Below are 131536 nucleotides of genomic sequence, written 5' to 3'. Positions count from 1 at the left end.
CAGCCTCCAGAATGTGAACAGAATAAACCTCAATTCTTTATAAATCACCTAGTCTGTGGTATTCATTTATAGCAACAGGGTGTCAGAGCAGGCCTGGAAGACTCCTGGGTGGGGGGAGCCAAGAAGCCTGGAGCCAGAGTAGGGGAGTGCATCCAGGAGTCAGAGGTAGATTAGAGCCAGGGACAGCATCTCTCTGTCCACTGATTTGACAAATGTCCATTCATGCTCAGCCTGTAGATGAGACCTGAGACAGACATGCAAACCTAATGGATCCTGGGAAGAGCAGGATCATGGAGGTTCATGGGTAGAAGTACTTAAATGTGCATGAAGAGTAGGGGGCATCTCATGGCCAAACCAGGCAAGCTGAAGCTGGTGCAGAGAAGTAGAGCCCGCTGCCCTCCTGTTCTCTTGCAGTTTTCACACTACATCCCTGCAGCCTGACTTCAGTGGGGCCTTACATCTGCAGCTTGGGTTTCCTTGACAGATGCTCAGCCTCAGGGGGTGCCAAGCTGGCGGTGCAGAGAAGCCTCGGACAGATCACTGGGGGATTCCATCTGTGTGAAGCCCAAGATCAGGCAGAACTAATCTATAGAAGTCAAAGTAGCAGTTGCCTCTGGATTGGCTGGAAGGGGCAGTAGGTGACATTCTGGAGTAATGGAAGCATTCTACACATTGATTTGGGTCTTGGTGACATAAATGACAACATTTGTCCAAATTCATTAGACTGTGCACATAAGATGGGTGCAGTTCACTGTATGTGAATTACACCTCAATAAAGAATTGAAAGCCTCAAGCCAGGCACTGGTGACCTAAGCAGTGTAGTTGGGGGCCTCCCTGGGAGGTGCCCAGCAGCAGGGCCAAGGGTGGAGCTGTGAGGTGATGGTTAGAAGTCATGGCCACTGACCAGATGCCTGCACTGAGGAACAACCACTGAGCCAAAAGAGCCACCAGAGGCCTAGGGGAACCCTTGAGGAGTGGGGGCAGGAGTAGCACTGACTGAGGCCTACTGTGCATCAATCCCTGGGCTCCAAAGGCTGCAATTTGTTCAGTTGTCATTGTGGCCCCAATGGTTACGATGATCCCTGGGCAAAGGATTCAAGGTCACGGTCAGCGTGCAGCAGAACCCAGGCTGTCTTCTTCCAGGGAGTCAGAAGTGAGGGTTCCCATCTCTAGTTGTCACCTGCTGTAGCAAACTGAGAGACAGCAGGTGTGTGTGGAGTGTATGTGTGTGTGTGTGTGTGTGTGTGTGTGTGTGTGTGTGTGCATGTGAGCTACATGGCTGCCCGTGTGGCTAAATCAGAATAGAACAAATGTCTTAGAAATCAGAATTCTGTGTGTGCCAGCAGTTAGTCTCCAGTGTGCTTTACTGAAATCTCAAGTCTGCAGAGATGATCAGTTGCTGAATTTAGCAGGTAAATATAGAGTCAGCAAAAGCTGGAGAGAGTGTGGCTGCAGACCAGGGACCTCAGTGCTGGAGCTGAGGCTTTGTTCCCTGTTCTGCGGCAATAACAAGCCCTGAGCCCTCCCTCAGCTCTGAGGGTGGGCCACAGGAGTAAGTGCCTTCCTGAGTTGGAAAAGCACTATATGGCCGATGGAACTGCTCCAGATGGTGTGTGTGCTAGTGTTTCACCCATGCTGTACTGGCCCGGTGTGCAAACGGACACGCAAATAGGATCATCCCAGTTTAATAAAGGGGCTGTTTACTAAGGTGTGGAAAAGGTGTCAGGAAACCACAGGGCACAGGGCAGTGCCCTGGGAATACCAGGAGAGAGCCGGGACTGTTGCCCTCCCTAGGCCTGAAGGGGCAAGAGGAGGACTGTGTGGATAGGGCTGCCTACAGGAGCTGTGACCTTCAACCTTTGACCTCCAGAAGTGTTGTAGGCAGCCAGGTGGAGCCCTGAGGGAGGTAGTGAGGGGATAAAGGCTCTGAACTCTCTCCTTCCACCCTCCTGTCTCCCTCCAGCCTCCCCTTGCCCAGACCAGCCGAAAGCCAGCCCACAGATGCAGAGCAAGGTCCAGGGGACAGTGGCTATGAAGGGCATCCGCACAAAGAGAAATTTCCCTTAAAATGTGTTCTGTAGGTAAGAGGAAAAATGATGGTACGGTCTCACAATGGATTCCCATGTGCCTATTTAAAAGACTGAAGTAGATTTATTATGTTCTGGTGGGAAAAAGCAATTAAAATTATAAATTTTAAATTTTAATTTTAATTTCTCTCCTGTTTCTATATTTAAAATTATACAGGGGCTGGTTGATTAGCTCACTTGGTTGGAGCTTGGTGCTGATAACACCAAGGTCAAAGGTTCGGATCCCCTTACCAGCCAGCTGCAAAAAAAAAAAAAAAAAAAAATTATATAAACGTGTGTGTGTGTTCTTAGAAGCATAGGAAAGAAGTCTGGTTACCTCTTGGAGGTGGCATGGAGTGGGTGGCCGTGGACTTTCATGCTGTCCTTCAAATGTGTTGCATTATTTGAATTTGCAAAAATGAGCATTATATAGTTTTGCAACTTAAAAAAATTGTAAAGTAGAATAAATAGAAAAGAAGCCCTCTTGGAAGCCAGACAGAGTGAGTGGGACTGACAAAAAGAGCCAGGGGCTACTTGACACAGAGAGGCCAGGCAAGCAGTGGTCGGGACCCACCAGGGCGGGGAGGCAGGAATGGAGTGGAGGGCTGGGTTACAAAGTGTTTAAGACTCTCCTCTTCCTTGTCCCTCTCCTCTCTTCCTCTCAATTCCCTTCTGTTGGAGATGGCAACACGGCTAGAAGCCAAGGAGGCAGCTGGTGTGGTCGGAAAATCAAGCAAATATATTGAGGATGATGGAAGCCAGTCTTCTCACTGTTGGAGAAGGGAATTACAAGCATGGGAAGGGGAAAGCTATAAAGAGCCCTGAGGAACTAGAGATGTCAGTGCCTGAAGGGGCTCCCATTGACCAAGTCTGGGACAATTAGCATCAGAATAAAATGAGCTACTACAAACTACTGAATAATGCAGGCCTACGTGAGTCCTATTGATGAATGATAAGGGAAAGCTCTTCCTTAGGGTACAGTGCCAACTCCTAAATGTAGAAGGGGTGATGGAAACAGAAATCACCGTGTGGTAAGCATCACAGCGGTGGGCTGATTCAGGCAGGAGGACCTTGGATTCTTTTTCTTTTTTTTTCTAAAAGATGACTGGTAAGGGGATTTTAACCCTTGACTTGGTGTTGTCCGCACCACGCTCACCCAGTGAGCTAACCGGCCATCCCTATATGGGATACGAACCCATGGCCTTGGTGTTATCAGCACCATACTCTCCCGAGTGAGCCACAGGCCGGCCCAAACCATGGATTCATGAATGCTAAGGCCAGTGGGTGGAGGTTTGATGAGGAACAGAATAGTGCAAAATATAAAGTATATTTTCCAAAACTGGTTTCAACAAAATCTCCCACCCCACACACTCTCCTGTCACATCCCCATCAGGAGGTGAGTCTAGTCCCCCCCCAACTATGACTTTAGTGACTTGGTCAAAACCAATACAACACAGCGGGAGTGACACTGTGTGACTTCCAAGGCCAGGTCGGAAAACCTTGCAGCTTTTGCCTTTGTCTCCTGAAACTCTCTCTCTTGGAAACTTGCTACAGTGCTGTGAAAATACCAAACCACAAGGAGAGGCTTCATGTTGGTGGCTCCAGTGAGTAATCCCTATTGAGCCTGTCTTTAGCTACCCCAACCGAGGTGCCATCTTGGAAGCAGACCCTCCAGCCACCAGTCATTTGAGTCACATCCAGTAGTTCAGGTCATTTTGGAAGAGGGCTAGACATCATGGAGCACAAAGAAGCTGGATCCGCTGTGTCCTGCCTGAATTCCTAATCCACAAATCCATAGGCATGATAAAATAGCTTTTGTAAAGTCACTAACTTTTAGGGTAGTTTATTAGGCAAAAATAGACAACTGGAGCATTGGCATAGTCTCAAATATCTCTCCACAAAATACTTATCCAGTGCAAAGAAGACAATGGTAGCTGAATGGTAGAAAAACCTAATGGACACACACTTGACTATGTAACCAAGGTAACCGTAATGACCAGGTCATCATCATGTGCTCCTGATGCAATACGCTGGGAAGAACCTGGCATCATTTCTGTGGTATTCCTGCCGGCAGTCCATGGCCTGGGTCTAGTCACAGGGAAACACCAAACAGACCCAGATTGAGACAGGGATGACTTATCCATGATACTTTTATGGCCCCATAAAAATGTTTTGATTTTAATTTATTTAAAATCAAAAGAAAAAATAAACATAGTAATAACAAATCCAACCTTGATTATGTTCACCTTTATACCAATGCAACACAAAAATGTATCCTAACTTTTTTTTCTGTTTTGTTGAGGAAGGTACTGACAGATACAAAAGTGCATAGGACCTACAAAAGCCATAATGCATCACTGGGTTGGGGACATCCTACAGAATGAAATATGCCAGGGACAATGGTATCAGCACAGTCCACCTTGCCTCTGCCATCAAACGCAGCCATAGAATCTGGACAGGTGCATGAGCATCCAGCAGAGAACTATAAACAGTAAATGATAATAGGCATATTGGGGAAAAACAGTGAATTCTTAGTATTACTGACCCAGTAGTGAACCTCCCCTTTTTCCCCTCCATTATCCCCCAGTCAAGACTCAATGCATCCTGAAACCTGGACATGCACATCCGTGTAGACAGAGAGAGCTTCAGGAGAAGCCCACAGGCTCTGTCTAGAGGAGTGAGGAAGGGGTCTCTTAAGATGCAGAGCAAATAGGCTAAGATCCCATCTGTCTTTTTTCGTCTTTTTTTTCTCCAGTCTTTCTTGTCCTGTCCCATAGGCGATTTTGTATTGGTGGCAGCCACAGGGATAGCAGTAGCCATGGGGGCTTTTAGGAGCCCCATTTCAAGAGAGAGACCTTTGTCTCTGATCAGCAGAACTATGATTCTCAAGAGGGTGGGGCTTTTTTTCTCTGTCCTCCATCGCTTGGCTTCCAATATGGGTTTAGTCATGAGGAGCATGTGGCAAAATGGGGGAGGTAAAAACACATCCTTCTGGCCAGAAGACTGTAAAAGGGAACCCATAGGAACTGGAAAGGACCAGAAATCTTGCACAGTTATTTATGAACTCCTAGATTCACCTCAGAGATGTGTGTGTGTGGACCTGACTCTAAACAGCAGACTTTGAGAACTGAACTTTGGGACTCACCACCACCTCGGTGTCAGATTGGCCACGGAGTGGCACACTGGCGGTCAGAGGGGAATAGCACTGCAAAGCCTTTGAAAACAGAACTGACATTGAAACCACACCCAAAGAAGCCTGGAGAGAACTTGTAGCTGAACCCAGCCGAGTCAATGACATGCTTAAACAAAAATATAAACATTGTTATAGTGTTAAAACAGGACCGAGAGTCTCATGACATATTTAAGATATTATAGCAGGGTATAATTTGCTGTAGACCAAATGTTTGTGGCCCACTCCCCTCCAAATTCACATGTTGAAACCTAATCCCCAATACAATGGTATTTGGAAGTGAGGTCTTTGGGAGGTGATTAGGTCATGAGAATGGAGCCCACATGAATGGGATTACTGCCCTTATGAGACACCTCAGGAAGCTCCCTCTCCTCTTCTGCCATGTTAGGACACAGCAAAAGGACAGCCATCAATGAACCAGGACCTGGGCACTCACCAGACAATGAATCTGCCAGTACCTTGTCTTGAACTGCCCAGCTCCAAAACTGTGAGCAATAAATTTCTGTTGTTTATAAGCTACCCATTTTAGGGCCGGCCCGTGGCTCACTCGGTAGAGTGCGGTGCTGATACCACCAAGGCCACGGGTTCAGATCCTATATAGGGGTGGCCGGTTTGCTCACTGGCTGAGCGTGGTGCTGACAACACCAAGCCAAGGGTTGAGATCCCCTTACCGGTCATCTTTTAAAAGAAAAAAAAAAAAAAAAAAAAAGCTACCCATTTTACGGTATTTTTGTTATAGTCACCCAAACAGACTAAGATGTCATCCAATAAATTTGAAATAATGAATATTTGACATACAGAGAGTCAGGAAAATATCAACTTACCTGGGAAAAGACTATTAATACAATTGCCAGTGCTGACATGATGCAGACATTGGAATTATCTGACAAAGACTTTAAACCAGCTACTCTTTTTTTTTAAATGCTCCAAAGAGTGAGAGCAAACACTATTGAAACAAATGGAATGATGGATTATCTCAGCAAAGAAACAAAGGATATAATGAAGAACCAAATGGAAAATGGAACTGAAAAATACAATAATGAAAAGAAATAACTCATTGAATGATCTCAGTAGCAGAATGGAGATGACAGGGAAAGAGTCAGTAAACTTAATGACAGAGAAATAGAAATTATACAATCAAAATAACAAAGACAGAAAGAAATATCTGCATCCCCATGCTTATTTCAGCACTATTTACAATAGTCAAGATATTGAGTCAACTTAAGTATCGATCAACAGATGAATAAATTTTTAAAATGTGATATATACAAAAGAATGAAATCATGTCATTCACAGCAACATTGATGGACCTGGAAGACATTGTGTTAAGTGAAACAGTCAGACACAGAAATATCTCATGTTCTTACTTATATGTGGGAGCTAAGAAAAAAAAAAGTGAGCTCATAAAAATAGAGAGTAGAAATGAAGTTACTAGAAACTGGGAAGAGTACGGGGGAGAGGGGATAAGGAGAGGTTAATGGATACAGAATTATAGCTAGGTAAGACGGATAAATTCTAATATTTTATAGTAGTGCTAGGTGTTTATAATTAACTATAACTTACTGTATATTTTCAGATGACTAGAAAAGAGGAGTTCAAATATTTTCATCACAAAGAAACAAATGTTTGCAGTTTTGGATACGCTAATTAGCCTGATTTGATCATTGCAAAATTGTATACATGTATCAAAAATTATTCTGTACCCCATAAATATGTACAATTATTATATGTCAGTTAAAAATTAAATTAAAGCAACAACAGAAAAAAAATTGAAAATAATAAACAGAGAGTTAGGGACTTGTGGGACAAAACTGAAAGTCCTAACTTTTGTGTTACTAAAATTACAGAAGAAGAGAAAGTATGTAGAGCAGAAAAATTTTGAGGAAATATTGTCTGATAAATAAATAAATTAATTAATTAATTAATTAATAAGCAAACCCATAAAATTAAAAAGAAATATTGGTTGAAAACTTCCCAATTTGGTGAAAGACATAAACACAGAGATTTATAAAGTGTAGTGAACCCAAAAGAGAATAATCCCAAATAAAATCATGCTCATGCACATCAAAATCAAACTGCTGAAAACTAAAGACAAATTTAAAAATCTTGAAAACAGCCAGAGAAAAATAATGCATTACTTTAATGAGAACCACAATTCAAATGACAACAGATTTCTCATCAGAAACCATGGAGGCCAGAAGGAAGTGGAATAATATTTTTTAAATGCTGAAAGATTAAAAACAAACAAACAAAAAGCTGTTAACCCAGAATTTTATGTTCAGTGAAAATGTCCTTCAGGAATGAAAGTGAAATGAAGGTATTTTTCTAATGAAGAAAACTGAAAGAATTAATTATCAGCAAATTGGCTCTAAATGAAATGCTAAAGAAAATTCTTCAGAAAGAAGGGAATTAATACCAGAAGGAAACTTGAAACATCGGTAATGAAGGATGAACAACAGAATATAATAGACTATTCTTCTCTTGTGATCTTTAAAATTTGTTCAATGGTTGAAAGCAAAATATATAACATTTTCTGGAGGGGTTTTCAATATATGTAGATGTAATGTGTAAGACAACTACAATATAAAGACAGGAGTATAAAGACATCTACATGGTGGTAAGGTTTCTACTTTCCATCTAAGCAATAATATTTAAGTAGATTATGAAAAGTTAACTATGCACAAGAGTGCTTCAAAAAGTTTATAGAAAACTAAAACTGAGATAATATGAGTTTTTCCATGAACTTTTTGAAGTACCCTCATATATTGTAATACTCAGAGAAACCAATAAATAAAACTACATAAAAAGGTATAATAAAGGGAGTTCTGGTCAAGACGGTGGAATAGATGGTCCCCAGCATCATTCTGTCCCACAAATCAACCAATTTACAACTATAAAAATGTAACATCAGCCAAGCTGGAGCCGCTGGAGCTTAGGGGAAGAAGAGGAGAGACCTACAGAGTTCATGAAGATGGGAGAAACCACAATAAGAAAAAGAAAAACCTGTTCTCAGTGTTTTGGGCCATGGCCGCTTTAATGCTGGAACTGCTGAGTGCATGTAGCAGGAGCCAGCAGAAGCCGCAGCTGTGCCCTTCAGATGGAGTTACTTGGAGGTGGCAGGGGAGAAGAGGACCTTGGTGGCCCCCAGAGAGCAAAACCACTAATAGTGTTCCTGTAGACCCACACAGGAGCGAGGAGCCAGAACAGCTGAAAAATAGGAGCCATTCAGAGGCCAGTGAGTCATCACAAGGGACCATCACAGGGCCCGTCCCATGGGAAGTGTTTGGAGCACAGGCAGTGGGGGAGATGGACCCACTGGGAGAACACTGGGACACAGCAAGGACAGCCAATCTGCCCCCCAATCAGCGTAGGACCACTCAAAGGAGACTGGTTGGAAATGCAGAACTGCACGGGGTGCAGTTTGATAAAAAGATTCAGGCCCATATCAGAGTTTCTACACAAGCCAGGTGCACCCGGTCTCTGGAGAGCCAGAAGTACCTGTAAGGTCAACTATTAAACCCTGAGCTGCACAAAAAGCCTTCCCTAGGGAAACAGCAGCAAAGCAGCAATTCAGCTCAACAGCACAGCTCAAGTACTGGTTCCCACAGGAAGTTCCCCCGTGTTAAAATTAAGCAAAGGACAAAAAATTAGTTCTGGCCCAGGCACACCACCAGTGCCTTGGGGCCCTCCCAGGAACCCAAGGCTTGGAGAAGGGGGCTGGACCCCACTCCCATATGCAGGCACACTGCCAGTGCCTCGGGGCCCACTGGGGACCCAAGGTATGGAGCCAAGGACCAGACACTCCCCACCACCAGGCACACTGCCAGCAGCAAGGAGCATGCCAAAAACATCACCTCCATGTGGGTGGCCCACCACAGCCACCACAATAACCACAGCTGCTGCAAAAACATCTATATGCCACAACCACAATGCAGATGGTCCACCAACCACTGGAGTGCATTGACACAAGGAGAGTCACCAGCAGAGATAAAGAAAAGAAGAGGATGTCTCTCTCCACAAAGCCCATTTCAGAGAGACAGAAGAAGCATTTGCTCTATGATAATATTGGGGGACCTGATCACACTTTGCAGCATTGGACAGATAATCTAGGCAACAAATCAACTGAGTAACCATTATTCTTTCAGAAGGAGAGAAGAAATCTAGGGTAATTAGAGGGGGGAGGGGGAGAAAGAACGGGATGGGGAGAGATTGGACAAGGGGCATAAAGAATAATTATGATTTGTAACAATATATATGCTAGAAATATTGATTTGATCAACATATCTCAATGTTGAACCCAAAAAATATTTATAATCAACTTTGATTCAATAAATTTTTTTTAAAAAAGGCATAGTAAAATAATACAATAGATAAACAAAAATGGAATTCTAAAAATGTTCAAATAATGTAAAAAAAGAAGCAGGAAAGGGGGGCGGGGCAAAGAAAAGCACAAAAGGGAAAACATGAACAAAAAAAGAAAGAAAGAAAGAAAAAAGAGGGTACAAATATAAAACACAATAATAAAATGATAGACCTAAATTCAAGCATAATTACGTTAAATAAAAAAGCTCTAAACACACCAGTTAAAAGATATATATTGTCAGAAAAAATGTTTAAAAATCACCCTGTCCATAATAAGTTTTCCAGGTAAATTATAAGTAACAGGATGAAAAGCAAGAGATTCTGGGAAAATGACCAAATAGGAAGCACCATAATTCTGTCTCCCACCTAGCAAACAATAGTACTGGTAGAATGTGTCTGATGTAACTGTTTTGGAGCTCTGGAGTCTATTGAAGACTTGCCAGTATTATTGTAAACAATGGTGTATGACTCCACTTTTTATTTTCTACATGATTTAAGAGACTAATACATTTTTTAAAAATTATTAGTCTAAAAGCTAGTATTATTGTAACTTTTGTTTGTAACTCCATATTTTGCTTTCTATATAATTTAAGAGATGAATGCATTTAAAATTATTAGTTTATGTTTTGGGGCACACAATGTATAAAAATGTACTTTGTGACATCAACAATTGAAAGCGGTGAAACAGCTGTTAAAGAAGCAAAATTTTTTGTACCTTATTAAAGTTAAGCTAATATGGGGGCCGGCCCGTGGCTCACTCGGGAGAGTGTGGTGCTGAGAACACCAAGGCCCCGGGTTCGGATCCCATATACGGATGGCTGGTTCACTCACTGGCTGAGCGTGGTGCTCACAACACCAAGTCAAGGGTTAAGATCCCCTTACCGGTCATCTTTTAAAAAAAATAAAATAAAATAAAATAAAGTTAAGCTAATATAATTTCAAATTGGAGTGTTATAACTTTGGATGTTAAATTTAATCCCTATGGTAGCCACAAATAAAATGAAGAATATACACAAAGGAATTAAGAATGGTATTTAAATATTTCACCACAAAACATCAAAAGATAACAGTAATGCAGGAAATGAGGGACAAAAAAGTTATAAGGTATATAGAAAACAAATAGCAAAATAATAGAAGTGTGTCCCTCCTTGTCAGTAATTGCTTTAAATGTAAAGGGATTCATACTGGTCAGCCACCAAATAAATAAATAAATAAATATCCAACATTGTCAAAAATAAAATAAAAACATAAATAGATTAAACTCTCCAGTCAGAAGACATAGTTTGGCAGAATGGATTTTGTTAAAAAAAAAAAAAAAAAAAAAAAAAACCTGATTCAACTATGTACTATCTACAAGAGACTCACTTCAGATCCAAAGACATAAGTAGATAAAACATGAGAGAATAAAAAAGGATATCCCATTCCAATATTGTCTTTAAGAGAACAAAGGTGGCTACACTTGTATCAGACAAGATGGACTTTCCATCAGTCAGTAAAGGTTAAAAGAGACAAAGACATTGTATATAAACAAAAGGTTCAACACAGCAAGAAAATATAGCAATTATACACCCAATCAAAATATATGAAGCAAAAATTGACAGAATGAAAAGAGAAATAGACAGTTTTACAATAATAGTTGAGGACATCACTACCCCACTCTCAATAATAGATAGAACAACAAGACAGAAGATAAATAAGAAAATAGAGAACTTGGACAACACAATAGACCAACTAGGCCTAACAGACAGAACAACTAGGATACAGAACACTTTACCTAACTACAACAGAATACACACTCTTTTAAAGTGCATGTGGGACATTTTCTAGGATAGATTATAATATGAGGCCACAATATTACCCTGATACCAAAGTCAGACAAACGTATTACAAAAAAAGACAACTACAGACCAATGTCCCTTACAAATATTGATGCAAAAATCTTCAATTCTCAGTGAAATACAGGTAAATAAAATTCAGCAGCATCTTAAAGAACTATAAAATATACCAAGTGGGATTTATTCCTGAAATGCAACATATGAAAATCAATCAATGTAATACATCACATTAACAAAATAAAGGGAGAAAACTACATGATCATCTCAACTGATGCAGAAAAGCATTTGAGAAAATGCAACACCCATTCATGATAAAAACTCTCAGCAAGCTAGGAATAGAAGGGAACTTCCTCAAAATTATACTTAGTGGTGAAAGACTAAAAACTTTTCTTCTAAGATGGGGAACAAGCAAAGTATGTGTACTCACATGGCTCCTATCCAACATTGTAATGGAAATTCTAGTCAAATGCAATATGGCAAGAAAAAGAAATAAATGAATATACACCAGGAAGGAAGAAAAAAATTGTTTCTACTTGCAGATGGCATGATTCTCTATGCAAACACTCCCCCAAAAAACCCTGTTAAACTAACCAGTGCATTTATCAAGTTTCGAGAATACAACATCAATACAGAAAAATCAATAGTGCTTCTGTACATTGGCAATTGGAAACAAAAAACATTTCTTAATGTGCCATTTACAATAGCTCCAAAACACATTATATACTTCATATAAACCTAACAAAATATGAATGGGATCTCTATGTTAAAAACTACAAAATCCTGATGAAATACATTAAAGAAGACCAAACAAATGTAGAGGCATACTATATTCATGGATTGGAATACTCAACATAGTAAGGATGTCGATTCTCCCCAAACTGACTACAGCTTTAACAAAATTCTAATCAGAATCCCAGCAGAACTTTTTGTAGATATAGATAAGCTGATTCTAAAATTTATATGGGAAGACAAAGGGATACTAATAGTCAAAATAATTTAGAGAGAATAGAAATAAAACTGGAGAACTCACACTACCTGATTTTATGACTATTATACAGCTGCTGTAATCAAGACAATATAGTATTTCCACAAAGATAGATACATAGATCGATGGAACTGAAAAAACAGTACAGAAATAGACTCTAGCAAATACAGCCAACTGATTTTTTTGTGGTAAAATATATATAACAAAATTTGCCATCAAAACTATTTTTTAGTATTTTTATTGTGGTAAATTATACATCACATAAAACTAACCATTTTAACCCTTTTTAAGTGTACAATTAAATGGTGTTAAGTACAGCATTCACAATACTGTGCAAACATCACCACTATTTGTTCCCAAAACTTTTTCATCTCCCCAAACAGAAACTCTAACCATTTGGATACAACACCCTAGTCTCCTCTGCCCTCAACTCCTATAACCTCTAATCTACTTTCTGTCTCTGTGAATTTTCCTATTCTAGATACCTCATGAAAGTGGAATTATAAATTGTCCTTTTGTGACTGGCTTATCTCACTTAGCATAATGTTATAAAGATTTATTACTTTTAATGGACGGATAATATTCTATTATATTTATATACCCATTTTGTTTATGCACTCATCTGTTGATCAACACTTGGATTGTTTCCACCTTTTGGCTGTTATAAATAATGCTGCTAAGAATATTGAGTTCCTGTTATCAAATATTTGGGTTTTATAACTAGGAGTGAAATTACTGAGTCATATGTTAATTCTAAGTTTAACTTTTTGAGGAACCATCAAACTGTTTTCCACAGTGGCTGCATAATTTTACATTACCACCAGAAATGTTTGAGGGTTCCAATCTCCCCACATCATTTTATGTGATTATTTACCATTTATATATATTCTATGGAGAAGTGTCTACTCAGCTCCTTTGTTCATTTTTTAATTGGGTTGTCTTTTTATTGTTGAGTTGTAAAAGTTCTTTTTTATTGTAGTAAAACACTCAGCATAAAATTTAGCATTTTAACTGTTTCTAAGGGTATATTTCAGTGGCATTAGGTTTTCGTATTGTTGTGCACCACCACCATGGCACATGTCCAGAACTTTTTCATCATCCCAAACTGAAACTCTGTATCCACTAAACAATAACTCCATATTTCTCTTCCCTTCTGCCTTGGATTGAATTGTGTCCCCCAAAGTCCATGTATTAAAAACTTAACCCCCACTGTGACAGTGTCAAGTGAATGGGAAATCCTATTATGGTAATTGAAAGGTGGGGCCTTGAAGAGGTTATGAGATTGTGGACCATGCCCTAGTAAATGGATTAATAAGTTGTTGGTTTAATGGTGGTCATGGGTGTGGTTCTGAGGGCTTTAAAAGGAAAAAGAGTGAAGAGTTAGCTCTCTCTCTGCCCTCCCATTCTGCCAAGTGAGACCCCTGTGTCACTGTCACCACCAACAAGGCTCTCACCAGATGTGTTCCCTGGACTTTGGACTTCCCAGCCTCCACTACTGTGAGGAATAAATTCGGTTTCTTGGAGTTCCAGTCAAGATGGCAGAATAGACGGTACCCAGCATCACTCTCTCCCACAAAGCAACCAATTTACAACCATAAAAATGTAACAACAGCCAAGCTGGGCATGCTGGAGCTCAGGGGAAGAGGAGGAGAGAACTATGGAGTTCACGAAGCAGGAGAAGCCACAATGAGAGAAAGGAAAAATTGCTCTGAGCATTTCAGGCTGTGGCCGCTTTAATGCTGGAGCTGCTTAGCACATGGAGCAGGAGTTGGCAGAAGCGACAGCTGTGCGCTTTGGATGGAGTTGCTTGGAGGCAGCAGAGAGAAGAGGGCCTTGATGGCCCCCAGGACAGCAAGACCACCCTGAGTCCAGGGTTCCCGTGGACTCACGCAGGAGTGAGGAGGCAGAAGAGCTGAAAAATGGGAGCCATTCAGAGGCCAGTGAGTCATCACAAGGGACCGGCACAGGGCCCGTCCCATGGGAAGTGTTTGGAGCACAGGCAGTGGGGGAGATGGACCCACTGGGAGAACACTGGGACACAGCAAGGACAGCCAATCTGCCCCCCAATCAGCATAGGACCACTCAAAGGAGACTGGTTGGAAATGCAGAATTGCACGGGGTGCAGTTTGATGAAAAGATTCAGACCCATATCAGAGTTTCTACACAAGCCAGGTGCACCCAGTCGCTGGAGAGCCGGAAGTATCTATAAGGTCAACCATTAAACCCTGAGCTGCACAAAAAGCCTTCCCTAGGGAAACAGCAGCAAAGCAGCAATTCAGCTCAACAGCACAGCTCAAGTACTGGTTCCCACAGGAAATTCCCCCATTTTAGAAGTAAGCAAAGGACAAAAAATAAGTTCTGGCCCAGGCACACCACCAGCACCTCAGGGCCCCACCCGGGGTCCTGGGGCATGGATCTGAGGACCAGACCCCCTGCCCACATCCACGCAGACTGCCAGCTCCTTGGGGCCCTGCCCAGGGTCCTGGGGTATGAAGCTGGGGACCAGACCCCTGCCCACATCCAGGCACACCCCCAGCACCTTGGAGTCCCACCCAGGGGCCCAGGGCATGGAACTGGAGACCACGCCAGGGAGCATGCCAAAAACATCACCTCCATGTGGGTGGCCCGCCACAGCCACCACAGTAACCATGGTCACAACCATCATGCAGATGTTCTGCCAGCCACTGGAGTGCATTGTCACAAGGAGAGTCACCAGTGGAGACCAAAGAAAAAAATGGGATGTCTCTTTCCACAAAGCCCATTCCAGAGTGACAGAAGAAGCATCTGCTCTATGATAACATTGGGGGACCTGAACACAGCTTTCAGCCTTGGACAGATCATCTAGGCAACAAATCAATAGAGTAACCATTACTCTTCCAGAGGGAGAGAAGAAATCTAGGTTTATCAGTGGTGGGAGGGGGAGGGAGAGGGAGATGGAGAGAGACTGGACAAAGGGCATAAAGAATAAGTATAATTTTAGGGCCAGCCCATGGCTCACTTGGGAGAGTGCGGTACTGATAACACCAAGGCCATGAGTTCGGATCCCTACATAGGGATGGCCGGTTGGCTCACTTGGGAGAGTGTGGTTCTGACAACACCAAGTCAAGGGTTAAGATCCCCTTACTCATCATCTTTTTAAAAAAAAAAAAAGAAAAAAGAATAAGTATAATTTGTAACAATATACTTACTAGCAATATTGATTTGATCAACATATATCAACATTGAATCCCCAAAATATGTATAATCAATTATGATTCAACAAAAAAAGAAAAGAAACAAAAAAAATCAATTTCTTTATATAAATTAACCAATTCCAGGTATTTTGTTATAAGCAACAGAAATGGACCCCCCTCCCACCTTCTGGTAATCATCATCATCATCATCATCATCATTACTATTATTATTATTATTATTAGTCTCTATGAATTTGACTACCCTAGGTACCTCATTGCTGTGGATCGATTGGATTGTGTACCCCCAGTTTCATATATTAGAAGCTAAAATCCCCACTGTAACTGTTGAGGGCAGGAAATCCTATTATGGTAATTGAAAGGTAGGACCTTGAAGAGTGATTAGATTGTAGGACCATGCCATAGCGAATGCATTAATAATGGCGGTCAGGGGTGTGGTTGTGAGGGCTTTAAAAAGAGAGGAATGAGAAGGTTAGTCTCTCTCTCTCTGCTCCACCATTTTTGCCATTTGAAACCCCTGGATCACTCTCATCACCGCCAGGACCCTCACCAGATGTCTTCCCTGGACGTTGGATTTACCAGCCTCCAAAACTGTAAGCAATAAATCTCATTTTCTTATAAATTACCCAGTTCCATATATTTGGTTATAAGCAGCAGAAATGGACTAATACACTCATATTGCAGAATAATGCAATATTTACTCTTTGTGTCTGGCTTATCTCACTAAGAATGATGTATTCGAAGTCCATCCATGTTGTAACAGATAACAAAATTCTTTTTAAGGCTAAATAATATTCCATTGTATGTCCATACCACATTTCCATTGATGAACATTTGGGTTGCTTCCACCTTGTGGCTTTTGTAAATAATGCTGATATAAACATAGGTGTACAAATATCCCTTCAAAATCCTGTTTTCAATTATTTTGGGTATATACCCAGAAGTGGAATTGCTGGATCCTATGCTAATTCTATTTTTAGTTTTTTGAGTTGGTGTACTTTCTTCCACAGTGGCTGCACCATTTTACATTCCCACTAACAGTGCTCAGGGGTTCCAATATTTCCACATCCTGGCCAATACTTTATTTTCTGGGTTTTTGTTTTTTTGTTTGTTTTTTTCTAGTTTTGTTTTGTTTTGGTTTTTTATAGTTTCTGTCTCTTACTTATTTGAGATTTTTCTTTCTTTTTTCAAAATGTAGGCTTTATAGCTGTAAGTTTTCTTTTGATCACCATTTTCACTGCATCTCTTTTTATATATTGTGTTTTCATTTTCATTCCTCTCAAGGTATTTTCTAATTTCTCTCATTTTCTTCTTTGGCCCATTGGGTTTTCGAAAGAGTATGTTGTTTACTTTCCATATATTTGTGAGTTTTCCAGTTTTCTTTCTGTTATTCATTTCCAGTTTCATTATTGTGATTGGAAAAGATGTCCTGAATGATTTCAGTCTTTTCAAATTTAGTAAGACTTGTTTTGTGGCCTAACATATGGTCTGTGCAGGAGAATGTTTCATTAGCACTTGAGAAGAATGTGTATTCTGCTGCTATTTTGTGGAGTGTTCTGCTCATGTCTGTTAGGTCTCGGTGGTTTAAAGTATTGCTCAGGTTCCCTATTTTCTTTCTTTCTTTTTTTTTTTTTTTTTGTCCTTTTTTGTGACTGGTAAGGGGATCGCAACCCTTGGCTTGGTGTCGTCCTCACCGCACTCAGCCAGTGAGCGCACCGGCCATCCCCATATAGGATCCGAACCCGCAGCGGGAGCACTGCTGCAATCCCAGCACCGCACTCTCCCGAGTGAGCCACGGGGTCAGCCCAGGTTCCCTATTTTCTTATTGTTCTTCTCTCTGGTTGCTTTTTCCATTATTGAAAGTGAGTATTGAAGTCTCCGACTATATTTGTAGAACTATTTCTTCCTTCAGTTTTGTCAATTTTTTGCTTCATGTATTTTGTGGTTCCTTGTTTAGGTACATATATATTTATAATTGCTATATATTCCTGATGTATCGAACCTTTTATCAATATATAATTGTCCTTCTTTGTCTCTTGTAACCTTTTTGAATTTAAAGTCCATTTTGTCTGACAATAATATAGCCACCCCAGCTCTCTCTTTCTTACATTTGCGTGGAATATCTTTTTCTATCCTTTTACTTTTAACATCTTTCTGTCTTTATAGTGAATCTCTTTCAGGCTTCATCAAAATGGGCTCTATAATATGAATGTTGGTGTCCCCATAAAACCTAATGTCAGCAAGTAATATACAGTGTGATAGTATTAAGAGGTGGGGCCTTCTGGGAAGCGATTAGGTCATGAGAGCTCTGCCCTCATGAATGAGATTAGTGAAAGAGTTGAAGGGAGCTGCCTTTTGTCCCTTCCACCATGTGAAAATGCAGAAACAAGGTGTCATCTTTGATTCAGAGAGCCTTCACCAAACACCAAATTTGCTGGTACCTTGACTTTGGCCTTCCCACCCTCTAGTACTGTAAGAAATAAATTTCTGTTGTTTATAAATGATCCAGTCTAAGGTATTTCTGTTATAGCAGCCCAAACTGACTGAGACAATGGATTTGGGTTTTTTTTAATCCATTCTGCCAACCTCTGAGTAATCAATAAATGCATTAAACTAGGAGTAAACTTTCCTAGTTTCATGCACTTACTGATTATAATGATTATTGGTAAAGAAGGATTTTATTTTGCCATTTAGCTATTTATTTTCTTTGTGCCTTATATGCTTTTTGTTCCTCAATTCCTTCATTACTGCCTTTTTTTGTATTTATTTTTTATATTTTATCACTTTGATTTCCTTCTTCTTTCCTTTTCTGTGTATTTTTTAGTTATTTAACTAGTGATTACCTTGAGGATTACAATTAACATTTTTAATTGATAACACTCTAGTTTGAATTATACCAAGTTATTTTCAATAGTGTACAAGCACTCTGCTCCCATACAGCTCCATTTCTCCCTCTCTATATTTTTGCATAAATTACAACTTTATACACTGTATGTTCATTTTTATAGATTTATAGTTATTGTTTTGTGCATTTACCTTTCAAATCATACATGAATGAGAAGTTATATAACTAAACCAAAAGTATAATAATATTGGCTTTTATATTTGCCTATGAAATTACCTTTACTGGTGTTCTTTAATTTTTTCTTATGTCTTCAAGTAAATATCTAGTGTCTTTTTTTTTTTTTTAGCCTGAAGGACTACCTCTAGCATTTCTTGTAGGGCAAGTCTACTGGTAATAAACTCACTCAGCTTTATTTATCTTGAAATATCTTAATCACTACTTCATTCTTTAAGGAAAATTTGGTGGATATAGAATTCTCAGTTAACTTTTTTTTTTTCTTTCTTTCAGGACTTTAAATATGCTATCCCATTGCCTTCTGGCCTCCATGGTTTCTAACAAGATATCAGCTGTCAATTTTATTGAGGATCTCTTGTACATAATAAGTCACTTCTCTCTTGCTGCTTTCAAAATTCTTTGTCTTCAAGTTTCCACAATTTGAATATAATGTGTCTTGGCCTGAATCTCTTTGAGTTTACCCTGCTTGAAATTTGTTGAGCTTTATAGGTGTGTATCTTCACATCTGTCATCAGATTTTGGAAGTCTTCAGTCATTATTTCTGCAAATATTTTTTCTGCCCCTTTCTCTCTCTTGTTTCCTCCTTGGATTCCTATAAAGCATTTGTTGATCCACTTAATGATGTCCCATAGTTCCCTAGGCCTATTCTGTTTTCTTTATTCTTTTTCCTTTCTGCTCCTCAGGCTACATAATTACAAAGCTCTTCATGCTCTCTGATCCTTTCTTCTTCTTGTTCAAATCTACTGTTGAATCTCTCTAGTAAGTTTTCATTTCAGTTATTATGCTTTTCAGTTCCAGAATTTCTGTTTGGTTACTTTCTCTAATTTCTATCCCTTTGTTGATATCCTCAGTTTGTTCAAACATTATTTTCTGGACTTTGTCTAGTTCTTTTCTATGGTTTCCTTTAGCTCACTGAACATATTAAAGACAGTTGATTTAACATCCTTGACTAGTAATTTCAATGCCTGGCTTCCTCATGGATTGTTTCTGTCAAATTATTTTTTTCCTGTGAATAAGCCATATTTTCCTGTTTCTTTGTATGTGTTTAAAATTTCTGTTGTGAACTGGACATCCTGGGTATTATACTCTGGTAGCTCTGGAGATTTAATTCTCTCACTCCTCAGAGACTGCTGGGTATTGCTTGTTGATGGCTGAAACCATGCTTTTGTGACTTTTCCAAACTATTTTTGCAAAGTGAGTATTCCTTGTTGTATCTTTTCACAGAAATTTCTCTTCTATCATCCCTGGGGATCAGCCAGTGAACAGATGATATTTCCTTAAATATCTGGCTCCCAAGAGGGGAAAATTAAATAGGACCTGTCTCTTTAAATCCCCTCATGGCCAGGAAGCTGCTTCATCCTGTGGGAGTTGAAACAATGGCCAACCTGTGTGCTGGCCTCTCAGTGATCAAAAGCAGCAATCAGTAATCAGAACCCATAACCCCATATTTTGGAAGACAAGGTCCTTTTTACTCAACCTGGGTCCAGCAAGCTGTACCAGGAATGAGGATAGCAGTCCTCACAGCTGCCTCCCATGGAGATGAGGGTAACAGATAGCAGCCACTGCTGTGTGAAACACTGAAATTGATGTAAATTTACCTGCCTCTTCATCAAGCTCTCCCCTGGCTGCTGCAAGTATTCTCCTAGATTCTGGTGTTCCAAAATAGTTGCTTTGGGCAGTTTCTGCCAGTTCAATTGTTTCCACGAGCAGATGGATTCCTGGAGCTTCCTACTCTGCCATGTTTCCTGATGTCACCTCCTGCCCATTGATTTCCTACAAAGATGCAAAGGCAATTCACTGGAGAAAGGATAGTTTTTTCAACATATAGCATTGTTTGTTTTTTGGGTTCTTTTTGGTGGCTGGCCGGCATGGGGATCTGAACCCTTGACCTTGGTGTTACAGCACCATGCTCTAACCACCTAGCTAACTGGACAGCCCATATGGTATTGGAACAATTGAACTGCCATGGGCAAAAAATGAACCTCAATCTAAGCCTCACATATTATGCAAAAGAAACTCAAAATATATCAGAGAACTAAATGTAAAACTATAAAACTTTTAGATGAAAACATAGGAGATACTACTACACACCTATTAAATAGCTAAAATAAACAAAAATTGACAATATCATGTGCTGGCCAGGATATGAAGTAAATGAAACTCTCATATATTGCTGGTAGAAATGTAAAATACACAGTCACTCTGGAAAACAGTTTGGCAATTTTTATAAAGTTAAACATACACTTACCATATAACCTAGCAATCCCACTCTTGGGTGTTTTCTCCAGAGAAATATAACCTATACATAAATGTTCAGAGAAGCTCTGTTCATAGTCACCCAAAACTGGAGAAAAAACAAATTGCCCTTCCACTGGTGAATGAATAAACAAACAGTAGTACATCCACACAATGGAATGGAATACTCTTCAGCAATGAAAATGAACAAACTGTTGATACACGCAACAACTTAGATGAACCTCAAAGGTATTACGCTGAACGAAAGAAGCCTGTAGGAAAAGGTCACATACTTTATTTTATGAACTGAACATTTGTATCTCCCCAAAATTCATATGTGGAATACTGAACCCCCAGTATGATGGTATTTGGAGGTGGGGCATTTGGGAGGTGATTAGGTCACAAAGGTGGAGCCTTTATGAAAGGAATCAGTGCCCTTATAGAAGAGACTCAAGAGAGATGAACTCTCTCTTGGCTATGTGTAGATACAATGACAAGTCAACTGTGTTCAAGCCAGGAAGTGGGACCTCACCAGACAATGGATCTGCCAGTGCCTTGATTTTGGAATTCTCAGCCTCCAAAACTGTGAGCAATAAATGTTTATTGTTTAAGCCATCAGTCTATGGTATTTTTGTTATAGCAGCCTGAACTAAGACACTTTATGATTCCATTTATATTATATTCTCAAAAAGACAAAACTATAGTGATAGAAAATAGATTAGTGGGTTGCCAGGGGTCAAGGGTGGGGGGAGAGCATGACCATAAAAGCACAAAGGAGTTTGTTTTCGGGGGGTGGTGGTGATGGAAGTGTTCTATAGTTTTATTGTAGTGGTAGTTATGTAAATCTATACATGTGTTAAGATTCATAGAGCTATACATTTAAAAAGTCAATTTTATTGTATGTTAATTTAAAAATTAAAAAAATGAAAAACTGTTCACTAAAACAAAACAAAACAAAAACACATGGTCATGAAAGATGGAGAAAGGACAAGGAAGTGGTACAGACTGAAGAAAACTAAAATGACAAAATGCAACTCCTGATCCTAGATTACATCCTGGACCAGAAAAGTAAAAGAGACATTGCACAGCAGTCGGTGAAATTTGAATGAAGTCTGTGGATTGCATGGCAGTGTTGTATGAATATTGATTTCCTGATTCTGATGATTTTTCCGTTGCTATGTAGGAGACTCTAAATACCCCTGAGGTATTTAGGGATGATGGGGTATCATCTTTTTTTTTTTCTTTTTCTTTTTTTTTTTAAAGATGACCGGTAAGGAGATCTTAACCCTTGACTTGGTGTTGTCAGCACCACGCTCCTCCCAAGTGAGCCAACCGGCCGTCCCTATATAGGGATCTGAACCCATGGCCTTCGTGTTATCAGCACCACACTCTCCCAAGTGAGCCATGGGCTGGCCCTGGGGTATCATCTTTTCAACTTTCCCTCAAATAGTTCAGAAAAATAACTGTGAATATATATAATCATTATATGTATATATATTCACATACACACATACATATATATGTATAGAGAGAGCAAGAGAGATGGAAGAAAGGGGACATGTGATTTCTCTGTACTGTTCTTGCAACTTTTAAGTTTGATATTATTTTAAAATACATTGTAAAAATCAAACAATATTAGAGATTCATCTCCCATTCAGAAAAATTCCAAGTAATTTATGTAGATATACCACCCTCAAGAAAGTGGAGCCTAATTCCCCATTCCTTAAGAATGAGCTGTGCGTATTGAATTCCTTCCAAAGAGTACTGTATGGAAAGGGAGAGCAAAAAGTCACTTTACAGGGGTGAAATCTTGACAAACACTAACTAAGCCAGATGATCACAGTCAACATCAACAGTGACAAATTATGTCGATAGTATGTAGCCCTATTATGATGGAATAAAAACAGCACTTTAACTCTGTGGCCTTCTTCCCCCAAGCCCATAACCCAGATTTATTATGAGAAAAATATCAGACAAATCCCAGTTGAGGGACAGTCTACAAAATACTGGACCAGTACTCCCAAAACTGTCAAGGTCATCAAAAACAAGGAAAGTCTGAGAAATTGTCACAATCAAGAAGAGTCTAGGGAGACATAATGACTAAATGTAATGTGATATCTTGGATGAGATCCCGGAACAGAAAAAGGACCTTAGGAAAAAACGAAGGAAACTGAATAATGTATAGACTACACTTAATAATGTATCAATATTGGTTTGCTAATTGTAACAAATGTACCATACTAATGTAAGATGTTAATGATAGGAGAAACTTGGTGTGGGGTATTGGGAGCTCTCTGTACTATCCTTGCAATTTTTCTGTAAATCTAAAACTGTTCTGTCAGTCCCCTCGGGTTACTGTAACAAAATACATTAAAATTGGTAGCTTATAAACAACAGACATTTGTTTCTCACAGTGCTGGAGGCTGGGAAGTCCAAGATCAAGGTGCCAGCAGATTCAACGTCTGCTGAGGCTCACTTCCTGAGTCATAGACACTGTCTTCTCACTGTGTCCTCACTGGTGGAAGGGGGAGGGGTCTTTCTAAGGATGCTTTTATGAGGGCACTAATGCCATTCATGTGGACTCCACCCCCATGACCTAAACACCTGCCAGAGGCCCCACCTCCTAGTACCTCCTAGTTCTTACTGTTTATACTGTTTATACCAAAAATACATACGAATTTTGAGGGGAACACAAACATTCAGGCCATAGCATATTTCAAAGAATAAAGTTTATTTTACAATATTGAGGCAGTCTGATGAGGAGGATTGGTTGTGGGGACTGGTAAAGAATGAGGCTGAAGAAGATGTTTATTTTTTGGCTTGGGGAATTGGGAAGATAGAGGGGCTCTTGGGTAAGACAGGAAACAGACAGTGGGCAGCTGAGGAGTTCAGGTGATTTGTAATGAGCGTTCGTATACTTGAAGGAAGGTTGGGCACCTGGGTAGTGAAGACGTGGAGCTACACTGGGAGGAGAGTGTCATGTGAGAAGAGTGGGACAGCCCTGTTGGGTGCCCATCCATTGTCTTTCTTCTTGATGGATGGAGGCTGATTTGGTTGGGGTATCCACCCCTCCCCCATGTGACTAAAGGAGAGTCACCCTCTCCTAGGTATTGGGGGTAAATCCTCATTGGCCTAAGACACTTATGTTGAACATTCTTCTTGGTGATTAGATGGGGTGGGTATGTGACCCCATCTGTCAAGAGGCATGAGAGAAAGCTTCTGCTAGGTGGCTTCTTTCTCCTGAGAAGGAGACCCCCAAAGAGACAGTCCCTTTCTGTCTTTGAATAGTGTGGCAGCATGTGTTGTCTGGAACTGCTGCAGCCCTCTTCCTACTTGCCTGAGGATGATACCAACACAAAGAGCGGGGGAGCTTTGAAAAGAGCAGAGAAGAGGAGCCAGAATCTTACCTGTGTCAGATGAGAAAGTATGTGTTCTTGCTGTTTACACCAATTTGGTTTGGCAGGGCCAGAAGGAGGGTGAGGCAGTAGAGCACCTAGGACAGAACATTTAAGGCGGTGCTCCTTTTCAGATGCTGACGCTGCACTTGCAAGACCCTGAGAGTGAGTGTCTCCTTAAATGTTGCACTCGGATGAGTGTCTCAACTTAGTCCTGGCCCTTTTTATTTCAGGGTTTCCTGGAATTACAGCTGAAAGCTTCTAACTGGTAAGGGGAGGACACTGGAATTTAAGGAATGGATAGATAAGAGGAACCCAGAAAAGGAGATTAAAAAGCAGCTGCTCTGTTTGGGCCGGCAATGTTATATAATAACAGTGCCAGCAGTCAGCCCAGCCTTTGGCCTAATATTAAAGGAACTGTACTCCAATTTTGCAGTTGTAGTCATCTTATTTTTGTGATTTTCTAAAAAGGGTGTTATTGTGTTCATATTTCCTCCCTGACTGAAATATTATGTAGTAGTTTTGTTAATGTTCTAATAAAGTACTTGGTAAGATTTTTGTTACTTTTAAATTTTGTTTGTGTAATCATTTATTTGTTAAATTGTGCTGTGATCAGAGGGTTTGACCTGAACAATTTTTGTTTATTTGAATTTATTAAAATTTTTTGTGGTCCAATAAATGTTCCAGGGATATTAGGGGTGGTGGTGATGTACTTTATGTAGGTATAGAACACGGCATATGTTTTTGTGCCTTATTAATTCTGTTATTTAACTCATCTTTATTTTTCTTTTGTTTGCTTTATAGGTCATAGTCTGACAGTGGTATGTAATATATTTTACTATGACCATATTTCTATTAGTTGTATTTTAAAAAATTTTTGCTTCCTGTTTTGTGTCGCTATGTTATTTGATGCATTCAGTTTCACAATGTCTTTTTATACCATATATATGGCATATATATACGTATACATACATCTTTTTAAGCAACAGTATATATTCAGAGTTTTCCCTCTGATCTGAGATTTTCATATTTTTATATAGTAATTTTAGCTATTTACATTTTTCTTATGTATTTATTTACATTTGGCTTATTTGTTACACCTAGTCTAACTTTTGCTCATCTAATTTCCTGGTGTTTTGATATTGTTTATGATTCCTTGACATTTCTTTGCCATTTACTAATGTGAGGACAGTGTCTGGTACACTTCCTGGTATAAGACTCTTGGTTTTTGCTGTATGAATTACATTTTTTCCTTTTATCTCCTGTAATAACTTATAAGGTATACATAAAGCCTTTTATATGGAAAAGTTACATAAAATTATACTATTTTTAAAAATAGCTTTTATCCTCATTTTAGGTAAAACAAAGACTTAGTGTCTTGCATTTTCTATCCTCTTTTTTCCTCCCTGGTTTTCACTGCATAATCTGAGGTTAAAACCTCTACTTAAAAAATTCCTCTTTCTCAATTTTTTTCTTTTGCATTTTGTTTGTTACCATAGCAACAACAATTATTCAACTTAGTATCAAGACAGTCTCTCTACTGAGTGGTGTTTTTATTCAGTTATCTCTCTATCTTTAGCAAGTTTCAAGGCTCATTGCCAGTTCTTTTCTCTCATTTCATCATTCATGAGTTTCTGATTCATTTCTCAGTGATTTATTGTACAATTCTAAGCAATTTTTGCAGAAAAGGGAGTTAATTGGGTAGTGGATTAGTCAGAACTCTTGTGGTTTCAAGTGACAGAAACCTAACTCAAATTGACTTTTAAGGAGAATACATTGGCTTATGAACCTATAAAGTCCAACCTCAGCTGAACACAGCCTCAAACTATGGCATCAGGAAATTGCCTCCATCTCTCAACTGTGCTTTTCCTGTCTCACCTTTATTCTCAGAGGGCATTTCTCACATCCTGGCATGTTTCACCCCAGACCTATACTCACTGCCCTAGCACCCTAGCAGAAAGGGAAAACCCTTTTTCCAATAGTTTCTGCAAAAGTATGCTTTCCCAATAGTTTCTGCAAAAGTGTCACTGGCCTGGGTCAGGTCACATGTCCATCCTTTGAACTAACATCTGTGATTCTGACTGGGGAGCCCTGGGTCACATGCTTACTTTTTCAAACCACATGACAGTGCAAAAGGACATTTTGCCAAAGAAAAATTGGGTTGCTGCTAGGCAGGCAAAAATAACAGATGTTCATTTCTTCTGAGATTCTGTAGATCTGTGGATTGTCACCACTCTAGAGAAACAGTAAGGAAGACATTTAGGTAGCCAGTTTTCTGCTTAGATGGTAGCTTAGTGTAGTTTCCGTGTTTCAGAGCCTGGTTCTCCACTTTGTGTTTCCAGAAATTTGTTGTCAGTGTATCTAGATGATTATTCCCTCTGGGCCTGGCTCATACTAATGCTAACCTGACTCAGCAAAGACTGATGAGACTGAACTCCATCTTAGAATGAACAGTAATTGCCACAGGACCTGAATGGGGCTGTCCTCTGGTCACAGCACCTTCCCTATCTGAAAACCACAAGTGAAGTCAAACTCTAATCACAAGGTTGCTTAGTGCCTATGAAACCAGGCAAGAGTAGTTCTCTGGAGAAACTGATACATGCTAAGACCAAAAGACAGGCAAGAACTGAGAGTAGTCTAGTCTGGCTGGCACGTAAAAGTCAGGGAGGGTTGAGGAAAAGGAGATTGGGGTGGAGGAGTGGTCAGCGAAGACCTCATTCTGAGTGTAATGTGGAGACAATGACTTGCTTTAAGGGGAGAGGCATGGTCAGATTTATTATGGAAAGATTGATCTGAGTATAAGAAGGAGAAGCAATTGGAGATTGCAACACTAAAAGCAGAAGAGATAACGAAGGCTACTGTGGTAGCCCAGTAGGAGAATTGATGCAGCAGGCACTAACCAGCAGAGTGGCAGTGGGGCTGAAGTGGTTTACATTTAAAAGTGCTTCTCAAAGTTTAAATATGCATAGGAATCACCTGGGGATCTTGTTAAAATGCAGATCGTGATTCAGTAAGTTTGGGGTAGGGCCTGCGATGCTATTTCTAACAAACTCCCAGATAATACTGATGCTGCTGGTCTGGAGACAATACTGTGAGTAGCAAAGAATTCTGAAATAAAACAGTAAAGAAACAGAATTTACAGGAGTTTGTGATTGAATGGTGGGGGTGGGGAGGGGTGTCAGAAGTGAGTTAAAGTGCATTGTTAAAGATCATAGCCAAATTTCCAGCTTGAGTATCTGGGTGAAGGTGATGCTATCCAGAGATACAAGATGAGGAACAGGTTTAGGTGGGGCAGATAATAACAGATGACATTTATTGGGTAGTGTGTGCCAGGCTCTTCCTATACATTGTTTTATTTACCTTGCACAACAAACTTATGACATAGTTACTACTGTGATCCCCATTTTAAGAATGAGGAAACTGAGGCCAAGGTCTTACAGATGGTAAACAGAAGAACCAAGATTCAAACCCTCTGGCAATCTGAGCACAGAACTCATGCAGTTAACTACTGGTGGTTTGCATATATATGGAGGTTGAAGCACCTCTAGGATGTCACATGGAGCTGTCCAGTGTGCAGGTGAGCATTCTGACCTGGAGTTCAGGAGAGATACTGTGAGCAATAGTTAAAGATCTAGGAAGAATTAAGGCACTGGAGTGAATGAAATCATCCCAGGAGGGTCACAACCTACCCCTTTGCAGTGCTGTCAATCTTGTTCCATTTTCCATTGGCATTTAATTCTTGCAGAGGAGGAATCTGAAGAAAGCCAGTTTTTAGCTTTTTTTATGAATAAGCTTTTGTTTTCCTGATTGGATACTGTTAGTGTTTGTTCTTTTGTCCAAATTTTAACATTTTTTCTAGACCATGTCTTGAAATTGGTTTCTACTTATACAGTTTTCTTTCATTATAATTTTGATTGTTGCCACTAATTGACTTATTCTGTCTTCTTTGGGTGATGCCTATATTTTGAATTTCCATGATGCACTCCACCTCCATTATCTTCTCTCTTAAAGAATTCCATCATTTTGTTCCATTTCTTGAAATTTTTCACGTTTATCTTCTATATTACTGATTTCCTCTTCTGCATTGTTAAGTCAGTTTTTTACTGCTTTGACCTTTGCTTTTACTTTGGTTATTGTGGTTTTAATTTCATGGTACTCTCCATTTATCTTGGCCTGTTTTTTAAAAGATGCAATGTCCTCTTCTACTCAAGAACAAGAATTAGGTGTTTTCTAAAATTGGGCTGTGCTTCATGGACTAAATATATTTCCAAGGAGTAATTTTTGGCTCTAACACTTGATTCCTTTTCTCATGTGCCACATACTTTTTTCCCCATGGGGCTTAAAAAACCATTTGTTTGTTCTCTTTTTGAGATTGACTAGTTGATCTCTGCTGATGTCTGGAAGACCAGAGTTGAGGCCTTTAAAGATTACAGTGTTGCACAAATGAGGATGCAGGGTCTACCACTCTTACTTAACCCTCCAGAGATGGCATAAGAAATGGTTCAGAGGCGGTGGCTGGATCATCTTCTTTCTCATTGTCTTAACTTTTCTTGGCATCCACCTGCTTCGGGATTCTAACTTTTTTTTCAACCTCTGGTGTTTGTGACTATTTCTGAGCTTCAGCATGTCTCTCTTGTTTTCTCTCAATCTTGACGTTTGGGGTTTAGCAATTCCATCTTTGCATTTATGTTTCAGTATGTCCTGTGTCTAAGTTTCTGCCTATCTGTACCAATCTGGGTCTCAGTCTCCAAGCCTCAATGTCTTTCTCAAGTTTCTCAACCTACTACTCCCTAAGCCCTTATTTTGCTTTATATTTTTTCATGGTACTTATCACAGCTTGAGTAATATTTATTTCTGTCTCCTCTTTCCAGAAGGTAAATTCTGTGAGAATGCAGAGCCAAGAACATGGTAGGTGCTCAACAAATATCTGTTGAACAAACCTCTGACTAGCGGATCACTCCGGTCACGTTTTGGTCTGACATTTGTGCTCACACTTTCTCAGTATGCAAATGTCTTTCTTGGTCTCGGTCATGCCTTTCGGTTTCTGTCCTGATCTCGAGGCCTTTAAGTTCATCAGTGTGTGGGCCACAGATTCTCAGAGGGCTGTCCCAGGCCCGCGGTCGGTGTGTGGAGCGCTGTCGAGCTTCACGCGCAGACCCGGGTCGCTCGCCCGCTCTGTCAGACCCCGCTGCAGGGCTCGGTCTGGTCCTGAGCGTCTCCCAGACTCAGTTGTGTGGGTTCTGTCCGGACTTCTTCGGTCTCCATCTGCGTCTCAACAGCCGCCTCCAGCACCGACTCCCCCGCGAACGCACGTGACCGCGCCCTGCGACACCTCCTCCGCCTCCCCACGGCTTCTCCCGGAGCTCTCCGCTTCCGCCGGCCCGGGAGTCCCCGCCCCCTGGCAGCGGAGAGCCAATCCTCGCTCACGCTACTTAGCCCTGCCCCGGCGCCCTCCTCGGCGCGCGCCCCTCCCTCCACCCGCCCTCCCGCCGGCGCGCCCGTCAGTCAGTGAAGCAGTCGGTTCGAGCGGCGGTCTGCTCTCCAACTCTTTTGGGCGGCGCCCTCCGTCCTCCTTCTTGGTCAGCGGCGGCGGCTGCACCGGCGGAGGTGCGGTCCTTTCAGGAGGTGCGGGCAGGAGCTGAGCGGCAACTGCGGAGAGTCGAGTCCAGCGCAGCGGAGGCGGCGGCGGCGGCGGCCCGGCAGCCAACATGGCGGCGGCGGCGGCGGCGGGCGCGGGCCCAGAGATGGTCCGCGGGCAGGTGTTCGATGTGGGGCCGCGCTATACCAACCTCTCGTACATCGGCGAGGGTGCCTATGGCATGGTGTGGTGAGTGTCTTAAGTCCGCCCGCAGGCCCGGCCGTCTCACAGCACCGAGCCGCAGCGGACGCAGCCGCGGCCTCGCCCGCGCCAAGGCCGCCCGCGCCAAGGCCTCCCGCGCCGCCGCGACCCCGACCTCAGCTTCTCCACGGTTCGCGCGCTGGGGGCCTCGGGCGGGGCCCCGGGGCCGGTCGAGGTTTAGATTTTGCTCGCGGCCCTTTTCGGGCCGGCCCTCGCTCGCCGCTGGGAGGGGCACCGGGGGCTGAGGCTGGGACCCCCGGACCCGGGCGCAGCGCGTACTTTAAAGCTCGGACCCCTGGAAAGGGAAAGGAAACGTCCCCCGCCCTCCAATTTGCTAGCATTATGGCCTTTTGACATCCGATCGTAAAACCGGGAATTCCATCAGATGCTTGTCGGTGGTGGCGGCGGCCGCCGTGGTCTAGAAAGCGGTTCTCTTTGGCGTGTGTGCAGCAGAACACCGAAATAATTATTATTCTTTTCGTACCTCTCTTTACCGTGAACGGCTTTCTTTAAATATCTTCAGTGGTGCTAATGGTGCTTTCCTGGGTGGGCTTTCTAAAAAGCGTTAGTGACGCCAGTGTTGGTTGTGGAATATTTCGGTCTTGAAGTTTTTAAGTGGATTTTAATATCGTGCTCCTTGCGTTTCATCATTCTCTTGATTTATTAAAGATCCGTTTGGAGTTGGGCCTAATTTGTCTTTTTTTTTTTTTTCTTTACCCCAAGTGATCTCTCTTACCAGCATAAATGCATCCAGACGTTTTAGCCCAATTACTGTGGACTTTTCCTGCTAACGTCTTAATGGTCAATATATATGCAGTCTTTTTTTTTTTTTTTTTTTTTAAAGATGACCGGTAAGGGGATCTTAACCCTTGACTTGGTGTTGTCAGCACCACACTCAGCCAGTGAGCGAACCGGCCATCCGTATATGGGATCCGAACCCGGGGCCTTGGTGTTATCAGCACCGCACTCTACCGAGTGAGCCACGGGCCGGCCTATATATGCAGTCTTAATGGAATTCTTGCAGAATCACATGCAGGCTCTCTCATCTTGATGCAGATCCATCAGAAACATTCCTGGAATGATGGTAATGGTATTGTTTTTATTAGAACTAGCTAGCTGTGTTTTGTGCTGATGAAGACTTGTGGAAGTAGATTCTCTTACACCTAAATCTTGTGTGTCTTTTGTGTTACGAAGAAAGTAGATTAATTTACTGAACGCTTTGTGACTGGTACTGTGCTTACGTACATTATTTCATTTTATTTGAACAGCCACCTCGAGGGAGGAAAAGATGGTGATATCACTCTTTCAGATTAGAAAGTATTTCAAGGTGAAGCCAATTAATTTCTAAGGTAGAACTCAAGAATCAGATTTAAGTTTGTAACCTGAGATTTTATTTCAAATCTGCAGCTCTTTTCATTACACCCCGCTTTCCTTAAATAGTGTTATTGATCATCTCAGAATTTTAGCATATTTTACTAGCAGATGTGTTTCAGAAATGTATTCAAATTTAATGATCATAATTTTAGAAATGCTGTAGAAGGCATGTTTTACTAAGTATCTTAGGTAGAAAGACTAGTTAAAATTCTTTTTTAAAAGACTTTAATTGAATCTTGAATATTTTCATTTTATTTAGGAGCAAAATGCTTCGCAGTATATATGAACTGTGAAAAAAACCATTAACTCACAGGCTTAGGAGCCAAAAGAGAAATTAAGTTAGGTCAAGCCAAAAAGAAGTAAGTCCCTAAAAAGTAATGGAGAGAAAGTACTACTCACAACATCACTTCTCTGTCATACGTCTTAATTGCTGTTGCACCTGCTGTTAACTGTGCCAGTAAATATGTCTCATTATGAGAGGGTCAGAATTGCCCATCAGATCCTTTGGCCCTATTAAAAAATTTAACTTACCTAAAATATGGACTGAAAAAAACTTTAGGTTTAGGACATGTCAATTGAAAAGGTTTTTTTTCCCCCTATTTGATAAGACTTTTTCTTATCTGATGATGAGTTAGATCTTGTAACTGTCTGTATCACTGCTGTATACTTATTTGACCTTGTAAGTTTCCAGGTGAAATGTTAAGTCCTCTTAGTGTAATTTTCCTTTCCTAAATAAAATACAAATATAAATATAATTGGAATTCAGATCCTGGGTACGGATTATATTCTTTTATCTTCAGATTGATGATATACCCATTATTAATTTAATCTTTTACATTGTACGTTCTTAGCATTTAATAAATATTGATTAGCAGTGCTGGGTTGGGGCTGGCTGATTACCTCAGTTGCTTAGTGCACAGCCTTATAACACCAGGGTCACAGGTTTGGATCCCTGTACCGGCCAGCCACCCAAAAAGAACTATAGTCCTAAAAAACAGTGCTGAGTTTATGGAGGGCTTCTTGGTTAAAATGTTAATATTTGAATAGCTGTCTTTTAAAAAACTTAATGCTTCCAGAAGGATTTAAGAATTTCCAGCCATTCTTTTAGTAGTTTTTTTGTTTTTGTTTTTCATTTCCTTATCAGTTTATTAGTAATTTTGTTCATAGCCCTTTCCTAATCATTATTTGGAGGATATAAAGATGAAGAGTGGGGCTTGATTTGGGCCTTTTAAGAGTGGTGTGATTTTTTGATAGTCAGGTAATAGGAGCAAGTGACAGCTTGAGCTGAGGAATCCAATCCTGGAGAAGTATTTAGGTGGCAAACTATGTAGAGGACTCTAAAGGCAAGACTGAGTTTGACTGTATATTTGGTTTTTTTGTTTGTTTGTTTTTAAAAAGATGACCGGTAAGGGGATCTTAACCCTTGACTTGGTGTTGTCAGCATCACGTTCTCCCAAGTGAGCTAACCGGCTCTCTCTATATAGGGATCCGAGCCCATGGCCTTGGTGTTGTCAGCACCACGTTCTCCCAAGTGAGCTAACCGGCTATCTCTATATAGGGATCCGAGCCCGTGGCCTTGGTGTTATCAGCAACACACTCTCCCAAGTGAGCTATGGGCCGGCCCTTGACTGTATATTTGTATAGTGGGAAAGCATCAACATTTTTGAAGGAGGCAGTTACGTGGCCAATTTTCAAATTTTGAAGGAAGATAGATCAATACTAGTGGGAGTGATAGGGAAAAGAACTGGAGTGGAGGAATCAATTAGGCTATTGTACCATCTTAGAGGTGCAGCAATACAGTGGCAGTGGAAGGTAAGCAGATGGAGGTGAGAGAAGCCTTGTATAGGTTGGATCAGTAACGGTGGCTCTTGTAGGAAGAGTGGTAGAAAGACTTTAATCATGGCAAGTATGGGTAGAAGCAAAGGATGATGAGAACTTAAAGGGTAAGAGAACAACAAAGGTAGAATTTGAATTTGAGTGGGATTTCTGAGATAGAACGAGACAAGGCTTGGTTGATTGGGTATGGGTATAGTTGTTTATTCCAAGGCTTCTAGCTTGAGAGCCTGGGAGGATGGTGGTGCCATTATCCAAGAGAAGAATACTATAGGCAGAGCAGATTTGTCAGGCAGAAATAGTGAGCTCTGGTTTGGACTTGTTAAGTTTGTGATGGTTGTAGGCCATGTAGACTATATCCAGAAGGCATCTTGTAATTTAAGAGAGAGGACCTGGAGATGAAAATTTGTGTAAATGGAAGTTAAAATCTTGAGTAGATGAGCACAGATTCTTATTTGGGGTCAATGGTTAGATGAAATTGGAAGCCTGTTTTGTATATTCATCTTTTTGGTAAATAATCCATAGCATTCAATAGATTTTCAGAGAAGTCCTTTGTCCCAGAAAGGTTAAGAATCACTGAGGTAGAACAGAAGGACCAAAGAGGTAACTCTGGTAAAGAAATACTTTAAGAAGCAGGAAAAAGAAAAAGAACCTGAAGTCTGGTGAGATGTATACAAGAGAATAGTGGAGGGGAGGAGGAGGAATGAGTGGAGAAATTGAAGCTGCTTGGTCATCTTATTAACTAAGGAAGTGTCTATTTTGGATAAATTGAGTTTGAAATATTGTTTCTGAATGTGACCAAGAGGTCTTGGGGTCATCTCCATAGATATACTAATTGAAGCACTGAGAGTAGGTAAGATGAGAAAAGATCTGAAAACTGAACCAAAGGAATACCTAACTTCAGTTGTCAATAGAGGGCAAGTTACGGAAGAAGTGTGGTCAGAGACGAGACAACCTGGAGTGCACATTATGGAAGGAGCCAAGTGAGGTGGTGGTCATTAAGGGATTGGTATTGAGTGCTAAACTTCATCTGCAAGCAGAATGCAGCTGAAGACAAGCTATTGTATTTGTTGACTTTCAATTCTCCTTAAAAACAAACAAACAAAAATGGATAGTCCCAGCCAAAATTTCATTGTGGTCACATTCCTTTTTTTTTTTTTTTTTTTAAAGATGACTGGTAAGGGGATCTCAACCCTTGGCTTGGTGTTGTCAGCACCACGCTCAGCCAGTGAGCAAACCGGCCATCCCTATATAGGATCCGAACCCGTGGCCTTGGTGTTATCAGCACCGCACTCTACCGAGTGAGCCACGGGCCGGCCTTGTGGTCACATTCCTGATGGTACAGTGTCCTATCCTGTTCAGGTTTTTGTGATTACAGTGGACTAGTAGAACCGCCATTTGTTCAGTACTGTGGGGTTTATTCGTTTGTTTTGTTTTGTTTTTTTACTTACATTAACTCTAATCCTTATAATCATGTTGCATAGGTAGTTCTTGTTTTTTTTACCAGTGAAGAAATTGAGACACAGAGAGATTAGTTAACATGCCCAAGGACACACAGCTAGGAAGTGATAGAGCATCCCAGTCTGGTTCCTAAGTCATACTCAATCAAAAATCAGAGTTCAGAAAATATCTGTTGTCTGCTTTTGCTTGTATCACTTTTTAGCCATCTTTAAAACCTTTCATGCAAAGTCATTTACGTAGAATACGTTTATTGAGCACTCATGTGCCAGGATTCACATGGTCCTGTGCTCTTAGTAACTTAATCCAAATAATGAGATGGAGTTGGGTAATAATAGACTATACCAGTGCTATACAGGAAGAATGTGTGAAGTGCTGTGAGAAAAAGGAAGCCTGAATGAAGTGGGGCCGTCTTTATAAGGCTTCATGGACTTCTGACCTAGGTGTTGATGTGTGAGTAGGACTTTGCCTTGAGAAGTGCATTTTAGGCAGAGGGATATGTGCATGCAAAAGCACAGAAGTATGAAAACAGCACATCAGTTTAGGAAAACCACAAGTAGTTTGGGATGGCTGGAGTATAGGGTACTTTAGGAATAAGGCTACAGTTGAGATAGCTGGGGTAGGCAGGTCCAAATCCTGAAGGGTGTTGTTTGATAAGGAGTTTGGACTTGATCTTGTAGGTGAGAGTCATTAAAGGATGGCCCTCTGGGTTAGCTTATTTGGTTAGAACATGGTGTTGATAACACCAAGTTCTGGGTTTGATCCCTGTACCGGCCAGTAAAAAAATAAAGGATGGCCTTCTTTCTGCCAGTTTCTGATCAAATTTTGTGGACTGTATTCCCCTACTTTATCTGTCTTATGCTTTCTGCCCACCATGCCTACTGTCTTTCCTTCTCCTTATCTAGTAGTATTCAGTGGGGCTGATTTTACCTCCCTTCCACAGGGGCATTTGGAAATGGGAGGGGCTTTTTTGTTGTTGTTACATTGATAGGAGGGGGTGTTATTGGCCTTCAGTGTGTACAGTTGACCCTTGAACAACACAAGTTTGAACTGTGTGTACACTTATATTTGGATTTTTTTCTGTGTACTGTACTGTATGTGTATTTTCTCCTATGATTTTCTTAATAACATTTTCTTATCTCTAGATTACTTTGTTGTAAGAATATAATATATAATACGAATAATATATGAAATATGTATTAATCGACTGTTATCAGTAAGGGCAGCAGTAGGCTATTATAGTTTTGGGGGAATCAAATTTATACACAGATTTTCAACTGCTTGGGGAGTCACCACCCCTTATCCCTGCATTGTTCAAGGATCAACTGTATGAAATGGGAGCAGACATGCTAAATGACCTGTAGTGCATAGTACAGTCACTCCACTGGAGAATTGTCCTGCCAAGATGCCAGTAGTATACCCCTTCAGCCCACCCAGAGAAACATTGGGCCGTTTTCAAGTCCTGCCTTCCTCTAAGGCTCATTTCTGTGAACCTTGCTGTATTGCTCCTTGTTATTGCACTCCCTCCCTCCTTCCTGGAACTCTGCTAGGTATTTGTAGTGCCTGTTTGAAAGACAGGAACAGTAGTAGTATATAAAAGCTCTAGACCTGGAGACAGTGATCTGGATTCAAATTCTTGGTTCTGCTTGCTGACTATTAATTTAACTTATAAAGAAGTCTGTTGACAATTTTTGTAGCTCAAAGATAGTAGACCAGTCTACATGAGCAACAGAAAAATCTAGTGTTTCTGAACAGAGTTTAGGGTACAAGTAAAAGTTGAGTTTTCCGAGGAACCATATATAATTTATTCGTCACCTTGCTCACATTAATGTACCTATTAGTTAAAAAACAACTGATTACCCAACAAACATCCAGAGATCCCTGCATCCAGCCTCCTTCCACCTGCCTAACCAGGTGATGCTATTTCTCCCCCTTTGCTTCTCTTTTCTTTTTCACTTCTTAGGGCTCCCACACTGGGAAGTACCTAGGAGCACATCTAGTAGCTGCACTGTCTCTGCTCCCACGAGGAAAAGCCACCTGTCTGAACTTTGAAATGGCCCACACTGTACCAGAAGGAGGAAGGAGAGATTCCAGAAGGATTCTGACCTGAGGCATTCTCCTGTGGCAGAACCACAGGAGGAGAAAGCTATGACAACTCAACAAATTTATGGCAAATTTATGGGCTCCTGTTTCATCCACTTTAAAATGAAAGGATTGGTCTCTGTGGTTTTCAAACAGCCTGCTCTCTGAGGGGCTTCACACCTCATCCCAAATGGGGAAACCTCATGTGCAGCACATCCTTTTTGCTAATAGAAACATCCCTTCTTTTTCCTTGCCATTCTCTTTCCCTTCCCCTCCTCCTCCTTTCTTCACCTGTCCTTCCTTCCCGCCTCCCTCCTTCCCCTTTCCTTTCTTTTTCTTGCTTCCCTTACATTAATCTGTTATTTTCGCATAAAAGGGTACTTCAAAGAGTTTGTGGAAAAATGGAATTAAAAGGTAATATGAATCTTTCTATGAACTTTTTGAAGATCCCTCATATATACCTATTAGAATTAGCAGGGTCAGATTTCCTTTAGGAAAAATATTCAGTTGCTTTAAAAACGTTGGGAAACTAACAGGATCTATGCTCTCTAAGGTCCCTCTCAGATTCTCAGTCTTAGGGGAGGCTCTGGGTTCTGAACCCATGGGCAGTAGGAGCTTGAAAGTGGGGTGTGTGGATGGGGGGTATGTTTATGGGATATGCCATATCCAACTGACTAATATTATTTGCAAACCTGCCTTGCTTTAGGTGGTTTCAAGTTTATTTTTCATCCTTGTCTTTGAGGTATTATTTTTTTCACTTTACAGATAAGGAAACCAGGTTTCAGTAATATGTCCAAGGTTTTCAGCCAATAAATTTGAGTATATTACAGAACTGAGATTTGAACTAAAGTTTGTCTATATACCAAAGCCTGTGACTTTTTTTCTTTAACCACTATAGGCTTTCCTTTGTTGTACCAATCTACCTAGAAACATGCTTCATACAGCCTGTGTTCCTGAACGCATTGGCACTAAAGTATAAAATGATGATTGTCACTGTAGACTTGGGCCTGCAGAGAAGGCTGGAAAGGGGTAAAACTAAATACCTATCAGAGAGGTAGGGTCAAAGCAATTTAGTTTTTATCAGGAAGGTGTTGTTGATTTCTTCTCACCCCTCCTACTTACTTCCACCAGTTTCTTGGTTTTCATTCGTTTAATAAATGTTATTAAACATGAACCTGACCAATACGCTAGATGTTAGGAACAAAGTGGTGAACAGAAGAAATGGTTCTTATTGTTTGGTGCATATAGTCCAACAGGGCATTAATAACATTTACTGAGTAGGATGAAGTACAGAGTGCTACCAAAGGATGTGAAAGATGAAGCTAAGATATTCTGAGTAGTCAGCAAGGGTTTCCTGAAGGAAGTGGTGTTTTTAAACTGAGACCTGAAGATGACTTGGGGCTAGCTGGGAAAAATGAGAATAGGGTGCTGGAGTGTTTTAGACACTACATTGTAGAAAACCTGTTGTAGAAAGTGAGGAATTTAGGATTAAAATCTGGGAGCCTTTGTTCTTTGTGATACCACAAGGACAGGAAGTGCAATTAAAGCTTCAGGTATGGTTGGAACCAGAAACTAGAAAATAGTCAGACCAAGGCAGCTACTTCCCTTCTTCTTTACATTTACAAAATCTTCTTCTGTTCTACATCTCTGCACAGCTGGGTTTCCCCACCCACCCCCCTTCTTTTCTCTTGTCACTCCCCTGTGCACTTGGCAGAGGAGAGCTGACTCTAGCTTCCCTAAGATATGGCTTCGGTTCACTTGACCAGAGGCTGAGAACACTCTGAATCCAGTTCCTGGGGGAAAGAATCTGACCCAGCTTGGGAAAGTGTCCACCTCTGGCCTAGTCATCTGATACCCAAGGTGGGGTCATTTAATAAGGCTGAACATCTCTGAGGTTTGAGGAGTGAGGTGGAGGTGGTCAAACGAGGTCTGTCATTGACTGCTGACTTGCCAGATTAAAGTTCTTGGTGCTCTTTCCCCTGCTGTTCTCCAGGCTGAAACCATTCACTGCTATTGGAGCCTGTGGGGAAAGAAAGAAGGGGTGGAGAGGAGAGAGAAGTCTTTGAGGCAGGAGAAGGCCATGGGTTGCTTTTAGGGCTATTCTGCAGTCCCGTCTCTGGCAGTATGGAGTGGCAGCTAAACTGGGTGGCATCTTTAAAATAAAATTTAATATTTATACATATATAACATGTGACATGTGTGTGAGTTATGTAGCCTAACACTAAATACCTAAGACCCACCACTCATCAAGTAACTTCTTGACCAGATTTTGAGGCCAGTGTTTCTGATCCCTGGCCACAGCCCTCACCCCAGGATTTTACCTTCTTTCTGGTGTCTGTACAGTGGAGTGGGTAAGAACATGGGTTTTGACCTCTTATGTGACTGTGGCAAGTTACCTAACCTGAGCCTCATTTTCCTCATCTGTAAAAAGGGGTAATAATATACACCTCATAGTGTCATGAGAATTAAATGAGATAATATAGGTGAAGTGTCTGGTTAATGCTCTTGTTATACCCTTCAAGTAAATAGACCTGGCAAGATGTGGATCCCCCCTCACCTCAGTCTCTGGGATTATCTTCCTGGAATGTAAAGCAGAATGTGCAGAAGTAAAAATATAAGACCTGGAGTCAGACAAATTTTGTGTTGCAGTTGTGTAATCTTGGTAATTCACATTCCCATTCTTTGATTTCACAGTCAGAGAGCATCTTCTGTGCCAGGTCCTGAGCCATGTTTCTGCCCTCCCTCAAGAATGTGCTATAGTGTTGGGGACAGACCAACATGGAAATAAATAACTATGTGACATGGTTTGTGATTTTAACAGAAGTAAAAACACTTACGGGATCATTCTGGACAGAGCAGGTAACTCTACCTGGGCTTCCTAGTTACTAATTCATTCAACAAATAGTGTACTTACTAGGTGATGTTCTAGGTGCTTACTAATTCATTCAACAAATAGTGTACTTACTAGGTGATGTTCTAGGTGCTTGTGAATATATCAGGGAAAAAAATATATAGCCCAAGGCGTTTAGAGTTTATGGGATGTCTGGCGGAATAGGAGTAGCAAGTCTCTTGACATGTCATTTAATTTTAAATGGTCCTTCCTGTTTTTTGTGTGTGTGTGTGTGTGTGTGTGTGTGTGTGTGTGTGTGTGTGTGTGTTTGCCTTTGGGCAGCTAAAAAACTGGAAAAGGTGGCTTATGCACAAACCTTTTTTTTTTTTTTTTTTTGTCATTTTTGTGACTGGCCGCACCGCGCTCAGCTGGTGAGCGCACCGGCCATCCTTATATAGGATCCGAACCTGCGGCGGGAGCACAGCTGCGCTCCCAGTGCCACACTCTCCCGAGTGCGCCACAGGGTCGGCCCATTCACAGACCTTTTTTAAGTGAGGCATTCTTTCTGTTATTAAATGGACATGAAGCCCCTCTGAGCAGTTCTTATAGTAAGCAGATCATATTTCTTTTTTTTCTTATATATCCACCCCCAGATCTTTGAGAATTTGAAACCATATCATAATTGTCCCTCATATTTAATTAAGAATTGTATTGTAAGAAATAAAAAATAAAAAATAAAAGAAAGAAAAATGGGGGCTAGCAGGTTAGCTCAGTTGGTTAGAGTGTGATGTTATAACACCAAGGTCAAGGGTTTGGATCCCTGCACCAGCCTGCCACCAAAAAAAAAAAAGAGAGAGAGAGAAAGAAAGAAAACAATTATCGACAGATAAAATCTTGGTGGGACATCCTAACCAACCAAATTAATACTTTCTTTCTCAGTCAGGATCCTCTACACAAGTTCAAACTAAGTTGCTCTAATTTGTAGCATTGTATTAATTGCTAACATTGACAGGTTTGTGTTTCCAAGCTCAGATGCTGGAGGGCTGGCTTGATATGTGAGCCTAATGCAGATTTTGAGAATTCTCTTCAAGGCAGACCTGAGGGACCTTTGCAGCTCCTACCAGTTATCAGGGTCTGACATTTTGCAGTTTGGACCTTAATTTGGGTTGACAAGTTCTTTTAAAATGCAGATTCGGGCCTGCCCGTGGCTCACTTGGGAGAATGTGGTGCTGATAACACCAAGGCCACGGGTTCGGATCTCTGTATAGGGATGGCCAGTTGGCTCACTTGGGAGAGTGTGGAGCTGACTACACCAAGTCAAGGGTTAAGATCTTATCAGTCATCTTTAAATAGAAGCTCCAGTGGCGCAATCGGTTAGCGCGCGGTACTTATAAAAAAAAAAAAAGTGCAGATTCACCCTTTTAAACTATAGTGATTTTTAATGGACCAAACAACAACCAAAAAGAGCTTGTTTCTAGCCTTTTACCGCTTATTTTTAAAACAGCTTTACTGACATACCATAAAATTCTGAGTGCTTAGTGATTTTCAGTAAATTTACAGAATTGTGCAGCCATCACCACAATTCAGTTTTAGAACATTTTCATCATTCCAAAAAATTCACTCTTGCCATTTACAGTCAGTTCTCACTCCCACCCCCAGGCAACCCCTGATCTGCTTTCTGTTTTTCCTGTTCTAGAACTTTTATGAAAATGAAATCATGCAAGACGTAGTTTTTTGTATCTGCTGATTTTTTTTACTTATAATGTTTTTGCAATTCACCTATGTTGCTGGGATCAGTAGTTGCTTTTTGTCATCAAATAGTAATTAATTGGATGGATATACTAGATAATGGGTATTTGGAATGTTTCCAGGTTTTGTCCATTATGAATAATGCTGCTATGAATGTTCATTTACAAGTGCGGACATGTTTTCATTTCTCTTGGATAGATGCCTAGGAGTGTAGTTGCTAGGTCATAAGGTAGTGACATTGGTATGTTTTTTTAAAAACTATTTAAAAATTTCATTTTAAACCATAATAAGGCTATAAATTAATTCAAAGAACAAATATGAGTATCAGTTTTGTGCTGGCCATTGTTCTAGGCATTGAGAATGGAGTGGTGAACAAAAATTAATCCCTGCCCTTGAGGAGCTTATTTTTCAGTGGAGAAGGCAGTGTACGTGACATTTCACTTTACTGGTAAGTGCTATGGCGAAAACTAAAATGGGGTAAAGGTATAGAATGCAAAGGGGAGGGAATTTTTTTTCATATAATAAATTAATTTAAAATATTTTTAATGCTACACATTTTTTTTATATTTGAAACAATCTTTAATGTGTAGTAATGTTGCAAGGACAGTAACGAAGAAATTTTTTTCCCTGAACCATTTGAGAGTAAATTGCTGATACAATGCCCCATCTCACCTGAACACTTTAGTGTGTGTTTTCACAAAACAAGGGACGCTCTCCTACATAACCATAACACAGCCATGCCATCAGGAAATTAACATTGAAACATTACTATTATTGTCTACTCTCCAGACCCCATTGAACAATTATGTGTTGCACTTAGTAGTCCTATGTCTTTGGTTTCCTTTGTCTAGAGCATTTCCTCAGACTTACTTTGACTTTAATGGCCTTGACACGTTTCAAAATTGGTGTGTTCTTAACTTTTTAAGAAACCACCAAACTATTTTCCAAAGTAGCTGTACTATTTTACATTTTTGTCAGCAGTTTATGACGGGTTTCCCATAAGTTTCTCCACATCCTTGACAGCACTTATGTTTGTTAGTCTTTTGGATTATATATCCCATCTAGTGGGGTTTTAAGAGCTATCGCATTATGATTTTACTTTATATTTCTCTCACAACTAATACTGATGAGCATCTTTTGATGTGCCTATTAACCATTTGTATATCTTCTTTGGTGAAGTGTCCAATTATATCTTTTGCCCACTTTTTTAAATCCTCTTTTTTCTTTCAATTTTGATATACAGACAGTCCTCAGCTTACAATGGTTTGACTTAAAATTTCTTTCTACAATTTCTTTTTTTCTTTGTTTTTAATACTCAAACAGTGAAGAGAATGATCAACTTACAATTTTTCGACTTTATGATGGTGTGAAAGCAATATGTGTTCAGTAGAACCCATGCTTTGATTAGAGCATGGTGCTGATAACACCAAGGTCAGGGTTCGATCCCTGTATTGGCCAGCTGCCAAAAAAGGAAAAGAAACCAGCCATATTTCAGGTACCCATATGGCCATTCTGTTTTTCGCTTTCAGTATGGTATTCAATAAATTACATGAGATGGTCCACATTTTATTATAAAATAGGGTTTGTGTTAGATGATTTTGCCCATCTGTGGGCCAGTATAAGTGTCGTGGGCACATAGGCTAGGGTATAGGCTAAGCTGTGATGTTTGGTAGGTTAGATGTATTAAATGCACTTTCGACTTAAGGATGTTTTCAGCATACAATGAGTTTATTGGGAGGTAACTCCAACGTAACCCAAAGAGTGTCTTTATATGGTAGCAATCTCCAGGTTTTCCTTTAGAATGGGGACAACCACGGATTTGATGCATAATCCATATCTAATCGTGAGTCAACATTAGACAAACCCTAGTTTAGGGATGTTCTGCAAGGTAACAGGCCTGTAATCCTCAAAAATGTCTAGGTCATGAAAGTTAAAAGACTGAGGAATTGTTACCCACTGAAGGAGTCTAAAGAGATGTGACAGCTACATGGATACATGATTCTGAATTGGCACAACTGGTGAAACTAGAATGGGGTCTGAATATTATATTGTAGTAATGTATTGATAGTGATTTTGATGGTTGCATTGTGATTATGTAGGAGAATGGTCTTGTTTTGCTACACAATACACAAAAGTATTAGGGGATAATGAGGCATCATGTTGGCAAACTTACTCTCAAATGCTTTAGAGAGTAAAAATTCGATAAGCCGTAGTACAACTTTTCAGTATCTCAGATGTAGTTTGAGATATAGTTCCTTTTCACTAAAGAGTTGTTGGTGAGACCCAAGGTACTTGCATGAGGATGTGCTGAAATTTGGTGGAAGCTGTGAAATGCAGTCTCAGCCAAGGAAAGAGCACTGACCTGGAAGTCAGGAAACCTGAGTCTTGGTCCCTCCTGCCACCGAAACATCCATCGCATGGGCTTATGCTAGCCACTTTGCCTCTGCAGATATTCTTTTATCTGTAGAATTAAGGGATTAGGATGGTTTGTAGGGTCCCTCCAGCTGTGATGTTGTCGCTGCCCTCATTACATGAAATTAGCATATACAAAGCAGACTCATGTATGGATTATTTGTTTCTTTGCTACTGGAGAGTTGTCTATTTTAGTGCAGTTTACCTGAGAAATATCTGGATAATTATTTTTGAGATATAATGCAATGGAAAAAAAACTTGAGGTTAAAAACTAGCAAACTATTTACTGTAATATTAAAAACCCTCACTTTCCTTGAGGAAGATGACTGCATTTTCTGTGTTCTGAAAGTAAAGTTGGAACTTCCTAATACTTTAGCAGAGTAGTCATTTACCTCAGGGATTAGGTTATTCATGTGTGTTTGAAGAGAGTTTTTACCTGGTGACCGAAATGAATGTTAGTGCTGCTATATTGGCATTGGGAAAAAGTGTGTAATGAAAAATGTAGAGTTTCAGAGAGGGGAAATACTTAAATAGAATTGATGAAAAGCAGTTCTGAAAAAGAAATCACTTGGTACAATCTTTTTATAGAAAAAAAGCTTTGCTGCACAGCTATAGAAAATAAAGCAAAAACAATACGTTTCCCTAGTTAATATCTAAATTGCCACTGAACACAGGTCAGACTTCCAAAGCAGGGAGTAATACTTACAGATTTCACCTTGGACACAAGAATTTATTTTGAGTTAGTTACTAAGTTCAGGGTACTGCTATTTATTGCTTCAATAGAGATGTGAAAATGTTTAGTTTGGGGGCTTGTTTGAAATTTTCCTTACCTTTTCAATCCAACAATGCTGTTCTGTCCTCAAGTAAATTCACATTTTTTTCCCCATTAAATCAACTTTGTTCTGGGGCCGAGCCCGTGGCGCACTTGGTAGCGTGCTGCACTAGCAGCGCGGCGACGCTCCCGCCGTGGGTTCGGATCCTATATAGGAATGACCGGTGCACTCCCTGGCTGAGCGCCGGTCATGGGAAAAAAAAAAAAAAAAAAAAAACTAAATCAACTTTGTTCTGTTTAATGGTTGAGGCAGATACTTAAAAAAAAAAAAAACAACGTGATCAGAGTAGACCTTTCCCATGAGTTAATTTATACTGCAGGGCCATATAGGCATATGAAAATATTGGATGTTATGTTTCAGAGCAGTGAAAAACCAGTTGATAGTAATGGTAGATTAAGACTGTTGCCAGAATGTTCATCCTTCTATTGAGCCATTCTCCTATGATAACATTTTGCTAATGTTTTCAAGCATCCTTTCAGGACAACCCTGATCACTTACCATTCAGTGTGAGATGAAAGTAACAATCTTTAGCAGTGTTGTAAATTCTTTTTCTTTTACAGCCATTTAATTATTGCCACCAAAGAAGGATAAGATAAATAGTCATAAGAAGGCCAGAGTTTTATAGTAACATTAGGAGTATTTCTGTTTACCGGCAGGGCAGAATTTAGCATTCAAAAACTGTTGTTTGTCTGGCATCCTAGAATTTAATGCTTACCTATAAAAATGTAAATTGGAAAGTATTTTGGCCTTATATGATTTGTGACTTTAGCAGGAAAGCCTCTAGTGTTTCCCTATTAAGTCGATTGCCTGTATTGGAATTGGACTGAAATGTATTTTATTTAGTTAAGGAAGTATCCATCACTTCCTGTTTTGGTTGTTTTTAACATAAAATGGGTGAATTTTGTCAAATGTCTTTTCTGCTTCCGTGAAGATATCATATAATTTTTCTCTTTAGCATTATTAATATGAGGATCATATCAATGAATTTCCTTACATTTAAACTTTCTCATTCTTGAAATAAACTGTCTTGGTTATATTGTGTTTTTCTTTATGCTGTAATGTGCAGTTGGATTCTCTTTGCTAATATTGAAGATTTTGTGTTGATATTCATAAGTAATATTACTCTGTAGTATATTTTTTGTGCAATCTTTGTCAGGTTTGGGGTTTACTCTTAGGCTTCTTTCATAAAATGAATTTGGAAACTTTCTTTTTCTGTGTTCTGAAATAGCATTGGGATTATCTTTAAATGGTAAAATATGCCTATGAAGCCACTGGCCTGTTGTTTTTCCTTAGACTTTTGTTTCTCTCTGGTGCCACAACTCTCTTGTCCATCCAAGTTGTTCTTTGTACCCACCCTATGTCTACTATTTTTTTGAGTGCTTATTATTATCCATTAAGCACCCTCACATGATGTATCATCATTATATATTGCTGGATTTGGTTCACTAATACATAATTTTGTTTTTTTCATATGGTTTTGGTATCATTAGACAACCTTTACAAAGTGAGTTTTGAAGTGTTCCTTTTTCTATTTTTCTGTTCTATTTCTATAAAACTGGAATGATTGATTCCTTAAAAGTTTGGTAGAATTTGCCTGTAAAACAGTCGACTTGAGTGGTTTTTATTTTGGTGTGTGTTTGTTTTTATTTTTGGTGGCAAAATGTTAAGCTGATGATTCAAAATTCTTTTAAAAAATGGTTATAGGACTGTTTCTATTTCTTCTTGATAAGTTTAGATTTTTCTAGGAATTTATTCATTTCATTAATTTCTACGCTTATTGAGTATTGAATTTTCTTACCTCATAATTTTATTTTGAAATATTCAAGCATAGGTAAAACATATCTACTGTCTAAAGAATAAGTTAAATACATGTAATCATTGTGCAAATTACTAAATAGAGCATTGCCAGTACCTTAGAAATGCCTTATCAAATCCCCTTCTAGAGTTGACCGTTATCTTCAGTTTTTTCATAATTGTTCTTTTCTTTCAGCATCTCCCTCCCTTTTTTAGAAAAACTTTTTTTGAAGTTTAACATACGTACATAAGAAAAGTGAATATATAAGATTACAGCTTGATACATTTTCACAAACTAAACACACCCATGTAACTAATCAGCTTCCAGGTCATCACTTAGAACCCCAGCACATCAGAAGCTCCCTTTGACTCTTTTCTAGTCATTATCCTCCCAAAGTAACCTCTATACTGACATCTACCAGCATAGATTTGTTTTGTTAGGTACTTCAAATGAATAGAATCACATAATATGTTCTCTTTTCTATCTGGCTTCTTTTACTCAGTATTATTTTTCTATGGTTGTGGGTTTATTCTCATTCCTCTATTTGTATTCCATGGTGGTACTATACCACAGTTTATTCCTTCTACTGTTAGCAGGCATTTGGTTTGTTCCCAGGTTTTGACCATTGTTAATGGCGCTACCATGAACATTTTAGTACATGTGTTTGGTGAACATGTATGCACATTTCTGTTGGGTATATTCATAGGAGCAGAATGATTAAGCATAGGTGGTTAAATTGTGTTACACTCCTGCTAACAGTGTATTAGAGTTCAGACTGCTTGTTGTCATCAACAACACTTGGTATTGGTTTTAGCCATTCTGGTGGGTGTAAAGTGGTATGCATTGTGGATTTTGTGTGCATTTCCCTGATGATTTTAGCTCTTTTTCATATGTTTATTAGCCGTTTAGCTATCTTCTTTGTAAGTCTTCAGGGGTTTTTGTAAATGTTTCTATTGAGGGCCCGCCCCGTGGCTCACTCGGGAGAGTGCAGTGCTGATAACACCAAGGCCCCGGGTTTGGATCCCATATAGGGATGGCCGGTTGATCACTGGGTGAGCGTGGTGCTGACAACACCAAGTCAAGGGTTAAGATCCCCTTACCGGTCATCTTTAAAAAAAAATAAATAAATAAAAATAAAATAAATGTTTCTATTGAGATTTCTTTTATTAAATTATAGGAGTTCTTTATAGATCCTGGACATGAATCTTTGTTTAGATTTGTGTATTGCAAACATCTTCTCCATTCCGAGTTACCTTTTCATGCTCTTAATGGAATCTCCTTGATTCTGTTTTATAGATTTCAGTTCTCTAGTGAAATTCATCATCTTGTCATCTGTTTTCTTGAGCATATCAATCACAGCTGTTTTAAAGGCCATCTCTGATAACTCTTAATAACTGGGTCATCTGTGGATCTGTTTCTATTGTCTGTTTTTTCTCTTCTTCTATTTCTTTTGCTTAGTAATATTCAAGTGAAAGCTGGATAAAATGTATGAAAATTGAAGAGGCTCTGAATGACGTTATTTTCTTCCAAAGAGGTTTCACGTTAATCAGTGATAGGCAGATGGGGTGGTGACAGATAACCTTAATCCTTAATCCAGTCAGAGAGTGATCTGATTTGAGGCTTAGTTGCAGTTTTTGTATGGCTTTGTCTACCTCTGATTTTGGCTTTCCTTCACTTCTAGAGGTGTAGCCATCCATGAATCCTAAGAGCTTGAGATGTTTACTAGGGCTCTTAAACCCCTGATAGATCTTAAATTATTTTTCCTGTCTCCTTAGCATTGTGAGACTGCAAAGAAATTATCTTCCTCTTTTGAGTAGCTTTTTGCTAAAAGTCTAGCCAGCCCACAGTTTTTAGGTGTGCTGAATCTAGCAGGGTTTTTCTAAACTTCTGGGCTTCCAAGTTGCTGGAAACAAGTCAAGAGCATTTTCTTCATATTGTTCTTGCACTTATCTCCCTGGCCAGAGTTACATTCTCCTAACGATTATCTTTGTATATTCGGTAACTTAGAACGTTGGAACTGAAAGAAGTCTTACGACTGTCTTCATGTAATCCAGTGGTTCTCAACTGTGGAGATGCTATGGAAACTAGAACACTGCAAAAGAGATGATTTCTGTTTTTCTTATGTGATCTAAGAGTCCAGAATTTACATTTGTATTCAGAAATTTCCCATTTTAGGTGATTATGAATTTTCTCTAGTACTATTCCATTTAGATTTGGAATTTCCAAAGGTGTGGCAGGAAATCAGATTTTCAGGAATGAATAGGTATCTAGAAAATAGAATGTATAGGTATTAATTCAGTGAGTGTTTAGCGGTCATCACTATGTGAGAAACAGACATTACTTACAAGATTAGTAAGATGTGATCCCTGTCTTTAGGATTATTACATCAACTCCCTGCATGTGGTCAGCAGTGATCTCTGCAGGGACTCTGTGTCACACCTTTGGAGCTATAGTTGGACACTCTTCTGCCCTAGTAAGCTTCTTGAAAGACTGAGTTTCTCTCTCATGCTCCCCTCATTGTTGTGGCTTTTTTGTTTTAGTTCCAGAAGGACTCCAGATGCCACAGGAGCCCTGTAGGCTATCAGTTCCAGATGAACATTAAATAAAAGAAGAAAATGGAGGTGTGTGTTTGCAGGGGAGTAATTCCATTTTTGTGGAGGGTGAAAGACTTGCACATTGCTTGCGTGTACTCATACAAGAGTTATATCCATGCTTGGGGTAGGTACTTTGAGGTCATTGGGATAAAGATTTTATGTGAAAACAGAATAGAATGCTTTGTACTTTTTAAATTACTTTCACTGCTGTTGTAACAAACCTCTTTACATTTCTGTAGGATGAATAAGGCACACTTATTTCTCTGCTATGCAGATGGGAAATTGAGACCTAGGCCCACAGGCATAACAGTCAGCGTTTGAGTGGTAATTAGGAATCAAGTGGAGGGATTTTTATTTGAGAAGTTTAGTAATGAGAGACAAAAACTTCTTCATAGGAGCTGTAGGCTTTTGTACCAATGGAGAGATGTTTTTCTGTTGAATAGATTGACAGTGTTAGAAGAAGGGATTATTTGTGAGAGGAAGGTCCAAGGGAACAGAAAAGGAACAGGCTTTTGGCCTGTATTGGGCCTCCATTGCCTCTGTGCAGTTGTGCATGTTGTGAGATCACAGATGGGAAGGAAAGAGGAACTCTTTCCCTTTACTCAAGAGAAGAAAGCGTTGTGCTGTAGGAGTAAATGTCACATAAAACCATGCCGAACTGAGTGTGTGTAAAGGATTTTATGCCAGGTGGCCTTAGCTTCTGAGTCAGGTAGAAGGTAAGGTTGGGCATTTGCTGAGAGTATGTGAGGGGTCAGAGGCTTGGAAAGTGTGAAGAAAGTTTAGACAGCTGTTCTATGCTTGAAAGTCAACTAGAGATGAATCAAACTACTGGCCCCACTCCTTGTAAGCGCCTTGAGAGAGGGGACTTTGTTCTCTGCTATATCCCCAGTACCTAGTACATAAGTTGCACAAAGTAATTACTCAGTAAATAGCAGATGTAATAATACCAGTGCCTCGAGGCTGGCTAACTCTGCCATCCTCATGATAGTCTTCTGTTACATTCTCCTCTCACACTTCCATTCACTTCCCTATATTATTTGAATATGTGAACGAAGGAAGGAATAAGTTCCTCGCTGAATTATATGCTTTAAGAGCTTCATTCAGGGAACATATCTCATTTATCAATTTAGAAACTATTCGAAATCTCAGTTCTAGCACTAATAGCTGGCTGACTTAGAGCATGTCATTTAACTTCTCAGAGTCTTATTTACTCTTTGGTGAGACAGGGATCATGCCTTCTGAGTGTTGAAATGACTACATCAACTAAATTACCCCCTGAGAGCAGTTTTTTTGTGTCCCAATGTAGGGCTAGAGAATAAAGCAATGGAATGAATGACTAGGGGTTATAGGCTGGACACCTATGTGCATAGGTAACTTCATGGAGCCTTCTTTAAAAAATTGTGGTAAAATACATATAAAATTTACTGTCTTAGCCATTTTTAAGTGTACTGTGCAGTATTGTTAAGTATATGCATATTGTGTAACCAATCTCTAGAACTGTTTTCATCTTATGAAGCCGAAACTCTATACCCGTTAAACAACAACTCTCCAGTCTCCGTTTTCCCCAGCATCATTCTACTTTCTGTCTAGGTACTTCATGTAAGTAGAATCATACAGAATTTGTCTTTTTGTGTGACTGGTTTATTTCACATGACATAATGTTCTCAAGGTTCATGAGTGTCATAGCATGTGTCAAAATTTCCATCTTTAAGGCTGAGTAATATTTCATTGTATATGTATACACCACCTTTTCTTTATCCATTCATCATCCATGGACACTTCTTTGCTTCCACCTCTTGGCTATTGTGAATAATGCTGCTGTGAATATAAGTATACAAATATCTCTTTGAGGCCCTGCTTTCAATTCACTTGTGTATATACCCAGAAGTGGAATTGTTGGATCACATGGTAATTCTGTTTAAATTTTTGAGAAGCCACCATACAACTACCACCAAAGTAGCTGCACCTTTTTATATTCCCACCAGCAGTGCATAAGGGTTCCAGTTTCTTCACATCCTTGCTATTTTCTTTGTTTCTTTTTTTGGAACATAACCATACTAATGAGTATGAGGTAGAGATATTGTTTTGATGGTCTTATGCCCTGTATGTTTGGTGTGTTAGCAGTCAGCAGTGTGTGTTTGGCAACTAAAGTGGAAGTGACTCTTTCAATAAATAGTGTGTTAAGCCCTTTCTGGGATAAAAATATGAGTAAGATACCTCAGAGGAGCTTTTGATACATACAGTAAGGAGTTTATAGCTTAGAAGTCTGAGTGTGTGTTTGTTTGCCAAGTGTGCCGTTTGTTCATAGAAAATTATAAAAGCACTTCTTAAACCAAATGGTCATACAGTATCACCAGTGTTAATGAATTAATGATATTAAACATTGAAATTTAAAGAACATTTTATTTTTATTCCATAAGTTTTTTTTTTTTTTTTTTTTAATGGAGTTAAGGAAGTTCACATGATAAATTTTCCAATTATTGTTAAGATTAGATTTCATAAATACTCCAATACTCATAATCCTGCAGGTGAGTCTGGGAGAATTTCTGTTTTCCTCAGCCTTGTGGTGGGGGCATCAGTAGCTGCCCAAGAGTAGTATTTACCTTAGGTATAAACCTTGTAGGTGACAAGGCTTACAGCCTCCATAAAGGTAGGAAAGGTGGGCATTGCCCTCAAATTCTCCAGTATCATTTAGTAAAGGAGGGGAAGAGGATAGTACTCGGAGGATAGTATGTCCTGAGAGGGTAGGTAAGGCCTAGCCTGCTTTATCTCTGGGGAATGGAGAGGTTACTGTTTTCCCTAAGTGGTTTCAGAGAGAATTTTCTCATAGAAAGCATTCTTTCCTTGGTTCTTAGAGTTGATATGAATTTTTTTTTCCTTTAATGCATTAGGTGAAACTACCAAATTGCTTTGTTGTGTTCATATATTTTTATGAGAGGCCTGTATTTGAAGAAAAGCATATTGATTATGGGTTATTTATTATTCCTAATAGCAATATAAAAAATACTTTATCTGTTTAAAAATGCCCTATTGAAATATGCATACAGCCAAGTGCACATCTGATTGTTCAGCCTAATGAGTTTTCAGAAACTGAACACACCTAGGACCCAGATCAAGAAACAGAGCATTCCAGAAGCCTGCCTTGCCTATGCTTTAGTCACTACCCCACTCCTCACCTACCAGAGTAGCCGTTATCCTGACTTGTAACATGTAGATTAATTGGCCTGGTTTTGCACTTTTATATAAAGGGAATTATATAATATGTATTCTTTTGTGTGTGCTTCTTTTACCCAACAAACACTGTGAGAATCATCTATATCGTGCATATTTGTAGTTTGTTTAAAATTACTTTTTAAAGAATAATACTAATAACCTGCAAAAGGATTTTCACCATTTTTCTGTAATTGATCCCATGGCTTTGCAGTGCTATTAACACTCCATTTCTGGAAGGAAGATGTTTTTAGTTAGTCTTCATACTCTCTTAAGAATCTTTCTTAGACCAAATGACACCTACAGAGTTTTCCATTATCTTGTTTTTCCTCATTCTACTGCTGTGTTACTAATCTGTTGCTGCAAAACAAATTCTCTACAACTTCGTGATTTAAAACAGCAATAAACGCTTGTTATTTCATAGTTTCTATGGGTCAGGAATTGAAGAGTGGGCTTAGTTGGGCAGTTCTGGCTGAGGGTCTCATGAGATTGGAGCCAAGATTTCACCTGGGGCTATAGACAGCTGAAATCTGAAGGCTTGGCTGAGGCTGGAGAATCTTCTTCCAAGACAGCTCACTTGCATGTCTGGCAAGTTGGTGCTGGTGGTGGTTGTTGATGAAGGTAGGTGGGGTCAGGCCTCAGTTCCTTCCCATGGAGCCTTTGCCATAAGCAGCTTGAGTATTCTCACCACTCACTACGTGGTGGCTGGCCAGGCTCTCTCCAAGAGAGAGTGAATCAGGCAGAAGCAATCCTTTTTATGCCCTAGCCTCATAGAACAATTAGCATCTTTTCCACCCCGTTTTATTTGTTAGAAGCAAGTCACTAAGTCTGGCCCACATATTCCAAGGGGAAAGGAATCAGGCTTTTAGAGGTTAGGGAAGTCATCTGCTATTTAGCCTGTCATCTAATGTAATTGTAGCTAGCACACATAGTAGTAGTATGGTTGGCTTTGCTTTTTAAAACCCTCTTAACAGAATAGTGGTGCTGTGATTTGAATGATCCCTCCAAAACTCATATTGATATTTAATTGCCATTGTAACAGTATTAAGAGGTGGGACTGTTAAGAGGTGGTTAGGGCATGAAGGCTCTAACCTACAAATGAATTAACATCATTATTGTGGGAGTGGGATTGTTATATATAGCAAGAGTGGCTTGTTATGAAAATGAAGTTGGCCCTCGCTGTCTTGCTTTCTTGCCCTTGTTTGCCCTTCTGCCAGGAGATGACGCAGCAAGAAGTCCCTTGCCAGATGCGAACCCCTTGACCTTGGACTTCCCAGCCTACAGAACTGTAAGAAATACATTTCTTTATAAATTACCCAGTCTGTGGTATTCTGTTATAGCAGCACAAAATGGACTAAGACAAGGGGTTTTAAGGCAATAGTTGGAAACTTAATGATGACTACCTTGAGTGGATACCACATTGCTGGTTGTAGCAAAGCCATGTTAATAGGTAAGCCTATTGCTACAGTGTAAGGGTAGGTGACAATATTTTATTAACATGCTGTATTTATAAATATCAGTAATATGAAGGGGATAAGCACACTGGAGCTCACTATTAAGTGTTCCTGTCTTCTGAAACCATTTGACCAATATGTCTATTCCTAATAAATCTCACCTGTTCTTTAAAAATATGGTATACTCATATGTATGTATTCATCTAAATTTTTTTAATATACATACATTCTTGACTGTCTGGTTAGGTTAGTTGGTTAGAGCATGGTGCTGATGACAACAGGGTTTGATCTCTGTATCGACCAGCTGCCGAAAGCTGTGTGCACACATACACACGCACATAGGGTTCAATCTCTATACCAAAAAAAAAAAAAATACACATGCAGATCTCCAGGGCTCAACAGAGCTATAAAATGACACAACTTAAGTAAATTGTCAGACATATCAGAAGTATAAATAAACTTGATGGTCTTGGTTGAGATGTTATCCTTAGAGTGCAGTCCGATGGCTCCTATGCTCTCCTCTCTGACAGGAGAGCTCTGCTTTAGCCTTGCTGAAGGAGTTCTCTTGCCTGCCCTTCTTTTACCTCTGCTGTCTCATCATGTGCAAGTATGGTCTGTATCACTCATGATGCAAATACTGAGTTCTTATTTCAACAAAACCATAAGGGAGGGCTCTGTTATCGCTGGAATTGGTTCTAAAGGTTGGAACTCGTTCCTCATTCAGGATCCTTCTACAGGTCCACAGTCCCTTATTGGTAGTTCAGGGTTTCAGACCTTTTTGGATTTCTTTTGTAACTTCTTTGGGACAAAACCTTACCTGAACTGTAATGAGGCTGTTTAAGGTCTTTATTTTTCCCATCTAGTGTGATTGTTTATATATTTGGTGCAGAAATATCAGTGTTGGATTTCTGGGTGTGGCACCAGACCTTGCCAGGAATATTGTATGGTACAAATGTATGCGCTCTATTACCTTTCTAAAATCTGAAAAATACCGAATTCTGAAACACCTCTGTTTCCAAGGGCTTAAGCTAAGGACTAATGAATCTGTACTTCTCTTGAACGTGGTACGATTTGTAATGCCCGAATAAATGATACAATCTGATAATTATTTCAGGTTTTTTAATTGTAAAAAATCTGGAAAATACAGAAAAGCACATATATACCAAAAGCATTCCACCTGTATTGCTACTACCCAGGGATATGTGCTGTCAACATCCTGGCACACTTTTCTCTAGTAAAATTGGGACTACATTATATACACTACATAGTTTGGCTTGATTCTTTCACCCAGCACGTTATGAGCATTTTCCAGGCCACTAAACATCCTCTGAAAACAGTCAAAATTTTAAAACCATATCTGTATGTTAAAAAGCAGTGTATTTATTTATTTATTTGTCTTTTTCGTGACCGGCACTCAGCCAGTGAGTGCACCCGCCATTCCTATATGGGATCCGAACCTGCACTCTCCCGAGTGCGCCACGGGCTTGGCCCAAAACCAGTGTATTTAAATACTAATATAAAAAGGGCTTACCTTTTTAAAAATAATTTTTAAAATTTAGAATAATTTAGATTTACAGAAAAATTAGGAAGACAGTAGAGTTTTCCCATATATTCCACAGTCAATTTCTCCTAGTATTAATGTCCTTATATAGTACATTTGTCACATTTAATGAACCAATACTGATACATTATTATTAAATAAAGCTCATACTTAAGTCACATTTCCTGAGTTTTTACCCAAGGTCCCTTTCTTGTTCTAGGATCCCTTTCAGGATACCACATTGCATTTAATTGTTATGTCTCCTTAGGCTCTTGTGGGCTGTGATGGTTTCTTAGACTTTCCTTATTTTTAATGATCCATTTTGGGGAGGACTGGTCAGATATTTTGAAATTGGGATTTGTCTGATGTTTTTCTTATGATTAGACTAGGGTTATGGATTTGGGGGAGGAAAACCACAAAGATAAAGTGCTGTTCTCATCACATCATATCTTGGGTATGTGCTGGCAACATAGCTTAAAACTGTTGATGTTGATGACCTGGCTAAGGTAATGTTTGTCAGGTGTCTCCATTATGAATTTACTTTTTTCTCCCCTTTCCATAATGTACTCTTTGGAATCACGTCATTAAGTGCACTCCACACTTAAGGAGTGAGGAATTATGCTCCTTGAGGGTGGAGTATCTACATGAATTATTTGGTATTCTCCAATTGGGAGATTTGTCTCTTCTCTCCATTTGTGTATGTTAGTGTGGACTCGTGAATATTAAATTTTACATTTTGGGTTACAGTTCTAAAGGTACTGTTCTTGGTGTTCAAATTGTTTCACCTTTGGACATTGGGAGCTCTTTCACTCGACTTCTGCGTCCCTTTGACGTACCTCCTTTACTTCATTCATTTTTTAAGTTTTATTTATTTACTTAGCTCCCTACTTACTGGTACTACAATATGCTCAAATCTCATTTTGTATATTCCCTGACCCAGGGATCAGGGACTTAACTCTTATTTAAAACAAGCAAACAAAAACCCCTTTATTGAGATATAATTCACATACCATACAATTTACCCATTTAAAGTGTACAATTCTGTTTTTTAGTCTATTCACAGATATTTGTATATACAATCATCATCAATTTTAGAACATTTTTTAATCACATCAGAAAGAAACCCTGTACCCTTTAGCTGTCACCTCTCTATCTCCCCCTCTTTCCCAGCAACAGGCAACTGAGTAGTGCGAAGCAGTTTACTTTCTGTCCATATAGATTTGCCTGTTCTGGACATTTCTTATAAATGACATCGTATATGTGGCATCTTTCATGTTGTCAAGGTTCATTCATGTTGTCGCATTTATCAGTACTGTATTCCATTTTTATGGCTGAATACTATTCCATGGTGTGGATATACCACATTTTCTTTATTCATTCATCAGTTGATGTATCTTTGGGCTGTTTCTACCTTTTGACTATTATGAATAATGCTGCTATGAACTTCTGTGTACAAGTTTCTGTGTGGTCATATTTTCATTTGCTGGGTCGTATGGTAATTCTGTGTTTAATCATTTAAACATAAATTGGAGTCATTATCTTTTTATTATTGAGTTGTGAGAGTTCTTTATGTATTCTAGATACAAGTTCCATATCAGATGTATGGTTCACAAATATTTTCTACCATTCTGTGGGTTGTCTTTTCACTTCCTTGATGGTGCCCTTTGAAGCACAAAATGCTTTTAATTTGATCAAGTCCAGTTCATCTGTTTTTTTTCTTTTGTTGCTTGTGCTTTTGGTGTCATCCATTCCTAAATTTAGGGTCATGAACAGTCCATTGACTAGATTGTGAATGATCCATTTGAATTCATGAAGAATCATGAATGGATTTCTAAGAATTCATTGCCAGATTCATAGTTGTGAAGGTTTACCCCTGTGTTTTCTTTGAAGAGTATTATAGTTTTATATCTTACATTTAGGTGTTTGATCCATTTTATATTGTATAAGGTAAGGATCCAACTTAATTCTTTTGCATGTGGCTGTCCAGTTTTCCCAGCATCATTTGTTGAAAAGACTCTCCTTTCCTCACTGAGTGGTCTTGATACCCTTGTCAAAAATCAGTTGGCCATAGATATATGGATTTATTTCCAGACTCTCAATTCTGTTCCATTAGTCTATATCTTTTGTGCAAGTAGCATACTGCCTTGATTACTTTCTTAATTATTTACTTTGCAGTAAATGATGAAACCTGGCACCATGAGTCCTGTAATTTTGTTTTTTGGTGGGATTGTTTTGGCTATTCTGGTTTCCTTGAGTTTCCATATGAACTTTAGGATCAGCTTGCTGATTTCTACAAAGAAGCCAGCTGGAATACTGATAGGGATTATGTTGAATTGCAGATCAATTTGGGGACTGTTGCCATCTTAACGATATTAAGTTTTCTGATTTGTGAACATGAGATGTTTCCCATTTATTTGAATCTTAATTTCTTTCAACAGTGCTTTATAGTTTTCAGAGTGTAAGTTTTGAAGTTCTTTTGTTAAATTTATTCCTAAGTATTTTATTCTTTTAATGGTATTGTGAATGGAATTGTTTTCTTAATTTAATTTTGGATTGTTCATTGCATGTGTGTACAATCTGTCTCTGTATATTGTATATTTTGTATATTTTGTATCTTTTATTATGCAAGCTTGCTGAACTCATTTATTCTAATAGTTTTTTAGTGGATTCCTTATGATTATCTGTATATAAGATTGTGTCATCTATAGATATAGTTTTACTTCTTCCTTTCCAATTTGGAACCTTTCATTTCTTTTTCTTGCCTAATTGCCCTGGCTAGAACCTCAAGTACAATGTTGATGAGAAGTGGTAAGACCAGACATCCTTGTCTTGTTCCTGATCCTAGGGGGGAAAACATCTCTAGTCTTTCACCATTGTGTATGATATTAGATGGGTATTTTTTGGTAGAGGACCTTTCCCTTTTATTCCTAGTTTGTTGAGTGTTTTTATCATTGAAGGGCTTTTGTCAAAGGCTTTTTCTGAGCCTGTTGAGATGATCTGGGCTTACCTTTGGCAGGGGGCGGCAGTTGGCTTTTTTTTTTTTTTTTTTTGTCTTTTTCGTGACCGGCACTCAGCCAGCGAGTGCACTGGCCCTTCCTATATAGGATCCGAACCCGCGGCGGGAGCGTCGCCGCGCTCGGCACTCTACCGAGTGCGCCACGGGCTCGGCCCGGCAGTTGGCTTTTATGGGTTTCCAAACCCTTGACCTTGGTCTTATAACACTGTGCTCTAACCAACTGAGCTTACTGGATAGCCCTGGGCTTAACTTTTAAATGGCTTCCCAAGTGACTAAGGATTTGTACAGGATTTCTTTTTTTCATTTAATTATTAGTTTTGTTATTTTAAAATCATATTCTCATTTTTCTGAAGTCATGTTAGTCAGTTTTATAGTGAAAAGTTGGTTTTTTAAAATTTTTACCTTTTGACCAACATCTCTCCAACCCCCCATGAAAGACTTTTTACATCAACAAAAATGAGCCTTTTGCTGTAAAACACTTATTGAAAACATCAGTTTTTGTTACTCTGTCCAGTACTTTTTAATTGTTCTAATCTTGAACTTTCCTGGGCCCTGCCCTAGAACCTGTAGGAGGGAGTGCCTGTTCTCTTCACTAACTCCCTTTACAGCCAATTCTCTCAGGAATGGTCCTTTCTGCTCTCTCTGCTTTCTGGTGCTTCTGAGCTCACTGCAGCCAGACTTCGCTCCCTCTCCCCCACAACTGACAAGGTTGCACAATTCTTGTTGTGCACAGTCTTTCTTAATTTTGATCCTTTTGGATTGGTGGCTTTTTCCTGAAAGACCACCCCACAATCAAAGATTTTGATTTTCTGAAGCATTGATGTTGTAAACCATTTCCTTTTTTAAAAGTTTCCTTTTAAAAAAGTTATTTCTACTACTTTGCTGAGACATCTCTGGTTTTCCCAAGTCTTTGACCCTTTACTCTTAGTTCTTGGGCCCTCTTATGTTCCATACAATCTCTCAGAGTGATCTCATCCAAATTCCTAGGGTCTGATGACTCTCCATCCTAAAAATAAAACAAAGCCAAACCTCCACTCCCTTCAAGGCACAACCATCCTTCTTTTTCCTCCAGATTCCTGCCCACTGTTCTACCCTCTCCCTCCCACTTCGAGCTATAGCTCCCTTTGCTCTGCTGGACCTGTTCTCAGCAAGGTTTTTTTTTTTTTTTTTTTTTTTTTTTTTTTTTTTTAAAGCTACTTAATGCTTATCTTTTACTATTGTGTCCTATTTTTCCCCTTTTCATGTATGTATGAATCCAGCATTAACAATCAATATAACATTACATTGTGTTAAAAACAGATCATTATATAACTAACTGCCCATTTGTTGGGCATTTAAATTGCTTCAGGTTGTCATAATTTTTAAATGATGTAACTATAAATATTTCATTTTTAGTATAACAGGTCTTTTTCCCCCCTTCTGGTAATTATCTGTTTCCCAAAAATTGGACGACCAGGTCAAATAAAAAATAAGATTTTGTAGTATGTGGCCAGATTGCTCTCCAGAAACAGCATGTTAATCTTTAAAAGAATCCCTTTTTGCTCTCCCTTCTCCCTCTTGCTGTGATAACATGGTATTCTTTTACTTATAATTGAATAGAAGTAAGATAGTAGCTTGAAGTTGCAGGTAGAACCTATGGTTGCCGTGTTTTTGGTTTATTTGTGAAGCTAAACCTTTTTCTAAGTTTTACTCATTAATCTGGTGTTGTAGTTGTATTAACATCAGAATAGTTATCCATTAGGGTATTAATCTTTATTTTCTCAAAGCTTTTTAAATATTTATATAATCCAAATCCATCAACTGCTTCTTTACTATGTTCTTTTATTGCTTCAGAATTGAGATAGGCTAAAGCTTTTAACCCTTAATTTAGTCTTTTAACTTGTGTGGAAATTATTGTGGAGAAGAGTGCTGCATTTAGATGCTTTATTTTATTTATTTTACTTCATAATAATATTTTATGTTTTATCAATATTTATTAATTGCTTTCCACATTGTCTAATTTCACATGAGTTGTCATGTGACAACTTATACTACTTATGTCTTTCTAGAATCTTATTTTTTCCTTTGGTCTATTTTATTAACTATACCTTTACATTGTAAAATTTTTACTCCTGTTTTTCCCAGGTGTCTACTTTTTAATTCCTTAGCAAGGTTTCTTCCTTGAATCCTTGTCAGCTTTTCTACTCTGGTGAAGTGGGTTGGCCAAGATAAAAAGTATCATCAAGATGCCATTTCTCTCTTCTTCCCCACCCTTAAAACCCAGAGCTGGTTTGTCTCCCTACTCCAGGCTCATGTACCCTGTTTTGGTTGGGGTTAGCTCTTCAGAGTAAAGGTCTCTCTCATGTTTAACTCTTAAGTGTTAGCATCTGAAATAGCAATCCAAAAAAAGAAAAGGATTTTTTTTTTTTGTTTTCCAGATATAATTCACATTACAGAAAAATCACCCCTTTAAAAGTATATGATTCATTTGTTTTCAGTATATTCACAGAGCTTTGCAACCACTACTACTATCTAATCCCAGAACGTTTTCATCACCTCAAAAAGAAACCCTGTACCTGTTAGCGGTCACTTCCCATTTCACCCCTCCCCCAGCTCCTAGCAACCAACCCCTGTCTCCTTTAACAATGCAGACTGCTCAACTTGACTAAGTGTATATGTGTCCTTTTGCATTCTTGCTTCCTTGTTTTTCTACATGCATTTTACTATCTTTTCAGAGTCATTAGTTACTGTTTGGCATTGTCTTCATGAAATCAACTAGGAGGATAATTATCTTTACTTATTTTTAGTTTTCTTAGTTGGGCCCAGGTATGTGTCATCTAATACTTTCTACATTCTGGATTGTTCTTGTTATCCTTCCCTTTTCTGAGCCCCTTCCTGTTAGGTTTAACCCTGATTGGAAGGCGCTCTCTGATCTTTCATTCTCACCAATGATGTCTTTTTTTTTTTTTTTTGGTCAAATTTGAAAAGTATTATTTGATTATTTTTGTTGCTATGATTTCATTTCATCTTAACTCTTTTCTGTGGGTCTCTATTATTATAGATTAACTATTTTTGTTTTTCAGCTCTAGTGTTTTCACCTGCATTTTCTCCTGTCTATTCTGTCTGGTTTCTATCATCATTAGTATTATTCATCTTATGATTTTTTTATTTTGCTTGGCTCATTCTTTTTAATCTTGTTTCTGCTGTTTGCTGCCTCCAGAGGTGTTTTAAATTATTATATTATAATATGTCATTTTTATGCAGTATTTATTATGGTCTGTTTTTTATTTAACATTCCCCTTATGTGTAACACCTTAAATGTAGTCAGTCAGTCCTGTTCCGTCTTTGTCTTCGTTCTTGTAGACTGTTTTATTTTGCTGGCCTGCTCCTTTTCTCCTGGGCCTTTATGTTTTGTACTTAATTACCACTCCCAGTTCCTGGGTTGCCCTTTAAAATTTGCTTGCTGTGTTCTTTGCAGTTGAGCCTTATCTTTGTTCTTTGTTTATAACATGTTTGTTTTGTTGGATTTTGAAGGAGGAGGCCTTCTGTACCATTTCTCACTTAGCTCTTCCCAAAATTTTATTGGGTAAGGCTTTCTGGGCACATTCTTGTATAATGGAAACAATACAGAATTGAAGGAAAGACCAGGGTTGATCCCAGCTCTCTCACTGGGTGGCTTTGGCTAAGCCACTTAGACTCTGTGGTAGGACTTTAACTCTTAAAATTTTATATAGTTATTGCGTTCTAAAAAATTAGCATAATTTTTATATTTAGTGAAATATAAGGAAAACTAAGGCAGAGTTTATGATGATCAACAGAAGAATAAGATAAGATAATAATTATTAAATTATTTAATGATTATTAAAATGATAAAATAATGAGAAAATGAGATTGGTTGTTGGGGATGGGAATGTGAAAAAAAAATCTTCCAGGTGGCAGTGATATTATTTGCATTTGTATTGAATTTATGAAGCAAGTTCACAGATACTTATTCTTCTAGATATCCCTCTATATAAGAGATAAGTATTTTTTTCATTTTACAGGGGAGGATATTGAGGTGTACGGCAAGGTTAACCTTGAGAATTGCCTAAAGTTATAAGCACAGAGCTGTGACAGTGCAAGAACTTGAGTTCAGGTTTCCAGACTTCCAAGACCAGGGCTTTGTACTTTGATCCAAAATAAACTTGAGTAGTTTTAAGGTTATTTCCTCAAATACATGTCACCCTATCACTTGATTAGTTTCCTGGAGTGAGTGAAGGCAGCAGGAGTTTCAGCGGTTGTCCTGGAGATCATCTGTTACTTGGAACATGCTGTGGGTTAGTGTTGTGGGCATGGCTGTTATCTGGCAGCAGGCTGAAAAGCTGCAACATTGCCACTGTCTCTGGCACTGTTTCTCTCTGTCTAGATCTTTGATTGTGTTTGGAGACAGATGTATTTATTGCTCAAGAGTGAAAGTGAAGAGATGATATGGAAAGAAAAGAAACTTATTTTAGAAATAAGATTTCCACAATAACTTGAGCAGTGAAAAATTTGAGTAGTTTCACAAAAATTCGTAATTCTGCCTGACCACTATCCTGTGTAGATGGCAGCAGTGTTGCAGCTTCTCAGCCTGCCCCCAGATGATAGCCATGCCCCCAAACACTAACACACAGCACATTCCAAGTAACAGATGGTCTCCAGGATGACCACTGAAATTCCTTCAGTCTTCACTCCAGAAAACCTATTGAAGATCTGAAGAATGGAGAACTAGATTGAGGAATTGAAGTCATCAAGAACCAAGGTAGTGGCTTGTCATTCTCTCTGGAGCAGCAGGCCTTGTTTCTACAGCTTGTGTCTTTTCTACTGCCTACTCTTCTGTCTCTGCAGAATGAAGGCTGGGTGTGTGTAGCCCATCTCAGAATTCTTACCTCTCCAAACAGTCATCCCTCTACAAGCCTGGCCTCTCTGTGCCTTATCTAGAATCTCTGTGCCCTACCTTTAGGTTCTCTGAGAAGAGTAGCTAGTTGGCCCAGCTCCGCCTTTGGATGGGTTCTGTCTGGGCTGGGTGTTACCTGGTCAGCTGTGACCAGGAGCATTACTCTCAAGGGACAAATTCCTGTGGGTGAGTGTGATGTGAGCCAGGCAAGTACCTTGAAAGGTGTCTGTCACAGAAAATCACCTGGGAGAACTTTGTTTAAAAAAAAAAAAAAAAAAAGTTCTAGGCTTCACTCTCCAAAGGTTTTGTTCAGTAAATTGGTATGAAACAGAAACTGGGAGTTCACACTTTTAAAAAGCTCCCTGGATGCCAGGGTCAACGGTTCAGATCCCTGTACTGGCCAGCCGCAAAACAAAACAAAAACCAACCAAACAGAAAGCTCCTTGGATGATTCTGATGCCTCCTCAGATTTGGAAATCAGTTTACTCCAATACGTGTAAATACAGTCATGTGCTGCATAACATTTTGTCGGAACAATAGGCTATACATAGTCTAGGTATGTAGTAGGCTATACCATCTAATGGTTTGTGTAAGTCCACTCTGTGATCGCTCAGTGATGAAATTGCCTAACCATGCATTTCTCAGAACATATTCCATTGTTAAGCAATGCATGACTGTAAATCAAGAGGTGTTTGTATGTGCATAAGGAATTAATGGAAGGATAAATAAGAAACTAATAAAAATGGTTATGGGGTGGAGGTGGATGGGGACAGGAATGGGAACAAGATCTCTCTCTTTTTAACTTTTAGCCCATTAAAAAATTTAGAAACACTTCAGTTTAACAATTAAAAAACAAAACCAAAATAACTCCTCTTTTTAGAACAGTTGAAGATATTGAGGAACACAAGGTGTCACCGTTTCTGTGCCCAGGTTTTTCATTTGTGAAGTAATCCCAGTTTTTGGTATCAGTCATTTAAATGTAATTTATTTTTCCTCATGAGCATAATCCCATAGAAGTTAATACTGGTAAGCAGCAGTAGGAGGCAATCGACCTGAACGAAGGCAAATTGAAAGAATCTGTGTACTCTTGCCTTGTCTTTGTTCTGTGGGGAACGGTTTCCACAGTAGACCTAAAACCAGGACAGATGGGCTGAGAAGAAAAAGGTTGGAGCAATGATTCACGAATCACGATCACGTGGGGTCCTTTAAAAAGTAAAAATCCCAATGCCCAGATTGCAGCCTAGATCGATCAGAATTTCTGAGTGTGAGACCAGGCATTTTTTAAAGCTCTACGGATGATTCCAATGTGTAGCCAAGGTTGAGAACCACTGGGTTAGAGCACAGGAAACTTAGCACCATCATAACTTTGCCCATTTCCCTATGTATTTCTTTTAGCTTTTTAACATATGGGTCGAAAACATTTATTGAACATTAACTTTGTGCCAAACACTATTGAGTATTTTATGTCCCTTATTTAACTTATTTATCCACATTTTCTCTATTACCTCTTTTTATCACCAGTTAACTTTTAAAGTCTAAGCTGATTCCCTCTTTCTTTTCATGTCCTTCCTTCCCTTTTCTTGCTTTTTAAAATCTTTCTTTTACACACATACACATATATATACGTATAACTTTTAACATAAGCATATAATTATCTTTTTAACTGTTGAGATAATTCTAGACTTACAAAAAATTTTAAAGATAGTACAGAGAGTTTCCACATACCTACCTTTTCCTATGTTTATGTCTTATATATCTATAGTAAAATTACCAAAACAGGTTCAATACTCTTAACTAGACATGGACCTTATTTGGATTTTCCCATTTTCTTACTATTGTCATTTTTCTCTTCCAGGATCCCATGTAGCATTTCGTTGTTGTTTCTCCTTAGTCTCTTCCATCCGTGACATTTCTTGGTCTTTCCCTGTCTTTAGTGATACGGCACTTTTGAAGAGTACTGCACTGTATCCTTTTGCAGTTAGTAAATATCTTGGGGGATGTGCTTTGAGACTATGATCAAGTTTTCACTCACTGATTTTAGCATCCGTGTGTGGATCTTGTCTGGAACAAGGATTACTGTGGTGTTTGCCTAATGGTGATTTTTTTTTTTTTTCTATTTCCTTCATTTCTTCAATATCTATTAATTGGAGTGCATCTGTAAGGAAAACCTGTCCTTTCTCCTTCATTTATTCAGTTATTTATTTATACAAGTATGGACTCATGAATATTTGGGTTTTTTCCCTATGGATTATATAATCCAGTACTATCATTATTTTGGTGCTTAAATTGTTACAATGTCGATCCTTGCTCCTCATGTTGGCCTCTAGGTCCTTTCAACAAGCCCCCATCTTTTATTGTCTCTCTCTCTTTTTTTTTTTTTTTTGACCGGTAAAGGGATTGCAACCCTTGGGTCAGTGTTGTCAGCACCATGCTCAGCCAGTGAGTGCACCAGCCATCCCTATATAGGATCCAAACCCGAACCCGCGCGGCCTTGGCCTTGGCCTCGGCCTCGGCCTCAGTGCTACCAGCACTGCACTCTCCCGAGTGAGCCACGGGGCCAGCCCTCCCCATCTTTTTTTGAATACGTTATTGAGTGTGCTTGGTGCTACTCTGGGGTGTGGTTGCTTCTAGGTCTTCTCAGCCGACAGAGCTCGGAAAATACTCGTATATGTATGTATAGTAGCCCATATATTATACATATACCTGTATTTATTTCTGCATCTGTCTGTGTATATGTTAAAAACTGTGAGTTTTTAACTGTTATCTCATATTCTAATCCAAAACTATGTGGTTTCTTTTACCTTTCTCCCTTATTCGTAATTCTTTCACCAACCTTACTCTCTTCCATTTTTACTTAATTTGTTCAGTTCTACTTTGTATATAAAGTAGTTCCAGAACTGCTAACCCAAATCTTTGTGAGGACAAATTTACTAACTAGATAACAAGATTTGTGTACAGTTCTTTCTGACTTTTGCTTTACAATATCCAGTCAAAATATTGTTTCCCAGAATTTCTTCCTCATGCCCCTCAGTGTGGTTGTGTTATTCACATGTGATACAGTTTGGTTCATTTGTTACTGTTTTTGTATTCCATTTTTGGAATCTCTTTAGTTTCTGGTTTATCCTTTCCATATTTTTTTTTGTACAAATAAGCAGATACATTCTATTTTTTTATTACCCCTTCTTTCTTATATAAAGGATAGCATCGTGTAAAATCTCTTCCGTACTTTGCTATAACAGTATGTCTTGGAATTCACTCCATGTCAGTTCTTAGAGATCTTCCTCATTCATTTTTGCTGCTTCATAGTATTCCATCATGTGCCGTAATGTATTCAGCCTCTCTCCAGTATATGGGCATTTAGGTTGTTTCCAATATTTTGCAATTACAAGTAATGCTGCAGTGAAAAACCTTGTACATAACGTATTTTCATATCATTGGGGGTGTACATTTAGGGTAGATTCCTAAAAGTATGATTACTGGGTCAAAAGATAGGTGCATGTAGATAATTTTGTTAGATATTGCCAAATTCCCCTCTAGAAGGGTTGTACAGTTTACATTCCTACCAGCAATATATGAAAGTTATTTGCATATATTTTTAAATTTCACATACGTATGATTACCAAATTTTGTGCAGGATCTTTCTTTCCTTGTCTACTTCCTCTTCTATTATGATGGGTTGCAAAAGAAACTAACTGCAGAAACTTTTTATGGAGAGAAGTAAAATTAGTTTTCCAGGGCTGACTAGAGATTGTTTTATGGGCATTTTAGAGTTATGTATTACATTTTTCCATTTTACCTAGTTTAGCATCTGTTATATAATATCTCACCACCTGCTTAGTTATTATGTAGGCAGTTCTTTTCAGTTTAGATAATAATACTGTGTATTTCAAGTTTAAACATTTCCCTGTCTTAGAGAGTCATTTTCCAAATGTCTGAGGCAGGTGTTTAATATTTCTGACAGTGAGGCTGTTCACAAGAGACTTGAATTTCTTCACTCCTATATGTCTCAGTGATATGGACAGTCGTCTGAGCCTCTCCTGCTTTTGACTCGACTTGGTGTGGGTTACAGGTTACAGCTTATGGAAATGTGCAGAGATAGCCCTTATGAAGTAGATCATCCTCTTTTCAGACTTCCTGACATCCTACCCTCTCTCCCTTGTGTCCCTGGCTTAAGACCCTTGCCTTTATGGTTTTCCCAGTCTACTGGTCCTTTCTGGCCTTGCTCTTGAGTTCTCTCTACTGATCTCTCCACTCTGACCAGACTCTTAATTCTCTTGTTCTCTCCACTCCCACTCTGCAGGAACCCAGCTGTTTATTTTGTCTGATCTTGCTCACAGGCTGCTGATATATGCTGGAGAAAAATCACTTAGTTATTAGGATTAGCACTGCTAAAAATCTCTGGATACTCATATCTGCTGGGTCTTCAACATCTTTTTACTTATCCCCATGAAGGTCTCTTTCTCACTTCATAGGCCTTCATGCGTTCTGCCTTCAAGCCTTTTCTCCCACTCTGACACCTCATTTATAGCACATATTTGCCTCTTGTTACAGGAGGACAGATTTTGACTTGTCCTGAGGAAAAAGCTCTAAAGAGCCAGAACCTTCCAAATTGGTAAGGTATTTTGAGAAGCAGTATATTTTCTGTATCATGATCATTATGATTATTTTTATTTTGTCTTCACTGTCTGCCTTCTTCAACTTCTTTTCGGGTGACCTGTCAGAATCTGACTCAATTATGAGCCTAACCTTGGTTCACCACCACCAAGAGGGCATGGCCAGTGAAGCACTTTTGGCAAGTGGACTGAAGGACATGTTTGTAGTGGTTAAAAACATGGATTTTGTTAATCTGCTCTAGGAAAGATTAAAAACAAAAACAGACAGAAACATGGGTTGTGGAGGTCAGCACACCTGGATTTGAATACCAATTCTGTTAGCTACTAGTTATATAATCATGGACAAGTTAAGTGACCCTCCCCTCTGTCTCATTTCTTCATCTGTAAAATAGGGGTTATGCTTCATAAGGTTATGGTGAAGATAATATGACTCTTAATATAAAATTATAAGCAAATGAAAAACATTTACTGTTACTGGTTTTATAGCTAATATAACTTTAGGCTAGCTTTCATTTGCTCACTTAATGGTTTGCACCCTCTAAAAACCCTTTGCACTGGCTTTCTTGGTTAGTGAATTCTCAGAGAACCAAGCTGAAGTAAAGAGTACATTTTCTTTTAGAGCAGTCATTAGTATTATCTACCTACTTATTTTTGGAACATTAATTTGGATCAGTCTAACTTACTTAGCATCTGAAGACAAGTTAATTTTTATCTGTGAAGTGAAGTACTGTAGTTTGTGTTCAGATAATTAAAGTTCACCAAAATGGGTAGCTCAGAGAACAGCTTAATAGCTTTCTCTAAAAATAACCCATTCACAGTTGATGGGTAGCATTTTAGTTACTTAACAATGTGTGCAGTATATGGTGCTTGTGGATGATAAGATATCCACTTTATTTGGGCAAAACTTTTTTATCCGCAAATATTATTGAACTTATGCTATGAGATATGACTGTAATGACAGGGGAGGTCGGGGAAAAAAACCTGAAAATACCAGAAATTTTATGTCAAAGCCTTAGAAATGACTGGAAGGCTAGGCATTCATTCTAATGATACTGCCGTTACTCAAAGCCTGTTTGGAACATTTCCCTTGGAATTGCCTTTAATATGAGTTTATGAACCATGAAAGAAAATCAACCCCATAATTTTGTAGCACAGCTCAATTCTTTTTTAAAAAACTCACCGTTTGAGATATAACTTATATGCAATTAAATGCATCTTTTCTATGTGTACACCTCAGTGAAATCTTGACAAATGTATATACTTGTGTAACTGCCACCGCAATGAAGATATGGAACATTTACATCACTCCAAAAATCTCTCTTGTGCCCCTTTGCAGTCAGTCTCCACCTCAGGCAAACATGGATCAGCTTTCTATCACTGTAGATTAGATTAAGCTTTTCTAGAATTTCACATAAACAGAATAAAAAAGTATGTACTCTTTTTGTGTCTGGCTTTTTTCATAAAGCATAGTGTTTTACAGATTCATCCTTTTTGAATATGTCGTTAGTGTTTCCCTTTTGTTGCTGAGTACTATTCCATTGTATGGATGTACCACAGTTTGTTTACCCTTTCCCTGGTTGATGGGCATTTGGATTGTTTCCAGTTTTAGGCTGTTATGAATAAAGCTCCTATAGACATTTGTATACAAATCTGCGTGGACTTATATTTTAATTTCTCTTGGTTAAATACTTAGGAGTGAAATTGCTGGATTGTATGATAAGTATTTAACTTTTTCAGAAACTGCCAACTGTTTTGCATAGTGGTTGTACCATTTTGCAATCCTGCCTACAGTGTATGAGAGTTCCAGCTTTTCTGCAATGTTTGGTATGGTTATTCTTTTTAATTTTAGCCATTCTAATAGGCATATTGGTTTAATTTTCATTTCTCCTATGATTCTTCAATTATATTTTCATATGTTTATTGTCACACAGAAAATGTCTGTTCTTCTTCCTATTTTTAATATTGGGTTGTTTGTTGTCATTTTGAAATTGTAAGAGTTCTTTATATATTCCAAATACAAGTCCTACACATTGCAAAATTTTTTCTCCCATCTCTACAACTTATTTTTGACCCTGATGGCATTATCTTCTGACTTATTTACCATCGTATTCCTGGATCCCACTCAGCAGTCTTTCCTTTTCAGTCTTGCTGTCTCCTCCTGTCTCCACTGTCATCACCCTTGTATGTTCCAGGGACTTTACTACTCCCTTCACAGGTGTGGTTTTTCTTTTTCTTTTTTTTCCAAATATTTTACTGACTTGGGAGTGCTGATCGTTCATAGTGCCCTTAGACCAGGGTTGCCAAATGTTCTGCAGTTGGTGGTATGATTTCACACAATGAACTGACCTGCTTAAAATGTCAGTTATGTGCTTGTTGCTTACTCCACACCACTGTCATATCTCACTGGGACTACTGCAGCACTTTGGACGGTTTCCTTTTTTTACTTTTTCCTTTTTACAATTCAGTTCCTAGATCTTAGCTAGAGAGGGCATTTAAATACATAAATTTGGCACTTTTATTCCCCAGCTTAAAGAGGAAGTGCACTTAACTCTTACTGATACACAAAGGTCAAGTGTTTGGATCCCCTTGCTGGCCAGCTGCCCCCCAAAAAGAATAAAACTCTCAAGCTCCCAAGAATTCTGTTTTTTGCGTTTTTTTTTTCATTTATTGTCATTTTTTACATTTTTAATGTACTTTAATTGCTCCTGTGTACACATCTGCCTTATGTAAATTACACCAAAAACAGAAGTCTTGACATAGGGAGAAACACAACTTGAAAGTACTGTGTTAATCATGTTAATAGTTGTTGCTTTTTATACAGTAGTAAATATGGAATTGAAAAGAAGAAACGTGTTTAGGAGTAGGTAGTATGAAAAGTCTCACTATAAACCAGCTGTGCAGCGATGGCTGCTCAAACCCCACAGCATAGACAGCTTATTTAAGAATGTAGTAGCTGTATTGAAAGTATAGCTTAGGGATGGAAGTTGGGTTCACTCCTTCCTGAGCTTGTGTGGGCACTACCGGCTCTGGAACATGGTAATAGTGCTGAGTGCCCTACTTTCAGGGCCATGGACAGACTCAAATGTATTTGGAAAAAGGCAAGAATATTCAGGATTGGGGGGGCGGTGAGTAACATTATGAGAAATGATTAAAAAAAAAAAAAAAATACAGTCAGTGAAAGTAACTGTACCGCATAAGTAAAGTCATTCAAATGAGTAAAGTCTAGTTCCTAAATTCTTTGATAATCACATAACCAGAAATCCTGAAATTTTGAAATAATACCTTTATAAAGTATAAAAGATAACATTTTCATACAGCAGTTTGCAGGAGGCCTTTTTTCCCCCTCCGTTTATCATTTTTTCCCCCCAAGCAATACTGCTGCTCTCAGTCCTAGCTGGCAAACATTAGTAAAATTGAAATGGCTCTTAGGTTTCTTAGAATCCATAATATGCAAAAGTATTCCTAAATTCCAAGTGGAAGTCTGAAAATAATTGCTTTCTCATAATCTAAAAAATGAATGTCATAAATGTACTGCAGTGGGTCTGAGCTAATACTTGGATGTCAGAAAGTTCTCTGTTTAATGATAGTTTCAGCTATTAACTGGCATCTATTGCTTAGTTTTAAAACCAGTGTTGAGAAAGTGCTTGTATGTTTGTTTTTTCCTTGATATTGACACATTTATGGAAATACATATTGACTTTTCCTCAGAGTTTGTACATGTGAAGATGTTTAAGACTCCAATTAAATGTACCTTAGGCCACTTGATATCGTCTCATGGCTCACTGGTGCTCAGTCTTCTCCCCATGTCCAGTCTTTTTTTTCCCCTTAGTGTTACATTTTGGATAGTTTCTATTGCTATATCTTCTATTTCACCAAGTTTTTCATCAGTGTATAATCTGTTGCTCATCCCAGCCATTGTATTTTTTCATCTCTAGAAGCTTGATTTGGTTCTTTTTTATACCTTTATTTCTCTCCTTATCATGCTCAGGCTCCTACAATTTGTTAAACATATGGAGTATATTTATAGTAGTGTTTTAACATTCTTGTCTACTAATTCTATCATCTGTTTTTTGATTGATTTTTCTATACATTATGGATCATATTTTCCTGCTTTTTGGGATACTGGTAATTTTTGATTGGATGTAAGACATTGTGAATGTTACATTATTGAGGGCTAGGAGTTTTTTTGGTATTCCTTTAAATATTTTTGGACTTTTTTTTTCTGGGATACAATTAAGTTACCTGGAAACCGTTTGATCCTTTCAAGGCTTGATTTTAAGTGTTCTTAGGCAGGACCAGAATAGCCTTTAGTTGAAGATTAATGTGGCCCCGGTACTGAGGCAAAATATCCTTCTGAGGACTCAGTTTGATGTCCTGTGTGTTAGGTCTTTCTCCTCTCTTTCATGAGGCAGGAATTATTCCCAGCATTGTTCAACATATATTGTTCCACCTGCTTCTTTCCCACCACTTGGAATTTCATCGTGTGCATGCTGTAATCAGTACTCAGTGGAAGACTTGAAGGGAACACTCTGCAGATCTCCCTAACTCTCCTTGTGAAGTTTTCGTCTCTCTAGTACTCTGCCCCACAAATTCTGATTGGAACTTTCCAAAGTCTGAATTCTGTCCTCAACTCAAAGAGACTGCTAGGCTCCATTTTGGTTTCCCCTCTCTGCATTGCAGTCTGGAAACTCTCTAGGCAATAAGGTGGGGCAATCACAAGCCTCACCTTGCTGCCCTGTGTTGCCTGTTGTTTCATATCAGAAAATTGTTTCATTTGTATTGTCTGGGTTTTTTTAGTCGTTTAATACAGAAGAGTAAATTAGTCCCTGTTCTTCTATCATTTTTGGAAGCAGAAGCCCGTGAAGGTATTTAGAACTTTAGGAACTCATTTAAAGACTCAAGATATTTCCTTGTTTTAAGCTATCTTGTACTATGTAAGCTACAATTTTAATGGCTATTTTTCCTCCTGATGGGATATACAAAGAATTTAAACCACTCATTTTCCCACCATCCTAGCTTGTTTTATAAATTCCCTCCTCTAGATAAATATTTTTAAACTGCAATCTGTGATTTTATTTTGAATTTTACCTTTAGTTAATATGATCTTCATACTTATTTTAAAAGCCAAATAATGACCTATTTATATTAATAGTCCATCATGTATTAATCCTTATGTTTGGCGATACAGGTTTTGTTCTTTTAAGTAGTACTGCGGTAAATATCTTCACTTCTCATCCCATTCTTAAGGATGCTCAAAGGGAGAAAGACTGGTGGGATGATGTCCTATTTATTTCAATTTGCAATGATTATTTAGGCTGTAATAGATATTCAGTAGATGTTTGTCAAATGGTTGAGATAGAATTTAACTCATAAAATTCAATTAGGTAAAGGTTTTAGTTATCTTTTTAGGAATATTTTTATTCCATCAAGCATTCACCAGTATTTTTTTTGGAGATTGAAATAGCTAATTAGGAAATGTTTGTTTCCTCCTAGTTATTAAATTAAACTCATGTTATCTACATGCTAATTATTTCATCAATTTTAGAGGTATCTTTTTGTTGTGGTGGTTTCAGTTTTGGTTTGTTTTTGTTTCATTTTGTTTTGTTTTTTGGCAGCTGGCTGGTATAAGGATAGAGGTATCTTTTAGTAGAACATCTTTTTTAATTAAACTTTTATGTTGGAATCATTTTAGATTTACAGAAAAGTTGCAAACGTAGTAGAGAGCGTTCCCTGCCCCTCAGCCAGTTTCAGGTAAACATAGTATTTTGTTTCTCCCCTGCAAATTCGTTTACAACTACTGTAAAGAAGACATGAGCAATTTAGAACATATAGTTCTGCCCTGAGTAATTTCATATAATTGAATCAAGACCATTTGAACAGGACCCAGCTAGGAAACATGAGTTTCATGAATGAAATAAACACCTTCAGATCCCCGACCAGCCAGCCACCCAAAAAAAAAAAGAAAAGTAAAGAAATAGGCACCTATTTCTTCTGAGTTGGCCTTTGGCCCCTTTATCTGGAGCTGTGGCTCCCATTGTCATTCTGAGTTGGCTGAAAGAGCTCGTTGCCTCCAGACTACCTGGTGTACCACCCTTCCTATTGCATTCTTTTAACAAACTGCTACCTGAGGGAACTTTATAAATTATAAAAATATAAATGTTGCCATGCTTAAAATCTCTGCTTAACATCCTTTGGTGTCTCCCCAGGATAAAATTATAGATATCTAAATATGGCCTGGCTCTTGCTCATTCCTCCAGGTTCAACCCCTGCTACGTCCCCATGTATGTTTTACTCACTGTGGGTTCTCTATTGCCCCAGGTTCCCACAGGCCTCTGCACCTTTGCATGTGCATCTGCTCTGCCTGGAATTTACTCTTGCCTTCTCTCTTCTCATCCCCCTGGCTAGCCATTGAGTGCCTTCTCTTCCACCTCAACTAGTTTCCAGCCTTTGACCCACCCACTGCTTCTGTAACAGCCTCTGCCTCAGTTGTTCACCTGGATTTTCCAGTGGTTCTTCTCCTCATCTTATTATCACTCTTTAAAAAATAGTCTACCGTACTCTTTCCGCTCCTCTCCCTCTCCCCTCCATTTACTTGCTTATGCCAAGGTTACTACACGGCATCTCATCACGCAGTCTCTCCTGTTTGAAACTCTTTCCTTCTTTGGCTTTTGAAACACCACTCTCTACTGTTTCTGCTACATGGTGAAGCACATGGGCTTCAACATTGGACAACAAAGGTTCTCATTCCAGTGTTATTACTTTTTCACTCTCTTTAACCAGTTCCTTGTCCTTTTACTGCTTCTACCTTCTAGTGTCAGACCTCTTTTTCTCAACATCATTTCTGTTCAGCAGAGCTGTCTGCTGTGGCTTCTGTTAAGGATTCCCAACCTTGATCTCCATATGCTACTGGAAGGACACAATGTCACCTCCTCCATCTGAATCACACACAGGCATCCTTAGATCTTTAAATCAGGATGTTTAGAACTTCCCTTGGCCTCCATCCTCATCTTTATTTTGTACCTCCCAGACCCAGGCCTGGGTCAAGAATACAAATGGAGCCCCACGTAGCATAAAAATCAAGCCAAGAAACATTACATAGAATTTGCTCTCTCTTTCTACCATGGCAAATATACCTTCTTAATAACCTGGAAGGTCAGGTTCAAATTGAAAATTCTCAGGCTTCATGGAGTTCCATGCCAGCAGTTCTAGAGAGCAGGCCTGCAGCATAGCCCTCTTCCCAGGTGCAATGCTGTCCCCCACTGTGAGCTTGAGTATGTGCCAGTCTGCACAGTCCAGGCCAGTGCACACCTGTGAACAGCTGTCCCTTGGCCACCGTCAAGTGCACATATAGCTCTAGTGGCAGGAAATTCTGGAGTTCCTAGGGGGCATTTTCCCCTGACCCTGTAAACCTCCTCTTGTGGGAAGGGGTATGGCTGGGTGAGGGCTAGTGGTCCCCAGAGATGTCCTGGTCATTTTCCTCTGCACATATCCTTCTGCTTTTCTTCATGCCCTTGCTTTTCTATCAAAAGCCTATTCATCCTTCAGTATATGGTTTATATAGGCTTCATCTTCTTTTAATCCTTCCCTTACTATCTTTATTTGGTATTAATCTGCCCAGTTTCTGCTTGTGTTTCAGAAGTGCTTTACTGTGATAAAAGGCAGAATATATTGTGTGTTCTCTCTCCTTCCTTCACTAAATTGCAAGTTTCATAAGCAAGGTCATTATTTGTTTTTGCCACCAGTCCTAACATGAAGTCTCACAAATGGGAAATGCTTGACAAGTGTGGCTTGAATTCACCACAGCTCTGGCGTCACTCTCCCGTTGTTGTGGTAACCCTATCAAAACAGGAAGTGAAGTTAGTTTAGCATGACTTGTTCATAATTGACTCATTCCGATTCCCTTTTCTTCCCAAAGTGATCACAAAATATGTTAAATCTCCAGAATTTTATAGACGTCTACTTCCACATTTGCTGGTCAGTACTTCTGGAATCTGTCTGTTCTCACTCACCTCAGCCCTGGAATGGACCATGCATCCAAAGAGCCCTGGTTCCTTTTTTTTTTTTTAAACTACTTTATTGAGAAGTAATTGATACACAATGTATTACATGTATTTAAAGTGTAAAATTTGATGTTTTGACATATACACATGTGAAATCATGAACACAATTAAGATAAGGAACATATTCATCACCTCCAGAAGTTACCTGATTTCCGTTTGTGATACATTCCCCAATCTCACCCACCCGCCCCACCCCAGCCAACCCTAGGGACCTGCTTTCTGTTCCTGTAGATTAGTTACTCTTTTATATAAATGGAGGTACTTTTCTTTCGGTCTGTCTTCACTCAGCATAATTATTTTGAGATTCATCTGTGTTGTTTATATCAGTAGTTCATTCCTTTTATTGTCAAATAGTAAGAATCTGTTTTGAGAATTGAAGTGAGTGTGCTCAACCCCAGCCTTGACTTATTCCATTTCCTCACAATTTATGGGTCTTAGAATAGAATTCATCTGGGACTTGAGGTTGTATTCATTTCAGATGACTGGGTGCTCTCAAAATCTTGAGCTCCTTAAGGGCAGAATATTATTTATAATCTTTGAATGCTGCTGATAGAATAGTCCTCGGTACCTAGAAGGTACTAAAACAGTGCTAAATAAATTTTCCCCTTTATTTACTTGTGTGTGTGGTTTTTACAAAATTCCAAATTTAAAGATTATTCTCTCAGGTGAAAACAAGGTTAAATAAAGCTATTTTGTACCCTCTTCCAATAATTATTTTTTATTCTTTTTTCAAATCTTTTTGTATTGGTCAGGAAGTCCAAAGTAATTGTGCTTTCTTTTTTAAAGGGTATTCCACTAGTATTTCTCTTTTTCCAACTTAAAAATATTTTTAAAAATTTTTTTTGTTTTTTTGTTAAGAGTTTCATATGGCTCTTAAATTAAAACAATATAGAGAGGTATACAGTGAAAGGTTTTGCTCCCTCTCTGTCCTACTCCTGCCTGGCATTCTGTCCCTCCCATCACCACCATTCATATTACTTCTTTGTGTATCCTTCTAGAGTTTTTTTTACTGCAAATACAAGCAAATGTTTATGTGTATATATCTTTTTCACTTTAATTCTTTATTAGAAAAATGATAGCATACTAGCCACTGCTCTAGGCCTTGCTTTATTTCCTCTCAGTAAATCTTAAAGATCTTACCATGTCATTCTTTTTTTCCACCTGCATAGTATTTCATTGTGTGGATAACTACTCCCTCTATACTTAATTTGTTGAGAGTTTTCTGATTTGGATGCCTTTTCTTTTTCTTGCTTGATTGTTTTGGCTAGGACTCTCAGTACTATGTTGAATTGAAGTGTTGAGAGTGGGCACCCTTATCTTGCTCCTGATCTTAGTGAAAAAGCTTTCAGTTTCATGCACGCTTGTTATATGTGGCCTTTATTATGTTGAGGTACATTCCCTCTATACTTGATTTGTTGAGGGTTATTTTTGTTTGTTTGTTTGTTTTTTTATCAACAAAGGGTGTCAGTTGAATTTCCCTGTTTCTTAAGGCTGAATAGTATTCCATTGTATGTATATAGTACATTTTCTTTATCCATTCATTAGTAGTTGGAAATCTGGGTTTCTTCCATGTCTTGGCTATTGTGCATAATGCTATAGTGAACGCAGGTGTGCTGATATCACTTAAAGATCCTGCTTTAAATTGTTTTGGATAGGGCCGAGCCCGTGGCGCACTTGGTAGAGTGCTGCGCTGGCAGCGCAGCGACGCTCCCGCCGCGGGTTCGGATCCTATATAGGACTGACCAGTGCACTCACTGGCTGAGTGCTGGTCACGAAAAAACGACAAAAAAAAAAAAAAAATTGTTTTGGATATATACCTGGAAGTGAGATTGCTGGATCACATTGTAATTCTATTTTTAATTTTTTCAGGAACTTCCGTACTGTTTTCCATAGCACCGTTTTACATGCCCACCAGCAGTGCAGAAGGATTCCAATTTTTCCACATGTTTGCCAATACTTGTTTTCTGTTTTCGTTTTTGTTTTGTTTTGTTTTTGTAGTAGCAATCCTGATGGGTGTGAAGTGAGATCTCATTGTGGTTTTGATTTGTATTTCTCTGATGATTAGTGATGTTGAACATCTTTTCATATGTTTCTTAGCCATTTGTGTATCATCTTTGGAGAAATGTCTATTCAGCCTGGTGTCTTCTTTTTAATGTGTTTCTTTTTTAATGAGCCATTCTTGGATTCCTATGATGAATATTCCTTGGTCATAATGGGTTATTATTTTAATGTGTTGTCAGATCATATCTACTCATTTATTTTTAGTTGATTTTCAAGCTTGTGCTTAGAAAAGAGATCCGTCTTAAATTTTGGTTTTAGTTCTTTTTCATCCTAATCATCTTTTTTTGTTTATTTATTTTTAAAGGTCATTTGCCTTATAGGGATGAGTTAGAAAGCTCTTCATTTTCTTAACCTTGAATAACTTCTTTAGCCTTCGAATTTTTGCTTTGGAAAAGAACAAGTTTATCAGTTAAAAGAGAATATATAAAACATTCCAAAATTAAACCATCCAGAGACTGTATAGTGACAAATTGGATTAAGACCCCAAACTGCAACCACAATTTGTTTACAAGAGATTTATTTGAAGCAAAAAGCTGTAGTGTGGTGGTAGTTGGGGAAGAAATGGGGATGAGGAAAGATTAAACTCTTAGAGAAAAACAAAACAGGGTTGTTAATGTCAAAGTGATTTTAGAACACAAACTATTCAGGGACACCAAAAAGTCCATGGTAAAAGGTATGCCAATAAAATATATGTGCCAGGTATCAGAAGAGTAAAATATATAAAACAAAACAGAAATCTAAGGAGAAACTACCAAATACAGAGTTATGGAAGTATGTGACCTCTTTGTGATCAGTTCTGTGATAGATTGCGTAAACTAAAAAAGCAGCAGAATGGATAGGAAGAACTGACAAGAACAGACCAAACTGTTCTGTCAACGGACAGGGTCACTCCTTTCTTTCAAGTAGGAACAGATGAGGATGATCTCAGCCTTCTCACTTAAAAGGGGTCAGTTGGTTATTCATTTTATCACTTAGTGTTGGTACAGTAGAGAGGCACACTGACGATAAACTCCTCCCTCTAACAATCTTGTTGGATTGTAATCTTGTAAAGCAAATTTATGGCCACGTTTGACTACTGTGTTCAGTAAAAGTAGAAATTTGTAATGTTGAGTTTAAACCAATATTTTGTAACTATTTTATTTAATCTGTGCTCTCTTTCATTGAACTCATGGTCTATGATTTGAATTAGCAAAAAAAAAAAAAAATTATTTCTAAAAATATTTATTCCCAGTGTTGAATAAGTTTGCTTAAAGTTTATATCTCTTTGCCTGCTTACCTGAAAATCACTAGTTTAAGCCTTCACACAGCAATCAAAGCAAAGTAAGATTTGAGTAGTGACTCTTTTATTTAAGGAGATGTATTTCATTTCTAAGTATTTGGGGGATACCTGTGTGCAGGGTATTAATGGTGTTGTGGGATAACTGAAGCTGAGTAAGACAAGGTCCTTCCCAAAATATAGTCTTGTGATGGAATCAAACAGATACATCAATAATTTCTAGAATAAGTAGACTGGTAAATATTATTATAGAAGCACTTAGAATAAAGTTATTTTACTGTTTTTTATTTGTATCACTTACCCCTAGGAAACAAGAAGTGATGTCTTGTTTCCTGTCAGTGTTATTTGATCGCTTTGGTCAGTGGACCAAACGTTGACATGTATTAATGGGAAAAGTTCTTACAGAAAAGATTTCAATAGACTGTTGATTATAAAGATGGTACTAATGCCAAAGACTAGTATTCATCATAAAATTGAAGGTATAATTTTTATTATTGCTTCTCTGTTTGGAGTCCTAGTAAGTCAGACCTTAATGACAACTTGGAAGTAACTGGGCCCATGTTATGGCTACAAAAGTATTTTTTGAAGAACACTTTATAGGTTTTGTTGTAAAACTACTCTAACGTCATCTTGGTTCTGTCTCATGATGGGGGGGATAGTTGTGTTATGTTGCAAGTAAGAGAAACAAAATTGACAGACAGGGCGTCCTCTTGGGTCCATTTTTGTTAGGGATGAAGATGTGGTTGATGGTCATTTGAATGTTTCTGCTGCGTCAGAGGAATTTGATAGGACAGTAGAAAGTTGTTTTGGAGGCAGAAGTGATTACTCTCACCAGAATGCAGTTGCTTTTTAAGACAATGGGAAAATGCTCTTTGTGTTCCTGGGTTCTTGAAAGTGGGCATCCAACAGTTAACAGGGCTGGGCTTTATGTTAAGTTTGAGAATAGGTATGTGCTATCGTTTATCAGCTGCATCCTCCCTAGCCTGAGGCAATATGAAACAAGTGTTTACAGAGTGTTAAAAATTTAATACTTTACCAATTTGTGTTCTTTGTGCCATGATATTCTAGGGGTTGTTTTTAATGCCGTCTCTTCTCCCCCGCCCTTTTTATTTTTTATTTTTTTAGCTCTGCTTATGATAATGTCAATAAAGTTCGAGTAGCTATCAAGAAAATCAGTCCTTTTGAGCACCAGACCTACTGCCAGAGAACCTTGAGAGAGATAAAAATCTTACTGCGCTTCAGGCATGAGAACATCATTGGAATCAATGATATTATTCGAGCACCAACCATTGAGCAAATGAAAGATGTGTATCCTTTTCAGGCACCTAGTTGACTCCACTGCTTGGTCACCGTGTTGAATAAGTATAACTAGAAATTTTCTGGACTTCGAGTAAAGGAAAAGTGCATGAAGCACATTTAAGGGAAAATTGTAATCTGCTTGCCATTTGTAATACTAAAATACTAATGATACTATAATACAATTATAATACAGTAATACTTGCATCATTTAAAATTTTTCTGTGGTTCTTTTTATTAGTTTTCAGTAACTCATTTTAGTATCTTTTAGGTAAGTCCAATATTTTCTCTGTTCATTTCAGTAAAGATTTTCTTTGAGTGTAGTTATGAAAGTCTTTATTAATATTAATCTTGGTTAATACCATTTCAGTCATGTTTTTTCCATTCAGGGGATGGTTTGTTATGGTGGTGAAAAGGAAAGAGTGGTAGACTAAGAAAGACAGTACCTCTGATATTCCTGATCTTAGACAATGTCATAGCACCTCTTTAGGTTTCAGTTTCTCATCTTTAAAATGAAAGAACTGGCCCTCGTAATCTTTAAGGCCAACCCAGCTCTGAAATAATGTGGCTAACTATGACCAACTTTTAGAAATCCAGGCTAAGCAGATCCAGAAGATATTGCCTGGGTAAAGGCTACATTTGAAAGAGGCGTTAAGTGTACTGAAGAGGATCTGTCAGCAGGGAGGTTACCAGTTTGCCCAATTTGCATTCTGCCCCTCCAGACAGCAGCTCACTGTCTCTAGGCAGCCCTTTCCATTTTTAAATAGATCTGTTAATAAGTTGTGATGATATTTAAAGTGAAATGCCTCCTGCTACTACCACCTGTTGGTCTTGCTTTACCTTTTGCCATGAAAATGAGCTCTTTAAGATGACAGATTTTTAGTTATATTTCATTTTGAACCTCATGCTGCATCTCATCTCCTATGAATCTGTAGGAGACAGAATAGTATTTACATAGAAATGAATAAAAGAAATGCAAAAACACCACTAATGAAATAATAATATGGTGAACTGAAAAGCTAGAGGCTTCTGTAATTTAATCTCTGTAAGAAAGAAGGTGGCCGAAGCTAAAATTTTAGGTGCTTAGATACATGGCTAGGCAAGAAACAACAGGAACAAAACTAGCACAAACCCCTTCTTAGTATGATTTCTCCATGGCCTTATTTATTTAGGATTTTCATATTAATTGAAAAGACTAAGGGTAGGATTTAGTAGTAATATGTTTCTAGACCTGTATTTCCAAAAGTTTTACAGTTGGTTTTTGAGGAGATTGGTAGAGGAGGAGCGGCAAGAAGGGAGGAAAAAGTGGCATTATGAGTTTTGCTGAGCCAAAGAGAGGAGGGCATATATGATGTTTGCTGGCCAACACCATCTCCCAGCCTTTTCCAACAAGCCTTGGAGGGGGGTTGTTGATGGTGGACAATTTAGACAACAGGGAGGTTGAGACTTCAAAGACTGACCAGTATTTCCATAGCAGCCTGTTTCAGGTCTCTGTCTGTGCCCCAAACCAGCCACATCAGGCAGGTATAATGCCTGTTGTCTCACAGGACCTAAAAAGGAATAAACTACTTCAGATTTCTTCCATGAAGGAATACCAAGTTTTCATCATTTCTCCTTTCCCTTGAGGGCCTCATGATGTAATAATGGGAAGAGGGTCAAAAGAGGCTGCATTTTGTTTTCGGTGCTTTGCTGAGTGTGACCAGCTATTTGGTGTTTTACCTTAACCTGTTCAAACAGATATATAGTACAGGACCTCATGGAAACAGATCTATACAAGCTCTTGAAGACACAACACCTCAGCAATGACCATATCTGCTATTTTCTTTACCAGATCCTCAGAGGGTTAAAATATATCCACTCAGCTAATGTTCTGCACCGTGACCTCAAGCCTTCCAACCTGCTGCTCAACACCACCTGTGATCTCAAGGTCAGTGAGGTTATTTACTCTTAGAGTGATGTATATTGAAAAACCTTTTACTGAGGTATAGTTATATTTATCATTATTCATATTTAAAATTATACCAGAAATACATGAAGGCATTTTTATGGCAAAAATGCTAGTAAAGAGTGCTAGTCCTCTTATTCTTCCTCATCCCATTGCTCCTTCCTCTCCAGAGATAAATAACCACTATAACAGATTGTTGTGTTTTCTTCCAAGGTTTTTTCTGTACTCTTACATACATGTGTACTTTTATACTTTATGTATGTGAATGGAATCATGCACCTTAGGTGTAAGTTTTAAAATCATGTGTTTCATTGGTGACCTTTTTCTTCTATAAATTTTATACTAAAGGCACTCAGAAATCAGCAGAAAACTTAACCTTACTGACTGCAATACCTAATAAGGAATTCCAAATAAATAGGAAAACCCAAGGTCCTTTACAGTCCTCAGAGTTCTCTTGAGAATGTGCAGCATTTATATATTTCTATTTTAATAGGTGGCAGAGCTAAATAAGGAGAGAGATTTATGGATGTCTTAGGTGTAATGAAGGGATGTGGATTCAGGCTAATAAAAATGCACAGGAATTAAAACCTAAATGGAAAGACATCCCATGTTCATGCATCAGAAGACTTAATATTATTAAGATGGCAGTATTCCCCAAGTTGATCTATAGATTCAGTATAATCCCTATCAAAGCCTCAGCTGGCTTTTTGCAGAAATTGACAGGCTGACCCTAAAATTCAGATGGAAGTTCAAGAGATCCAGAATAGCCAAAACAATCTTATAAAAGAACAAAGCTGGAGGACTCTCACACTTCCTGATTTCGAAGTGTACTAAAAATCTACCACAATCAAGACCGTTTGCTCCTGGCATAAGGATAGGTATATAGATCAATGAAATGGACTTGAAAGTCAGTAAATAAACCCGTATATCTCTGGTCAATTGATTTTTGACAAGGGTGCCAGACCATTCATTGGGGAAGGAGTAGTCTTTTCAATGAGTGATTCTGGGACAACTGGATAGCCACATGCAAAAGAATGAGAAAATTAACTCAAAATGGATCAAAGATCTCAATTTGAGAGCTAAATACTCTTAGAAAACATAGGAGTAGGTTTTTGTAATCTTGTGTTAGGCACAGCCTCTTATACATGACACAATAAGCACAAGCACAAAAGACAAAAGATTAGTGGATTCCATCAAGATTAGAAATTTGTGTTACAAAGTAAAACTATCAAGAAAGTGAAAAAGACAGCCCATAGAAAGAGAGAAGATATTTACATATTATATATCTGATAAGGGACTTATAACTAGAGTATATGATGAACTCTTACAACTAAGATAATAAAAGGATAAATAACCTAATTTAAAAATGGGCAAAGGATTGAATAGACACTTCCCTAGAGAAGATATACCAATGGCCAATATGCACATGAAAAGATACTTGACATCATTAGTCAGTAGGGAAATGCGAATATAATAATGATGAGATACTACTTCAGACCCACTCGGATGGCTATAATCAAAACGTCAGGTAAGTGTTGGTGAGGATTCCACTCCTAGGTAAGTGAAATGAAACGTGCATCCGCACAAAACTTTGAACGTGAATGTCTATAGTAGTAGTATTCATTATAGCCAAAAAGTGGAAACAATTCAAATATCCAACTGAGGTGGATAAATAAAATGTGGTAGAGCAACACAGTGGAATAAAAAGAAGTACTGATAATGTTACAACGTGGATGAATTTTGTAAACATTATGTAAGTGAAAGAAGGCAGTCACAAAAAAACACATATTGTATGATTCCATTTATATGAAATATCCAGGATAGGCAAATCCATAGGGACAGGAAATAGATCAGTGGTTGCATAAGGTTGGTGGGTTTGGGGGAGGAATGGGGAGGGAACCCTAATTCATCTGGGTTTCTTTTTGAGGTTATCGAAATGTTCTCAAATTGGATGGTGGCAATGGTTGTATAACCCTGTGGATTATAATACTGAAAACCATCAAATTGTATACTTTAAAGGGGTGAATTGTATGGTATATAAATTATATCTCAGTAAAGTTGTTTAAAAAGTACATACAGATGTATAGCAATAATCATTTCTTGGATTTCAGTTCAACAGACATTCCTGAAAAAATGGTATGCCAGACAAGGAAGATGAGTGTCTACTGCTGAAATCTGTAAACTGATAGGTCAGGAATCCCATAGACAGTAGATGATTGTAATAATATGTGCTATAACTGAGGTGCGGAAAAGAATGGTGTACAAATGCAGAGGAGAGTGGTGGGCTAGTTCTGGTGGGGAGTGTAAGAGGCAGCAGGAAGAAGGTGGTATTTGTGCTGGCCTGCTGAGGATGGGCAGACTTTCCTGTAGGAAGCAAGTGGCCAGGTTGGGCGTAGGGTATCATAGGCAGAAAGAACAACAGAGATAAAAGTAAGAAGACACAAAACATTGAGTCCTCATCTCTGTGGCTACAGCACTGGGTGAGTAATAGGGCGTCATTGACACTAAGCTGGAGAGGTTGGTTGAAGGTGGATCATGGAGATCTAGGAACTATCTAAAAAAGGCAATTGGGGCTGGCCGGTTAGCTCGGTTAGATTGCGGTGTTAGAACACCAAGGTCAAGGGTTCAGATCCCTGTAACAGCCAGCCACTAAAAAAAATTTTTTTTTAAATAAAGGGCAGTGGGTTCTGTCATCAGGTGGTCAGCTTATACGCTGTCACTGGATGTTTGAAACAGTGTGGCCAACATCCAGTGAGATATTGTGGAAGACAGCTTTCTCCATCAGATATGTATGGGTTGGATTCTGTTACCTCTTAGTATCCTTTTGATATAGACTCACGTACTTTCCATATGGGATGTAACCAGCTCCTTTCCCATGATCTGTGCAACTAAAAGCCAAATGGGCACAAAAGGAATGAAGCTGCTTTTAGGAATGGCTACACTACTTCCTTGGCTCTTAGTGATTTCCTTGAAAAATTACAAAGAATATTTTTATGTCTCCTCATGCTTTTCTTTTTTCTTTTGGTTTCTTATCACTACAACCTTGTATAGCAGATTGTTTTTGTTTTTAGATAGACATTCTCAATATTTTAAGTATATAATATTTCTGAGAAAAGATGGCTCTTATTTTTGCTTGAAAATGTCCGTCCTTAGAAATAAAACAAATAGAACCAGACTATTTTCTTTGTTATCTTTTCACTGTTAATGAATTTGTGTTTATTTAGGGCTATTTTATTCACCTGCTCACCAAAATTTCACACACATGGATATATATGAGTTGTTGGCCATCGGCATTCTCTAGGCATGGTTTTCAAAACTCAATTTAACACAGAGATACAACAAGACATTTTAGATATTTAAAGTAGTACAATTCACTCACATTTTTAAAATGTACACATGGAGAGTGCATCATTCACATGGGTATAAATATTCAGGAGAGAATCTCATTCCAGAGATGAGTATGTTGTGTCACAGAAATCACTGATCTGTCACAGTGAACAGGACAGCGTGTGGTGGCAGTTCAGTGTGCCTATATGACAGTTGAGAGAGCACCAATGGGTAGAAGAGTCTTTCACTGGAGCTCTGGTTCACTATGTCCATCACATCCTCAGAACCTTGTGGGAACCATGATGCCCATCCCACAGGCTCCTTTGCCTAGGAAAGTATAACCTGTGGCCTTACTGACCTCTTGTTATTTAGGTCCTTTTGAATTTTCAAGCAGGCAGTTCTGTTACTTCCTTTTTCCATTAGCTTTTATGTTAATAAAGTGTTTCCTACTCTTGAACCCTCAGGGTATCAGCTATTCTCAGTGTCTCAGACCTTTAACTTTTGACTCTGGTACCAGTCAAGGTCAACAGCAATAAGCTTTCTTTTTGGTTTCTGTAAATATGCTTTGCCCTTGTTGTCTGATGCCCTCAGGCCCAGCAGACATTGACCTCTTGGGATCTTTCTGGGACCCTTTCTTGTAGACTTTATTTTTCAGTACCCCAGAAACACACAAAGGTTAATAGACCCTTTTGGAGATTTTGCTAGCATATTTTTAGTGGAACTACCAGGGGGATGTGGTCTATACCAGTCTGTGTTGTTTGTTAGATTGACTCCACAGAAATCTCAGTAGAAGTTACAGGATGCTAGGTAGGATCACAGCACATGTAGTTCTGGCTGTGCCTGTGAAGGAGGTCTCCAGAAGATATAATATAAAACATGTCTTTGGGAATTCCTCTGTTTTTTGAAAATTTCAATTTACATACCCTAAAAGGTAGCCAGATGGGGTGCTGAAGTTTATAGGTCATTTTATGTTTTCTTGTACCATATATCCTAGTTGAATATCTTCCTTTGTGTGGAATTACACTGAATATTACTGCCCTTTTTTTTTTTTTTTTTTTTTTGGTACTGTTGGCAGTTTATTGGTTAATGTCGTGTAAATTTGTTTAGTCTTCCATATTGTGTTTAGAGAACTTAAAAAATCACATGCGCTTTCCATTGATGACCATGAATGGAGCTGTGAAGTCTTTTAGAGGTATAAACCTCACATCTCCCTGTTTATTTTTTAAATTATAAACAGTAATTTGTCAGAACTTCCTGGTTCTATGGCCTGCATTAGATGTGTGGGATACAAATGGTAACACATGGTTTCCCTTATACCATCTCACTACACTGAACATGGTAGTTCATGAAAGAGAAAGGATTAAACATTTTTCTTGTCTTTTCAGTAGGAAATCCACTAGGATCTGTGCATCAGGGTAAACAGCCTCAGTTGGTGAACCATGGCCCTTTAAAAAGAATGCCAGCTAAAATATGCAGAAGATATAGTAAAATCAGAAAAATCATCATCTTGCAACCCCCAATGAAATAGGCTACCACTGCCACTCTCCTACATGGACCCTCCTCTTCACCTCACACCTAGACCCCTTCCCAATCTTGAGTTTCCTCTTAACTCCACCTGGCTGCTACATTCCCCACCAGGCTCTGTGCCTTTCCCCACCCCTTGGGGACTTACGTTGCTTGACCCACTTAGTGGCTTTCAACTGAATTTCTTGTAGGGAAGAGCTACTACATGTTTGGTTTCCATTTTAAAGAAATAGACATACTGCATCTATCTCCAGTGTCTGGGCTTTGAGTAGAAGATGTGAGGGAGGGGGCTGGAGTCATCACTCACAGGCCTGGCAGTTGATGCCCCCTATCAGCTGGAACACCCATGTGTAGCCCACAATGCCTGGGCTTCCTCAGAACATGGGCAGAGTACCCCAGTAGAGAGAGGGCCAGGTGGAAGCCATGTTGCATTTTATAATGTAGCTTCAGAAGTCACACACCGTCACTTCCACTATATTATGTTGGTTTAGGCAGTTTCAAACGTTTACTCAGATTCAAGAGTAGGGAAAATAGACCCCACCTCCTGATACAAGTTTAACCAAAGAGCTTGTAAGAAGAGCATGGGAGATGGGTTATAGTGGTGTGGCCCTCTTTAAAAAATACAGTCTGCCACAACTATATTTAAAGTTATTCACAGCATTTATCCCTGCCTTTGTAGGTATTTAGTAATCTGATCAAACCTTCTTAAAATACAACTTCTATTTCTTTGTCCACGCTCCTGGAGGAAAGTGGAGACATCAGCCTCAATACTTGGCCTCATTGATCTGTGGATTTCTTATATTCTGTTTTTTAAAAAATCTGTCTGGAATTTTTTTTTTGATTCACCTGAACCATGAAAAGCTGTGTGTCAAGTCAGTACCCACCCATTCTATGTGACACTGGGCATAGGGCTATGAAGGATCTGTCCTCATGTTCTGGGGCTCACCCTGGTTTTGCTCTGCTGAGAAGGTGCAGTATTTCTTTTCTGATTGCGTGATTCAGAATGTGGCTTCAGGTGTCCGTTTACACTACAGAAGGCAGAGTGATAAGCTTTGATTGAACTTGAATCAGAAGATGAAGTGTTAGCCCTGTAAAAGAGAGAAATTGTGTGTCACAGATACATTGAAAAATTCAAACTACTCAGAATCCAAGTGGATTGGTGACAGTCCAACATGGCAAGTGATGGCTCTGAATGGCTCAGAGCATTCCCCTTCAAATGAAAGAAATTAATCATTTATTGGTTCTCTGAGTTGGAAATCATGCCAAACATAACCATGTTGCTAGTGAACCTGCTATGCATGAGTACTGGGAACTCTTCCCGCAGCTTGCTTCATAGGAATTGGTGGAAAAGGTTCTAAGAAACAAATAGGTTGCAGGAACACTGAAAAGCTTCAAGACCAGTCAAGCAGAAGTTAGAACTTAACTATGATCCTCTTCAAAAGATTATAGCCATACCTCCACAAGATCCCATGAGAGGCCTGTGAATGTCAGGCAGGGAAATGGCATTGGCAAGCAAGCCAGCTTTGAAAGGTGAGGCCTGGGAGTCATGTTGGAGGTTTTGTAGACAGAGTGCAGTGGCTGGGGTTAGCCATTGGAGCTATGGAGGAGGACAGAATTTCCTCACCAGTCAACCTGTGAAAGTCCATGTGGAAAGTGGCCTGTGGAAGAGTCATTGGCAGATTGTTCTTTGCTCCTTTTGATGATGCAGTGACAGTGTGTCACAAGACAGGGAAATTATGCAACAGAGATGTGCAACCTTTCTCGGATACTATAGCTGAAGCAAGATGTAGGGCCTGGGGGATCAAAGGGGCTACCTAGTGATGCCAGCTTCCCAGGTAGAAAAGGCTAGAGGAAGATATTTGTGAGGGGGTGGTATCCTTCTGAATTATTGAAGCACTCAACTTTAGGACATCTGAGAGAGACTGATATCAAGATAGACTCTAAGTCCTATAAATATCTCTTAGACTTGTCCCTTCCTCCTTGTCCCCATTTTTATGGCCTGAGTTCAGGCTCTTATTTCTTTTCTGACTTAATAATGCAATAAGTCTAGTCTCTGTTTTCCAGGCTACCTTCTACTATGGCCTATCTTAGTTAACATGTCACTCTCTTGAGTTAGTTCCCCAGGAGCCAAAGAATTAAAATACCCTACAATTGTATGGGACTAAATACATCATAATTGCATTTTATGTATATTGGAATCTGGCAAGATCTCTGGCCCAGAGTAGTACCAGTGTTGGGTGGCCAGATGATGAAAGGCCAGCAGGTGCTATTGTGAAGCAGGAGAAAATTAGAAGCTGGATATTTTTTTAAAAAAATAAAATGTGCATCTTCAGTATATGAAAGATTTTTTAAAGCTTTGGGAGTGAGTTTGACTTTATGGAATGGGAGGAAAGTGGAAAGAATATTTGGTAATACCTGCAATTGTGGACTAAGTGGAAGACTAGCAGGAAGTGAAGTCTAAAAAATAAAAAGCCAGTGTGAATTGAGGAGCCAATCCTAGCAGGATCCCAGGAGCTCCAGCAAGACGGGCCCAAAAAAGGGTTCTGGATGGTTTTGGTGACTTTACCCAGAACGGTTTTTGTCAAGTCACCTAAGTGACTTTGCTGTGCACTAAGCAGATAATGAAGGGCAGGGGGCAGGGGGGGAATCATCATTGTGCAATATATGCATGTATTGAAACAACACACTGTACCCTACAAATATGTGCAAGTAAATTAAAATAAAAAAATAAACCCCCCAAAAGGTGGCTATGCCTCTTAAATTGTGTACTGTTAAAGATTCCTGCATTTTTCCTAGTTTCTGACATGTGGATTGTCATCACTGCCTTTCAGGTTGTTGGGAGGATTAAATAATGATATTGTAGAATTCCCAGCAAAGTATCTGACATGTAGTAATGGTAACAGCTACTTATTGCTTATCATTATTATATTTACCATTGTTGTTGTCGTTTATTTTTATGATGTTTTGATGTCATGCTACTTAGAATCTCTGAGAAGTATCCCATTTTTTTTCTCTCCTAGATCTGTGACTTTGGCCTGGCCCGCGTTGCAGATCCAGACCATGATCACACAGGATTCCTGACAGAGTATGTAGCCACACGTTGGTACAGGGCTCCAGAAATTATGTTGAATTCCAAGGTAAGGACCAAGTTTGCATAAAAAGAAAACCAGGGAGTAAGAGAATTTTCTAAATATGTTGTAATAAGCCTGCTTCTCCAGTCTCTGTTTCTATTTGGGTTGAGGCTTGGCTGTCTGGCTGGCCCATGTCTGCCAGAGCCAAGGTGCTATCATAATCTCCTTGTTCAGTATTGAGCTTCTGGGCCCTGGAGTTCTGCCTCTTCACCTCAGCTGGAGGGAGTAGTGCTGACCTGTTGTATAGGTATGCCTCTTCAGTCACTTACCATAAATGGTCTTTGTTCACCCATTGGTCACCTCTCTTGAAGTCTTGCCTTTGGCAGCTTTCACCTGCTCTCCTGCCACTGCCAGGTAGGGGCTGAATCTGCATTAGAGGTTATCCAATAACGGGTATTTCTGTGAACATAGACCTAGTGTTATGCTGTAAAGGCCAGATTTATCTGATGATGAAGAATGTCTCTTCAGCAAAGTTATAGTATAATGATTACAGTATAATTTGTTGTTTTAGTAATGTATTCTTTTTTCTTTTTATTTACCACTTCCCTCCCTTCCTCTTTCCTTTCTCTCTCCTCTCTTCTTTCTTCTCTTTTGTCAAACTATCTGACACTTTACCAACATAAATCAACACATTACTTATAAAAAGGGAGGGTGTTCTTTCCCATAGCCATAGTACCCTTAGCATACTTAAGATAATCAGCATTAATTTAGTGACATCCCAGTTGGCCCCCAAAAGAAGTTTTTTTTTTTTTTTTGTCTTTTTCGTGACCGGCACTCAGCCAGTGAGCGCACCGGACATTCCTATATAGGATCCGAACCCGCGGCGGGAGTGTCGCTGCGCTCCCAGGGCCGCACTCTCCCGAGTGCACCACAGGCTCGGCCCCAAAAGAAGTTTTTATTATAGCTCTTTTTGTTTTGTTTTCCGTCCATAATCAAATCAAGTTTCCTGCATTAGTCTCAGTCAGAGAGCAGTCCTTTTGCCCTTCCTTTTTTCTTCGCGACATTGAATACAGAGTACACATCAGTTTTTTCACAGAATGATTCACATTCTGGATTCTTCAGACTGCTTGTTTCTCATTAGGTTTAGTCACATATTTCCAGCACAAGTACCACAGATTCTTGGAGACTGTGTGTGTATCTCCTGTTGCCCAGCAGTCTTTCCCCAGTGGCTTAGTATGCCTTGATGACCCTTACCTCGGGTTTATAAAATGGTGATTTTCTAAATTTATTCTACCTTTTATATTTATTTGCTGGCATTTTATAAAGAAGAGTTTTATCTTTTTTCCCTTATCTTTGTTTTTGAAGCACTATTATATAGACTCATGGGTTCTTGTTTTTTGTTTTGTTTTTTATTGTGCTGTCCATTATCATCTTTCTCTTTTTCTGTAACTTATATTGTCCTAGTTTTGGCAAGCTAGAGCACTGTGTGGGTACATATTTGTAACATATTAACAGAATTTCAACTTTAAGAAAAGGTGTAAGAAAAGTATTAGGTAACCATTCTCAAACCTTCTGGACTCAAGATTCCTTTAAGTCTCTTAAAAATGATAAAGGATCCCCAAGCAGGTTTTATTTAGGTGGATTATATCTATTGTCATTTGCGATGTAGAAATTGAAACTGAAACTTTAAAAAATGTATTAATTTATTTTAAATAGTAATAAATAAACCCACTACCTGTTAACATAAATTCAATATTTTTCATAAGAGAATGTTTATTTTCCACAACAAAAACATTTTAGTGAGAAGAGTGGCATTGTTTTTATTTTTTTAATGTCTGGCTTAATAGAAGACAGCTGGATTCTCAATCTGGTTCTGCTTCAGTCTGTCAAATATCTTGTTTTGGTTTAAGTTAATGAAGAAAAGTCTTTACACAGATATGTAGTTGGAAAAGGGAGGAGACTTTTGATAGTCTTTTCAGCCACTTGTGGCTAATTTTTGATACTACACCAAAATTCAACAAGTTAAAGGTTAATTGCAATGTGGAATCTGAAACCATATCAGTGAACTTTTTGTACTGTTTTACTAAAATTCATTGGTCTGCCTTGCGCTCGTACCCATGCATGATTTTGTAATATCAAGCATTTGGAAAATATTGGTTCACTGAGTTATGCAGATATTCCAAATGTTGTGTTTCATGTATAATATCACCTCACATCATGTACCCCCTGGAAAATCTCTCTTGAGCGAATGAGTGAAAAAGAAAAAAGCATCTTAGTAGTATAGTAAATGTAGTATGACCTCTTGTGTCCCCTAGAGGGAACCCGTAGGGATCTTTGGACCACCCTTACAGAACCACTGGATAAAACTCCTATATACCCTTTACCCCGGATTCGTACTCATCAATTTTTTAACCTTTGCCACATTTGTTTTATTATTCTCTTTTTATATATGCACACATGTGTTTTCTGAGACATTTGAGAATAAGTTATAGTTGTGTCCCCTTTACCATTGAACACTTCAGTGTATATTTCCTTAGAACAGTGGTTCTAATGTTCCCTGGGAACATTTAGCAATGTTTGGAGACATTTTTGGTTGTCATAATGGGGATTTGGGAGATGTGTTACTGGCATCAAGTGGGTAGAAGCCAGCGATGCTGCTAAACATCCTGCAATGCACAGGACAGCCCCCACAACAGAACCTTAAAACACCCCAAAATGTCAGTAGTGCTGAGGTTGAAAAGTACCCTGCCTTAGAACAAGGGAAATCTCTAATGTGACCACGTTACAGTTATCAAAAGCAGGAAATTTAACACTGATGCAATATCGAATACTCAGTTTAAATTCAAATCTTTGATATTGTCCCAATGATAATTTCTCTAACTAACAAACATACACTTGTCCAGGCTCACACATTGCATTGTCATGTTTCTTTAGTCTCCTTTAACCTGGAATAGTTCCTCAGCCTTTCTTGATTGACATTTTTGAAGAGCGCAGGCCAGCTGTTTTGTAGAATGCCCTTAATTTTGTGTCATGCATTTCTGCATGAATACCACAAAAGCAATGTTTTGTTCTTCTCAGTGCATTGTATCAGAAGGCATATCCAGTTTGTGCCAGTGTTGGTGATGTTCGTGTTGATATTTTGGTTAGGATGATGTCCTCCAGGTGTCCACCATAAGGTTACCATTTCCCCCTTTGTAATTAATAATAATTTGTGGGGAAATAGTTTTATTGTCTGAGTTATCTTCTTCATCAGACTCTCATCCTCTAGTTTTACCGTCCATTGACGATTTTATAACTCTCATTCCTTCTGTATTTTAGTTCTCTCCATTTATTTATTCAGTGGTTTATAATCTGTTCCTACCATTGTGGATTTTTTTTTTTTTTTTTTTTGTCTTTTTGTGACCAGCCGCACCGCGCTCAGCCAGTGAGCACACCGGCCATCCTTACATAGGATCCGAACCCGTGGCGGGAGCACTGCCGCGCTCCCAGCGCCGCACTCTCCCGAGTGAGCCACCGGGTCGGCCCTACCATTGTGGATTTTGATGCTCAAATTGTCCCTGATTTGACGGGTAGAAGCTGCTTTTGATATTTCCCCACTAGTATTGGGCACTTCCTTGCTTTCTGGCAGTAGATGCTCCAGGCACACATTGCATTTTCCCTGTCCTAGATCTGGAGCAGCCACTTCTCCCTGGAGCCTGGTTCCTTTTAATTATTTATTTTTTGTGTGTTTCCAGTATTTCCCTCTATTTAACTTTGGCCCCAAAGCAAGTTATTTTGGATTACAAGAGTTTTAGTAATAATTATTTTCAAATTCACCCTCATTTTATCATAGCTGTAGATCTGATCACTGATTCTTAGAGTGAAATCTTTTTGGAAAATCAGTTTCCCAGAATTTTAATATTTGACTCAAAAATTTTTTCTCTAGCTATTTCCACATTTCTTCGTCCATTTATCACTATAAATAACATTTTCTATAAAGTTCAACTCATATTCCTTGGAGAAATATCTTTTTTGCACTATTATGATTTAGACAGAATTCTTCCATGACTTAACAGAATTCCTCTGAAAGAAAATTTCTACCCGAAAAATGAATAGAAAAAGAAGGTAAGAGTATTGAAAATAGGAATTGGTAAAATATGATGGAATGAGCACACACTTTTTTCTTTAGAGATCAAAGTTTTTCATCCTGACTGTTTGGAAAAATGATTTGCAAAATGGATAAAGATGTTCTGGAAGTATAGCAGTGCCCCTTCTTTTGAGTTGATTTTCAGGTTTCCAGAAATGAGTAAATGGACCAAAAATGTCCTAAAGCAATGAATACTACTACTTTTTACTTTTTCTAGCTCCAACTTATAAAAATTTTTAATCTTTCTCAAATCATTTGAAAAAAGGACTGAAGCACACTTCAGAAATTCTGATTTAATAATAATTTAACCTACTTTGAAGAAGGAAATAAAATCAAGTCATCTTGGTTGTTCAGCCTCTAAGAAAGCCAAATTGTTATTTGTTTTTTTCATCCTGTCTTCGCATATTTCTGAATTATAGAGTCAAAGGAGAAGTTCGAACTTTTATCAGCTTGCACCTGTATATAGGAAGATCTCACTGTGTCCTGTGACAACAGATGTCATTCTCAGCCTTTTCTCCATTCGTCTTGTAGGGCTATACCAAGTCCATTGATATTTGGTCTGTAGGCTGCATTCTGGCAGAGATGCTCTCCAACAGGCCTATCTTTCCGGGGAAGCATTATCTAGACCAGCTGAACCACATTCTGGGTAAGGTCCCCAAGCACTTTAGGGGCTAGATTTACTCAATTTGCCTGCCCACAGTTTACATCAAAGTCACTTCATTAGATTAAGAAAAGTTCTGATAACTCTTTAACCTGTGGTAGACATGAGTTTTTAACCTTCCCTGATTTAAAATGTTAAGGACCTTTTTGTAAAATATTTGGTGGTGAGAAGATATTAATTACCAGGGTTCATTCTATCTCATGGCTGATGGTATATAGTTGGTTTGCCTTGGTCTTGATAATTAACAGTTAACTATTTTATCTGATAGGTATTCTTGGATCCCCATCACAGGAAGACCTGAATTGTATAATAAACTTAAAAGCTAGAAACTATTTGCTTTCTCTTCCACACAAAAATAAGGTGCCATGGAACAGGCTGTTCCCAAATGCTGACTCCAAAGGTAAATATTATTTCATGGATTATTTTTTTCTTAGGATTAGCTTTGTGTGTGTTTGTTTGATTTGTTACATTGTTAGGTCACTAACCTGAAAAGTTAGCCTATAGCTCTTGAATAATCATGCCTCATTTAGTACTCACTCTTTTTTGATCTCTTCCCTTTTTATTTGGGAGCATTAGCAATAGAGTAAGGGAATCTGAGATGACTATCTAGTTTTCCACCTTTTGGTTTCTATGCTACCTTTTAATTTGGATTAAGTTCACATTTTTAGGGTTCATAAACTCTTAAGGTCCTGCAAATCAAATTACACCTTTTTATCTTGTCATTTGATAATTTTTAAAATCTCAGGGTCTTTGAATAATAATTTGCATAGAGTAAAATTCACCCTTTTTAGTTGTGCAGGTCTCTGAGTTTTAACAAATATATACTATCATGTAGCCACCACCGCAGTTGAGATATGGAATATTTCCTTCATCCCTAGAAGTTGCCTTGTGCCCCCTTGTAGTCAGTTCCCTCTCCCAGTCTCTGGCAGTCACTGATCTGATTTCTATTCCCATACTTTTGCCTTTTCTAGCATGTCATATTAATGGAATCGTAGAGTACATAGCATTTTATGTCTGGATTCTTCCATTCAGAATAATGCATTTGAAATTTATACAAATCCATGTTGTTGCTTGTCTCTGTCTCTGACAAATGGTGCTGGAACAATTTAGACACCCACAAAAAAATAACTAAAAATGGAACTTAAGACGTAAATATAAGGCCTAAAACTATAAACTTCAAGAAGAAAACATAGGACGGAATCTTCATGACCTCATGACCTTAGGTTAGGCGAAGATTCTTAGATAAAATACCCATCAAAGAAAAAAGTGATACGTTAGATTTTTTTCCTTTGATTTTTTTGTTTTCCTTAGGTTCACTTTGTTTAATAATTGTATTATCTTTTATTCCCATTTAACATTCTTTTTTTTTTTTTTTTTTAAAGATGACCGGTAAGGGGATCTTAACCCTTGACTTGGTGTTGTCAGCACCACGCTCATCCAGTGAGCAACCGGCCATCCCTATATGGGATCCGAACCCGTGGCCTTGGTGTTATCAGCACCACACTCTCCCGAGTGAGCCACGGGCCGGCCCCCCATTTAACATTCTTTAAATATATTAGGTAGCTAGTTTTTAAAACTGTATAGTGTAAAACTATGGTAGGCAGAATAATGACTCCCTCCTCACCCCCAAGATGTCCATGTCGTAATCCCCAGAACCTGTGAATATGTTAGGTTACATGGCAAAGGAGATTTACAGTTACAGATACAATTAAGGTTGATCATCAGGGCTGGCCGGTTAGATCAGCTGGTTAGAGTGCAGACATAAACACCAGGGTCTTGGGTACAGATCCTCATACTGACCAGCTACCAAAACAAAAAACAGGGTGCTCATCAGCTAATTTCTAAAACAGAGAGATTATCCTGAATTATCTAGGTGGGCCCAGTGTAAACACAATGGTCCTTAAAAGTAGAAGAGGGAGTCTGAATAAGGAACCAGAGAGATGTCAGCTTGCGAACACCTTGGTGGTTTTCCTTCCATATCTTTCTCTATTTACATACATATGAATATTTTTCTCTAAAATTTATTTTTAAAAAATAATTATTATAAAAGTTAACATTTTTTGTAAAAATTCAAAAATCATAGGAATACTTAACTAAGAATGTGAAGTTCTTTTATAATTATTCTCTAAATGTCACTGTTGTTAGAATTGTGTCTTGACTATCTTTTCATGTCAGTCAGTACATAGATCTGGCTTATAGGTAATGATTTTATAGTATTTTTATATGGTCTTCTTTTGGAAATTTAGCTTTTTCTAATTTTCGTTATTTGTGTGTGTGTGCATGCACATTCAGCATACAAGGGGTCTTCAAAAAGTTCATGGCAAGTTTTGTATTTTAATTCTAGTTTTTCATGAACTGAAGTATATACTTGTGTATATATGTATATATACATATGTGCATATGTATATTTAACTTAAACAACTTTCTACTTAGATGTTGAGTTCATTTTATGTATTGACCTGAATCAAATTTCAGAATCACGCGGTTGTTTTGGATTGAGTTTCTTTTGGATATAGGAGAAAGGTGTCTTTTAATCCTTGATAGAAAGATAGTATATTATCATTGTAGATTGTCTAGAAGTATAAAAAGAATAGGTAAGAGAATAAGAAATACTCCTAATTATCAGAATCCTAAAATAACCTTTAAACTGTTGTTGTGCCAATTATATACAATTACCTATTGTTGTAATTATTTAATTATATAATGTATTCTGATTTTAATTTTTAGTTAGAACTTCATATGATGTATGGTACATGTTACCGATTAGATTGACTTGTATACTATATCCCCTAAGCATGTTACTTAAATCTTATTTCCTGAGTTGCTTTTTTAAAGGGGTGCATAAATAACAAAACTGCATAGTTAAGACTTTGTGATAAATAGACCTACTTCTAGGCTCCCCTCCTCTGTTTGTTTCCTCACTCTTTTTTTATAGTCAGTCGGGGTTTTTGTTTGTTTGTTTGTTTGTTTTTCGTTTTTTTTTTCCCAGTGTAAAAAAAGACCCCAATATCAAGATAAGGAAAGGGATAAGAGGGGACATACCCCTTAGTGTAGAGAAATAGGGGGCGGGAGAAGGATAACCCCCAAAAGGAGTTGGGTGGGAAGGGAATATCATTAAGGCAGCAAAATATTCTCTGTAAAAAGTTGGAGGAAGCTCCACACCCTCAGAAATAAAGGTAGAGATCGCCTTCTCAGTGGGCTTCTCTCCACTCAAGTGTCCAGAAGAAGGGAAACAGCAGCTTCTCTTCCTTCTTTGGCAGCCACGCCATTGCTCACTCCGGATTACTTTCTTCCTTATGTAGATAAGAGTGCTGCAGGGCTCAGAAGGCAGAGATTCTCTTGTGTGGGTTAAAAGTCAGCATTTCCAGCAGCAGCTGTGCTCCAGACTCCTCCATCTCGGGCACTACCCACTGCACTGGGCAGGGCCCTGGGGGGGGAGGCTCATCGGGGTAGAGACACACCTCGGGGCCATTCATCCTCTTGAGGCAGCCCAATCAGGTCAAAGATTTTGCCCAACTGGTCAGCTTCAGAGTTTCCACAGAAGAGAGGCTTTCAACGAAACATCTCTGCAAAGATACAGCCAACGTTCCACATGTCCACAGGTGTTGCGTATGTAGACTGCAGAAGAACTTCAGGAGCTCAGTACCAGAGTGTAACAACCACGGGTGTGAGTGCCATCTGTTAGCTGTAGATTCTGGCCAGGCCAAAGTCAGCCAGCTTGACTGTCTCACCACTTGTCACCAGAATGTTCTCTGGCTTCAGGTCCCGATGAACGATGCAGTTGGCATGAAGGAAATCTAGGCCTCTTAGAAACTGGCGCATCGGATCCTTGATGGTCTCCGCCGGCAAGCCTGGTGGGGATGCCTTGTCCAGATATGTCCTTAGGTCTCGGTCCACATGCTCAAATACCAGGGTCACCTTAATCTCCCAGTCAGTTCGGGACGTGGCACAGACGTCCATCAGCCTGACAACACTGGGATGCTCAAAAGCCTCCAGCCACCTCAGCAAGGCCACTTCACGAACTGTGCTGATGGGAAGGCCCCCTCCAACTCCTCCTCCATTGGGGACTCATACACTCTTGAGGGCCACAAAGTGGCCTCTGTGGGGATCATGGGTCTTGTATACCGTCCCATAGGCCCCGACACCAATTTCAGCCACTGGCTCATATCGAGAGGTAGCCTTTCTCAGATCAGGGGAGACCCTCACACCAGGCCAGGAGCTGCGGGGGTGGGCCGTTATCGGGGCCCCGGAGCTGGTTCGGGCGGCGCCATACACCCAGCCTCGGTCCCGGGCAGCTGGATGCTACGGGTCCGACCATAGACATAGGCTGCAGGCTAGAGAGGCCGCCTCACCCCCACCCTCACCATGTGACCAGCTGCTACTAGTCAGTCATGATTTATATCAAATTATTTCTGAGTCTTTTTTAGCTTGTTTTTCTTAGGTTAAGGTCATGAACTTTGAGGTTGGTTTATTCAGATAATAAGTAACACCACTAGGGACTGGCCAGTTAGCTCAGTTGGTTAGAGAACAGTCTTATAACCCCAAGGTAACATGTTCGGATCCCCATACTGGTGAGCTGCCAAAAAACAATAATAATAATTAACACCACTAAAATCCCAGAAGTTAATTTTGAAATGTAGGTTTTGGGTGAACATAATGAAGAAGTGGGGAAGAGGTATAAATAGAATAAAGACCATGAAGAAGTGAGAGTTGGTGGTGCTGGAGTGAACAAGAGCACCTTGTGTTAGGAGCACAGTCTTTGCAGCCATACTCTCCTGGGTTCAATCCACAGCCCAGCCATTGACTATCTGTGTGACTGTTAGACAAACTACTTAACCTCTCTGGGCCTCAGTTTTCTCATTTATAAATTAAGGTTAGTAATACTACCTGCATCATAGGATTGTGTGAATGTTCATACTATACTATATAGAATGTTCGTTCATACAGTATACTATAATAGTATACTGGCATTTGTAGGTCTAGAGTCTTAGAGATCTTTCCATATCTGTAGTTATAAAAAGTGGCTACATACTGTTTTCTTGTAGAGATGAACCATAAGCGTCTTCAACCAGTCTCATGTTGGACATTGATGTTCACATGAGTTATCTGTTGCTGTATAACAAACCGCTCCAAAACTCAGGTACTTGAAATAACAACCATGTATTTGTTCATGAATTCATGAGTAGCTGGGTAGGTCTGCTGAGCCCACCTGGGATCAGCCGTACACTGTAGTCTGGCTCCCCTCAAGCAGGGTGGTCCGAGGTGGCCTCACCACTTCTTGCAGTTGGTTCTCATCCTTGAAGTCGCCTCTCATCCTGCAGTAGACTAGACTGGATTTGTTCTCATGATGGCAGAAATATTCCAAAAGAGCAAGAGCAGAAGCTGCAAGGTCTCTTGAGACCACGTTGCAGAACAGTAACGCTTCTGCCACATTCTATGAGTCAAAACAAATCACACAGCCAATACAGATTGAAGTGGTGAGGAAATAAATCCACCCATTGATGCGAGGAACTGCAAATAATTTGTGCCATATTTAACCTGCCACTGAGTTGTTTCTAGTTTTTAATTATAACATACGTAAAATCATTTATTTAGTAAATAGATTTAAGTGTCCTGTGCCATCAAGGCTTCTAAGGCCCTGGGAATAGAACCAGCAGTAAGAAAGATTAAGAACCTGCCTGCAAGGCATTGATAGTCTACATTTATATGAAAATGACATAAGGAAATGAATGGAAGCCCTAGGGAACTCGAGAGATAAAAGCTCCAGTGTTTCAGGGGAACAGCCTGTGGCTCACTTGGGAGAGTATGGTGCTGATAACACCAGGGCCACAGGTTCGGATCCCTATATAGGGATGGCCAGTGGGCTCACTTGGAGAGCGTGGTGCTGACAACACCAAGTCAAGGGTTGGGATCCCTTTACTGGTCATCTTCGAGGAAAAAAAAAAAAAAAAAGCTCCAGTGTTTCAGGTTGAAAGTTTGAAAGTCTAGTAATGGGAGCTCACAGAAAAGGAAATGGAAATGTCTCTTAAATACAAGAGACAGTACTCATTTTTACTCCTTATACGAGATATAAACATTGAAAGGTCAGTAATTCCTTTTTTTTGAAAAACCCTATTCATCATAGTAGCAGACATCAAAAAGTTTGATAACCCATTGTGTGGTCAAGTCTGTGAGGAAAAGGATTTTCTCAGAGACAGCTGGTGGATTGTATATTTGTTAAGCCTCTGTAGAGGGCAATTTGGCAATTCTGTCACGTGTCTGTTGTTCCAGAAATTCTGGATATGGAACTTTTGGGTCTGCCAACCAAAAGGCGGGAATGGCATTTAATTTGTTTTTCTTTAATTAAGAGTGAGATTGTTTTTTCACGTTTGTTGGAAATTTTTGATTGCTGAATCCCTTGAACCAGTAGTATTGTAGATTTTTCTTCAAAGGAGGCTTAGCTTAGGATTCTCTCCAAAATGACTCCAGTGAGGGGGCAGAAATGATTGTTATTCAGCAGATGGTACTGGGCTACTTGAATAGTTTTTTGGAAGAAAATCAGTTTAAATCATTACTCATATCAAAATGAATCCCAAAAGAATTGATGATTAAATACTTTTAAAAAAATCATACCGTTAAAAACTAACAATATTTATAGTATTCATTATTTTTCTGATCTCTTCATGGAGAAAGACTTTCTTAAGCTTTAAAAACAAACCAAGAAAACAAACATGAAGGAAAGAAATAGAGTTGATCACATAAAAGTTTAAAACTTTAAAAAAATTAGATCAGGTGTGGATAATAGATCTAACATGTTCTAAGATGAATAATATTGAAAAGATCTCTGTCCTAACCATTATGTAAAACGCAGCACGGCACATTGGTTAGGCCTCTGTTCTCTGGAGTTCAAACTAGAGCTCCACCACTTGGAGACTTTGACTTTGGACAAGGTATTTAACCTCTTTGTTTCATGATTTCCTTATCTCGAAATTGGTGCAAATTGCAGTTCTCACCTCATAGGGTAATTAAGAAGGTTAAGTGAATTATTAGTTATTAATGTTAGATTAATATTAGTCGGGTGGCCTGTCCCAGGGTCTGAGCTAGGCCAGAAAGAAAAAAGGTTGTTGGATCTGAAGAAAGGGTAGGAGTCAAGTTACTGAGTACTCTGAAGTTAAAGAGAAGGTGTGGGATTCTGGGAGGGCACCAGGGAGAGTCAGGGATTGTGGTCAGAGGTAATCTCAGCCTTGAAGGGACAACCAGTGTTTTAGGGGAAATAAAACCTCTATCTAAGTAAGCATACACACAGGCAGCCATGATTCATGCCATCTGATTGGTGCCAGTGATTGCTATGTGGTGTGGGAAGAGGGAAGCCAGGCACTCTGACAGTGGCATCAGCACTTGCCAGCTGCTTCCCATTTTTCTCTTTTTCTCCTTCTGTAGCCGTGAATAAGCAGAAATAGCACTTGCAGTAAAAGGAGGCTGAAGGATCCAGCTATTTTTCAAGTAGAAGGTGGAGAAAAGCTATCTTCTTCTGAGATTTTTGCCTAGAAGTTTAAGGACCTAGAATTTAACTTGAAGGAACTAACAGATCTGTTTTAGAAATGCTTAAGCTGCAAAACATTCAGTTGCCTTGAAGTGCTTCCCTACTTAATACCAGCAAGTTTGGGCAGAGGGGAGTATTCCCCATGGTTGAGAAATAATGCTGTGAGGGTTGGCCCGTTAGCTTATTTTGTTAGAGCACAGTGTTATAACACCAAGGTCAAGGGTTCAGATCCCCCTACGAGCCACCTCCAAAAAAATAAATAAAGAATGCTGTGAGAATCTGACTGTGGTCAAGTCCTCCTGGACTTTTCCTAGCACAGATGGTGTCTAACTAGTGTAAAAAGGCAAATGACTTTTAATCTCTTCTCAGGAAAGTCCTTGGGAAAATGTCTGTGAATTCTTAGTGGGGAGAGTGGTCAGGAGCAGGAAGTATAAGGTAGGTTTTATTACCTATGTCATAGACAACAGGAATCTAAAACTCAGCAAGGCTTATGTGTCTTGTGCACACATCTACCAAGTATTCTGTGGAACTAGGACTTTAGCCAAGGTGCCTAAATTCTTGACCATCATACTACATTGTCCTGACCCTTGAGGGACACCCCCTAAACCTAGCCCATTTGTGGGTGTAGACCCAGTGTTGTGGCTGCCGGCACAGACACCCCTTCTGCTACCCAGACTCTGCTTTGGTCAAGGCCAAACCTGTCTAGATTCTCTGCTGCAAAAAGTTCTCTAACATATAAAGCAAAATGTCATTATTCCGTAATTTCCTAAAGTACACTTGTGAGTGTGTATTGAAAAGATTATAGACAGAAGCACAAATAAGTTTGAAATGTATTACTTGTAGAAATTCATTATCTGTGCTTTTTTTTTTTTTTTTTAAGTACTATATATATTGGATATGAGAAAAGGTCCTTGTCATGTGGAATTTCTCATGCCCAATGTGTGGTTTACCACATTTATTATCTCCTATTGTCCTGAAGATCAGGGGTTGGCCTCATGATGGCATGCAGCGTGGGAAGTCAGAAGCAGGAGCCAGAGCTGAGCATGTACATACATGAACACGAACAGACACACACACGTGCGCGTCCTTTCAGTGACCTCAGGCAGCAAGGTACCTTCCAGCCTTCACCTAGCACACAAGCAGTCACTTCAGAAGGTTTACTGGCCTGCACTCAAGGGTTGAACACCATGTTTTAGTTAGTAAATGATTAAAACTTATTTCTTGAAAGTAGTAAGCTAGAAGTGATTCCTTAAACTGATCATGCATATTAAATTGTACCAAATTTACATTTAGGTTATTAGATGATCTTTTACCATTTTACTCTTAGGACTTAATAGCACGTGCTAATTTGTAGATGGATGAGGTTGATATTGCCACCTGCAAGTAACGTAATGAGAAATCACGGTATGAAAAAGGGCTTCATTATGCACATGCCAGTGTTTTTATGTCACTGCATTCTCTGAAAATTGGTGTTCTTTATTATTGGCTAGTAGTTTTTCAGACTTGCAGTAGGTTTTTAGACTTGTTCCTTGGAGGCTTGGATTTTTCAGGGGTGCTTCAACAGCTGTGAGCTAGGACCAAAGGAAGGGATGGGGTAGCTCCTTTCTTATCTATGCTGTATCTTGAAGCTCCTCTTACAATTTATTTTGAAGAAAGAACTTGCTACTTAAATTGAAAATCACTGGTCTGAGCGCCATTAAATAAGAGATATAAAATATTATTAAAAGAAGCCCCTTTTGCTACCTCTTATACCAGAACAAGAATGTATTTTCTAGCATGTATTCTTTCTCATTGACTCCTGTTCCTGCTACTAAATATTAGGAAGTATTTCATCACATTTCCCTTAACCCTTGTCCCAGCCACTGTTTGTTAGGCCCTTTGACTATCCTCATGGCTTGAGGTGGTGCCTGGACACTAGCTATAGAGGCCAGCAGGGTAAGCTGCTCATTCACTCTCCCTTTGTCATGTTCTGTTGATCTTGTGCTTGCTCCTACTGCTGCACTCCTGACATGAAAGAAATGCTCAGCTGTTGACTACTGGTCAGGTCCAGAGAATACTTTTATTTTATTTTATTTTATTTTTATTTTTTTATTTTTTTAAAAGATGACCGGTAAGGGGATCTTAACCCTTGACTTGGTGTAGTCAGCACCACACTCAGCCAGTGAGCGAACCGGCCATCTGTATATGGGATCCAAACCCGGGGCCTTGGTGTTATCAGCACCGCACTCTCCCGAGTGAGCCACGGGCCGGCCCCAGAGAATACTTTTAGCTCGGACCTTGCAGAAAGACTCAAAGCTGCAGAGTAGGCCGTGGGTGGGGGAGTGGAGATGGTTACACATGACCCAACCAGGACCTGAAAGACTATTTTCCTCTGTGACCTTATAGGTCTTTTCTTGTGTTGAGAGACAAATTGACCATTGCAAAAATGACTTTGGAGTTGATCTGAGAAAAGTTTTTGCTTTTGATACCTGCAAAGCAGAGTAATGATTTAGGAAAAGTCCAGGTTTTGTATGTAGACCTGGGTTTGAATCCTGGTCTCCACTTGTAGCCTTTGGCTGATCACTTCACCTTTCTAAGTGTTGGGGTCTTTGATTGTCAGATGGTCGGTACCTGCATCACACGGTCTCAAGAGACACAGATATTACAGGCACTCTGCTGGCTACTCCCCCGTGGTGATTTTTAGTTCAATTGCTTTGTGGGTCAGTTTACTTAAATAGGAAATGGAAAGTATTTTGGTGACTACTCCTTCTGCTTCTCACCACTGCAAAACCCTTCTTTTTGTAGCTCTGGACCTACTGGACAAAATGTTGACATTCAACCCTCACAAAAGGATTGAAGTAGAGCAGGCTCTGGCCCATCCATATCTGGAGCAGTATTATGACCCAAGTGATGAGGTAAGAGTCCATGCTCCAGCCCACCCATGCCCTGCTTAGATTGTCCTCAGCGGTACATGGTGCCATTACCTGGTCCTCCCAACATACCCACCTCCTCTGCCTTGGCGATGAGTGCTGTGGGGCTTGATACCCTTCCCCCCAAACCCCTTCTGTCTACTTCAGAAGACTTCCTCCAGGCCCCCTGCAGCAGATGAGGGCCAGGGAAATGCATGGGTGAAAAGGAACAGCTGCACCAGTATGGAGCACAGAGAGGACAGGGGTTAAGGCTGGAGACGGTTGTCATGGTCTGTGATAGAAAGAGACACCTGAACTAATGTGCTGGCCCTGAGGGAGGAGAGGAGGTGGGCAGTCTGCTGGTCAGGGCAGTACAGAGAGTGAGGAGAAGTCAGCCTGGATGGTTCCCACCGTGGCTTGGCAACTGCATGTGTGGTGTGCCGTTCCCTGGAGATGGGAACACAAGAGCCTGTTGTGGTAAGAAATGATGACATCAGAGCAGGCTGGACGTCCAAGTAAAGATACTGCATGTCCTGTTCTCTCTCAGAAAGTCCCAGTGCCTTGGTTCCCTGGTTCTTCTGCAGGTTCAGTTTTAACTTTATTCTCTGGATGATAACAGAAATGCAATATGAGCCAAAAGTCTTGATTGTTCTAGTTGAGGCTCATATGCATAGATAATAAAGCCTTCACTCTCCTATCTTTAGAAGGGAGAGAAGCAAGTTTTGTGTGTTAAAATGAAAGGGGAACATGAAAAGAGAAAGGAAAAATTAACTACCAGAGGTAAAAGTTGATAAAGAGAAAGAAGATAGACATGGAAAAGAGGAAGTATTTCTTAATTAGCTTCTCCTGCCACACATACATTCTCCTTCTCCCCAGAAACAATTGAATCAGCTTGTAGAGATACCTACAATGTAGTCAGTAACATGGGAATAAGTGGGAATACAGGTTTGGGCCCCTTCCCAGCCTGTGAGCTGGAGATTTCCTTAGCCTCCGAGTGTGTCCTAATCAACGAGCTAGTGTGGTGTATGATGTCTGCAGGACACCTAGCATGATCCCAAACGTATGGCCGTCCTTCAGGGAGGACTACTTGTTCTTCCCTTACAGACGTGAATCCTTTATCCTCTTTCAAGTGGCCAAAGCGTCGAGTGTAGTTTGCTGTCTGTGCTAAAGGCCTTGTTTAAGGATTACATGAGTGAGATCTGGGGATCTAGGCACCCCCTGATTGACAGCTGGTATCATCATCAGCTTAGTTCTGCAACATTGCATTAGTTTGGGCATTTAAAAATCAAAATGTAATATTAATTTGTTGATTAATGTCATTGTCATTGAGTGTACAGTTTATATTTTACTTATATAACTTTATGATTATTTATAGAGTTTAGTAAAAAAAATGAAAACTTGCAGAAAAATTCAAGAAAGATCACTTTGTAATTTTGTGACAGTTATTATTAAAATTTGAGAGTATGTCCTTCCTAGTCTTAAATTCCTATATCTAAATTATAAAAATAAAGTACGATACATCCTCTTTAACAAAAACATGGGCGTTTTTCCATGATATTAATCTTCCTTGTGGCTTCTGTGTTGGTTTATTTATTTATACAGCTGGCTGATACCGGTATCAAACCCTGGACCTTGGTGTCATCAGCACCACGCTCTAACCAACTGAGCTAACGGGCCAGCCCATTTTTAACAGCTCTGTAATATTTCTTTATATAATGATACTGTAATTTATTTAATCAAACGCATTTATTTTAGTATCACGAGTCTGGTGTATAAACATACCACCACCCCTGCAATAGCACATCTCTGTTATCGCAACATTCAGTGCCTTAAAACATTTGGTAATTGTTCTGGTATTTGTGATAAGTTTAGAAGAACACTCATAAAGGATTCGCTGCTCTCAGTCCATTTATTAAGTGTTTATAAGAAGTATGCTTTCAGGAGTGTGGGCACAAATGTATAGATGCTTTTCAGAGCTCTTGGCTTTCAGGAGACATCAGTTCTGTTGTATAAGTTTCAGAATGTGTAAGCCATAGTCATTCTATGAGTCAGTAAATTACTGCCTTAACTGTAACAAGTTTTGACTATTAAATATTTTGTTTTCTCTTAAAGCCCATCGCTGAAGCACCATTCAAGTTTGACATGGAATTGGATGACTTGCCTAAGGAAAAGCTCAAAGAACTCATTTTTGAAGAGACTGCTAGATTCCAGCCAGGATACAGATCTTAAATTTGTCAGGTACCTGGAGCTTTAACCATACAATTAACCCTAGCAAGGGAGAAAGAATATAAGTTAAATGTAATTAAAAGGAAAAAAAATCATGTATTCCTTTTTAGTTGAATATAGCTTTTATACTGATTGCTTCATGATTTAAAACTGTAGAAATTAGATTTTCACCATTGTTCAAAAGATACACTTGGAATTCTTTAATTTCTGGCAGTTTATTTTGACCTATAGATTACAATGACATGAAGTTGATGTGAAATTAAAGTGGCAGTTTTTAGAATAATAGCTGTAGTGAGACTTTGTTGTTTAGACAGAGGGACTTACTAAGAATTGAGAACACAGAATTATATTCAGTAAATATCATGAGTTAAGTGATAGCAAGTCAGGACAGAGAAACACTGCTAGAATTGAAGGAGAATTAAGCCAAGGGGAGTACTAGGAAGACAATGAGTGCAAGAGGGAAAATCACAGAAGACTATACCAAGGAAATAAACCAAGAAAGGAGAGAGAAGAAGGTACATCCACAGAGGGAAGAACGAAAAATATGTAGGTGTCTCAATTGGAACACAGGTTTTTATAACTTGACTTTGTTTTAGAAGAATTTGTACTACCGATGTGTGTGTAAAGAGGGTGTTTAACTCTTGTGCTTGTTATGTGAATGTGGATGTCAGGGTTCACTGCTCTTCAAGGAGAGGAACCAGCTTCCTATACAGAGGAATAGCTGTGTGTTCACAGTGGCAGTCTGATCTTTTGAGCACTCCCCTTTGTCTTTAGAATATGTTCTTCAAATAGGTCCATTATTTTGTATTTTTTTCCAAGCTCCTTTTTGAAAGGTATTTTCTTTAATTGAGAATTTAAAATATTAGATGGCATGGGACATCAAAAAATAATAGTAATAATTTAGAAAGTTACTTACATTCTTTTAGGAATTTCCCCCCTTTTTATTAGAAACTAGAAGTCCCTCTTTTCTTTACTCAAGGGTAGTAAGTGTGATTATTTGGAAGCTGCTTGTTCACATTATGGATTGTTCATATTTTGGTTCACATCTTTTCCTTGCTGCTTGTCTTTGGACAGTTTTACAATATGTAAGCATCTCTCTGAAAAGGGTTCACTTCAGGACTCCCTTCCTCCCATGGAAGGCAGAGCCACCAGTTAAATAAATCCACAGTGTTATAGAGTCCTCTGTACCTTCCTCCTCTGATGAGACAGATACAAAAGAAGTGGAAATACAGGTGCCTGCCCCTTCAGAAGCTCCTAGCAGGAACCTGGTTCTACAATTGATGCCTCATACAAGGGGCCCAAACACTGTCCTCAGTTCAGACCAGGGAGTGTGGGCAAGCAAAGCTGGGAAAAACTTCATCAAAGAGGCATGACCTAGGCTGGCCCATCAGAGCGATTTACATGGGCCTGCTCAGAAGCTGCATGAGCTTATTAGGTCATAAAGGATGATGGGTAATGTGGCTATACTCATCCTAGTAGATTTTTAAAAATTAACATACAAAAAACAAAAGTGCATTATCTTGGTTTTAGAGACTGTATGGCAAGAGGAGAGAGAATAGGGCTTGTGTTGGAACTCTGTAGAAATGAGCAAGGAAGGGAACTCCGTAGAAATGAGCAAGGAAATAAGGAATTGTGAGCCAGGGCTGAAGCAGTTGCTGAGGAAATGCTTTGGACAGAACCAGACTGGAAGGGGCTGGAGGTGTCTTTCAGCATCAGCAGGCAGCAGTGGCTTGTGGAGAGTGTAAACAAGCGGCCAAGGTGGTGTCGAGGTTGTATTGGAACAGGAGGCTACCGGGTGGGATTTTGGAATAGTGGTTTCTGCAGGTGTGCTCATTTGGGTGTTTCTGTTAGCTAGATCTCTTCTCCATTCCATCCTGTCCTGTCCTTTTTATTATCTTATGTTGGGGTCTTGAGATAATAGCTCAGGCTGAGAGGTGGTCCCTGGTTGACTCTGTCAATCAGTGTCCAGGCTGGAAAGCAGAAGCTGCTTCTAGGTGTGTCAAACAGTAGGCACATAATTGATCAGAGGGTGTTAGAAGGACAAGAGAGCAAAAAGGGCGAGGTGGAATTACCTACAGATTGGTCACTGTGGTAAGCTGTCCCCAATCTCCAGCTTAAGGAGAAGGGAAAGTGGTGTTAGCCAGGGTCTTTGATCAAGTGAGGGTGCTGGAGAACAACTGTAACTGCAACTATCAGAGCTACCACTGTCACTGAGGAGAAGGAGGAAAGATCAGGAACCCATACTGACAGTGATTCGGGGAGAACTTGGGGGCCCGAAGCCCATGTCACCATCCAGTGACTCTAAAACCTAACAACCCGCCTTCCTCCTGGAAAGCTTCCTGGAGCCACTGCAGATGTCATTAGTAGCAGAAAAAGGAAAGAAGCATGACTTTTCCTATCACTTCCCACCACTGGCAGGATCTAACCCAAAGCCAGCTGCCAAGGAAGCCCTGTGTTGCAGTTTGCAGGCTTCCAACACCCTGTCACTAAGAACAAAGATCAAGGAAGGAGCCAAGAACAGACACGGTTGGCACAACCAGTAGAGAGCCCCGAAAGCCAGGTGGCACTAATAGTTTGGAGGATGGAAAAAGATGCTTTCAGAAGTCAGTCATCAAAGCAGGAAGAGTTGGAATGCGGGAAGATTTTGTGGGAGATCAGCTAAAACCAAATCTATGATCTTCCATACTAAAGGGGCTGTAGCTTTGAAGTAGGGCAGTGGTGGTGAGAAGCAGTGAATTCAGAAGGAAAGGTAAAATCTGAAAGACTACAAATTTTCTAAATCTAGCAGCTGGAGGGAAAACGGATATGCTGGCACTTTGAGGCCCTTGCTTAGTTCGCTGTTGACTCCAGACTCATCGTAAAACACAAATTCTCAAACCAAAGTGAGGTGTTGAGGAAGCACATGCTTACAGGACATGAGGTGGACTGTTACAAACAAGCCCTTGAGGAAGTGTCTGCCTGAGAAAGAAATCAGTATTAGCAGAGGGACTGAGGGGCACAGAGTCTAGTGAGAGTTGCATTCCTCTATCCTGTCATACTACACGAGTGTGATCATCTGCTGAAGAATGTGCTATGTACAGTAATTGCACCATCACTCACTGACAGAAAGTTGGGCCCCAGGATCTGACCATTTTCACACCTTGAGTCCCCAGGGAGCTTCGTTCCTGGCTCTTCCATTAGGTGCTCACACTGGAGGGTTTGTCTCTGTTTCCCAAGAGTCGCTCTCCCTTCGTGAGGCTCCAGGACACACTCTCCTGCTGTCTGCACAAGGTCCAATTGACTAGACCTGGGTCAGCGCACCACCTGGTTTTGTAAATACAGCTGTATCTACACACAGCCTCGCTTGCGCCCATCGGTGTCTGTGGGCACTTTTGTTCTGCAGCAGCTGAGTGATATAGTCATGGCAGAGACCCGAATGGCCTGGAAGGAGGCCTGAGATGTTTACTCTCCGGCCCTTTACAGAACAAGTTTGCCAACCCCCTGGCCTAGAAGGTTAAGCTGAGCAACTTCTGTTGCTTTTCTTCCTTCACAGTTCCTTTCACAGGTCATTTTCCTTAAGCCACTTGGTGCCTCTGATTTTTTTTCCCATTTTCTTCCTTGCTTCAGTTCAGACATATTGTCTATTTAGTCTGTGCTAGATACTGCATTAGACATAAGCAAAGAAACAAGACCTTAACATGGCCTCAAAGAAGTACCCAGTCTAGTAGGGAACAAAGACACATGAACTGAACAATTGTGCACATTTTTAGTGTAAAAGAGCATCTGGGGTTGACAGAATGATCAGTGTTTTATCATTTATTTTATCAGCATTGAACATTTCCTAGTGCCTGGTAGGAGGGAAACAAAGATGAATAAGAGCCAGTCTTTGCTTTCCAGCAGCTTGATAGCAGGAAACAGGTAAACAGCAAGGAGTGTGCTCGTACAGTAGAACTAGAGGTACTATACCAGAGGTGGATGCTGGCAGAGCAGGCCCAAAAGAGTAAGGCAGAGCATCACAGAGCATGGGGATGACTTGGAGACAGCCAAGCTCAAGCTGAATCCTGCCATCACAGCCTCTTTCCTGGTGGGGAAGGGAGCACAGTGGTGCTGAACCAGAAAGGCACAGGTAGGGCTGGGTGGAGGCAGCGCAGAGAGAGGCTGAGCCAGGACTGTAGCCTTACAGAGGAGCCCGGCTTTCCCCCACAGGTAGCTGCTGGTCCTGAAGCATTTTGGCTCAGGTGAGTCTGGAGGCAGTATGGGTGTAGGAGGAGCTCAGAGAGCAGGGGCCTGTGAGACGACTGGCCAGCCACTGGAGAGAAGAGCAGCACATTGGGCACAGGAGAGCAAGACAGAGGCAAGGGTGCTTCTGGGGCTGCAGGATATGGTTGCTGACTGAAGGCCTCCTAGAGTCTGTGTTACAGACAGGGGTAGAGGTCCCTGCCAGGGTCCACCCCAATTCTTAGTGTCCAGGCATGGCAAGGACGGTCGCCTCTGTGTTTCGTTCACTTGCTCCAGGTACAAAGATCCTCAATATGTGCTTATAGCCTGATTTTTTTCCCAGCATTCATTTAATGATGATTTTCATCTATTCTGAACAGTTGAAAGAATTTTAAAGTAGACACCTGTGTTTCTACCATCTAGATTTCTACAATTAATATTTTACTATACTTGTTTTCTGACATATCTGTCCATCTGTTCCTCCATCTATCCATCAGTCTATCTTATTTTTTCATACATTTCAAAGGAATTGGCCAACATCTAGACTGACTTATAATTTAGTCATCTAGAATATAAAAATGAACCCAGAAGAAGGTGGGGCTAGGAGCATTTATTATGCTACAGGCCAGGTTCTTTCGTAAACATTTCATTTTGATGATCACAACAGCATTCTCTGAAGTCAGTGCACATCCCATGTTTATAAGAAAACTGGAGACTGGAGTATTTAAGCATTTTGCTCAAGATTGTACCCCAGTGGCAAAACTAAGCAGAGAATCCAGGTATTTTAGACCTAGAAGGCCATTTTCTCATGATCTCTCCACACTGCCTCTGACTAGCCTTGCTCCTTAGGAAAGGTCTCAGGACTCATTTACAACCCAAAGGAGCATTGTTCCTGAGTTCCCAGCCTGCAAACCTGAGATCAGGAGCTACAAATCAGAGAGCCTGGGGGGTGAAGGTGCTGTAAGACATGGGGACATTAGAGAAAGATGATGGTCGACCACTTAGCCACAGCAGGAAGGAACTGGAAATCACACACATGGGAGCATAGAGCACAGCCAGGGGGACCCTTTAGTAGAGAAGGCCATCAAGTGACCCCTACTTGCTGAGGCCCTGGTTTTAATGATGACTATAGTGGTGGCCCTGAGAGGTCTTAAAGGGTTAAAGTATGTTCTTTTTTTTTTTTTCTTTTTTTTTTAAAGATGACCGGTAAGGGGATCTTAACCTGAGACTTGGTGTTGTCAGCACCACACTCTCCCAAGTGAGCTAACTTGCCATCCCTATATAGGGATCTGAACCCACGACCTTGGTGTCATCAGCACAATACTCCCCCAAGTGAGCCACGGGCCAGCCCAAAAAGTATGTTCATTCTGTCTTGCTTAATGGAGTCAGTTTTAGAAATATTTCCACTGACAAGTTAAAAAGGTATACGTGGTCAATATCTTGGGACAAGCCTCTTTCTTACCCAGACCGTCTCTTTAGTCCCCTGCCCCATGGCTGGGGAAGGTGGAAGTAGGTACTTACTTGCGTTTCTTCCTTATCTGCCTGTTTGTGAATTCTCTCAGGTGGATTGATCACTCGGATTAATCTCTAAGTGGATTAAACTCATTTCCCTTTGGTTTCCTTGAAGATAAAAACATTTTAGGGCAGCTTTAACTTCCCACCAGCCAGTAGGTCTGGCTGCAGTTCACACTGGCGTACCTCTAGGTGATGGCAGCCACTTGCCCTCTCGGCCCATCTCCGCTTCCACCGTTGGGCTGTGATGCCCATCCTTCCCACACTGACTCTTGTGTAGCAGATGAAAACCAGCTCTGAAAGTGCTTTGTGAAATGTATAAGTGATGTTCTGCTAGACTTTCATGCTGGCCAATATTTCACACCAATAAGGGTCTCCAAAGGGAAGAGTCAATTTTGTTTATGTTATGAGACACTTGGCCACCCCACCAGCCATTTCAGCCGGCTTCCTCAGAACCACGGAACACAGGACATGATTTGAGTGACAGTGTTTTCACTTCTCCCAAGGCTGGTACAAAATGAATACGTGCCTAGGAGTGAAGTTAATTCATTGCATACAGAGGGTAACTTGGGGCAGTGGTTCTCCAAGTGTACTATCTGTGCCCACCCCCAGCAATCTGTTTTGATAAGCCCTCCAAGGTCTTCTGATGCTCAAGTTTGAGAACCGCTAGCCAATAAATGGTTAGAGTAGATTTGGTTTGGAATATATAGTTTCTCCGAGTAAAAATAAAGGCGTTAGGAAAACGAAGGGAAGCATGCTGCTTGTGCTTTTCTAGTGTGATGCCCCTGTTGGGCCTCTTACAGACCTCATGTGCACACCCTGGAGAGCAGGCAGACCCTGGCCACATGTAAAAAGTGAGTGAAGGCTGTCGGCTACCTGCTGCCTTTCAGAGCACTGTCTTGGAGGCCCGGTGGGAAAATAGCTGACAGATCACCTTTGACCTGGGTGATCAGTACCATCTGCAGCCAACCTACTGCTCCTCGCCTTTCCAGAATCCCAGTCTGCCACTCTCACACTTCCAAGCAGGACTTTGTTTTGCTCTCTGTCAGAGAAAACTTGAGCATTATTTTTTTTCCCACTGTTCCAGCCCTTAAGGATAGAACCGGTAGATGGAAAGCCGCTGGCACCAAAGACATGATGCCAAGGGGGCCGAGCCCTTTCCTTCTGCCTCCGTACATAATGGGGAGCAGGACCCCATGCCCAGTCGCCAAGAAAAGGAGGATTTGAGCATTATTAACAATACACATTCCACTGCCTGTGCAGTTGACTTTGTCCTACCTGGTCATCCAGAGAGAAATACTTGCTAAAAATAGGAGGCAGAGGATTTTTTTGCATAGATATGTATTATTTTACAAAGACCCTTAAATACTAGTTTTGACCATTGGAGTGGTATATGTCATTGGTTAATAGAGGGCATTTGGGGAACACTGAAGCCAACCTGTCTGCAAGTATCAGTGTGCGTGTGTGCGTGTGTGTCTTCCCTGCGAGGCTTATAGAAACAGCCTCTGAGAACTGTCTGGGAAGGAGTGCCTGTGAAGTGAGGGCAGAGCCTGGCCCCTTCAGAGCTGCCGTGTGTCATAACGTGCACCTGTGTGTCCAAGTGAGATGGCCTTTTTGAAGTTTTTCCCCCTGTGCTTTTTCACTTTTCTGTTTTCATATGAATACTGCTGATGTGTTAATGTGGTTCATTTTTTCACTTTTCCATTCTATAATGCCAGTGGTGATGATGTTCTAACATGGTTCATTCTTAACTCACAGGTTTGTTTGTTTGTGTTTTAATAGGACAAGGGCTCAGAGGACTGGACGTACTCAGACATCGGTGTTCTTCCCAGTTCTTGACCCCTGTTCCTGTCTCCAGCCTGTCTCGGCTTATCCATTTTGATTCCTTTGAGCCGTTCGGAGGGGCGGTTTCTGGTAGTTGTGGCTTTTATGCTTTCAAAGAATTCTTTCAGTCCAGAGAATTACTCCTGGCACCCCTGTGTGTGTCACCCGTCAGTGACCTGCGGCAGTATGTACTTCCAGTGCACCTACTGCTTACTGTTGCTTTAGTCACTAATCGCTTTCAGGTTTGAAAGATGCAGTGGTTCCTTCCTCTCCTGAATCCTTTTCCACATGACACCCTGCCGACCCATGCAGCCACACCAGAGAGAGATTCTTTCCAAACTGGCTCCAGTCACTGGCATCTCACTTTAAGATAGGGAAGGCTACTACCTAGGGCACTTTAAGTCAGTGACAGCCCCTTATTTGCACTTCACCTTTTGACCGTAACTGTTTCCCCAGAGCAGGAACTTGTGGAAATAAATACGTTGGATGACGTTGCTGCCTGCAGCAAGTGCTTCCATCTCGGGAATCTTTTGGGAGCACTTGTCAGTGTCTTTTCTCATATCATGTTAGTCACTAACATATTTAAGGTATGTGCTATTTGCCCAGCTTTTAGAAAACTCAATCATTTTTCTAAATAAAAAGGACGTACTGCACCCAGCAAAGTCATTCTGTACATTTACTGTGATTACTTGTACCATTTATAGAGGTATAACACTTGCCAAAATGCGTTACATGCAGTACTTAATGTTTGCAAGATTTACTCAAAAAGATTTAAAGTGGCAGCTTTGCTTGGTATTTGGTGAGAGAGAGATGTACAAAGGTCACAGCACCAAGCTGTGGAATGTTTCTGGAGAAGTAGCATGCATGCTGACCCAGATGTGCCAGGGTGGAGCTCCACACCCGGTGCACATATACCCCCAAGCTCCTTCACATATGTGTTTCAGTATCCACATTCGATGCCTGAGGATTTAGCAGAGAGGAACACTGCGTCTTTAAATGAGAAAGTGTACAATTCTTTTTCCTTATACAGCATGTCAGCATCTAAAGTTCATTTTTCAACCTATGATATAACAATTTGTAATAAAGCCTTCATGAGCTCATGACATGAAGCACTGTTCTGTCATCAAGTACTCTCAAATATTTCTGATACTGCTGAGTTAAGACCATCAGAAAATGTTAGCACTAAATCATGTTTGGAGCTCTACTATTTTACTGATCTCTTTAAGTATTTGTTCCTGCCACTGTGTACTGTGGAGTTGACTCGGTGTTCTGTCCCAGTGCGGTGCCTCCTTTTCACTCCCCCACTGCTCTCTGTGGTGAGAAATTTGCCTTGTTCAATAATTACTGTACCCTCGCATGACTGTTAACAGCTTTCTGTGCAGAGATGACTGTCCAAGTGCCACATGCCTATGATTGAAATGAAAAATCTATTGTTACCTCTGAGTTGTGTTCCACAGAAAATGCTATCCAGCAGATCATTTAGGAAAAATAATTCTATTTTTAGCTTTTCATTTCTCAGCTGTCCTTTTTTTTCTTGTTTGATTTTTGGCAGCAGTGGAGAATGGGTTGTATAAAGATTGCCTGCTAATATGAACAGAAATGCATTTGTAATTCATAGAAATAAATGTTAACATCTTCTATCTTCACATTTATGTTAAGATTCAGTGTTGATTTTCTCTGGATCAGCGTGTCTGAATGGACAGTCAGGTTCTGTTTGGGCTTAAAACAGAAGTGCTCATGGGCCTCACTTTGCCATCCCAGGCAGTGCCCCAAAGCTTTGGTTTACATAAGATGATTTTGAAAGATGTTTTTATTGGGTCCTTTTTTTCCTCTGCATGGCAGAGAGTCATAGGTCTCATATATTCTGTCAAACCCTGATGAAGAAGCCCAAATATCTCAGGTTGGATTCTCTGGTTCTCTCTCTCTTGGGCCTGCCTATGTGCTCCAGAGCTATTGCTGGGCACAGCTGAGGGCTGGGAAGGGCTGCCCAGCAGCATGTGGCCCACACCACCCAGCCCAGGGTGCTGACACTCACACCTTATGTGGCTAAAGAAGGGTGGCTGACTCATCCTCAGAAATCAGAACCACATCTCAATTCTTACTCTATAATACACTCTTCACTTCCGTGCTCAGAGCTGCCATGTTAAGGTCCACACAGCATTGACAGGATACAGAGATTTGACTGTTATTTGATACATTGATAAGTCAGTTTTCATTTTAAAAAGAGCATTGACAGTTTTATTACTCTCGTTTCTTTGTACTTTTTAAATGGAATGTTAGTATTATTATAAGATTAATTTGCAATCCTCTTCTAAATAGAAAACCATAGCCTTGGTTACTAATGTCTTGGGACTGTGAGCTTTTTCCCATCCCCTGTGCTGGTACTGTGGAGTCAGATTGGCATGAAACCACTAACTGCATTCTAGAATTATTGTAGCCATAAGTTGTGTGCTTTTTATTAATCATGCCAAACCGAATTTAACAGGTCAGACCAAGGTACTTGTGAAAAGTACTAGCTATTATATGTAATAGACTCTTCATTTTGGCTCTTCTTACATTTTTAAAAATGTACAGATTAGGTTATCAAATTCATATAGTTGATACTAAACACCTCCATTATTAGTATGCTCAAATAAGCTTTCAGACTAATGGCTTTTTTGGTGGCTAATATGTAAGCAAAAAATATTGTGGAAACATTCCTGTCCTTTCATTTAGTATGAAAGAAATACCTAACAAGCCAGTGGGATGGATTTGGGAGAACTCATCATGAGGACTCTGTCCTGATACAAGTCTTCAAAGCTGACAGAGACACACAGACCATTGTGATGTCTGGGTAGAAGAATATTGTTATATTTTGTGTTCACACTCATTCCACACTCATTTCTTCTGCTTTCTGGCACAGGCAATGGGTGTGGATGTTAATAGTTAACTTTGAGAAGCTACACATGGCTTGCCAGTGGTTGTCTCTAAGGTATGCTGCCCGTGCCACATGCAACATAATATTCAGACCATTCAGAGGAGACTGTTTTATCTTTATTTGCTTATATGTTAATATGGTTTTTTAATTGGTAATTTTTATATAGTATGGTAATAGTATGTTAATACATACATACATATGCATACATGCTTTGGGTCCTTCCATAATACTTTTATATTTGTAAATCAATGTTTTGGAGCAATCCCAAGTTTAAGGGAAATATTTTTGTAAATGTAATGGTTTTGAAAATCTGAGCAGTCCTTTTGCTTATACATTTTTAAAGCATTTGTGCTTTAAAATTGTTATGCTGGTGTTTGAAACATGATACTCTGTAGTGCAGATGAGAAGCATGTAACAGTAAAGTAAACATGTGGTTTGTCCAGCTGTCATCCAACTCGACTTGATGGATCAGAAACAACTGGGAATCTGGAGCAAATTCTCTAGAGTTGCACCAGGTTTACCTAAAGCCTGTTGCCTTTTTTGTGCTGTTTATCCAGGTAGAGCACTCAAGAAAGTTCTGAAACTGCTTTGTATCTGCTTTGTACTGTTGGTGCCTTCTTGGTATTGTACCCCAAAACTCTGCATAGATTATTTAGTATAATGGTAAGTTAAAAAAATGTTAAAGGAAGTTTTTATTAAGAATCTGAATGTTTATTCATTATATTGTTACAATTTAACATTTATTTGTGCTATTTGTGATTTGGTTAATCTGTATAAAAATTGTAAGTAGAAAGGTTTATATTTCATCTTAATTCTTTTGATGTTGTAAACGTACTTTTTAAAAGATGGATTATTTGAATGTTTATGGCACCTGACTTGTAAAAAAAAAAAACTACAAAAAAACTTAGAATCATTAAATTGTGTCCCTGTATTACCAAAATAACAGTATTGTGCATGTATAGTTCACTTGCAATTTCATATGTGAAAGTATGAAATCAATCCTTTATTACAACATTTCCCAAATAAGTGTGTCTTCCTAATTTGACTTTACTTATAGTAATTAGTGGTAGGATCATAAGTTGGTCTTCTGGAGTGGAATGGGGGTTTTAGTGCTCCCTTAGGTTTTCCAGGTGGTTCTTCAGACCGTCGGGTGTAGGGGGGGACGAAGGCATCTTCCTCATCCTCCTGAACTCCAGCAACCTTCCTGCTGGGGCAGACATCATGGGCAGCCCCTTTTTTCAAACTTAAGAAGTCATGAATGTGTTAGGAACTCTCAAATATTTGGTTCTTGTCACTGTTGAGCATTATATAGTGACATTTACAAGACAGAGATACTGGGAAATGTTTTTGATGTGGTGTTGTAGAAAGCATAGGCTTTGGACCCTTGAAACTGGGTTCAGAACCTGCCCCTGTGCTTACAACTACAGCTGGCTTTGGGCCAGTCATTCTACTTCCCTGTGCTTCAGTCTCTTCACTTCAGGCTGTCAGCTATAAAGTGGAACCAGTATTACTTGTCTTGCATGTGGTAAAGATTATAAAAATGTATTTAAAGTGTTTAGCATAGTACCTCAAAGCAAGTACTCATTAAATAGCAAGTCTTCCTAAATGCTTTTTTATTTCATTAAATCTTGTTGTAAGGTGTCACTAAAAATGTCTGCTAACTGAAGTAACTGCTTTCTCTTAATCTGAGAGAGGAAAACCTGTCAGAAACCTTTCCTCCGGAAATGAGCTGATCCAGCCCAAACTGGAAGATTTTTGATGGGGTGGTTGAAACACTTGCAGGAGTATTATACGTTTGCTTTCTCCTTGAGAGAGTAATACTCTTCATTGTTATTCAAATCCTATAGAAAGCAATTAAAATAGTCACCTTCCTTGTCCAACACAGGAGTCTAATAATCACATTTTTTCTCACTTTGTGGTAGGCTCTTTAGTACAGCCATTCTGGTTGGCAGTCTAGGCCACATCTAGACTGCCCTGTTCGCTGTATTGATCAGAACCCATGTGTTCAGAACTGACATGCAGGGCCATTGTGTGCTGTCTGCAAGGGGTAGAAACAAACCCAGGCCCAGGAGTGCATGGAGCAGGTGGAGGCAAGGTGCAGCCCCCCTGAAACCCTGGGCTGTGGAGGGAGGGACGGGGATTGGGGATGGCCAAGGAGGAGCAGTGAAGGGACGAGTTTTCATGGGGACCAGGCTTGCACGACTCTAGTCTAAAAGGAAGGAGCCAGCCCTGTGGCTCTGAGGCGTCAAGAGGGACCCAGGGCTTCTTTCTCTGAATCTGGCACCAAGGACAGCAGAAGACAAAGGCATCTTCTAGGTGGAGAGGAGGAAATGTAGGGAGGTCATGCCCCATCACCTGTCGTCCAGGTGAAGTGAGAGACAAGGTCTGTGTCAAGGAAGAATAGCTGCCACAAGAGAAGGAAATCAGGATTGCCTGCTGCTGTGATGGCCTGTGGTGACACACTAGGATGTTGTTCTACCTTGCATGTCATTAGCTGGGCTGGGCGGAGCAGAGGACCCAAAGGGTGAGATGGAGCAGTGAGACAGTGAGGTCACAGGGCCGGGTGGAAGGGGTGACAGCATGTGGGCAGAGATCGTGTGGGCAAGGACACCCACTGCTGCCCTGTGGATATGGTGGGAAGTGGTGGTCACGTTCCTGTCACATCCAGATTTTTTGAAAGTGGAGCACTTCTTGGCATAACAGGAGCCTGGGGTGTGTCTGTGAATAGAAAGTCATCAGGGTAGGAATGTACAGGGAATTGTGAGGCTAGCATGCTGGACATGTCACCCTCATGGGTAGTGACATGAGGTAAGGTGGTGGCAGTAGCAGGGAGCCTTTTGCCTGACTCCACTCTGATTTTTTTTTGTTTTTTTTGTTTTTAATTTTATTTTGTCGATATACATTGTGGCTGATTATTGCTCCCCATCACCATCCACTCTGATTTTTAATCTGCTCTCAGGTCAGTTTGGCAAACATAGTTCCTGCCACATACCTGGCAAAGCCCCAGCTGGGGCTGCAGGGCTGCATCAAGGACAGTCTCTATCTTCAGGAAATCCCTAAAATTGTAGATCTCTGAGGGATTGATGAAAACCTTTCAGCCGTGTAAAGGCTAAGAAGTCCAACAGTTTTGTGATAATATTTCCGTGGGTGTACACAGTGTGTGCATTTAAAAGCTTACTGATTACAACAGGAGCGTGAAAAGTAGTCATTCTCCGTCTAAAAGCAAAGTTTTGTCTCTCTCTGAGGGGATCAGAAGGACCTGGGTTGCTGTCACTACCATACACATGATCTTTGAGAGCCACCACAGTACTGTGGGCACACACAGAATATAGGCAGGAGCCTTCTCACTTTGAAATGAAAGACATCTTTAATCACCAATTCCTGGAAAAATTCTTTCCTGTTTTCTTCCCCCTCATTCTTCGTTTCCTGATTTCTTCTTTCCACAGTCTAGAGTCAAAGGGTTCTTTTTGAAAAAATGTCCTGCATTCACACCCTGGGCATAGAGATGTTTTCCCCTCAGCCAACTGGAAACATGAAACAGTTCCATTGTTTGGAACTGCAGGCTGTGATGTGTTGGGCAGTGTTCCTGGACAGGAAACCTGGCTGTTTGAGCTGGGTGATGCAGAACAACCATGCTGTGGACCCATGGGCTTGGGAAAGAAACGTTGGGGAATTAAAACACTAGGTAAGGGCAGCGCATGATTGGGTAGGAGTTGGGAAGGATTACTCTGAGATTCTTGGCCAGAAGGAGCACCTTTTGTTTATTAGTAAGATCAGAAGGTAACAGCTGGGTGATCAGCTGTGGAAATGGTGGACAGAAGCTGCCCATTGGACCCGAGAGGGCATGTGTGTGGCAGGAACCCAGGCACGGGGAGCATGTGTGTGTGAAGGAACAAGGGGCGGATGGGATGTGTGCAGGGCCCTGGGGCACCAGGGCTGGAGCTTTCAAGCTCAGGACCAGACACTGGAGGAAGATTTGCTGCAGACTGACAATGAGGGCACACAAGCTAGCTGTCCTCACTCAGAAGGTCCCGGGCCAATTCAGGCCAGTTTGAGAGTCAGGCAGGACCCAGTGGCCATGTCACCATTTCCCTAAATCTGTGCCCCCTTTCTTCTTTCCTCTAATCCCATAGAGTGCTTTTACTTCCTTTCCAGAGGTGTCACTACTTCCTTTAAAAATACTAAAGTGTTCCCATTCCATGGGCATGGGAAACTGTCTAGACTTTATAGGCTAGAAAATGTGGATTTTCTGAGATGGAACCAACTTCTGAGAGAGTAGGAGAGCACAGGAAGAGACCATGATGGGGATGTCTCAAGACTGAGCACCACGAAGCTAATGCTGATCTCTTCAAGAATTGTTTTGTTTTCAGAATTTCTTTTGAAAGGCTTTCCTGCATTTACACGTCCCACACAAGGCAGTGGTGTTCAAATTTTCAAATACTTTATCAGCAGTGCCCTTCCATGAAATGCAATGTAAGAGTTGACCTATTCTGAAAATAAGCAGGGGTGTGGTGGCCCAGCACCCCTGCCTGACTATGGCCCACCAAACAGCAGAACATTTCAGCCATAGAGGAACCAAGAAATGATAGAAACCGTAGGGAGAAGAGCAAATGTTGCAAAGACTGAGCAATTGAAGAAACAGAACAAGGCCACTCATAACTGTTAACACCTTCACAGTGGACAAAGGTGGGCCCAGGGGGACAGAGCCAGCAGCATGAGAGTCACTGCTGGACAGGTCACCAGCAGGAGGGCCAAGTGATTGAATGGGGTCAGGTCATCCTCCTGGTTTAAAAGTACAGTACGGGAAGAATTACTAAGACCACTGGAGAGGTCACACAAACAAGATGCAGGCAATAGATGATAATGGATGAACTCGTAAGCCGTTGAGTATTGCAGTTAAGGAAGAAAACAGGGCTGCCCTCCTGGCGCTGATCATCTGACAGGGAAGCCAGGTGCTAGTGAGTTTAATATCTAATATAGTTATAAAGAAGTAAAATTATAGATGCAGTTAAGTGCTTGAAGGAGAACAGATGCAGGAGTGAGGTGGAAGCACTGACTCCCGCAGTATTAGAAAAGACACTGTCACTGCTAGGTTGAAAGCAAAAATCCATGAATCTGCAAGGGCAGCTGCCTCGTTTTTGAGTGTGTCTTGGTTAAGAAGGAAATGCTGAGCCAGAGCAGATTTCGCAAAGAAAGAGTCATACTGTCAGTGAAGGCCACCCACTGCAGGAAGGCACCGGGAGATTAACACCTGGGGCTCAGTGTTGTCACATTTCAACCCTGGAAGCGGGGTGGTGGCCCACGGCTGGCAGCACAACATTTAAAGGGCATCTACCAAAGGGGGCAGCACAGGGCAAGGAGGAGTTACAGAGGGGCCAGGCTGTCCAAGTGCATTCCCCAAGATAGTGCTAGCTGCTGCCCGCCATGTGCAGACAGCACGAAGAACTTCATCAGAAGGGGAGGGCCGATGATGTCCTGACAGAAGAGAAAACTGAGCGGCTGGGGAGAGGGTGAGCAAGCAGCCTGTGCACCCACCTTCAATCCCACTGTCCCAGGACCCAGAGAGGGAAGGGGAGGTCCTGGGGCAAGCAACAGGGTAATTCTGTCTGGCTTCTCTCCACAGGGAAAAGATGTCCTAGACTAGACCGTGAAATTGGGAAGGTTCTGCCAGAACAAGTCAGGCCCAAGGCATTTCCTTTTTTCAGGTGGGGTTAAGACACTATTTGGTGGATGATACGAGATTCATAGTGGCTAACTGTTCTCCAAAAGGGAGTCGGGTGATTGCACTGACCCCCCGGGGATGGGGGAGGCACAGAAGTATTGAGGCCACACTGAGCTGTGCAGACACCTCTTCAGCAGCTCCTTGTTTCTCACCTATCCAGCACTGACGTGAGGCTCACCAGGGTTGCATATCTGTGCATCTGCCCTGTTTCAGTTTAACAACATGCTGTCATCAGAGTAGGATGCCCCACCTGAGGTCAGAGAACACAGGGTCTCCACTGGCAAAAGGAAGGCAGACACACCCCCAGAAGCCCTGAGTGGCTGCTGGAGGGAGCACCGTGACAGCAAGGCCTGGGGCAGTGACTCTGTGAGGCCTTGCTACTGGGCTGTTGATGGGCTCACTTGATTAGATACCCCAGTGAAATGCACAGACCAGCCTGGGATTGAAGTCAGAGATTGCATTCAAATCTTGACCCTGCTTCAAATGTTGACCCTGTTGTTGAGTGACTTCAGGCAAGGCCATCTCGGCCCTGGGTTTCTGCCGGATGACAGCACCTGCCTCCCAGTGGCACATTCCCTCCCCTTTCCTTCTCATTTGTGTTGTGTTTGCTTTGCATTTTCTTTTTCCTTGGAGGGGGCAGGTGTATATTTCTGGTTCTGGAGGCCATGGCAGGCCCCTAAGAGAACCCACACTGCTCTGGTCCTCGGGTCACAGATCTCCCTGTGAAGCCCCTTCCATGGAAGACCCTGAGGCCTTACTGCACTCCCTGCCACAGCTGCAGCATACTGACCCATGCCCTTCTGGGCTCAGCCCTGGTAGTCCAGCCTGAAGCCCTTGCCAGACCTCCTTTGCCAACTCCAAGGGTGAATTCATAGCATGTGCCAATGAGGTCTGACTCCAGTGGAAGAAAGGCCCAAGAAAGATCACACCTCTTGGGCTGCAGCAGAGAGCTAGGCAGGCTCCTCTTGGGGTGGAGGCTGAGCCCTCCCCCAATTCCACCAGGGCAGCCCTACCCCTGGCATTGGCCTGATAAAACCAGTACCAATGTCGCCCAGATCCAGGCAGCACTCCAGGTACACCAGGGAATTTCTTCTAATGTGCATCTTCTTGACAGGTACGCCAAGAGGTTTAGTACTTTGTATTACTTTGGTAACCAGACAAAGGTAGTCATTAAAACTAGAGAACGTTTCATGGAAGGTGCTATCTCAGATGACAAGTGGAGAGGCTGCATACAGGCGTTAAGACTTGCAGGACATTTCTGTCCACAGAAATCTCTCACTTTGTCACCTCCCATCAATACTTTCTTCTGTCCACTCTGCCCAAAAAAGTAGACCTTGGGCTACATTTATGACTACATTCTGCTCTCCAGGACTCTTAACATTATTTTAAATCTTTGTGGGTATTTTTGGTGGCTGGCTGGTACTGGGATCCAAACCCTTTTTGATATTGGTGTTATAACTCCGTGCTCTAACCAACTGAGCCAACCAGCCAGACTTAACATTAAATTTTGAAAGTTATTAATATTCCTTTCTCAAGATCCTCTCAGATCACAAGGAGCCATATCTCTCTCATGACTGTGGTTATCAAACCTCTTCTTAGACACTTCCTGATTCCTGTGAGTCCCCCAAGAGTTCCTCTCTTCACCAAATCTGACCACTCCTCCACTCTTTCTCAGATCCCTATTTTTTAAATAGATTTTACTTTTTTTTTTAGTAGTTTTAGGTTTGCAGAATAATTGATCAAATAGAGTTCCACATATCCAGGCCACTCCCACCCCTCCACCCTCAACACGTCTATCCCTCCCAACCCCTGTCAGCCATGGGGCTTTTTGCTGTCCTTGTAGTTTTGCCTTTTCCAAAATGTGATGTAGTTAGAAACAATACAGAATGTATCCTTTTCAGACTGGCTTCTTTCACTTAGCAATATGCATTCAAGATTCCTCCATGTTTGTTTGTGTTGAGATAGCTCATTTCTTTTTCTTACTGAATAATATTCTATTGTATGGGTATACCACACTTTGTTTACCCATTCACCTATTGAAGGACATCTCAGTTGCTTCAAATTTTTGGCACTTATGAATAAAGCTGCTGTAAACATACATCCGTGTACAGGTGTTTGTGTGGACATGTTTTCAACTCATTCAGGAATTTACCTAGGTTCACTATTACACCAGGCTCAGATATCTTAAGGAATAAATATCAGTTTTCTGTAATCTCTTCCAGAAAACAGAAGCAGAGGGAACACACATAACTTATTCTATGAGGCCAGCATTATCCTAATACCAAAACCAGATAAGACTTTACAGGAAAGGAAAACTATAGACCAGTATCTTTCATGAACATAGATGCAAAAATGCTCAATAAAATATTAACAAATACCCATACCAGCCAGCCTCCACCAAAATATATATATAGATATAAATAATAGATATATATACACACACAGACACACACAGAATCCAACAGTATATAAGAAGATTTAGACATCATGACCAGGTGACCAGGTGGGATTTATTCCAGGTTGCATACCTGCTGGTTCAACATTCAAAAATCAACAAATATAATTCATCACATCAACAAGCTGAAGAAAAATAGTCATATGATCATACCAATAGTTGCAGGAAAAGCATTTGGCAAAATCTGATACCCATTCATGAAAAAAATTCTCAGCCAACCAGGATAGAGAGGAACTTTCTCAGCTTGATAAAGAGCATCTACAAAAAACCCACAGCTCACATTATACTTAATGGTGAGAAACTAGATGCTTCCCCCTAAGATCAGGTGTCCCTTCCAACCCCTTCTATTAAACATAGTATTGAAAGAAAAGAACACCAACACAGTATTTTGGTTTTTTGTTTTTGTTTTTTGGCAGCTGGCCAGTACAGGGATCCAAACCCTTGACCTTGGTGTTACAAGGCTGCGCTCTAACCAACTGAGCCAACCAGCCAGCCTAACCCAGTATGTTTTATCTAGTGAAATTATCCTTCAAAAATGGAGGATAAATAAAGACTTTATTAGGCAAATAAAAACTGAAGGAATTTGTTGCCAGTAGATGTGCTTTATGAGAAGTGTTAAAAGACATTTTTCATGGCCGACCCTGTGGCTCACTCGGGAGAGTGCGGCCCTGGGAGCGCAGTGGCGCTCCCGCCGCGGGTTCGGATCCTATATAGGGATGGCTGGTGCGCTCACTGGCTGAGCGCGGTGCGGGCAACACCAAGCCAAGGGTTGCGATCCCCTTACCGGTCACAAAAAAGGACAAAAAAAGACAAAAGACATTTTTCAGAGGGAAGAAAAATGATGTAAGTCAGAAGCTCATATCTACAGAAACATTTTAAATATCCTGCTCCTCTTCCTTCTAACTTGCATAGTTTATAATGATAAGTCCAAAGTAATTCTTATCCTTGTTTTGCTGTAGGTAAGGTGTTTCTCCCCCCTGTGGCTTCTTTCAAGTTTTTCTTTGGTCTTCTTCAATTTGTATATGATATGCCCAGGTGTGGATTTTGGGGGTATTTATTCTGCTTGGTGTTTAAGATTCCTGGATTTGTGGTTTGGTTTCTGTCATTAATGTTGGAATATTCTTAGCTGTTATTACTTTAGATATTTCTAATGCTCCTCTCTCTCTTTCTGGTATTCATGTTAAGTGTATGTTATGCCTTTTGTAATTGTCCCACAGTTCTTGGATATTCTTTTCTGTTTCCTTTATTATTTTTTCTTTGCTTCCCAGTTTGGGAAGTTTCTACTGACATATCTTCCAGCTCATGGCTTCTTTCCTTGCCCTGTTCAGCCTGCTGCTGAGCTCATCAAAGGTAGTCTCTGTTCTATCAGTGTCTTGGTTTTCATCTCTGCTTACATTACCCATCTGTCCTGGCTTATTCCACATTTTCCATTAGAGTCCTTGGCATATTAATAGTTATTTTAAATTCTCAGTCTGATAATCCAAAATCTCTGCCATATCTAAGTCTGGCTCTGACACTTGCTTTGTCTCTTCAGACTGTGTTTTTTCTTTTCTTTTCTTTTAGCATGACTCATAATTTTTTGGTGAAAGCCAAACATCATATATTGGGTATAGAACTGAGATAGACAGGCCTTTAGTGTGAGGTGCTTTTGTTTTTCTGGCTAGGAGTTAGTCTGCGTTTACTGTTTGCTGTAGCTGTAGGTGTCAGAGGCTAACGTTTCCTCTAGTATCCTTGTTTTTGTTTCTGCTATTGTCTTTGGGTTTCACTAGAGACTTCTTAAATAGAATCTCAACCTTCCAGTTCCTTTGGCTGTAATCTTCTATATTATGCAGGAGCTCTGTAAATGGGGTGGCAAGGTGTGGAGCAAGGGGAAGGTCTCAGTCCTTTAGAGATCCAGTGTCCCTGGGCTGTGACCTTCACAAGTGCTTCCCAGCTCTTTTTGTCCCCCTTAAGAAACATAAAAAGGCTAGAGGGGGCTGGAGTTGGGTATATTCCTTCCCCCCGTGTTGGAGAAGGCGTTAAGGAAATCTTTTCCCTTGCTTGCTAGCCTTTGTTGTCGAGAACACTCTGGGAGTATTTCAAAATGGTTGCTTTTCCCCTCTCCCTGGTCAAACACAAAGGGATTTTTCTCCTGTCTTCACTATGAGAATCTGGTGGGGCCCCTTGGAGGTAAAACCCACGTAAGTGTAGAAGCCCCCTTTAGACTGGTCCCCATGAGTTTTTAAGTCTCGAGGTTATCCATACTAAGACTCCAGCAATTCATCAGAGTTACCATTTAAGTGGTCGTTTATGTGTCTCCTCCTGTCTCTCCAGTATTTTTTTTGGTGTTTTTTTTTTTTCACTGAAACATAATTGATTATACATATCTGTAGGGTACCATGTTGAACTCTCTCTCCAGTTTTTGGGGTGGTGGATTTTGTCCTGTGACCTCAGTTATCTGATGGATCTAAGAAAAAAAATGTTGGCTTGCTGGCTCACTTGGTCAGAGCACAGTGTTATAATGCCGAGGTCAAAGGGTTCAGACCCCCATACCAGCCAACCCACCAATAAATAAATAAATAAATAAATAGTCACTGATTTTCAGTTTGACTCTTTTCTTGTTGTAAGGGCAGGGGTGTGACTTTACATGTTGGAACTGAAACTGGAAGTCACCCCATTCTTAGCCCATTACCCAATGAATGCCTTTCCTAACAGATGCATCTAGAAGGTAACAGTGCTTACTCACCAGGTGTGGTTGGAGAAAACCATTAACTCCACTATCTTGGACATTCTGGAGGACTGGAGAGAAACATCTTGCATCTGATTTCACACAGGCCAGTGTGGACAACAGTGCAGAGGGCCAGTGGGGCTGGGGACACAATTACCATGGGTGACCAGTAATAAAAGTCTATTCCAGAACATACAGAATCACAAAAACGCAAACACCTTGCCTCATTCCCAACCAATAGAGAATATTGTCTACTTACGTGAGGAAAGCATCCAGTGCCATTAGTACATAGAAAATGCCAATTAAAATGAAGATAAAAGGCCATTTTGTGCACACTCTACTTTGCTTTTTGTTTTTAGCAAAAGAGAAATTAGAAAAGCCCAATGTTGTAAACTTGTAAGGAAATATGTGCCCCTTAGAATTGCTAATAGTTCTGTAAATGAATATAATCGAATCTGGTAGATGTAACTGGAGCCAATGAGAAGATGAGTTTTGACTCCGTAATTCCGTTCCAGGGATTTTTTTCCCGTGACAATGATTCAAGAGAAAACAGCCTCATGTACAAAGACATTTATACCAGCATTATTTGTAATAGCAATGGAGGTAAGTAGCCTCAATTGTCCAACATTAGGGAATGGTCTGGCAAACTTACCAACCCAATACAAACGAAGAGTGTCTTCACATTACCTCTCCCGTGCTGTGATCCTCCTTGCACCATGCAAATCCTGTCACACTTGTGAATTAGGTAGCTTTCTGTCCACTCTTCTAATGTTCTGTTACCCATCCCATGTCCCGTTTGCCGGAAGTCCCTGGAAAGCACACCATACGGCCTGCTCATTCTGGTGTGCCTGCCACCTACCTCAGGCTCTGGTAAAGAAAGGCACCAGACAAAAGCCTGGGGTCAAAATATGGGCCACGTTCGGCAGCATCGGTATCACCTCGTTGCAAATGCAGACTCTCAGGGACAGTGGAAAGACAGAGTTGTTATTTAGTGGGTACAGAGTTTCAGTTTTGCACGAAGGAAAGCATTTTGGAGATTGGATATGCAACAATGTGAACATACTTAACACTACTGAACTTAAAACTGCCTAAAAATGGTTTAAAATGGTAAATTTTATGTCGTGTATTTTAACACAATTTAAAATAAAAATGCAAAATCTCAGGCCCCACTCCAGACTATTGCTACATCCACATATTACAAGATCCCCGGGTGATTCATTTAAGTTTTGAGATGCCCTGTATGTTGGGCATACGGCTATTCTTAAAATATAAATTCTCCTCATTAGTTAACTATTTCTAATTAAAACATATACTTTATTTTTCTCCCTCACAGTGGGAGGCTGGTCCTTATCTTCTCTTGGACTCCTTCATTTGCATGAAAAATGGAGAAACAAGTGGCAGCTGGCTGACTCCAAGGACATCGTGATGCCATGGCAACCGCTTCCATCAATAACTTAATTTCATTTCTGCTCTTACATCTTTCTCTCCTCAGTCCTAAAGCTGGAAATGTTTTAATTTGGAAAGAACATAAGATGGCTTGTGGTTTCTATGCCAACATCCCCTGTACACTCCCTAATGGGCTTTAATATCACAAGGGAAACTATTAGGAAATCATAGAGTTTTAGAACTCCAGGGACTCTAGAGAGCACTCATCCCAGCCCTTCACTTGGCTAAAGAGCCGGCTGGTGCTGGTAGGTTAAGTGCCCTGTGTTGCACAGCAATCCTGCCAGCCTGCATTGACATTACACCTGAACAGTTTGCTCAGTCCTGGCCCACCTGACAGTGTTAGGCAGGATTGGGGGATGGAAGGCTCTTTAGGAGAATTGGTTTAAGTGCCTTTCTACTCCCCCCACTCCCCCAAATCCAGTTTATCAGCCTGCTTGGGCTGCCATAACAAAATACTGCAGACTGGGCAGCTTAAACAACAGGAATTTATTGTCTCACAGTTCTGGAGGCCAGAAGTTGGAAGATCAAGGTGTTGTCAGGTTGGTTCCTTCTGAGGCCTCTCTCCCTGGCTTGTAGGTGGTGTCTTCTCCCTGGGTCTTCACATGATCTTCCCTCTTTGTGTGTCTTTGTCCTAATCTCTTTTTATGGGGACACCAGTCATATTGGATTAAGACCCATCCTAATGATCTCATTTTAACTTAATTACTTATTTAAAGACACTGTCCAAAAGCAGTCACATTGGGGGTGGGCACAATTCAGCCCATGAGACCCAGCCAGGCCGGGTCCTCTGGGGAGGCTGACCACACCTCAGCCAACTCTGTGTGTGCAGTCCCAAGGAGGTCTGGCTCCAATGACATGCTGTCATTCTGGACAGGGCTGGAGAGCTTCTGGCAGTCACTGAGCCTGTCC

General features: G+C 40.0%; 1 protein-coding gene, 1 non-coding gene and 1 pseudogene across 2 annotated transcripts; 1 reads left to right on the top strand and 2 right to left on the bottom strand.

Annotated features, from left to right (window-relative positions):
• Positions 1-29835: 29835 nt before the first annotated feature.
• Positions 29836-119339, top strand: MAPK1 (mitogen-activated protein kinase 1). Its single transcript, XM_063086208.1, has 9 exons — positions 29836-30165; positions 80387-80569; positions 82295-82484; positions 90374-90490; positions 95082-95196; positions 95480-95611; positions 105518-105627; positions 107734-107859; positions 115339-119339. Exons 1-8 carry the CDS (start codon positions 30047-30049, stop codon positions 107848-107850), a joined length of 1083 nt encoding a protein of 360 aa, XP_062942278.1. The 5' UTR covers positions 29836-30046; the 3' UTR covers positions 107851-107859; positions 115339-119339.
• LOC134369508 (cyclin-dependent kinase 4-like) lies at positions 98484-100525 on the bottom strand (annotated as a pseudogene).
• On the bottom strand, positions 114633-114777 carry LOC134371372 (small nucleolar RNA SNORA57). The gene has a single exon (XR_010022798.1). It is a non-coding gene; the product is annotated as a small nucleolar RNA SNORA57 (small nucleolar RNA).
• Positions 119340-131536: the final 12197 nt, after the last annotated feature.

Source organism: Cynocephalus volans, chromosome 2 (genome assembly GCF_027409185.1).
Source record: "Cynocephalus volans isolate mCynVol1 chromosome 2, mCynVol1.pri, whole genome shotgun sequence".
NCBI classification, from domain to species: Eukaryota; Metazoa; Chordata; class Mammalia; order Dermoptera; family Cynocephalidae; genus Cynocephalus; species Cynocephalus volans.
This window is presented reverse-complemented; position numbering and strand designations above follow the sequence as displayed.

What these genes read in the sequence shown, in the direction of transcription:
- MAPK1 (XM_063086208.1), top strand. Translation starts at nt 30,047, where the DNA reads ATGGCGGCGGCGGCGGCGGCGGGCGCGGGCCCAGAGATGGTCCGCGGG. An exon ending in GGTGCCTATGGCATGGTGTG is followed by an intron (nt 30,166 to 80,386) that starts GTGAGTGTCTTA and finishes TTATTTTTTTAG; the next exon opens with CTCTGCTTATGATAATGTCA. An exon ending in ATTATGACCCAAGTGATGAG is followed by an intron (nt 105,628 to 107,733) that starts GTAAGAGTCCAT and finishes TTTCTCTTAAAG; the next exon opens with CCCATCGCTGAAGCACCATT.